This window comes from Nyctereutes procyonoides, unplaced genomic scaffold, assembly GCF_905146905.1.
Source record: "Nyctereutes procyonoides isolate TBG_1078 unplaced genomic scaffold, NYPRO_anot_genome, whole genome shotgun sequence".
NCBI lineage: Eukaryota > Metazoa > Chordata > Mammalia > Carnivora > Canidae > Nyctereutes > Nyctereutes procyonoides.
In genome coordinates, this window is record NW_026575159.1 from 16,835,111 (window position 1) to 16,974,672 (window position 139,562).

Below are 139,562 nucleotides of genomic sequence, written 5' to 3' on the forward strand. Positions count from 1 at the left end.
AGAGAGAGAGAGAGAGAGAGAGGCAGAGACATAGGCAGAGGGAGAAGCAGGCTCCATGCACCGGGAGCCCGATGTGGGATTCGATCCCGGGTCTCCAGGATCGCGCCCTGGGCCAAAGGCAGGTGCCAAACCGCTGCGCCACCCAGGGATCCTGATAATGAGGAAATTAATGCTGGTCTGTGAGGTTCAATAACAGCTCAGAAACAAAAAAAATTGTCGTTGTTTAGGGAATTTCATATTTTTCTTTTACTTTATAAAGGGAGTGTCATAGATTCGGGTCTCCCTAAAGCAGATCCTGAAGAAAGGATGTGAGAGCAAGTGGTTATTTGGGATGTGATGCCAAGAAGTACAGGCAAGGGAGAGAAGTGAGACAGGGAAGGAAGGTAGTGGTAGAGACAGTGCAGTTTCAAGCAGCCTAGGCTTGGATAACGCTGTTTCAAGATCTAGGGTTCAGGGATCCCTGGGTGGCGCAGCGGTTTGGCGCCTGCCTTTGGCCCAGGGTGTGATCCTGGAGACCCGGGATCAAGTCCCACGTCGGGCTCCCGGTGCATGGAGCCTGCTTCTCCCTCTGCCTATGTCTCTGCCTCTCTCTCTCTCACTGTGTGCCTATCATAAAAAAAAAAAAAAAAAAGATCTAGGGTTCAAACCCAGTGGAGACTAGAGACAAAGTGTAGAGCACATCCCAGGAGTAAGGGAACTAGGGTGTTATTATTCATCAGCTTCTACCTGTACCTCATTGGAGTTATTCCCAGGGATGTTATATCTTGTCACTTCCAGCCTACATCCAGCATGGACCACGAAAACACCCTCAGGTGGGGTTAACAGATGCTGGCAGGAGGTTGCCAGTGGCACATACCAGAATGTTGACTGCCAAGAGCGTATGAGTGAGGCACCATCATAGTGTCTGGTTAGGGAAGGTAGTTAAGAACTTAAGTTTCAATCAAACACACCTACTAGAGTCCTGCTTTCGCCTGTGAAATTGAGTAAATTACCTAATCTATCCATTTAATTTTTAAAGTGAAAATAACATATTTTACCTCCTAGGGTCTTTGTAAGGATTAAATATTGCATACAAGGTGAGAGTTCTCCATACGATCAAAGAACTGACTCAAACACACATTAGAAATTATGTTAGTAAATTGTGACTCAGTTAGCCTTTATTATTTATTTATTTATTTATTTATTTATTTATTTATTTATTTATTTATTTATTTATGATAGTCACACACAGAGAGAGAGAGGCAGAGACACAGGCAGAGGGAGAAGCAGGCTCCATGCACCGGGAGCCCGACGTGGGATTCAATCCCAGGTCTCCAGGATCGCGCCCTGGGCCAAAGGCAGGCGCTAAACTGCTGCGTCACCCAGGGATCCCTCAGTTAGCCTTTATGACAGACAACTTTTGGGGTGGCTTTTGGTTTTGCCCTTCCTTTTCCTTGTAATGGTGATTTTCTTCAGCAATGTCTAAATTATGTGACCCTAGCCTCTGGCCATAGGGGAACATCAAGACTAATCCAATTCTTTGATGGGGGAATTTTGAAATCTAAAATGGAATTGAGGCACCTTGGTGGCTCAGTTGAACATCAGACTTCTGATTTTGGCTTAGGCATGATCTAATAAGGGTTTTGGGATTGAGCCCCATGTTGGGTTCTGCTTCTCCCTCTCCTCTGCCCCTTACCCCACTTGTGTGCTCTCTCCCCAAAATATGTAAATCTTTAAAATATAAATAAAATGGAATAAAAAATAAATAAATAAAATGGAATCAATGAACGTGGGGGTGTCTCTGTTGTGTTACATTAATGGCAACTATTTTAAAAACTCTCGCAAGAGCTTGGAGCAGTTCTGGTTCTCTCCACTGACTTTTGGTTGTATTGACCATCCATGAGGTAACTTACATTCTTTTAAAAATATGCCTTTTTGCTAAAGTTAGCCAGAGAGAATTTCTGTTGCTTGCAACCAAAAGAATCTCAACCAGTAAAATCCATCTGTTCTTAATTCAACACTTTAACTGATGACTGCTCTCTCATCAATATTTATATATAAACATAACTTAAAAAAATATAAAACAATTACATATAAATTATATATTTTTATGCACAAACATAACACATTAAATATGTAAATATTATCTTATATATGTGAATATTCCAGAGCTAGCAAAAAACAAAAATGAAAAGCCCTATCACCTTTCAGTCTTTTCAGTCATTGTTACTGATGATCTATCTGTATCATCAGTTGCAAAGCTAAGATATAATTATTAAATGGGTTTCAATTTCATGAGAATGCCTAATATGTGGACTAGTAGCAAAGTGAAATGAAAATCTGTTTTTTTTTTTTTTTAAAGATTTATTCAGTTCAGAGAGAGCAAGTGAGCAGGGGGGAGGGATAGAAGGAGAAGGAGAGAGAGAATCCTAAAGCAGATTCCCCACTCAATGCAAGACTTGATATCATGACCCTAAGATCATGACTGGAGCCCAAACCAAGTCAGGATGCCCAACCAACTGAGCCATTCAGGAACCCCCCCAAATATGTTCTTTTACAGCATAGGAGCTGGATAAATCTAACAGCAGTAGCTTCTAAAAATATAATCAAAATAATTTTGTATCTTTAAAAAAAATTAGATGCTATTAGCTAGATCCTACTCTTTTTCTGAGGCATGGGCCTCCATTTTCAACTTCATATCTTCCCATTCTGCTCTTAATCTTCTTTCCTTATCTATTACCCATTTGACCAAATGATATTTAGCACTGACAATGGGTATTATGTAAGTGCTGGATCTATAATCATAAAACAAAATAGTTCCTGATTTATAAAGCCTATAATCTCATGGTGAGACAGATGTTAAGTAAACACTAAAATAATTGTTACAAATTATAAAAATGTCATGTATTAAATGGAAGATTAACATAGTAAATCTCATTTAGATTGAAGGGGCTATTGGGAAAACTTCTCTAAGATAATGACTTTTATGCTGAGAAATGAAGGATAGGAGTTAGACATGCACTGGTGGAGGGAAAGGCATTCTACACAAACAGAATAGCATGTGGAAAAGCCCAGAGGTAGGAAAAAATAACACTAATGAGTATGAGCAAATGATATCAGATCTAAGATCCATAAGAGTATTTTGACTACTGAATGGAGAATTAATGGCAGGGCAAGAGTAGAAGCAAGGCAAATCAGCAAGCTCTTGCAGTATAGGCATGTGATTATGAGTCACGAGAGCTAGCGGAAGAAATGGAGAATTGTGAGGTATTTGGGAGGCAGAATACAAAGACATGGTGATAAGCCGGAAGCTGAAGAAGGAAGCTTTAGGTTTCTGGCTTCAGCATTTGGTTGGATGGTAGTAGCATTTATTGATAAGAGGAATTCTGAAGGAGCAACAGATTTCAGGGAAAGATCAAGATATGGCGTTTGTCTCTAGTTCAGGAAAGGTCATAAAGATTTGTCTTTATTTTCTATGAATTTTGTAATTTTATGTCAAATTTGGGTCTTTGATCCATTTGTGTTATCATATATGGTGTGAGGCAGAGGTCCAACCTCATTCTTTTGCATGTGGATGTCCAGCTTTCCCAGCACACCATTTCTTTAAGAGACTATTCTTTCCCCATTGAAGGATCTTGGACATCATTTTCAAAAATCAACTGACCATAGATTAATGGATTATTTGTTGACTCTCAATTCTATTTTACTGATCTTGTATCTATCCTCTATGCCAAAACCATATTGTCTTACTGATGTAATTTTGTTACTTTTGAAATTGGGAAGTAGGGGTCTTCCAAGTTTCTCTTTTTTCAAGATTATTTTGGCTATTCAGGGTCCCTTGCAATTCCATTATGAATTTAGGATAGACTTTCCCATTTCTGCAAACAAAGCCAGTGGGATTTTGATAGGTATTATACTCAATCTGTAGATTGCTTCAGTGAATATTGCCACTTTGACATTAAGTCTTCCAATATGTGAATATAGGATATCTTCTCATTGATTTAGGTCTTAATTTTTTTCCAATATATTTTTAAAAAAGATTTTATCTATTTATTCATGATAGACACAGAGAGAGGCAGAGACACAGGCAGAGGGATAAGCAGGCTCCACACAGGGAGCCCAATGCGGGACTCGATCCCAGGTCCCCAGGATCACGCCCCGGGCCGAAGGCAGGTGCCATACCGCTGAGCCATCCAGGGATCCCCAGGTCTTAATCAGTGTAGAGAGAGTCTTGTACTTCCTTGGTTAAATTTAATCTAAGATGTTTTATTATCTTAGATGCTCTTATAAATGTTCATTGCTAGTGTATAGAAATACAAATGATTTTAATGATCTTCTATCCTGCCACTTTTTTTTTTTAAGATTTTATGTATTATTCATGAGGGGCAGAAAGAGGGGCAGAGACTGGCAGAGAGAGAAGCAGGCTCCCTAAGGGGAGCCTGATGAGGGAGGGACTCGATCCCAGGACCCTGGGATCATGCCCTGAGCCAAAGGCAGCCGCTCAACCACTGAGCCATCAAGGCATCCCATCAACCTTATTTTTAAACCTTTAGTCTAGGTGAGAAATGGTATTCCAATGTGGTTGGATGAATTTATTTATGAATTTATTTATTTATTTATGAAATGACTGAATGTGAGACAGAGAGAGGCAAAGAGACAGGTAGAGAGAGAAGCAGGCTCTCTGCGAGGAGGCTCTTGCGGGACTCAATCTCAGAACCCCAGGATCATGACCTGAGCCAAAGGCAGAGGCTCAACCACTGAGCCACCCAGGTGCCCCTATCCTGCCACTTTGCTGAATTTATTAGTTCTAATAGATATTTTGTGAATTCTTTAGGATCTTGTACATATAAAATCATGCCATTTGTGAATAACTTTACTTAATCATTTCCAATTTGGGTCCCTTCTATTTCTTTTTCTTGCCCTAATTACTATAGACTGATTGTTATTTTAAGCAACAAATGATAAACATTCTAGGCTTGCAATTTCAGCATGATTTTGTGAGTCTACTTGGAAAGTGTAGATCTATTACTTCCCATGTCTGCAGACAGTACATCATGAAAAGGACAGGGAGCACATTCATCTTTGTAGCTAATGAACATATACCATATCAAGATTCAAGTGTCAACAGTATTTTAAACCATACACAGTAATAAAACAGATTTTGTACTTGTTTTGCATTAGATTATCTTTAGTAGGTTTTAGAATTAAAAAATAAAAAAGTTTGAGAAGCATTTTTTACTTTTAAAATTTATTACAGAAACTATACATACGAAATGAAATCCTAGTTATAAAAGATGTATCTGGAGGGATGCCTGGGGAGCCTGTTTTTTCTTCTGCCTATGTCTCTGCCTCACATGAATAAATAAATAAAATCTTAAAAACCTTCAAAAACCCCACAAAAGATGTATCTGGAGTAAGTTATAATAATCTTCAATAAAGAATGAGTATATGTGTATACATAAAGGCAGAAATACACTACTTAAAATTTTTTCAGTGACCGGCATTGCTTTATGCATTATATAAGTGGGTATCTATTAATTAAGGTATCTAAATTATTAGTTTTTTTTTTTTTTTATGATAGTCACAGAGAGAGAGAGAGAGAGGCAGAGACATAGGCAGAGGGAGAAGCAGGCTCCATGCACCGGAAGCCCCACGTGGGATTCGATCCCAGGTCTCCAGGATCGCGCCCTGGGCCAAAGGCAGGCGCCAAACCGCTGCACCACCCAGGGATCCCAATTATTAGGTTTTATAAGGCTTTAAATAAAATATCCAACATAAATCAACAACAAAAGGTAACTCAATTCTGTAACTGTTTTATTAAAAAATTTTTTTTTCTCGAAACTTTCAAAATCCAGAATCTCTCATATGAGATCATTATCTCCTATGCCCCTTGAAAAAAGTTTCCAACTATTTTACAAACTAATATTAGAATGTCTCTGTAAAAAAAAACAACACAAGAGAATATGCATGGCAGTGAACAGTTTTATTGCTTTAAGAAAGAAATGTATTTTTGATATCATTAATACAAAATTTATAATATTTATATTTATATAATTGTATATAAAAGCTATCTACAGTATATAACCTAAACACAAATTTAGAAGGATATAAAGCATTTTCAAATATAAAACTTTTGTGCTATTAAAGATATTTAACAAACTAGTTATTAATACATTTGCTGTGTGTATAATCATAAAAATAAACCGAAATATATTTAAAATCTTTATTAATCCAAATGAGAATTATAAAAATGTTTATGTAAATTTTGACATTCAAGTACAGAAACTGTTCTGGGGGGGCCTTTCCACAAAGTATGACTTGAACCCTAGCTTTTAAGTAAACAGAGAAAGAAAGCTCAAGGCAAATGGGAGATGGGCACTGAAAAAAAGGAGAACAAAAAGGGTGGCAAAGACACAAAAATACAATGGCTAAGTAAATTTCTAGTCCAATACATGAAACTATTTTTAGGAAGGAAAAGCCTTAAAAGTGCTTAAAACAAAAAGGATGTCAATGTCACTAATTACTACGTGCCATAAAACATTAGTTATCAAAATAACTTTTAAGAGTTGGCCATACTTCAACTATTGATATGCTACAGAATTACTATCACTACAGTGCCCTGTTCAAAGTTCCAATATTTATTAGTTATCTCTGTAATTTATCTTACACATGTACATAAATACCAAGAAAGTTTAAATATTTTTATTTACTATTTTAATCTTTTTCTTAAAGATGCAGGATTTTTGTCTTGCATCAGTTCTACGAACATAACAAAGGTAAATTAAATAGCAACTAAATATAAAGAACATTTGATACCATGACATCATGATCTGGAACAACTGAAGTTTTCTACCTCTTGCTCCATTTTCTAGATAAAGGGTACAAAGGAAAAATAGTAACTTTCAGGATGAAAAAAGTTGAAGAAACATGACTCTATTACTATTTTTTTTAAGTCAAACTCAAGAATATTATTAACTCATTTATATAACTGAGAGTGAAAACAAATTTAGTTTAGTATTTATGACTGTTACATAAAATTGATACCACCAATGGGACTTCATTATTTTAAATCCTCTTGAAATGAGTCTGAGATGCGTTCATCTTATGTTAAGTTCAAGTAGTTATTATAATCAAGTCACTGGTGTATTTTTAGATATTAATATTTTGTAATTTGTAGGTACTAATATTATATACATATATACTATGTAGGTACCATAGTACTCTTAGTAGGTATATTAATTACTATGTATATTATATACTAGCAGGTACTAGTAATAAGATCTATTATTATACTGTTATCATCCAATATCTTAGTAGTAATGCCCACTATACAGCAAGATTAAGTAAAGACACATGGGTCTTTCTTAAGTCTATCTTAAAAAGGAGCTCTTCATTAATACATACACAATATAGAGATTTTTTTATAGTCTGATACTATAGTTCCAATGTTTATTGAAGAAACACCAAACTCGATTTTTAGAAGTACAGAACTTAGCTGTATCTACAAATAATTCCTAGTCTTTATATTAAAAAATAGTCTTTAAAAATTCTTATAATCTTATTAATTTATTATATAGATTAGTTTACCTGAATAAGTCTTGTTTTGTCATAGTCCATGCGATGCTGATAAATACACTGGCTGATTACTGCATATAAATTTTCCAACTGAAAAATATTGTATTCTTGACTTTTTTTAACAACAGTCTTCAAAAGATTCTAAAAGAAAACATGAGTGTTTACACATGTGAGAGATAAATTCTGTGAGATATTCTGTAGATTTTGGGAATTTTTAGCATATAAACCAGAGAGAGGGCACACCTAATTATCTGATGAGACATGGTGACCTCTGATAATGGCTCTGATATTTAGCAGTAGTTAACCATCATTCTATGATCCTTATCTTTGCCCTGGGTAACTCTCAACCTAAAAACTATAGCTGAGGAGGTGGCCAATTTCAATTTTAGCCATAAATCTCTACAGACAAATTAAATATAATCTCAGAGTAGATTAATAAGGAGAAAAGCAACATTTTTTTTGCAGGGTATTTTATGGCACTGCAGGTACACTGTAATGTGGAAAAAAAAGAGTACATAAAAAATGAACCACCTCACTACTCCAATTCTTTTTAAGATTTAGTTATCTATTTTAGAGAGAGAACACGAGTGAGTGAGGGGCAGAAGGAGAGGGAGAGAAAATCTTAAGCAGACTCCCCACTGAGCACAAAGCCTATGTGAAGCTTGACATGGAGCTTGATCTCACAACCCTGAGATCATGACCTGAGCCAAAACCAAGAGTAGGATACTTAACCAATTGTGCCATCCAGGTGCCCGTTCTTTTTCTTATAAAAGACTTTTCCATTTACTCAGTGTTTAATGATTGAAATGGACTCACTAGATTTCTGTGACTCTTCAACATGGTCCTATGGGGATATATGCCATTACCTCTCAGTTAACAACAAAAAAAATGCCATTATGGTTGAGTAAAAACCAACTAAAAATGGTCACTGGTAATGGTTAAAAAATAATGTATATGGGAACCTGGGTAGTTCAATCAGTTTAGTGTCCAACTCTTGGTTTTGGCTCAAGTCATGATCTCATAGGTCCTGAGACTGAGCCCTATGCCACCAGGCTCCATGCTCAGTGAGGAGTCTGCTTGTGATCTCTCTCTCCCTCCCCACTATGTTTGCTCACTCTCTAAAACAAATAAATCAATCTTAAAAAAAAAAAAAAAACCCAATACATAGGATCAATAATGCAGACAAGTACGTTAAAAACCAGAATATCAACACATTAGCCATCTCCAAACACTGCTTTTATGAAAGTTATTCTATACCAAGTTCAACTTTTCATAAAAAATTATTTATTCTATGTCAAATTGACACAATGTACTATCACAAGTCCATTTTTGGTGGGTTATGTTACTAATCTGCATAGCAAAAGCATTACAATTTCAATTCACATACTTTTATTTTTTATTTCTTTTTTATTTTATTTATCTATTTTTTCAATTTACATACTTTTAATCGCTCATGGTCCACAACAAGTGAGGGCGTAGGCTGGGAAAGAATTGCTAAAGCCTTTTCAACACTGATCAGCTGCTGCTGCTCTACTTGGGAACGTCTAGCTCGAGTCATTCGCAGAATATACATTTCTAGAATGAAAAGTTAAATAACTATTATTTGGTTCACAGACATTACAATTAAAATAAACATTAGGCAGATTAAATAGCAGGACTAAAACAAACACCAACTCTGGTGTATTGGGTCTGCTGTAAGATTAAGATGCTGCTACTTCTACTCTTAAAGAGAAGTACTCTTCTTAAATGGAGTATTTCAAAAGATCCTCAACAGGATCCTTTGCACAGGATTACTTCAGCATGAGATTCATAGAATGAAAAAGCTGGAAGGGACCTCAGTAATCTAGGAGTTGCAAACTACCACTCATAGGACCAATCTGCCCTACTGGTACACATGAAGTCTTATTAGAACACAATCATGCCCATTTTACATGTCTGTGTCAATGTGGCTTTTCTAACAGGGTTGAGTAGTTATGACAGAGATTGTACCACTAAATCTTTATTATCTGTCCCTTTACAGAAAGAGTTTGCCTATCTCTGATCTAGAATAATCCACCGCTGGTAGATAAGAAAAATGAGGCCAAGAGTGGTGAAGAAACTCTTCTAAGGTCAATGTACCTAACTATTGTAAGAGCCAAAGTAAGAACTTAAGTATGCTGATATGTAAACAAATATCTGTCCCCCATTAAATAGTGTCCTTTAAAAAAAAGATAATGATAAAAAAAGATAATGATAAAGGAAAAGTAAAACAATTCTGAACCTAAAGAAAACATACTACATTATGTAGCCAGAGAATTAACACTTAAGATACCCATATTGGAAAGACTATATCCTAGTCCATTCTGTTACGATTTTTTTTTCATTCTGCTATGATTATTCAAACACACTTGAACTCATTTTGAGGAAGTCCTTGAAAAAGATTTGCCTATAGTCTATAAGCCACTGAAAAAAACCAGTCTCATTAACACTGTCAATACTTGTTTTTGACCAAAACAAATTTTTAATTGTTACCCCTCTTTTTGCTTTATAAGACTAAATAATGCTTGACTTTTCCAAAACCCAAACAAATCTACTGCTAAAGATCTAAAAAGATGCAGATAGAAGACAATTCTAAAAGACAAACTTTGGGAGAAGGATCATTAGAATGGATAGAAGGATCATAAATAATCTTGGACTTAACGTATAATAGAAACAGAGCAATGATCGGAGTAACATTTGTTCTATACCACTCAGCCAAAATTACAGAGAATCGCTGATCTTGCTTAAAAAGAAGAGAGTATCCTGCCAGTTTTTGAAAACTGTATAGCCAAGCACTTTGCTACATGCTTTAAATGGATTATTTAAGTTTCAAAATATCTGATTACCTGACCACTATCTACCCCAATTTTGCAGAAGTTAGAAAATAGTGATTCGTCAAGACCTTGCCCAAGGTCACAAGTTACTGAGTAGAGGACTAGCACTCAAATCCAGGCCTATTGATGCCACACTGTGCTTTTAACAACAGTGATTTATAAGCTCAATAGTTATTAAGATAATACTATTTTTCCTAATTAACACCTACATTCTGGAAGACAAGAAAAAGGAATAAACTGAGATAGTAATTAGTCATTTAAGAACTTTGAGTGAAACCTCTTTTTAAAGATTTGAGAGAGAGAGAGATGGGGGGGAGGGAGAATGAGCAGGAGGGGAATAGGGAGAGAATCCCAAGCAGACTCAGAGCTGAGTGAGGAACCTGATATAGGGCTCAATCTCACAACCCTAAGATAGCCATCTAAGCCTAAACTAAGAGTCAGGATGCCCCGAAACATCTTTTAAAATTAAAATTAGTAAATTGCTTGAGACTTACCCTTTGCTTCATTTTCATTAGAAATATCTATTATCTGAGAACCAGAAGCATCTCCATTGCAAACAATTTTATCTTTCCTCACTTCTGTGCATGCTGTGGTCTTCTCAGATTCTTCAAGCTCATTCTCAATACCACAAATACTTGAATTACTATTCCTCAATTCTATTCTGCTTTCAGAGGCATTTTGGTGTTTCTCATTTTCTTCCACTGAGGACTCTCCTGTGTTTCCAGTCTCATTGTGATCTATACTTGTATCTTGATTTTCCTCTGTATCACTCTCAACTTTGTCATCTGTGGTATTCTGGCTCTCATCTTTCACCTGTGAAATCCTCCTTCGTTTTGTTATGGTGCCTAAGTACCACTTTGACTTTTTGCGGATTTTTCTCTTCAACTGAGCTTCAAAAAATTTAAGAAAACGATAAAAGGACATTTGACAATTTTCCAAGTAACTGGGGGAAAAATACCTCCTGAGATATAAGAGGGTAGAGTTTGAGAAACTGCTGTAGTTTTGTATGGCTGAACACAGAAACAAGGGTAGAAAGTACTGTGAGAAGGCAGAGAGTAGTAGGCAATAATGTGTCATTCTAAGGAGTTTGAATTTTATCTTGAATAATTTTAAGAAGGGCAATGATATGAATCATCCGATGACTCTAATTCAACAATCACTGTGGCAGGAATACAAGGAATGAACTGGAGGAAGGGTAAGGCTAAAAATGGCCTATACTTACTGAGTGCTTACCACATAGTGGGGACTCTTCTAAGCTCTTTATGTATGTACTGACTCCCTGAAATTTCACTTTCACCTGATCAGGTCTGCTATCATTATCAACATCCTTTTATAGATGAAACTAAGCTATCCATAGATGAAACATTCTGCCTGGACCAGATACAGAATGACTACACTGTAATATTCTGTTTGGGAGATTCACTCATATGGCTGCTGCATGTGTTTAGTCATTCTCACTGTTGTTTAATAATCTATATTTTCCCAATCTGTTGTTGTGGGCATTTGGGTTGTTCCCAGTTTTGGGCTATTAAAATATTGGTTCTAAGAACATTCTTGTACATGTCTTTCAGTGAACACAATGTATGCAGTCCTGCTGGATATATAGCTAGGGACCGACTGTTTGAGAGGAGACATTTTCCATGTCCTCAATTCCCCGCCCCCCCCCCCCCACACATTTGCTCAAAGCTGATTTGACCAAGAACACCTGCTAGTACAGGTTCCTTGCTCATTTGCTATTCTCATCCTCCCTTTTCTAATTGCCTCCTTCCATTTTTACAAAGAAGGGCTTACCCTACTTATCTTAAATCATTTACTCCAGGAGACAAACATGCAATACAATAAAGGAATGTTCCAATCCCAGCAAAACATACACACATAGAGTTTTAAAAATTCTGTTTAAAAGCATCTGAGATCAGGGCAGCCCGGGTAGCTCAGCAGTTTAGTGCTGGATTCAGCTCAGGGCCTGATCCTGGAGACCCGGAATTGAGTCCCATGTCAGGCTCCCAGCATGGAGCCTGCTTCTCCCTCTGCCTGTGCCTCTCTCTCTCATGAATAAATAAATGAAATCTTAAAAGAAAAAAAAAAAAATCTGAGATCTAATTAAGGCACTGAGGAATTATGATACCAGACTCTGGGAAAACAAATGAATAACAGAGTCTAAGGTGCTGAGGAGAGTCAGGACATTCGTGGGCTTAACAAAAACTGGAATTAAGAGCCTGCCAAGGAAAGGAGGCCTTGGGAAAACCCTTGGGCTCCAAGTTAGTACCCCCTGGAGTTATACCCTAAGAATAAGAAGGAACAGGAAATAGACTAGAATTTATAGAAATGAAAATCAATTTCAAATGAGTTAATCTGCAATTAGATGAAGGTGAACTGGGACTGCAAGTGGTATGTCATTATAAACCTGGGTTTAATTATATGGTCTCATTCATTTGGGGAATATAAATAATAGTGAAAGGGAATAGAAGGGAAAGGAGAAGAAATGGGTAGGAAATATCAGAAAGGGAGACAGAACATGAAGACTCCTAACTCTGGGAAATGAACTAGGGGTGGTGGTAGGGGAGGAGGGCGGGGGGTGGGGGTGAATGGGTGACGGGCACTGAGGGGGGCACTTGACGGGATGAGCACTGGGTGTTATTCTGTATGTTGGCAAATTGAACACCAATAAAAAATAAATTTATTAATAAATAAATAAATAAATAAATAAATAAATAACCTCGGTTTACTTTAAGAATGCAGAGTTGCCTTAATATTTACTAACAATATCAAGGTAATTTACCACATCAACACAGAGAAAACTAAGGAGAAAGTGAATGGCATCAGCAGAAAGTGAAGGCTAGTTTCCTAAGTGAAAATTACCCAAGTGCACTTACCAGGAGTACTGCAAGCCACAGGAGTACTAGGTGTCTTGAGTTTTTCATTCTGCTCTGGATCTGATCTTTTTTCACCAGCAGAGGTGGAATTTTGCTTTGGCATCACATGATAGTAAGATGGGGCATATTTGGAGGAGCTACAACCTTATAAATAGACATGGAATATCAAGTCAAATGTCTGGATTTCAAAATTACATGAAGGGCTAATTAAAAGGACTAAGTAATACATGACATCAGAACATCAGAAACATCATCAGAAACATCTTTTTCTGATGCCAAATCATTGTCCTACCTCTCTTCTTTCTAGATTCCTGAATTTCTTCACAAAGCTGCTCAAAGTCTTCATCAAGTTCTTCTTTAATTATTGCATAGGCAGTATCTCTTAAAGCACAGGCTCTATGCCTAATGAGACGATCTGAGAAATGAATAAAGATTCAATTTAAAAATATCTCCTTTTAATAATTTACCAAAAATAAACTCAACATGTTAGGCTAAGATTGTAGTCATTAAAATTCCTTTTTTACTTTTACCATGAAGAGTAAATATTACTGGAATTGTATTGTTCTGTTTTTGCTATTAATTGTTCTGGATGTTATTGGATGTTCTGGACATCCAATTCAGTATGGCAGACTAAACCCAAACAATTTTACTACTCTGTCCTAGATCTAGCTCCCCTTGACATATCAGAAAAAATAAAAATAAAAAAATCAATCAACAGCAGGACTATACAACAACATGACAACAACAAAGACAGCAAGGAAGGCTATTAATGTCAGTGAGCCAGAGATGTTAAAGAATTTTAGAAGAGAAGTTGGTACTGCATTGACAGAGAAACTAAACAAATAGCAACCTTACACAGGAAAACACTAGAAAAGCTCCTCTACTCAGAATCCAAGCACCATAAGCTGGAATATGCTTTGAGGTAGAGAGCAAGTAATAAGCAAATGTAAAATTGCTTGAACAACCAGATCAGTTCCCTTACAGGATAGTAGGCTGCAATATTCATGCCTAGGTTAGAGTTGGCAACAATAGTTATAATATCAGGATTCTTCAGGGGATTTCTAACATGGCATTTGGGCCTGAAGAAAAGCAGAGGCAAAAGTCTAAGCACTGGTTCCCTGAGTAGGGTAGCATCACGTAACCTGGAAACTTGTCAGAAATCTAAATTCTCAGGTCCCAACCTACATCTACAGAATCTGAAACCATGGAGATGGGGCCTTGCAAGCTCCATCTTAATAATCCTTTTAGGAGATGCTGATTGCCTGCTAAAGGCATACCAGTGGTCCAAAGTAATTTTAGATTGTCACAATGGACAGAAGGAGACGTAGCAGCAGCATGAGTGCAAGGGTACAGAAAAAGTCCTCAGGTTCCAGGGTAATGCTTCACTCTACAATTGAGTGTTCTCAGGTTGGTAGCCTGTTCCCAGTGCTTACCTACAGATGTGAACTACAGGGAAAAGCCTTGGGGAGGTGAGGGCAGAGGCCTGGGAGAGGAAGAACAGTGAGCTTTTCAACTGTTGAAGAAACTCCCAGGTCTCTATGCTAATCAGTCTAATTTATAAACACTACCAAGAAAAGAGAAAGCCAATGTATTGGGGGAGAGAGGTAACACAGCAAACAGGACTATTAAAAAAAAATTATCCACTGAAAGTTAAGGACACTATCCACAAAACAAAAATAGGAAGCTAGGAAAAAGAAGTGCCTAAGAAAGAATATGAGTAAAGATTATATCAAAAATGTAGAAAGTTGAATATATTATTACATATATGAAGTTAAAAAAATCCCTTACTTTTAATTTACTTATAGATTGTGTAGGTGAAGACAGAATGGGTATATGTCTAGAAAAGGTCTAAAAAGAGATCTCCAAACTTAACAGTGTCCACCTTTGGAGAGAGGAAATGAGGAACTTAATTTTTATTTAAGTGTAGTTGACTTACAATATTATATTAGTTTCAAGTGTACAACATAATGATTTGACATTTATATATTATGAAGTGATCATCATAGCAAACCTAGGGGGCTTAGTTTTGCTATTATTAGCAAGTTGGAATGTCTCAGTCAGCTAAATGTCCAACTCTTGGTTTTGGTTTGGGTCATGATATCAAGGTCCTGGGAGAGAGCCCCATGTCCGGCTCCACGCTCCACACAGAGTCTACTTGAGACTTTGTCTCCCTCTCATTTTGCCCTTCTCCCAGGTTGCTCTAAAATAAGGAAGCCTAAAAAATATATTATGAGCAAATATTATATATGTTACTTTTGTAATAAAAATAATAATGGTCCTAACTAAGAAAATTCTTTCAGATCTTTCTTACTACAGAATGTTTCTTTACTATTTGGAGAAAGAGCACTGATAAAGAAGCTAAGTTGTTATGCAATTCTGTGTCTTGTTAGCAGATACACCATGAAACTCTTAATCAATAGAGGTATTTTGGAGACAAAGAAACCCACATTCAAATTCTGCCTCTGCCACTTCCTGGGTGTATGACCGTGAATAAGTTTTTTAACCTAACTTCATTTTCCTTAACTGTAAAGTGAGAGTAATGCTCTATTAAGTGGCACTGTGAAGGTAAAATGTTTATATCATCTGGTATGAAGTCAACCCTCACTAAAATGTTCGCAGCCCCTGTTCCACCCCCTGGGGGAAAAAACCCACTAATGCTCACCTCCAGGATCTCTATCTGGATTGTATTCTAAAGCATTACTACAGATTAGATCAATATCACTCAAATAGTCTTTCACAGTCAGATACTTGTGGAGATCAATTTTACTGATTACAGATGAAAGGTCCATTGGTTGCTTTATCACAGTGACATAATCAGGAACCTAAAATTCAAGCAAATGACCAAATCACTAAATTAACTGTGAACATCAAAAACATTTGAGTCCAGTTACTCTGCCAGGCAATATAGGGGAGGGAGAATAAATATATAAGAAATGATGTACTAATGTATTAATATGAAACCTTTGACTCTATTTAAAGCTGGCTTTGTTTTGTATTTACTCTTGTTCTTGGGCACCTGTCTCCAGTAATATCTTATACGTCTTCCCTTATCCAAATGTCATTCATCTTTCAATGTTAACTTAAGACTTCACTCTCAAGCTCACTCTAAACCCTGTAGATCACAATAATATTATGTAGCATTAAGTCACTCTTAAATCACATCTAGAATGTTTGGGTTGGGCAGATAAAGTTAACAGGCTACTCTCTGGAAAAAGGAAAATGCATTACATAGCTCCATGTGCTTAGGACACTACTCGGGGGATCCCTGGGTGGCGCAGTGGTTTAGCGCCTGCCTTTGGCCCAGGGCGTGATCCTGGAGACCCGGGATGAAATCCCACGTCGGGCTCCCAGTGCATGGAGCCTGCTTCTCCCTCTGCCTATGTCTCTGCCTCTCTCTCTCTCTCTCTCTCTCTGTGACTATCATAAATAAATAAAAAATTAAAAAAAAAAAAGGACACTACTCGGTATATTCTATACAAAGAAAATAAGCTCAGAGTGTAGACAAGGAACCACATAAACTACCCAAATATTCCCTAGTTCATTACAGTTTAGAGCACATTTGATCCAAAGATTAAATCAATACCTCATCAGGGTCAACAGGTTTAGTAAATACTCTGAATCGCTTGTCAATAGCAAGCCTATGTGTAACATTTCTCAAGAAAATCCTCAGTTCTCTAAATGTGTCTTCTTCTTGTTCTTCTAGTCGTTTCACTTCTTCTGCTGTCAGTGGTCTTGGCTCAGGTGGTGGTGCTACAGGGAGTACCTCCAAGGCCTGCAAAACTTCACATGAATAGAAGATACTAGTTACTACTCTTCTATCACATCAAGGATAACAAATGATTCAGTGAACATAGTGGCCAGGCTTTCAACTGTTATCCTCCTTATATTCCTGGCAATCAGAGGATTTGAAATACTCAAGTGCTACCATAATCTCTACCCTTACCTCCCCCTCTAGCAATAATTGTAATTTGTAACATTAGTTCCTACATCATTCCCTCTGTTCCATTTTAAGATCATTTGAGAGGTTATCAAAACTTTCAAAATGTATTCTTTCCAATATAAGAATATTCTATTAAAAAGCTTTTAATAGGGGATCCCTGGGTGGCGCAGAGGTTTAGCGCCTGCCTTTGGCCCAGGGCGCGATCCTGGAGACCCGGGATCGAATCCCACGTCGGGCTCCCGGTGCATGGAGCCTGCTTCTCCCTCTGCCTGTGTCTCTGCCTCTCTCTCTCTCATTCTGTGTGACTATCATAAATAAATAAAAATTAAACATAAATAAATAAAAAATAAAAAAGCTTTTAATAGTTAATTTTTGAACTAATAACAAATTGTGTATGTTTCAAATGTAGTAAGTTTAATTTTGTTTAAACAGAGATGCACTGAGTACTCGGGATAAGAAAAAGAAGTATGAAAGTGCTGTTACAATAAACTGGCAATCTATTAAGGGAGTAAGAGACAATTATTACATCATTGTAATGTCACATTAGTAGTATGAAAAAAGTACAGTGGAAGGAGGAAAAAATGAGTTATAGTAGAAGGACAACTGGTTCCTTAGGCAGAGATAGGCAATGAGGATAGAAGCATTGCTGACAGGGAGCAAGCATGAATGAAATTATGAAAAGACCGGAATATGCTGCAAGTAGTGTAAGGACAGAATGTTTTGCAAGGAAAGAGACGAGGGAAAAAGAGAACAAAAGTGCCAAAAATGGGTTTGGGTTTGGTAAGACAGACTGGGGCTTTATTATGAATTCCAGCTGAAATTCTATAGACTAGGATTACACTAGGAAAGGCCTTGTATGCTTTAAGATCTTTTTTTTTTTTTTTAAGATTTCAATTATTCATTCATTCATTCATGAGAGACACTGAGGGAGGCAGACATAGGAAGAGAGAGAAGCAGCCACCCTGGTATCTGGTATGCTTTACAATCTTTGGTCTATTTTAATGGGAAGCATAGAGACTTGTAATCTGTAGAGATACCAACCTAATGATCGAGGTTTTTGAGTTTGTTATTAGAAGACAATAATGCCATTAATATTTTATTCCCACCTTCTTGAAATTAGTATATGTTAAACTTTGATGGAGAAACTAACCTGCTTTCTTTTTTGATACAGGAGGCTTAGCAGCTTGCTTCAGAATTAAATCTTCAAAAAATTTTGTTCGTTCTTCTTTACCAGGTAACTGGACATTAAAAATTTCTCCATAATCACGGATAAATAGTTCTTGCACCTTAAAAAAGAAAATACATGAATTATATGAGTGTATAAACAATACTATGGGATGCCTGGGTGGCTCAGCAGTTGAGCGTCTGCCTTTGGCCCAGGGTGTGATCCCAGGATCCAGGATTGAGTCCCACATCAGGCTCCTTGCAGGGAGCCTGCTTCTCCCTCAGCCTGTGTTTCTGCCTCTCTCTCTCGCTGTGTCTCTCATGAATAAATGAATAAAAATCTTAAAAAACAAAACAAAACAAAACAAACCAATACTACATATGTATCATTCAGTGCAACAGGTTATTATACACAAATTTTTGAATGCCCTTAACTGTGTGTAATAAAGAGATGTTTTTAAGACACAGATCTTTTATGTATGCTGGAGTTACATATAAATCATGTATACAAAAGATTAGGAACTAAAAAATATGGGACCTTCTTTAAACTCAAGACTCCAAAGTATTCATGTGGTAACTAATATGGCATTATTTGATTTCAAGGGTTTTGAGATCTATTAATGAATGAATGAATGAATTCACTTTCACAACCCTAAGTGAGGTAGGATAAGAATTTAAAGACTAAGAGGTGCCTGGCTGGCTCAGTTGGTAAAGCATGCAGGTCTTGATCTTGAGGTTGTGAGTTTGAGCCCCATCTTGGGTGTAGAGATTACTTAAAAATGAAATCTTTAAGGGTACCCAGGGGGTTCTGTGGTTGAGTGCCTTGACTTATGCTCAGGGCATAATCCCAGCGTCCTGGGATCGAGTCCCACATCAGGCTCACTGTGGGGAGCCTGCTTTTCCTCTGCCTATGTCTCTGCCTCTCTCTCTCTACGTCTCTCAGTAATAAATAAAATCCGCCCCCCAAAAAAAGAAAGAATAAAAGGAAATAGAAAGAAAGAAAGAAAGAAAGAAAAGAAAAGAAAAGAAAAGAAAGAAAGAAAGAAAGAAAGAAAGAAAGAAAGAAAGAAAGAAAGAAAGAAAGAATAAAGAATAAAAGGAAATAGTAAGTGCTGGTGAGAATATAGAGAAATTAGAACCTTTGTGCTGGTAGGAATGTTACAATGGTATAGCCACTGTGGAAAACAGAATTACCATGTAATCCAGTATACAGATCTGAAGAGCAAGAAAAAAAAAAACACAACAAAAAACCCACTCAAATACAACTTGTATGCATAGTAGGCAAGAGGTAGAAATAATCCAAATGTTTATCACTAGACGAATGGATAAAACTGTGATATATATATATATATAAAATATATATATATTGAATAAAATAGAGTATTATTCAACCTTAAAAAGGAGTGAAATTCTAATGCATGCTACAATACTGATGAACTTTGAAAACATGCTAAGTGAAATAACCCAGTCACAAAAGGACAAATACCATAGGATTCCACTTTTACAAGGTATGTAGAATAGGTAAATTCACAGAAAGAAATTTATTACAACAGAGGTTACTAGGGGTTAGGAAAAGGAGGGAATAGGGGAGTAACTGTTTAATGGGTATAGAGTTTCTGTTTGGGATGATGAAGAAGTTCTGGGAATGGTGCACAACATTGTGAATATACTCAATGCAATGTACTTGAGGTCACTGAATTGTACACTTAAAAACGGTTAAAATGGTAAATTTGTTATGCATATTTCACTACCAAAAGAAGGGCAAAGGAGATCCCAAAAGGACGTTTCTAAGCAACCTCTTGACCTTTTCCAGTATTTTTCTTTAAAGATTTTTTTGAGAGAGAGAGTCAGCATAAGTGGGGGTAGGGGGAGAGAGAGAAGGAGAAGCAGACTCCCTGCCAAGCAGAGAGCCCAATGTAGGGCCAATTCCAGGACCCTGAGATCATGACCGGAGCTGAATGCAACACTTAACTGACCAATCCACCCAGGCACTCTTGTTTTTCCAGTATTATTATTAGAGGATAATCATGTTTATTCCTTGTGTGATGCTTATGTATTTTATTTTGGGTTATCTTTGACATACAGAAGTTTACTTTCATAGATTTAAATAACCTGATTTATAGGGTCTTCCACCTTTCCATATATGAAAATGTTCCAAGTATGTTATATGAAGCTTTTCCTATTGTCTCAACATCATTTAAGAAATGTCTCTATTTTTGCTAATTCATTTACTAAATTATTATGTAAACAAGCATCTAATGGATTTTATTACATCAATTTCCCAATGCTGGCCCAAATCCTACAGTTTTAATTTCTAATTTTTAATATGCAGGGACCCTGAGATCATGACCCAAGCCAAAGGCAGGTTAACCGACTGAGCCACCCAGGCACCCCTTGTTACAAGTTTTAACAGACATATCTAAGTTTCCTTTCCTAGCAAACTCTAAGGTTAATCAATTTCTATGTATCAGGCAAAAATCTGAATGTGCTTTTACTTCTTTAGTCTCCTTTGCTATGTCCTATGTCCTTCCTGCCATTATCAAGTTCAGACCAACAGACCAACTTAGTTTCACATTCCTTAAAAAATTTTTCTATCACAATTTTGTGACAGTAAGTTTGTTTTCTTTGTTCACTGCTTTTGTTATGCAACTTCTACAAATAAAAATCTGAGAGAGGGATCCCTGGGTGGCTTAGCGGTTTGGTGCCTGCCTTTGGCCCAGGGCGTGATCCTGGAGTTCCAGGATCGAGTTCCACATCGGGCTCCCTGCATGGAGCCTGCTTCTCCCTCTGCCTGTGTCTCTGCCTCTCTGTGTCTCTCATGAATAAATAAATTAAAAATCTTAAAAAAAAAATCTCAGAGAAATAATCCTTTAATAATTCAGTCAAGGGTTTATGAGTAATAGTTTCTTAGGAATTGCATATTCAAAAATGTCATTGGGACTCCTGGGTGGCTCAGGTTAAGCATCGGTTAAGCATCTGACTCTTGATTTCGGCTTAGGTCATGATCTCAGGGTTGTGACACTGAGCCCTACATCTGGCTCTGTGCCAGATATAGAGCCTGCTTAGAATTCTCTCAAAAAAAAAAAAAGGAAATAAAATATTTGTTTTGTTCTTTCACTCAAATGCTAACTTTGTTGGGAAGGAAATTATAAGTCTAAAGTTATTTTCCTTCAAAACTTTGGAAATATTGCTCAGTTGTCTCCTTAGTAGCTAGTGTTCACAATGAGAAGGTAGAAGCAATTTGACTTTCAGTCCTTCCTACTAATATTTTTTCTCTCGGTTGATTTTTAAAATTCTCCTCTGTACTTCTGAAATCCTAAAATTTATCTAGATGTGGGCCTTTTTATATCCATTAGTTAGAACACAGGAACCCTTACATCTGGACGTAAGGTATTCTTTAACTCTACAAACTGTTTTACTATGTGAATATTTTCTAATTTTCTCCTCCCATAAGGCCTACTAAATAGGTGTTAGACCCGAGTTGAATTCTATTTTAGCTTTTTCTCTTCTTTTTCAAATCTCTGTCCTTTTGTACCATATACTGTAAGAATTCCTGATCTCATGTTTCATCTCACTAATTCAGTCTTTATCTGTGCCTGTTCCTTTTCAAAAGCCTCATGGACTTTTTATTTGGGGGGAGGGGGGAGTTATTTCATTTATAGTATCTCCAATTGGTTCTTTTTTACAACAGTCTGTTAAGTGATGCATGGATATGATTATTCATTGAGCTGTCCTTCTCAAATGCTTATTTATAAGCTCATCTTTGCCTTTGAATTCTGCCCATAGATGCCTTTTCTGTTTATTTTAGCTTCTACATCCAGTGATTATGAAGAAGCTAGCCTATACTAGAAATAGAATGTGCCTATAATTTTCTTTCTGGACAACAGGGTCTCCCCATTCCTCCTGATACTGGCAGCCATAGATAGTGACTGCTGACACAGTAGTCTTTGGGCCCATCATCCTCACTGCTCTAGCTAAGGATGAACAACTCCGCTAATTGGCATGGTCAAAAGTGAAGAAAGCCAATTAACTTAAAGTTGTCCAAGAGCTCTTTCAATTCCTTTCTAGCATTGACTCAGAGCTAGAAACTACTGCCATCTTTCAATACAGCCCTCTCATGCACATGCTTTGAACTGTGGTTACCCTCATCAGTCTAATCCCCACTGCTTTGTTTTTCATGGACTCATGAAAGTTTCTAATCTATTCATAACATTCTTTCTCACTTTCCCCATACTGCTGAATTGTTAAGTGCTCATACATATAGGTACTCTGACTGCAATTCTGATATGGACAGACTTTAATGCAGCTAAAAATGGTACACACAGTGTTCTCATTTATTATATAGAACATGCTACATTGACAGCATCACAGAACCACTAAAAGGCTCAAAGTGGACTTGCTTATTTATATGTATATAAATTAGATTATTCATTTTTAAAAAATTAACAACTCCCGGTCCTGTACCCATTCCTCCCTACCATGCAGTGCAGTACTGGGATACTTTACCCAATTTATAATTATATGTTTAGGAAATACTACCCTAAGAAAATAGAGTAGCTATTCTTTAAAAAAAAAGATCTTTGAGTGCAGAATTCCCATATTCTTGATAAAGTGATCTTAGATTAAAAGGACTTGTTTTTCAATCTTCCTACATCCATAGAAAGAATGCTCAGCTGGGGGTGCCTGGGTGGCTCAGTCAGTTTAAGTGTCTGACTGTTGATTTCTGCTCATCATGATCTCGGGGTTGTGAGACTTGAGTCCTGTGTATCAAGCTCCATGGTGGGTATGGAGCCTTCTGGAGATTTTCCCTTCTTGTCTGCCCTGGTCTCAAACAAACAAACAAACAAACAAACAACCAAAAAGAAACTCCCACAACTCAGCTAGTTTGTCTTGTTATCAAGAGTATAAACTTACTTTGTTTCAAATTTCAAAATGATTAACAAAAATTTTTTTTTTAATTTCTTTTTTTTTTTTAAATTTTTTTATTTATTTATGATAGTCACAGAGAGAGAGAGAGAGAGGCAGAGACACAGGCAGAGGGAGAAGCAGGCTCCATGCACCGGGAGCCCGACGTGGGATTCGATCCCGAGTCTCCAGGATCGCGCCCTGGGCCAAAGGCAGGCGCCAAACCGCTGCGCCACCCAGGGATCCCTGATTAACAAAATTTTAACTGACAGTGAGTACAATAAGCCAATGGTATAACATGGCTACTAAATAGTAGTTCTTTACTCTGTTAACCAGAACAATGCTAGAGTACTTAATATATTCTGAGTACAGCTTTTCAAGAGGAATATAAAGACATTCAGGAGAGTGACTAGAATTCTGAAGAAAAACATGTGTTGTGTAGCAGAGCCTGCTATTATCAAGCCCATATCCTCTTCTTGGGCACACTGTTCTGTCATACTTTCTAGTCTCCCTTGCTGTTGGTACAGTCATGAGAGGAAATGATATAGATCTTTCAGATCAGGCACATGAATGGGTTACGCTTTCCAGTGAGGTACAGAGAAAGCAAACTGGAAAGCCATGTGATGAAAATGAGAAATGTCTCTCAGCCCAATGTCTGGAACGACTATACGGGAGAGGATAGACCTGAATGTAGTCACCTGAGTAGAACAGTTAAGCAATCGAGAAATAAACTTGTATTAATAACTCTAAGGAGGGATCCCTGGGTGGCACAGCGGTTTGGTGCCTGCCTTTGGCCTGGGGTGCGATCCTCGAGACCCGGGATCAAATCCCACGTCGGGCTCCTGGTGCATGGAGCCTGCTTTTCCCTTTGCCTGTGTCTCTGCCTCTCTCTCTCTCTCTCTGTGTGACTATCATAAATAAATAAAAAATAAAAAAAAAATCTCTAAGGAATATACCATATCACAGAAGCAATGTTTAATGTGAAGCATGGGTCAGAGTGGGAAGATACAAATAAATATAACAGAGTATTCAAATATCAAAGAGTTGTCATGATGAAAACAGATTCAACAGGTTCTATATAGTACCTACAAAACAGAGACTAAGAATAAATAAATAGATTTTTTAGGAGTCAGAGCTAACAAACCGAATAGTGAAGAAAGTGTCTCAACAAAGGTGGGATATCCACATAAAGAAGCCAATATGGAAGAGTCCAGAACCAGATTAACTAATCAGAGGTCTTTGACTCCATAACATATAACACATACTTGACGTTTATTTCCCAGCATTTTCAATTTTTAGTTGAATAATTCACAATCAACCATTAAAACAGAGCCAGCAGGGACATCATTTTGTCCTCTTGATGACTTAGCTCATGTCCTTAATTCTGCTCTTCACTCACTCTGCTCTAGCTACCCTGGTTTCACTATTTTTCCAACACACCAAACACACTTTTGCTTCCAGGTCTTTGCACTTGCTTTTCTTCTGCCAGGAACCTTTCTCCCTCAGATGCCCAAATGGTTTACTCACTGTCTTACCTTTTTCAGGTCTTTCCTCAAAAGTCACCTTCTTAGTGAGGCCTTACCTAAAACTATTAACACTGTGACCCTATCACACTCTACTGGCATTGTCTAGCTAGAATTTTCTCTATAGCGATAGGTTAGTATTATATATTTTATTTATTTTTCTCTCCCCTCAATTATAATGTAAGTTCTAGGAAGAGAAATTTTTGTCTCTATCTTTCAATGCTATATGCCCAGTATCTAAGAACTATGCTTGACAAAGAATAAGTACTCTATAAATATCTCTTTAATTTTTGAACTAAAAAAAATATATCTGAACTTATTTTCCTACTCACATTCTAAAAAATGCAAACCAATTATGTCAAAAAGTATGGAAAAACTTAGTAAATAAAAACAAAATATATAGAAGCCTACAATATGATTATGTACTGAGAATTGAAAAGGTGGGAGGAAAAAGTCTTGCTTCATGTACTTTATATTCTCTAAGGGAGACAAACACATATTTAATGGCAGAGAGTGATAAAAACAACAGAGTAAGGGAAAAGAGAGTGATGGGCAGAGGAGCTAGTCACTAAATTGAGAAACTGATCAGGGAAGGCCTCTCCAAAGTGACACCTGGGTAGAGACCTGAGAAAAATAAAGGATTGTGCCAGGCAATTAAGCATGAACTTGTGTCACTGGTAGTTGTCTAAACAGGCACAAACCTGAAAGTAATTTAGTGACGTCAAAAATATTATATGTGTGTACTCTTTGATTAAGCCACAGTTATTCCACTTTTAGGAACGGATGCCAGAAAAATCCACACAGTAATGCTTATACAAAATAAAACCCAAGGATGCTCACTGTAACAGTTCAACAGAAAAAAACTAAAAAACCACCAAAATACCTATAAACAAGAATCTGGATAAATTCTGGTACATGAAGACAGTGGAAAAATCATGCTGCTTTTAAAAGGAATGAGATTGTGTACTGAAAAACACATTATATACACACACACACACACACACACATATATTCTGCAAATTGCAGAATAGTATTCAACATATAACCCCTATTTTTGTAAGAGAAAAATATTTATAATGTAGCCCTACTATACACATATATATACATCATCCTGTCCAACAAACAAGTCTATACACTACATAGTTAACACAGCATTTCTGGTAAGAAAACTCTTCCATATCCTTTTATTCATCTCTGTAGCACTTGAAATTTCTACAATAAATTCTTTTTTTTTATATAGTCTAAATTAGATTTCTCATCTTTTATTTTTTAAGATTTTATTTATTCATGAGAGATACAGAGAGAGAGAGAGGCAGAGACACAGGCAGAGGGAGAAGCAGGCTCCATGCGGGGAGCCCAATGTGGGACTTGATCCCAGGACCACAGGATCATGTCCTGAGTGTGAAGGCAGATGCTCAACCACTTGAGCCACCCAGGTGCCTCTACAATAAATTCTTAATAAGTCTCTTTTTAAAGTATAGTGATTTCCTTCCCCCTCAAATTACCTCTTCTGGCAGAGCAGAATGGGGTTTGTCAGAAGTTGCAAGTAATAAAACTGGAGCAAATGAAGGAATATTCTGTAACAACGTAGTAAATGTGGCTTTGAGTGTTGGTCCAACTATTTCCCACCACAAGTGGATATGAGGAACATAGACTATACTTGGTGCTGTTCTCTTAGCTTCACGAATCATCTAGTAGAGAGGGAAAAATAAATTATACTCAGTTGAAGAGTCATTAAATTAATTATGCTTGATTAGTCTGGAACTTCCTGGAATTATCATATAAAACCCTCAAGTTTTTAAAATGCTTCCCCCAGTCTCATGATCTTATTTTTAAATGTTTTATAAAAGTCTCATTTTTAGGAAAACATGGTTGCTTCAAGCAATTAGAAAGAAAACACCTTAATAGATCTAGATGATTTGTGTTAAATATAAAAATATAAAACTTTTACATGTGAAAACTTTTAACATGAAAATAGCAAAAACAGAAGCAGCAGAATGAGTACATACCATGTAGCAGTCACTGTTTTAAGAACTTTATTCACTTAATTTTCAAAACAGCCACATAAGGTTAGTACTATATTACCTCCATTTTGCACATGGGGAAAACATGGCAGAGATCTAACAACTTCCCTAAGGTCAAACAGATATTAAATGGTGGAAACGTGATTTTAAACCCATACTCTTTAATGACTAGCAATTACATATAGTTCTGTGTCATAAGCCTGGAGGTAGGAATCGGAACAATAAGAAAACACAGCTCAAAAAGCATAAGGCAATTCTAGATTATGAAGCCTGGATACTCTTACAGCTTATTTGGGCAACAATGAATTACCTGGGCACATGTTTCTTCAGGAGATGTAGCACTGACTCCAAAAAGAACAGGAATGTCTAATGTATACACCGCAAATTTTTCCAAAGCATGGATGACAGCTGGTGCCAAATGAGAACCTTGCCCAAAGCCTGGTTCTCCTACTATCAATATTCTTGGTCGAAAGGACATAGGCTGATAACATGCATTTCTGAAAGAAATTTAGCTGTATTTTAGAAAAAAGCAAAAACTTAAAATTTCCTCCCAAGTAATAAATTTTTAACTCTCTTAAGGCAAAAATTTTGACTGCGCAGCTGGTCAATCCATAACAGCATGGTTCACATGGTTTTTGGAAAATATCAGCCTCCACAGATTTTAGGAATAGTTTATACAGTGAAATTTCTACTACAGTGACAACTGTCATGATAAAAATACTTGATATTTTAACTTAGAAAAAGATCAGTTAGCATCTTTTATCTTTACAAGCACCATCTTTTAGTTTCAGGGAATTTACACACCAAAAAATTATATATATTCATTTGCACAGGAAATATACCTATTCAAATGAAGAAAATTAAAATTTTCTTTCGACTTATTAAAGGATTTTTGAGAAATCCCATTTTCATAAACAGATGGAACATCATCATCACTGTATGCCAAATCACTTTCTAGCAGAGGACATGAAATATCTATAAAACAAAAAGATCGCACATTAGTAACTTTTCTGGATTGCAAAGCAAATGTTTACAAAATGCTTTAATTAGCAAATCAATGAACATGAATGAAATGTACAATAAAATTGTTTAAGAATCACAAGTATTTGTGTAGATACGAACAATATAAAAATGCCATTTCAAACTTAAATTAATTTTAATTGAGGGCAATCTGTGAAGTAAATTTCCTTCAAATATTCAGGCAAAGTATGACTAAATTGCTTCCAAAAGGCTCTTATTATTCTTTTTTTAATAGATTTACTTATTTATTTTGAGAAAGAAAGAGCATGTATGTAGACAAGTAAGGGGTATGGGCAGAGGAAGAGGAAAAGAGAAACTTGAGCAGACTCCAGGCTGAGTGTATAGAGCCTGACACAGGGCTTGATCTCATGACTGCAAGATCATGACCAAGCTGCAACCAAGAGTCACATGCTCAAATGATGACCACCCAGATGCCCTGAAGAGGATCTTTTCTAAAGAAACGTTTCTGGGATTTATAAAACATTTAGCTTTACTTATTATGAAAACTAACCTTAAATGGCCAATCAAGTTTCATACCTGAGTCTAATGCTTTATTTGTTCTGATTTCTGCATGTGGGAATACTCTCTGCAGGGCTTCTAAGATCTTGTGAACAGTGCTTTGCAGGAGTGGTTTCACAACAGTAGACAATGCCTGCCCAGGTGATGTCACAGCTCTCTGGGCAGCTGGTATCATCTTTTGCATAGCTACCTCAAAATCCTTAGCTGAGATGTTAATTGAAGAGAGATCCAACTGTAGTTTCTCACTTGTAGTATAGATTTGTGGGTAGCGTCGACGCAGAGCACATAAAGCAGCCTCAGAGCATATCGACTTAATATCTGCACCACAGTATCCTATCCAAGGCAACCAAAAAATTTTTAAAATGAGTATCTTTATCCTATTAATTAGCATGATCATGGTTAAAAGAAAATTAAAAATGAACCCAGCAATATAGTAGGAAAATGCTTAGAAGTAATAAGGCTAACTAAAATCTCTCAATCACCCAGTGAACTTATAATGCTAGTAATAACCATCAACAAATCTACCAACTTTTACAAGTGAAATATACAAACACTTAAGTACAACACAGCAGTCAAGAACAAGGGTTTTAAAATCAGACAGATGAGGTTTTAATTCCAATTTATCATTTACTACGTGTATAATCTTTGGAGAATCATTTATGCCCTCTCAGCTATTTCCACCTCTGTAAAATAGGGGGAATGCTACCTACCTCACATGACTGATAAGAGAATTTCCTGAAATAGTATATACAGAATGCTTAACACAATGACTAGGAGAATGTAAACTGCATATTATTTTCTAACTTTGCTTTCAAATTCTCCAACAGCTAGTTCATCAAGTATCTCTATTTAATATCCCCGATTTTGGAAAAAGAAAACATGCCACAAATAAGAGATTAGAAACAAATATAACCTGTATTTTTTTAAAACATAATTTGCAAAACTACAACTTGTTTTATCTCTGAAATGCATGCATTTTATCTTTTAATGTCTAAAGCAATGTTTACCAACACAGTTTTCTGCTAGTTCTTCTAGAAATATGTCCAGTGGTTTAGGATTCCAATCCCTTGTGTGAATCTTAAGAATTTCTTTTCGAGCCTATAAATGAGAACAATTAAAATTTTTTTTATAACAGGGTGCTATTCAGATTTGAATAATTTCAATTTAAAATAATTATCTAAAATAAAGAAATCAATTCCTATTAAAATAAAAATATGAAACACTGAAAATGAAAAGATGTATTTGTAAAAGCATTTAAGGAGTTTATGTTAAAGATTTATGTTGGGGCAGCCCTGGTGGCTCAGCGGTTTAGCGCCACCTTCAGCCTAAGGTGTGATCCTGGAGACCCGGGATGGAGTCCCACGTCGAGCTCCCTGCATGGAGCCTGCTTCTCACTCTGCCTGTATCTCTGCCTCTCTATCTCTCATTAATAAATAAATAAATAAAAAGACTTATGTTTATAGTGCTCAAGTTTTAGTCACCATAAATGTGTATGAGAGAAATTAAATAATGATAGGACTAGTATTCATTCTGGTACATATTAAAAATTGTAGATTTTTTTAAAATTTAAATTCAATTTGCCTACAGTACATTAATTTCAGATGTATTTTTTTCTTTTATTTTTTATTATTTTTATTTATTTATGATAGTCACACACACACACACACACAGAGAGAGAGAGAGAGAGAGAGAGAGAGAGAGAGAGGCAGAGACATAGGCAGAGGGAGAAGCAGGCTTCATGCACTGGGAGCCCGACGTGGGATTCAATCCCGGGTCTCCAGGATCGCGCCCTGGGCCAAAGGCAGGCGCTAAACCGCTGCGCACCCAGGGATCCCTCAGATGTATTTTCAATAATTCATCAGTTTCATATAACACTCAGTGCTCATCATATCATGTGCCGTCCTTAATGCTTGTCACCCACTCATCCCCCACTCACCTCCCCTTTAGCAACCCTCAGTTTGTTTCCCAGAGTTAAGAGTCTCTCATGGTTTTTTTTTTCATCTCTGATTTTCGTCATTCAGTTTTTCCTCCTCCATGGCCCCCAAAACTTTCTTAAAATTTATTCATTCCAGAGAGAACGAGTGGGGAGAGGGGCAGAGGGAGAGAAGTGGACTCCCTGCTAACACAGAGCTCAATCTCATGACCCTGCGATCATGACCTGAGCTGAAATCAAGAGTTGGATGCTTAACTGACTGAGCTACCCAGGTACTCCTCAAATTGAGAAAATTTAAAGAGTATTTTTAGGGAAAGCATTATTTTATTTAAAAAGAAAAAAAAAGGATAAAAAAAAATTCAACTTCTTTAAATAAAATAATGCCTCCCTAAAAATACATGCATACATGTTTTGATGTTAATCACATATGACTTTTGCTTCAGAACATACAAAATTCAATCTTCAAATTTTCACTGTGCCAAGATTTGTTCATGATATGGGCAACATATTCTGTCAAAATTTGAATGTTAAATTCCTACATCTTTGTCAGGTAGGCTGAAAAGGAATTCTCTGTCAAAGCGACCAGGTCTTCGCAAAGCAGGATCGATAGAATCCAGTCTGTTGGTAGCACCAATGACCACAATTTCTCCTCTGCTGTCCAGTCCATCCATAAGAGCTAGCAAGGTGGAAACAATGGAACTAAATGTAAAAATAAGAGAGATTAAACATATAATACTGAGTGTATTATTTCTACTTTTGCTAAGATTTAATAAATATGTGAACAAATTTTCTCAGAGCATGCCATTACTTCTAATAGATTTAAAAACTGTAAAATAACATACTAAGTGGCATAGAGGTTAAAATCAATGAAAAACATAAATGGTCTTTAGAATGCCACAAATGGATCCTAGAAGACATTTCATTAAGCATAACTTCACATAGGAACTTGAGAGTTTATCCCAAAAGGATAAAATATAAAAAAAAAAACGAGGCAAACTATATCTAAAAAATGTTCCATTGTGTATACATTATCAAAGAACCCCCAAATAGAATATACATAAAGTATTAAAAAAACAGAACTTTAATTACATTTTAATTATGGATAGAGAATAGTAAAACAACCTCCACATCTCTATCACCCCATTTTTTTTATCTCTACACTCAATGTGGGGCTCAAACTCATGACCCCGAAAATCAAGTCATGTGCTCCTCTGACTGAGCCAGTCAGGCACCCCTTCATCACCCACTTTCAACAATTATCAGTGTCCTTTTTTCTGACTTAACCCAATAGTTTTCTAAGAAAGAAAACCCAAGAAACTACACACAGATCATTTAATCCATACACATTTCATACTAACTACTTCATGTATTTATTTCTGAGATAAGGACTTTGCACAACTCCCACAGTACTAGGACACCAATGGAACTGACAGTAATCCTTTAATATCACTTAATATTTAATTTTCCTGATTGTTTCAAAATATCTTATGTTTGATTTTTTTAAGCAAAGATCCACACACTGCACTTGGTCAAATGTCCCTCAAATCCTAAACACTTCCCATCGAACCTTCCTTTCTTTTTATTCCTTCATGTCATTTATTTTTGTTTTTTTAAAGATTTTAATTATTTACTCATGAGAGACCCAGAGAGGGAGAGGCAGAGACATAGGCAAAGGGAGAAGTAGGCTTCCTGCTAGGAGCCCGACGAGGGACCCAATCCCATGATACCCAGTCTGGTATCATGACCTGAGCCACAGGCAGACACTCAACTGCTGAGCCATCCAGGCGTCCCATGCCATTTATTTGTTAAAGAAACTGAGTCATTTGCCTTGTAAAATTTCCTCCCCAAATTCTGGATTGGGCTGTTTGCTTCCTCATAGGGTCATTTAACCTGTCCTCTATCTTTCATATTTCCTATGAACTGGCTGTTAGATCTAGAAGCTTAGCAGATGCAAGCTGAACTACTTGGGATAGCTTCTATCAGAGGAGTAAACCATGTACTTGCTACTGTATATTTAGGAGGCACATGCCAATTTCTCATTTAAGATTAGGGGATTAGGTTTAGGTGAGGTCTTATGAGCTTACTACATTTCTCATAAACTTCACTATCAACCTTTTTACCTCATTGTTTTTGCAGCTGCTGGTAATTAATCTTTAGATCAAGGTTTCTTATTCTTGGCACAATTAACACATTTGGATGAGATAACTCATCCAAATGTTGTACAGAGCTCTAGTGTACAGAGCAGAGCTGTCCTCTGTACTGCAGGATGTTTAATAGCACCTGTGGTCCTCATCCAGTAGATACCAATATTGTACCACCCACATCCTCCACTTTGTGACAATCAAAAACGTCTCTAGACATTTGTCCCATGGACCAGCAGGGAAAATCCACTCCCAGTTGAAAACCACAGATCTAGATCCACTATTTCATCAGGGGTTGTGAAATGGTGATTTTCTATTTCAGTAATTTCCTTTCCATTTATAAAAACGATGACTTTCCTATGAAGAACAATGTTACTCCATCAATTATTACTCTGAATCATGACCTGAATCATAGTTACAGGACAGGAAAAAGAAATGCATGATTCGTTTTATCAATTTTCAGAGTAATGAGTGACTATTTTATTCAGCATCCTTTGGAATGACCAATTAGGTTTTTATTTTTTAAAAAAGAGATTAAAGACTAACAATTTTTATGTATTTAATGCATTTTACTCTTGTAGTCATTATTTTTGATGCTCAAAAATTATCCCGTCCTGGCAGTGGAAATACTTTCAAAATTGATTATTTCATTCTGATGTGACCCCAGTAGTTTTTGTTTCCTTGCTTCCAGGAATTCCATGATAGTCCAGGCCTGCTTGTCGTGCTTATTTCCAGACTCATTTCTATTATCCACCATCTCTCCTAAGTGTCCTAGTATGTAGAGACTACATTTAGGGTGCTAGGGGTACGAACTGCTATTGGACTGTAATAGCTCCTAGGCCTTTTTAAGTGTTTAGAGCTAGGAACCATTTTTTTCTTAAAAATATTCATTGTGAGTTCATACTAATATTTTCAATTCAAAGTAAAGGCTAAAAAAAAAATCATAGGCTAAAAAATCATATTTTCTAAGGCATTCACAAACTTACTTCTTTGCATTACCTTATTACTAACAAAAAAGTCATGTAACTTTTAAAAATACTTTTTTCATTTTTATTTTTTTAAATTTTATTTATTTATTCATGAGAGACACAGAGAAAGAGAGAGAGAGAGGCAGAGACACAGGCAGGGGGGGAAGCAGGCTCTATGCAGGGAGCCTGACATGGGACCCGATCCCAGGTCTCCAGGATCACGCCCTGGGCTGAAGGCAGGGCTAAACCGCTGAGCCACCTGGGCTGCCCCCAAAATACTTTTTTTTTTTTAAAAAGATTTTTATTTATTCTATGAGAGACACAGAGAGAGGCAGAGACATAGGCAGAGGGAGAAAAAAATATTTAACAAAAATGTTTATGCTCAGATTGTTTAAGTCTTTGGTTAAACGTCCCCCCCAAAACAAAACAAAACAAAACCTCAAAACAAAATTTGCACATTTTCTCATATATATATATTTGAATGTAGCCACTTCGTTTTCCCAAAGCCATTTACTAAAAAGACTATTATTCTACTTCTTATACACCATGTCCCCATTGCATACTCCTGCCTCCTTTGTCACAGATTAATTGACCCTGTAAGTGTGGGTTTATTTCTGGTCTCTATCCTGTGATGATCATGTATTTTTGTGCCAGTGCCATACCATTCTGATCACCATAGCTTTGTAGCATGTCTTGAAATCTGGGACTGTGACACCTCCAACTTTCCTCTTTCTCGGACTGCTTTGGTAATCTTTGAAACTGGACCACTTTCTTACACCATTCACAAAATCCATTCAAAATGGATTAAAGACCTAAATATGAGACCAGAAACCATAAAACTCTTTAAAGAAAACATAGGGAATAATCTCTTGGACATCAGCCTTGACAACATTTTTCTAGGTATATCTCCCTCAGCCAAAGGAAACCAAAGCAAAATTAAACTATTGGGACTACAGCAAAATAAAAAGGTTTTGCAAATCAAAGGAAACCATCAACAAAATGAAAAGGCAGCCTATTGAATAGGAGAAAATATTTACAAATGATATATCTGATAAGGTGTTAATTTCTAAAATATATAAAGAACTTCTATAACTCAACACCAACCCCCCCAAAAAATCTGATTTAAAAATGGGGCAGAGTACATTCTTTGAAGAATAGACGTTTTCCCAAAGACATACAGACAGCCGACACATGAAAAGATGGTCAATATCACTAATCATCAGAGAAATGCAAATCAAAACCACAATCAGATATCATCTTATATGGACTTCCCATTCAATGGGGAGTCTGTTTCTCCCTTTCCCTCTGCCCCTCTCAAATAAATAAAATCTTAAAATAAAAAAAAATCATCTTATACCTGTCAGAATGGCTAATATCAAAAAGAAAAAATTAGCATTGGCAAGGATGTGGAGAAAAGAAAACCCTTGTACCTTGTTACTGCGAACGTAAACTGGTATAGCAACTATGGAAAACAGTATGGAAGTTCTTCAAAAAATTAAAAGTAAAAATATCAGTGCCCCCCAAGAATCCCAAAATCCCAACTCATACTACAATCCAGTAATTCCACTACTGGTTATTTACTCCCCAAAAACAAAAACACTAATTCAAATATATATATATAAAATCCCTCTATGTTTATTATAGCATTATTTACAATAGGAAAGATACAGAGGCAACCTGCCATTGATTGATGATGAATGGGTAAAGAAGATGTGCTATACATGTATACTATGGAATATTACTCAGTCATTAAGAATGGGATCTTGCCATTTGCAACAACACAGATTGACCTAGAAGATGTCATACTAAGTGAAGTCAGAAAAAGAAAATACCATATGATTTCAGTTATATGTGGAATCTAAAAACAAAAACAAAAAACACAGAAACAGAACCATAAATATAGAACAAACTGGTAATTGACAGAGGGAAGGTTTTTGGGGGATGAGAAAATGGGCAAAGGGAATTAAGAGGTACAAACTTACAATTATAAAATAAATCACGTGGATGAAAAGTACAGCTTAGGGAATGTAATCAATATTGTAATAATGTTGTATGGTGACAGATAGTAACTATACTTATCCTGGTATGATAGCATAGCTTAGTGTATAGAACTGCTGAATCACTATGTTTTAACACCTTAAACTATTAACAGTGTATGTCACTTATCCTTTATTAAAAAATACATGTATGTATTAGAGATGGCATGTACTCTCTAAACTGTGCTATAAATTTTGTTGCTAAAATTTCTCCAATCCCCCCCACCTTTTTAAAAAAGATTTTATTTATTTATTCATGAAAGACACAGAGAGAGGCAGAGACATAGGCAGAGGAAGAAGCAGCTCCCTTTGGGGAGCCCAGTGTAGGACTTGATTCCAGGACTCTGGGATCATGATCTGAGCCAAAGGCAGACGCTCAACCACTGAGCCACCCAGGCATCTCTCTCCAATTCCTTTTAGAACTATTCCAAAACAGAGTAAGCACTCAGTTAGTTTAACATAATGAATATATAGTATGGCTGATGATGACATGTGTCATGTATAAAAAGTCTATGTGATTACTGGTAGGATATTTTAGACACAGCTATTTTTACTATAGTATTTAACATTTTAATTTACTGAGGGCAACAAATGAAATTGTGTAGCATCAAGTCAAAGAGGGCCATCAGACTACAGTAAATATTGTTATGTATTAGAAAAATAAAGACCTATCTATCACTCACATTTTATGTCTTGTTCCCTTTTATATTATTTGGAATAAATAAAACAATACTGGCCTATATGAAGGCATGCAAACATTTGCTTTAGGGTATTCCAAATTAATTAACCAATTATGGATAACACATGAGACCAGCTAAAAAGAAGTTCTGAAAATCTGAAGATGAACTAGGATTAAAAGTAATTTAGATTCAAGTTGAAGCAGGCTCCCCCCTCCCCTTGGGCAGTCAGCTGCTCACAGAGGAGGTAGAGTTTTCCCATCCTAAAACTGAAAGAGTTAGGTTAATCTTTGAATCTCAAACTAGTAGTCATGCACTAAGACATACTTTGTTTAGCCAAGGCAGTGTCTTAAAAATACCTGCATTGGTTGGCAGCATTTAAAAGATACCTAACACAAAAATTTGAATGTAACATTTAAGAAAGAGAGCAAATTCATTTTTCAAGTCTGAGTCAGCTTCTGCACTTCAGTAACAGGTTGGGGCTAAAAACAACTGGTTGCACACAGGATTAGATGCTCAGCCCCATTCCCAACAGTAGCCCCACTCTTACTATTGGCCTGTCTCACTCATTTCATTTGCCTTACACCTCACTGGCCTGTGGACTTTTAAGTTTGTAATCATGAATTAAACCTGTAACCAAGAGTTTAATACTGTGCTTGTTAACATCTTGCCATGCAGAACAGGTCCATTTTTTTCTTTTCATACTATGTATTAGGATTCCACCCAAAAAAGGGAAACTATTGGTTTGTAAAGTACCTTTCACTACTTAACATTCTATTCCTCATGCAGCATCAATACAGCTCAGAAAGTGCCATCAAGGAAGTTTTACCTGTGAATCTGATCTTGCCTGCTTGATCGTACTGGAGCCAGACCATCGATTTCATCAAAAAAAATAATGGATGGGCGCATCTGATAAGCCTAGAAAGAGGGTCCAGTGGTTGCATGTTATCATGAAAAACTTCAAATATACAGACTTATTATGAACCATTTTAATACATTTTCATTTCAACTTGATTATAAAAATTTTATTTATAATTTATAAATCTAAATGTAAATCCAAGAACTGTATTTTAAGGATCTAAACTAAAATATTATATACAATTTAATTTTATTTGCATTCTCAATTGGAAATATTCAAAATACATACTCCACTGATCACACACCTTAGGTTTCAGATACCTTAGCTTTCATACAGCTATAGTTACTGGGACACAAAATTACCTATTCAAGACTAACTGTCGAAACAAGACAAAGACCAGAAGACAAAGACATAGCCTTCCTCCAGGTAAGGATAGGAAAATGTTTAGCAAGATACTATAGTTTGTTTTTGTTTTTTTTTAAAGTCTATTTCAGTAAACTCAAAGAAACTATAAAGAGATTTTTAAAGCATTTGCAGCAGTATGCCTCGGTATATCAGAATGCATTATCTCGATGTGCTGTCAATACAATCCGGGATATGAAATTGAAAGCCACACTATGGCAGAACTAATATTCAACCACATACTGAGGCATAACACACTGCTGCTAAGTATGAGACTACCAGTCATGCTCTAGATATGAGACCTAAGAACATAGATCTAATGATTCCTTTGTCTTTCTCCTATAAAACTGTTCATCGAAGGTCAGTATTATCATGACATACAAAGGAAAATAAACCATAAGAAGTAGATATTTGGTTTAATTCTTCTGAATTCATTTCTATGAAATGTGATTAAATACAAGACTTATCTAATCCTTACATCTACATTGACTATAGATCTATGTAGGTAAATCTTAATATCATACCTGATCAAATAGTAATCGTAGCTGTCTTTCAGACTCTCCTACCCATTTACTTAGACAGTCAGCACCTTTCCTCATGAAGAATGCTACTCTCTTATCCCCTTGACTGCACTCATTAGCAAGTGCTCTAGCAACCAGAGTTTTTCCAGTTCCAGGTGGGCCATAAAACAAACAACCTCTATAAAAGAATAAGTATTATTACAGTACTACATTGAAAGTAGACTATTTAAAAATCAGAAATCAATTTCATGAATGTAGTTAATTTAGGAATAAAAAAGTAAACAAGACAACTGTATGTTTCAATCCACAAAGCACAACTTAAAACTTGAAAATTAATATCAATACTACAAAATTAATATTGAAATAAAACCCTTTATTTGAAACATATTTGCTTTTATTCACTCATTATATTCATATTACTTGCCTAGAAGTCAGGCTTAAAGACTTGATAGTTTACTTTTGTAACATATCAGGGGAAAGAATAGCAGATTTCATCTACAACTCTGGTCTCAGGGCCAGGAATACAACACCAAAAGTTTTGCAAGAAAACATGTTGGGAATAAACAGAAAAGAAAGTAAGATAAAAGAAGAAATCTTAAAGAAATAAGTGGTGTTTGAACGGTAGGGACTAGGACAATGTAAATAATCTGAAATCAGTCTTGGTGACATCACTGTAATGGGGTAATCTATAGTTTTAAACATATTTCCAAAGTTATTCATTGCTCTTCAGATAGAATTCCAAAAAAAAATAGGCTATACTCATAATTCTTATTAGAACTGTAAAAAGGGTATAGAAATAGAACATGTCAAAGATTAAGTGCTACCAAAGTAACATGAAATAATCAATTTCAGATCATCATACAGCTCCTCTTGAAAAGTAACATTAAAAAGAAAAGTAACATTACAGAAAATTTCAGAAAAGCAAAAATGACAAAATGAAAATTGTGGGGAAAAATTCACATGTACTAGATGAAATCTATTAAAAGAATAAAATATAAAAGAAAAATAAGAAATAGATATGATCAAATGCAGATAGAAAAAAAACAAAGCAACTGTTAAAAATGAATGGAATGGGGGGCACCTGACGGGATGAGCACTGGGTGTTATGCTGTATGTTGGCAAATCGAACTCCAATAAAAAAAAAATACCAAAAAAAAAAAAAAAAGGAATAATAAATGAAAAATTCAAAAGCTAAGAAAGGATCAGATTTTTAAAATGTATCTATTGAGCTAACAATGTCATCTGTGGGGCTGTATCTTAAAGATGTAATTAAGGATTCACACAGAGGAAGCAATGAGATAGGTTCCATGCTCAACGTGGAGTTCGCTTAAGACTCATTCTCCTTCTGCCCCTCCCTCCTGCTCTTTCTCTCCCTCTCTTAAATACTTAAAAACAAAAACAAATATGATCAAAATTATTACATCAAAAACATAATAAATGCAGGTGTTAGTCTATATACTACCAATTTTTGGCATAAAGTTCTTCGGCTGCAAGGAAGAACATTTGGTTTCCTTCACTAATAGGAATTTCATCTGTTTAATACTGGGATGGCCTCTTTTTGGCATTTCTTCTGCTGTTGGTTTTTAGCTTATAACTAACTATCTGTGATTATATGAATGTTGTTGAGTGGACAGAGGTACTCATCATGTTTACCTCGAGTAAGAGTAAATAATCACTACAGTAGTGGGAGGAGATAGGCAATGCAACTGCCCTGTATTTCTGAAGCCAATAGGTTTAGCCTAAGCAGGTTAGCCAAGATTCAGGAATAAAAAACCCACAAAAAATGTAGTATATAAAGCCAAATTGGGAGCTTAAGAAAAAAAACCATAAATTGCTCTTTGTGGCAATGGGGACGGTGAATTTTCCACCATTTTCCTTGTTGCTTTAGACAATCTTGGGTCCTTGAAATGCCCATTCAGGCCCCTCTTGACAGCTCTGCGACCTCAGTGGCAAATCACAGTGGGGGCAGAGAGGGAAAATTGAGGGAAAGGCTGGGTCATGACAGGCCCCACCCACCTAGACTAATTTACTAAATTATCTTAACTAGGTACTTCCAATACTTATAAGCAGTAATATGTATTATAATATTATTTAATATAACTTCCTTGCAAAAAAACCTTTAACTTCACCAATATTTAACTGTGATTGATGTATGGTATACATAACTTTCATAATGAAAAAGAAAAAGCTTAGTAATTTTATTTTTTTTTTAAGATTTATTTATTTATTCATGAGAGACATAGAGAGAGAGGCAGAGACATAGGCAGAGGGAGAAGCCCGATGGGGGACTTGATCCAGGGACTCTGGGATCATGCCCAGAGTCAAAGGCAAACACTCAACCACTGAGCCACCCAAGCGTCCAAAGCTTAGTAATTTAAAAAAAAGTTTACTTAAATCAATGTTTCTGCACAGGATGATTCAGGAAGAAAAGTTGCATAAGGACAAAGGAATCAAGTGATTAGGGTTTAAAAATGGGTTAATGAGTAAGGTATAAAAACTAGAAGAAAAAGGAAGAAGATAAAAAATGTGGTAATATGAAAGCTAAATAAAGCACCCAATAAGAAAGCTAATTTGTGGGACAAATTAGGTGGTTCAGTTGCTTCAGTGGTTGACTCCTGATTCTGACTCAGGTCATGATTTCAGGGTCACGAAATTAAGCCCCATAGGGGTGGGGCACTCAGCGCAGAGTCTGCTGGAGATCCTCTCCCTCTGGCCCTGTGCACACCTGTGTGTGTGCTTTCTCAAATAAATAAATCTTAAGAAAAGCTTCACTCTTAAATATTAACAGAGAGCCAGGGATCATTAGACACTTAAGGAAATCCCCTAAAAGAGGTGAAAATAAGAAAAAAAAAAAAAGAAAGATTAATCTAGAAAGTCCAACATTCAACTGACATGAATTGAGGGAAGAGAAAATATGGGAGTGGAAGTTACTGAAGAAGCAATAAAAAAAACTTGTCCAGAAATCAAGGACATGTTTCCACATAGTAAACTCATAGTACAATGAAAAGTGGTAGGGGAAAAAAGCCCCATCAATAGAGTGTGGTTACACAACCACTCTCAAAAAGAAAGTAAAAATAACCTCTTATGCACTCTTTTTCTTTCTCAGGATATTCCTTGAATGTAGTCCATCAAAACACAGCTGTTAGAAAAGGTCTTAGGGGCACCTGGCTGGCTCAGTTGGTGGAGTGAGTGGAAGACTCTTGATCTCAGGATGTGGGTTCAAGCCTCATGTTGGGTGTGGAGATTACTTAAAAATTAAAAAAAAAAAAAAAAAATCTTAAAAAAAAGGTCTTAGTTGATTCCAGGAAGCAGGTATCCAGCACTGAAAAATGAAGGAAATCCCATCGATTGTGATGAGAAATCCCAAAGCTTAGTTGTGCTTCAAGAATAGAATAGTCTGGATGGGAGCAAGGAAACAAAGTTCTAAGATGAGTCTAGAAAAATAAGGAAGAATCAAGAAATTATTTTATATGTTTAACTGTAATAAGGAGTTTTATCTCTAGCAAAGACTCTGTGCATGAACTGAAAAGTACATATAAAACTAATTACAAAAAAACAACCAAAAAACCCCACACACTGGCAAACAGTACTAAAGCTGAGGGGAAAGAGCAGGGTTGTAAAAGAGGGAAAATGTAGTCTTAGCTGTAAGAAATATTTATATGATCATAAAGCACACACTAAAAATTGATTCAACATTATTCTATGTGTGTAAAGCAGCTGCCAGGAGCATATGAGGATGGGAAAAAAAAATGTGTATATTTGGAGGGTGAGGAAAGCAAAAGAGAATGTTCATGTTAGAAATCAATAGATTGTCTAAAACAGAAAGACCAAAGATTACAGTATAGAGTATCATTTAAATATGTATTTAAATAGGTAAACAGGAGTTGAAAGTAGTTGGTTCTGGAAAGTGGGAAGAGGAAGAGAAGGGACTACTACCATCTTTTTCCTTTTTAAGACTAATAGTAGTACTATATGACTTTAAAAACTATGTATATATGTTACTTTGGTATAAATTCGAAACTAATTTTTAAAAGTGAAAGAAAAAAGTAAAGAATATGTATGGGGAAGAATTTCACTAAATGTATGAAAAGCTGTGGAAATTATTTTTCTTTTCATGTAGAATCAATTCTGAAACCATTTTTCAACTTAAATATTAAGAAATTAAAAATATTCAAAGTACCCAGGAAAGCATAACAAATTACTATAGACCTGAAAAATGTCAACGAAGAAGTGTTATCTTTCTGTACAATAGCACAGCCCAGATTTTGGCTAAAATTAAATTACCTTGGAGGTTGAATTTTAAATTTTTCAAAGACTTCTGGATAAAGTAATGGAAATACCACCATTTCTTTTAGAGCTGCTATATGATTAGACAGACCACCAACGCTATCAAATCGTACCTGATAATGGAAGGGAAACAGACATTCTCAGATATGAAGTCAAAGTTAAAATGTCACTCCATCCCTAAACTATACTCAACCCATACACAGTCAACTGAGTAACAGCATTTTAGCTGTAGACTGAAGATTTGAAAAGAAAACAAAAAGGTCTGTAAAGTTTCTGAATTAAAGGAAGTTGGTTATTTTAACTTTAAAACTAAACTAAAACAAACAGTATATATGTTCAAATATACATTTCAAGATAGTACTCACTGAAGAATCTAGTTGCATTGGATCGACATCTGCAAGACTTGCTCCAATCTTCATTCTATCTTTATAAATTCCTTTTAATTCATCTTTCCGAAAATTTAGTGGAAGGCACCTAATTAGAAAAGATTTTTAAAAACACCCATCAGTTCACCTTTCTCCCCCAAATTCCATGTTAGAATATGGAAATTTTTCTTAAAAATTAAAAAGTTAAATTTCAAACACAGCAATTGTGAAGTTATGTATTTCAACTTCATTTGCTTCTTTAGGTTGAGAACTTCAATGTTGGAAATATTTATCTCTGAAGTTTTATTATTAAAGATATACAGTCAAATGAAAGGCCGGTGTTCAAGATGCCACCAGCACCGTAAAGTAATTCATGTTTGGGAATCCAGTATCAATATACTTTATAATGACTGTGTTTCACATATACAGAGTATTTACTATTGCCAGACTGTTTTAGGTGGCTTTATGTGTAATAATTTGTTAAGTCTTCACAATAGTCTTAAGGAGTATTATTATTTCCCTTATTTTAAAAGAAAACTGAGGCACAAGAAGGTTAAATAAAATGCCCAAAGTAGGGCAGCCCCGGTGGCACAGCGGTTTAGCGCCGCCTGCAGCCCAGTGGGTGATCCTGGAGACACTGGATCGAGTCCCACGTCAGGCTCTCTGCATGGTGCCTGCTTCTCCCTCTGCCTGTGTCTCTGCCTCTCTCTCTCTGTGTCTCTATGAATAAATAAAACCTTAAAAAAAATGCCCAAAGTACACAACTAGTAAGTGGCATATCTAGGACTCAAACCAAAGCAGTGTGTCTCCAGACCTGCAACAACTCTGCTACTATACCTCTCAGCAAAACATTCACAGTCCACCAAGCATTTGGACCCACATCAATCCTGTCAAGCAAGAATGAATCATTGCTTTTTTTTTTTTTTTTTTTTAGCTACTTTCAAAAAACAGTTATGGTAGATTACACAGAATACACCTAGAAGAACCTGCTTGTTTTATAGATGGAGAATGCAAACGGCTCATGCTGGAGGCTGAGACGCATCAGAACACCTAAGCAAAGAAAGATGCTACAGCTGAACACGAGTAAAAGTACTCCAGAACCACTCGAGGGCCAGCTCCTGCTAGCCCCAGACTCCATAAGAAATTTACACTGTGAAATCTGAGATGGACATTTTTTCAATTGGGCTTTTTAAAAGGCATTTCTTAAATAATTCTTAATAGAAATGTAACTGTATGCTATAAAGTCCATAGGATTAGATGCACATTTCTAGGAATGAAGGCAAAGAAAAATCCAAGTAGCCTAAATAATACAGGTTGTGGATGATCTAACAACTTATTGCTGCCAACAGAAATGAAATGCAAGTCAAAATTTTGTATCAGACACACTAAACAAAATTTTAAAACTAATTTTAATAATATACTTATCTAAAATGTTACTGTTTCAATACACAAAATATTTACAAAATTGAGATAATTTATATTCTTGTACTAAATCTTTGTAATCCAAGAGTATATTTTTGAAAAAAATTGTAACATTTCTCAATTCAGATTAGCTACATTTCAAGTGCTTAGTAGCCACGTGTTAACAAGTGACTACCACATCAGGGAAGATCTAATGTTATCAAAGAACAGAGCTTAGGATACAAAGAATGGTTGGGTTGCATACCTCTTCAACTTTTATGTTCTAATAGTTTCATTGACCATTTTTTCTACTTTATAAAAATATTTTATTAGGATAGCGGCATTGCATTTTTCACTCACCCACTCATATCTGTAGAATGGGCATTATTATTCTTGTTATGAAATTATATATGAACTTACGAACTTACACTACAAAAAGCTATGAAATGAGTAAACTCCTTAATTTTCCTAAGGAGTTTTACAATAAGAATGTACTATTAAATTATTATAAATAGAAAAAATATATTTGAAAAAAAAAAAGTTATTTCCTCAAGTGAGCGTTAACCAAGCACCATTTTGAGCTATACAATGTTTGTGTAAGAAAAAAAATCTATTGCTAGTTTCAAATACAGGTATTTCAAACAAGATGGCATTCTGGTTTATATGTTAACCTCTTAGTAATTCTGAAATTTGGTCAAGTTGTATTTATTCCCAAATTATTCAGCCTTCTCATCACTTAAAAAAAAGTTTGTAGTTTTAAAAGGCATCAGTATGACACTTACCTGTTGATGGCTCTATTACGGCTCCTTTTTCTTCGCCTCTCAAAGTGCTGTTCATCTTCAGAAGAGGAAGATGAAGTAGAGTCACTACTGTGGATCGCATGCCTTCGCCTAAAGCAAAGAGGAAAGATGAAATCATGATGAAGGAGGGCAGGAAAAGCAGGGGCATAAGATGCAAACATCAGAAATACCTAAGGATCCAAAAAGGTTTATTATATAATACTAATACATTGCTGAACCAATGAAGTAGGCTTTGTTGGTTGAATCTTTTGAAGATCTTTAAAAGATGTGGATAACTGAGAGAAAGGGCGGGGGTGGGGGGAGACAGGCAGGTGGCTGTGATAGAGGTGACAATCACATGTTCATTATGATAGGACACAGTCCAGGCAGAATGACTTCTTAGTCTTAATAGAAATCCATTATTCCCAAAGAGAAAGGTGAGGAAAAGAGGGTATTAGACTCTTTGGGACTGTAATTTCAGAAAGTATTTTCAGTATTATGCTATATACAATTTCACATTCAGAAGGGACTTGCCTTTTGAAATGTCAACCTTAAAAGGAGAACATGCAAATTTTTATGTAAACCAAAAAGGATCAAGAAGTTAAAAAATACTAGGAAACAGTGAGAAATAAGATGGCCTTTTATCTACAGCACATCACGAAGTGTAAATTCATAACTGCCACTTAATAGCTGTGTAAATATGGATGTGTTACCGAAACCATAAAAGCCTTAATCTCCCCAAATTCTTAGGCTGGTTGGTAGTATTAACTAAGATGCCAAGGGCTACAAATACTGAAAAAATTTTCTATTACTTCTACCCTTGTATTGTTGCAAAAGACCGACAGGAAAGACAAAGGATCTAGATAGGAAAACCTTTAATCATTCTATTGGCTCAGGGTCTAGAGCTCTTCTTGAGTTAGAGTGCGATCACGGTTAAGTAGGTATTTCCAAAAATATAAAAGGTTCACAATATATTATCTGTATAATGTAAGTCCAGAATCTTGTACTCTGCAAACAAGTTTTCCCACTATTCACACAGGAGGATCTGAAATATCTTAAAAGGCAATTCACAGCCTCTATTTGTTCCATTTATTATGATTATTCATATGTTCTACTATAAAACACACCTGTCTAGGTGGTACTAGCCCAGATACCCTTAAAGATGTTAATATTGCACATTACCTTCGTGACTCTCCCATTCCCTTCAACCTGATTTCTGAAACACAAATAGCCCCAAGTACTTTGGATAGGGGTTATGGAAACACAGATATAAATGAGAAGGGATCCTCTACTGCAATTTTAAAAGAGAGTCTGCAATTTTATATGAGAGACAAATTTATTTAATATTCCCATTAATATTACAAAGACTCTAACTTGTAAGCACATAATTCACATAACTGCATGTGAATTCAGTATGTATTCACATAATTAAGACCAACTTCACAATAAAAAGGACTAATAATTATTAAGAACTTCTTGTTCCAGGTAGTAGACATATTACCTCATTTTTTTTTTTTAAAGGAAGATCTTTATTTTTTTTTAATTTTTATTTATTTATGATAGTCACAGAGAGAGAGAGAGAGGCGCAGAGACACAGGCAGAGGGAGAAGCAGGCTCCATGCACCGGGAGCCCGATGTGGGATTCGATCCCGGGTCTCCAGGATCGCGCCCTGGGCCAAAGGCAGGCGCCAAACCGCTGCGCCACCCAGGGATCCCATATTACCTCATTTAATCTTAATTAAATTTTGGACAAGTACATATTGGCATGCTCATTTAGAGTTGGGGCTAGTGTGGTTGACTCACAGTTCAAATTTGCTCAAAATTAGGCAATGATGGTCAGAATTCAAACCTTTGTCTTTCTATTTCAAAAATCCACATTCTATATACAATGGTGATTTCCAGTTGTTTATTTCACAAACCAAAAAACAGTTATAGGCAAACAACAAAACCTGTGGACTGAATCAATTTTCCATTTGGTTTGCAAAGTAGGTAGGATTTTTAAGCACTGAAATAGTTATTATAACAAAAATAGCACTCAATATGAGCCAGATAGTATTCTAAATGCTTTATATGTATTAACTCATTTAATTCTCACAATAGTGTGAGATAATATCATCTCCTCATTCTATGGGTCAAAAAACTGAAACAAGAGAGGTTAAATAGCTTGCTAAAAGTCACTAATAAATAGAAGAACCGGACTTGCAATCTGGGCAGTCCTGGTTATGGGTCCTGGTTCTTCATAACTCTATACTGTAAAAAAGCCATTATTTCAGTTTTAAAAAGATTCTAAATACACATACCCACATTCATTTTTTCCACTTTGTTTTTTAAAAACATTTGGTTTTTTGGCATGGATAAGCACTGGATCAGCACTGTGAATCTAATCAGTGTCTAGAATTGGCAGTTCTAACACTTTGATAACAGGTGAAGGAATTGTACTTTTATGTTACCTTCATGTTCAAAGGGACTAGGCTTGTTCCAGAAACTGCAGACTGAAGCTAAAGAATAAACCTTAGATGAGTAGAGGTTAGCAATCGTTAAGAAAGAAAATTCTGTTTAAAGGCAGCATTTCTGAAGCTCTGCTAAGTATACCAGAAGATCCTGTGCTGTGGGTGCAAGGTTTCTTGACCATTTGACATGGATACCAAGAGCAATGTTCAAATGATTCTTTGGATGTGTGTTTTGTTTCCATGCCTATGTAGATGAAGTAGGATATAAAGTATACACATATTGGTCTCTTCAAGAAAACGTAAAAAGACTGAGCAAAATTACCATTAAGGATGTTAAAGGGGAAGAGATGTTTACACAGTCTTAGCAAGGGTGTTACCAAAAAATCCAAAGTTTAAAGGGCTATATTCAAAAGGTCAGATAAAGGGGAAAGGAGTGAAAATATCAGTGAGGATGACAGAACATGAGAGACTCCTAACTCTCGGAAATGAACAAGGAGTGGTGGAAAGGGAGGTGGGCGGGGGATTGGGGTGACTGGGTATGCACACTGGGGGGGGGGGGCACTTGATGGGATGAGCACTGGGTGATATGTTATATGTTGGCAAATTGAACTCCAATAAAAAAAATAATAAAATCAGGAAAGGAACCTCAAAAAAAAAAAAACCCACAAAAGGTCAGATAATAAATGTTAATTAAGATGTGGAGAAACTGGAACTCTCATACATTGCTTGTGGGACATAAAATAAAGAAGCCATTCTGGAAAATAATCTGACAATTCCTTGAAATAGCAAATATAGTAAGCATTTGATCTAGCAATTCCACTTCTAGGTACATACTTAAGTAAAAACATAAGTCCACACAAAAAGTAGTTCCCAAATGTTCATGGTAGCATTATACACTGTAGCCAAAAGGTAGTAACAACCCAAATGTCCATCAACTGATCAATGGGTAAGCAAAATATGGTATATTTATACAATGGAATTGTATTTGGTAATAAAAAAAATTAAACACTGGTACATGCTAAATGTGGATGAACCTTGAAAATGTTGTACCAAGTGAAAGAAGCCACTCACAAGAGAATGCACATAAATGAAATACCTCGAATTGGCAAATCTATGGAGACAGAAAATAGATTACTGGTTGCTTAAGGCTGGGGGTACAGGATGAGGGGGGATTAGAGATAACTAAAGGGCATACTGTTTCTTTCTGAAGCAAGAAAAATGTTCTAAAATTGTTTATGGTGCTGTTTAGGCTGCACAACTGTAAAAATACTAAAAGCCCTTGAATTGTACACTTTATATGGATAAACTATATGGTATGTGAATTATATCAATAAAACTATTATCAAAAAGCAAAAATCTTTACAAAGCTATCAAAACCAAAACCAAAATCATTAAGTCAAATAATGTGACTCAGGGTACAATTTGAATCTCTTAGTTCATACTTTAAATGTATCAGAATGCATAAACAAAAAGGAGACTCAGACTTATAAATACAGAGAACTGATGATTGCCAGACCCAGCGGGGAGGGTGTGAGAGAGGGGGATGAGCAAAATGGGTGACCAGGAGTGGGAGACTCAGGCTTCCAATAATGGATGAATAAGTTACAGGAGTTAAAGGTACGGTATGGTGGGACGCCTGGGTGGCTCAGTGGTTAAGTGCGTCTGCCTTCAGTTCAGGATCCTGGGGTCCTGGGATTGGGTCCCACATCGGGCTCCCTGCACGGAGCCTGCTTCTCCCTCTGCCTGTGTTTCTGCCTCCTTCCCCCGGTCTCTCATGAATAAATAAATAATTTTTTTTAAAAAAAGGTATGGTATGGAGAGTATACTCAATAGTATTTTAATAGCATTGTTATAGTAACAGATGATAGCTACACTTGTGGTGACCATAGCATAACATACAGTTGCTGAATCACTATGTTGTATAACTGAAACTCATATAACATCATGTGTCAACTACACCTAAAGAAAAAAATTAATAAAATACATAAATAAAAAAATGTTAGAATCTTATAGTCTACAAAAGCCAAGGGCATGAATCCTGACTTAAGTCATTTTTATATATATAGTGCTTAGCACATGGTAGTACTCAAACACTTGTTAAATTGTAGTGAAAAAAAAAAAATCCTGTACTCAAAGAACTATGAAATGCTTTCCATAAAGGGTAGACTCTGTGAACCAGATATGGGAACTTGAGCACCAAATGGGCAAAAAAAAATATTCCTACCTGCTGTAAGATATATTGTAGGTGATAAGTACAGAGGCAGGCAATCATTAAGTATGTTACTTCCACAAACATATATCCATTAAAAATGGAAGAAACTAAATCTCAAAGTGTCAGCCTTTCACTTCTGTTGGATCTAATAGAGAGGTTTGTCCTCTGAGGCAGGAAACCAAGACAACTACCCCGGGCCTTATGTTTGGTGGGGATTCCAGGGAACATTACATCGTACCCTGCTTTTCTGAAGATCATTAGGTTTCACTACCAAATTACTGGTCTTTAACAATACCCTAAGGGGCCTATGAAAAGTAATGACAGTGTGGCCTCCTTTCAAGTGCAATTTATCTTGGGCAGCCCTGATAGGTTGCCCCCTGATCCTCCATCCTTCCGGGCTCTGTATGTATGTATGAAAAGGGATGACAAAACAGGAAATCTAGAATGTGCACATTTGTGATGTTTTGGCACTCAATGAAATTAAAAGACCCAGAGACACAGTAGTATTTCATATTTTTCCTAGAAGAATTTGTCAGTGCCTACAAAAGTGTTGCTTTTCCTGATCAGATAGTCTGCTTCAATGAGGAGACTTCCAAGAACTGTGCAAACAGTTGAAGTCTCGTAGGATTTCAGTCTTACCGCTGAGCAAATTAATATTAGGAGAAAGTACCACAAGGTCATTTTTTTCTGCCTTCTTTCATCTTCACCAACAAACTCTCTCATTCATGAACTACTATAATGTTACTATTATCCACAAAGTTGTAATGAATCAGAAAATCTTTTATTACTTGGGAGAATGAGAAAATAAGGAGAGTTCCCTCTTTGGACTTAAATATGACAACCAACAAATGTTATGATGTAGAAGTAAAAAAAACCTACAAATAATCTGAATGATCAAAGAAGATTAATATTTCCTACTGTAAGAGAGAAATGAATTTTAAAAAGTGGAAATAAAGTTTGGAAAAAAAAAAAAAAAAAACGACCCAGAAAAGGATGGTCACCATCATGAAAAGTCTAGAAAGTTATATAACCTAGAATGTTTGTCATAGTGAAGAAATATGTCTGTGATACTATGTGGAAGACAAGACCTACACTTGAGCAATGTGAAGATTAAATGAAACAGTCTACGTAAGATGCTTAACACCAAGCCAGGAATACAGTAAACTGAAGCAAAGGTAGCCTCTATTATTAAATTGTGGAACAATAGAATAAACTACCTTACCATGGTAGTTATTAACAATTTCTATTAATGGAAGCAAAAGCAAAAACTAATCAGTGGTAGTAGTGATAAGAGCACTATAAGCATAGAGCTAACTCTCCCAAATATATGATTCTAGAATCTTATTTGGATGATATACCCAATCCTAAGACTCTAGAATACTATGCTAACATAGCCACATTTATGTTGTCATAAATCAATCACTACGTCAGAACCAAACCTGTTCATTCGTTTACAATAAGGACTTCTTGGTCCAGCAGAGGATAATCTATATCTTGGTCTTGCAGGAGAAGCTGGGCCACTATAAAATATGTTGGGCTTTCTCTGGTGACGTGGTTCTAAAAAGAAGAAGAAAAGGTATGTGACATATAAACACGTATGAAGATAATGTTGGTCTTCATCTAAATACAAAAGTGTTGCCTTTCATGAAAATACTAGTACATATCTACCTTACACTGTTTTACTTTTCACGTTTTAAATCATTTACATCTGCAGGGTTGCTGTTGAAAATACGTATAGCAGACACCAACCAACCAAAACATACACTGGCCATAAACAACCATTATGATTATACTGATGCATAACAGCTGGTTATCAGCCCTGCATATATATGTTCATGAGTACTGAGGTACAACATCAACATAAATCAAAACCAGTCCTATTTACACAAAGTGGCAAAATAAACTAAGTAGAAAGCTGTAAAATATGAATAAATAAATCTCAAATAATTAAAGACAGACACGAAATTTCAAAATAGCCCATTATTTGCTTTGGTCAAGGATAACATCTAACTTTCTTGCACATTTAGGATAGTTTATGAAAGACAACAGCCATGAGTATTCTGCAAAATGAAAACATGAAAAATAAGAAAAAGGCAGTAAGGATAATATATTTACAGCTTCTCCCGGAAAAAAAATTTATATAGCACTTACTTTCCAGTGGAGCTTGGTAGTACACAGTAGCTTTTCTCTGTCTAAGATAATATCGTTTCTGATTATCTTCTTCCCCATCCTCTTCATCATCATCATCTTCATCTTCACCATCATCATCTTCTTGGTCTTCACCCTCTTCAGATGATTCTACATTTAAAAAACATTTACTTTCAAGATACTCACCAAAATATTAACAATTTTTAACACAGTGGTACTGAGGAAGAAAGAGACCCTTCTCTAAAAATTTATTTACTTCTAGATTGTTCATAGAAATTATATGTTAATGCATTTGCAACATTAAATGAAGATTTTAAAAAATGAAGTAAATTGTAAAATTAAAAATAACTAGAGGAAGGAAAAAAGGAAGGAGGAAAATACGTTTAAAGGCTACTATCAGTAGAACCAAACTAAAGTTTATGGTATTGCTAATTTTATTATTATATATAAGTGACTATACTTAAGTTTCTTTTTTTTTAATTTTTATTTATTTATGATAGTCACAGAGAGAGAGAGAGAGAGAGAGAGAGAGAGAAAGAGAGGCAGAGACACAGGCAGAGGGAGAAGCAGGCTCCATGCACCGAGAGCCCGATGTGGGATTCGATCCCGGGTCTCCAGGATCGCGCCCTGGGCCAAAGGCAGGCGCCAAACCGCTGCGCCACCCAGGGATCCCCTATACTTAAGTTTGTAAGTTAATTTCACATGTTGAGAAATTAGAGTATCTCCTCCCTTCGTTTTCTTAAAGTTTTGAATTCCATCCAGACCTTCTTGCTGTTACTTAGTTACATAAAGTGTAACTCAAACAATCTACTTATGAAAATGTGAAACACCCTCACCAAATATTTAAAATCCATTTCAGAAAACTGGTATTCACTTAAGAGTTCTAATAAATCACAGTAGTAATTTCTAAACAGAAGAGCAAAATTCAATTTTAATCACCTTTTAACTAGAACAGGTAGAGGTGTGTTATCTGCAGGTGTATCATACAAGCAAACCAGGTTTATTTGCTTTAGATTTGATTTCAAGTACTTTCCCAAGTAAGACATAGTATCCTTTTAAGCTCTCTACTGCCCTCACTTTTCCATTATGACCAATCCTTTAATCTCCCACAAAGTACCATAAATGTTACAACTTCTGAATTAAAAAGCTATTTCCTACTAAATAAAAAGTGCTGAAATTCAAACCCAGAAGTAGAACAAAAGACTAACCCACACTGCCTTCTTGATTGTCAGTTGTTTCCTCATCAGTTCTTTGAATACCTTTTTGTTTTCCTCTTGTGTACACATTAAGATTCTCCTAAAAATGTTTAAACAAAAGCCATTAATATTTAGTATATTAAAAAAATTCAGTAGGATCTTCCTATCTTGCTTAAAATGAAGATATTTACAGTTATAAATTCTTACAACTCCAGCAATAACTAGGGACAGATCAAAATGCTGACAGTTTAAAAATGTTGAAAATGATGAATAACAATCAAAAAATGGATAGGTACCATAGAAAAAAAGGTTAAACTGGAGATCATTAAATCATCCCTTATATGGAAGGAGATATATATATTCTTTTTTACTGAACGTAGTTGACACACAATGTTACACTAGTTTCAGGGCTAAGGAAGGACATATTTACTTCTTCTGTTTCATTAAACACTCCCAAGTCTTCAAGTTCCCTCATTCTCTGTCTACGCATCTTCTTCATGTCATCCATTTTCTGAAGTACAGCTTCGGCAGTGCTTTAAGAAAATTGACATAACAAAAAAAAAAAAAAAAGAAAATTGACATAACAGAAGCTAAAATTTTAAGAGTAGTACACATTTTTAAAGACTTGATTTTTCTTCCATTGTATTTTTTTTGAGTGCTGGGATTTTAAATATACCTATATGAGGCATTGATTTCCATGTGTAAAAATATTCTAAAATTTCTTTCCAAGAAATTTAAATACATACATAGAACTATTACTAAGCCCTCTACTAATTTATTTTCCTTTATGCTTTACACAGCTGAATGTATTAAATATTTAAGCTAGTTGAAATTTATGATCCCTCCCCAGCAAAGTTTTGCCAGTTAAATTATCTTTATCTAAATAATTTTTACTTACTTTGTTATAAGTTTGTCAAACAGCACAGACTGGTTCACACTACTGTAGCGACTTCTAATCCTACAACTACGGCGAACTTCAATGTCACCATTCTCTTCATGCAAGTGTTCTTTAGTTTGAACAATGTTTCTCGTCCTCAATGACCGAGTAACTGGAATCACTTTGTCTTCAAGATGTGTTCATAAAAATAAATGCAAACGTTTTAAATAATGGCATTTACAAAACAATTCGAAAATGAACTGAACAGCTAGACTGTCATAACAAAATCATTGTATCTTGATCTTTTTTTTTTAAGATTTTATTTATTTATTTATTTATTTATTTATTTATTTATTTATTTATTTATTTATTTATTTATTTATTTGAGAGAAGCAGAGACATAGGCAGAGAAATAGGCTCCATGCAAGGAGCCAGACATGGGACTCGATTCTGGGTCTCCAGGATTACGCCCTGGGCCGAAGGCAGGCACCAAACCGCTGAGCCACCCAGGTGTCCCACTGAACTTATCTTTCTTAAAAATAATAGAAAACAAAAATAAAGTTATAACATACACCTACCATATGATCCAGCCATTCCATTCTCCAGAGAAAGGAAAGATATGTTATATAAAATTTGTACATAAATGTCCAACAAAGGTTTGTGATAGCCTCAAACTGGAAACAACCCAAATGTCCACCAAAAGATGAATAAGCAAATTATGGGAAACAACCTGAGTGTCCATCAATGAATGAATAGATACAGAGGATGTAAAATACACATACACAATAGAATACTATTCAGCCATGAGAAAGAAGAATATCCTGCTGTTTGCAATAACATGGATGGACCTTGAGGGCATTATGCTAAGTGAAAAAGTCAGAGAAAAACAAATGTTGTGTGATATCATTTAAATGTGGAATCTAAAAAAAAAAAAAAAAAAGCCAAATTCATAGAAATAGAGACTAGAATGTTAGTTAACAGGGACTGGCAGGTGAGGGAAAAGGAGGAATGTTGTTTAGAACATAAACTTCCAGCAGTAAGACAAGTCAGTTCTGAGGATATAATGTATATATAGCACAGAGATTATAGTTAATAATACTGTATTATACACTTCAAAGTTGCTATGAGAGTGGATCTTAAATGTTCTCATCACAAAAAAGAAATGGTAATTATGTGACACGATGCTGGAGTTAGCTAAAGCTATGATAATCATTTTGTGATATATAAGTGTACCAAATCAACATATATTGTACACTTTAAACATATACAATGTTATATGTCAATTATATCACAATAAAACTGGGGTAAAAACAACTGTGGTATATCTATATAATGGAGGATTTGGCAAGAAAATGCAACCACATGAATGATACTCGAAGTAATTATGCTGAGATAAAGCAGGCCAGACAAAAAGAATGCAATTGTATAATTTTCATTTATACAAAACTCTAGAAAATGAAAATGAAATTTTCATAGAAGGTAGACTGGTGATTGCTCAGGAAGCCTGGTGCATGGAACGTCTGGAAAGGAGCTGGGGGAGTGATTATATAAAGAGGCCTGAAGAAGTTTTTGGCAGTTGACAGTTACCTTCACTATCTGACTGTGGTAGTGGTTTCATGGTATATACTTATGTCAAACCAAACAAATTGTACACTTTAAATATGCACAATTTATTGTATATACCTCAATACATCTGTAAACAAAATATGAATTACATGTTTTCAATTTGAAATGTCTTTAACATTACTTACCTTCTTTGCATTCTTCTTTTTTCTTATCAGCCTGCTGTCTGGCCGATTGCCTATATGAAAAAATATATTAAATAATTCAAAATAATTGACATAATTTCAAATCCTATGTTTCCTAACACTACAAAGTAGGGTAAAAAGATGTATCAGCTTAGAGAGTAAATACTCATAGATACTTAAAAGCTTAAAAAACACTGTAAAACAAAAAGCTTTAGAATATAATATCTATGCTTATGTCAGTTATGGCTAAACAAAGTCTGAGAACCCAGTTGTGAAACGCAATGATACATGTATTAACTCTTGGTTAAACAGAATAATCAAATCAAAATATCTTACTTAAAACAAAAAAATTATGTCTGTAGCCTAAGTATTTACTATAGTTTAAGTATTGAGCAAAAACAAGACAATGTGTTTTATATTTATACCACAGGGATATAGTGATCCCACATACTTGAGATATTTATAACTATAAACAGAACTAATGTCTCTTGGTGATATGTTAATTTCCTTCTAAAAACATTTGCTGGCTACCACCTCTGTATGACATGCATTATCATTCACATGCAGAAACAGTCCCATTTGTAAATCAGATAACCCTACTTACAAACTGGCAGACAGAATCTACTGAAATTGGAAAGAATACTTTCCAAGGCTTTAAAAAAAATAAGTATCCTCCCTTCCACTGAGCAAACAATATGTTTCATTAACGTATTTTTAGGGACCCAATTTTCCATACTTGGATAGCTACATCTATTAATCAACCTATGTGTCAAGCTATTTCCAAGAGAGCAGGTTACACATGGGATTTCAAATGTGACATTTTAAAATAAAATGGGATCATCTTATCTAGAAGAGTTAGATCATGTATTCTCACAGCAATGTAAGTCATCATTCATTCATTATCTCTTTTGGTAAGAACCAAGAACAAAATAAAACATTCGCGCAATCCATCCACAGGTCAAGGCCTAGTTTTTCATTGGCTCATAGACATTTCTCATAAAGCCCCTCCCTCCATACCACGTAGGTCTAGATTTCTATAAACAAGGCCCCAATTAAATGCTAGAAACATAATGATTGAAGCAATGTCTCTCTGCCTTTCCTCCTCTCTTTTCTCCTTACTTCCTTCTCACCTATAGGGAAATGGAAGCACCTTGGCCCTTACAGGGGTTGATAAAACTTCTTAAACAGGTAGTCAATGTTTTAGGCTTGTGAATCATACAGCCTCTGTCACAACTACTCACACAACTTTAACACTGAAGCAGGAAAACACCCATAGAACAAATGGGTATGGCTATGTTCCAATGAAACTATTAACAAAAAAAAATAGGTGTCTGCAAATCTGATAAAAGCTATGGATCTTTTCTACCTAGAAAACTGCATACACACATACAAGTTTATACATTATTTTACAGGTTTCATGTGCCCCCTTAAAAACTATGATTACTGGGTCCTAGTTAGGAACTCCAGAACCAAAGAGGTATCCTGCTATCAGGTACAGTTACTCAACTCTTTCTGTATTATTCTAACAGTTTTGGTCCCCTGGTCTTTGAGCCTCAGATAGAAAACAAAATGGATGGAGGGACACAAAGGAAGTAAAAAGACTACTACAGTCAGGCAAACTAGCAAGAGCAAAAGGGGTCACCCTGATAAGAAGCGGGAAACTACATAAAACAAAATTCAACAATAACTAAGGGTCGGTTTATCTAAGTCTTCCTGTACAAACAGATCCAAAGGTTATCACTATGTAATATAACAGTCTTTGTAATAATAATCTGAATATACAGATCATTTTTAAGAAGTTCTTCACAGAAGACATATAAATGCCCAATGAGCACGTGAAAAGATATTCAATGCCATTAACAACCAAGGAAACATAAATCAGAACCACAATGAGGTATTTTCACACCCCCTAAACTGGCTAAAACCAAAAAGACAAACTATGACAAGCGTTGACTAGGATGTGAAGAAATTAGAACGTTCATGCGCTAATGGGCATGTAAAATGGTACAGCTGCTTTAGCCAACTGTTCAGCAGATCCTCAATGTTAAAACAGTTACCATTTGACCTAGCAATTCACTCCTAGGTATGTACCGGCCCAAACAATCAAAACCCTATGTCCACACAAAATCTGAGCACCAATGTTCACAGCATCACAAAGCCACAATCCAAATGTCCATCAACTAATGACTGGATAAAGAAAACATGATATATTTATGCAATGGAAGCTTATTCAGTGAAAAAAGAATGAAGTGCTGATAGGTACTACAATAAAATGAACCTTCAAAAACATCATACCAAGTGAAAAGCCAGATACAAAAAGACATAAATATGATTCTATTTATATAAAATGTCCAGAATAGGCAAATTCATAGAGATGGAAAGTAGATTAGTGGTTTCCAAAGAGCCAGTGGAAAGGGAGAAGGAAAAAAAAAAAAGAAAGAAAGGTAGAAGGAGGAGGGAGATAATATAACAGGGCTTCTTTCTGGGGTGATGAAAATGTTCTGAAATTGGATAGTAGCGATGGTAGCACAATATTGTGAATATTCTAAAACCAATGAATTATACATCTTAATATTGTGAATTTTATGGTATATGAATTATATCTCCATAAAATTGTTATTTAAGAACAATTTTCGAGGTGCCTAGGTGGCTCAGGTCATAATCTCACGATTGTGAGATGGAGCCCTCTGTCAGGTTCCACACTGAGCATGAAGTCTGCTTAAGATCCTCTTTCTCGGGATCCCTGGGTGGCGCAGCGGTTTAGTGCCTGCCTTTGGCCCAGGGCGCGATCCTGGAGACCTGGGATCGAATCCTACATCGGGCTCCTGGTGCATGGAGCCTGCTTCTCCCTCTGCCTGTGTCTCTGTCTCTCTCTCTCTCTCCCCCCCTGTGTGACTATCATAAAAAAAAAAAAAAAAGATCCTCTTTCTCCCTCTTCCTCCCCCCTCCCTCTCTAATAAAATAAAAATAAACTTTAAAGGATAGCAATTCAATATATTGTAAAAGGAATCAAATTTAAAAATATAATATAAGTCACTCATCTTTAAATCTAGATTGAAAAAGCACTTATTTTAATACTCCTTTAATACCTTTTGAGCATAAAGGACAGTATGATGTTTCATATATTTGAGCAAGCTACATTAACTTTTAAAGGTACAGACTTGGGATCCCTTGGTGGCGCAGCGGTTTGGCGCCTGCCTTTGGCCCAGGGCGTGCGTGATCCTGGAGACCCGGGATCGAATCCCACATCGGGCTCCCAGTGCATGGAGCCTACTTCTCCCTCTGCCTGTGTCTCTGCCTCTCTCTCTCTCTCTGTGAGTATCATAAATAAATAAAAATTAAAAAAAAAAGTTTAAAAAAAATAAAGGTACAGACTTTAAGGACTTCCAACATTAAATTTTTAATAGTTCTTTTTTTTAAGATCTATTTATTTATTTGAGAGTGAGAGAATGCATGTGAGAGTGAGCAGGGGAAAGGGCAAAAGAGAGGGAGAGGAACCTCAGGGAAACTTCCTGCTGAGTGCAGAGCCTAATGTGGCACTTCGATCCCAGGACCCTGGATCATAACCTGAGCTGAAATAAAGAGATGTTTAACTGAATGAGAAACCCAGGTGCCTCCCAAACATTAAATTTTTTATGACTATGTACAAGACAAATTAGAGAGAAATTCATTTACATTTTTTTTTGAGAAATTCATTTACATTTTATACAAATAAGCCAACAAAACCACTAACAAAAATATTAACATATGAGGTTTTGGTGAAACAAAATAGCCATTTGCTCTGTGAATGTGATAGACTGCTATCAGTTTCTTTTGCGTTTGGTATGTTGTACATCATGTTTGTATTTCTCTTTATTTCAAGTGCTCCAAATCTTCATATGAACAGCATGTTATGACATCATATCCATGGCTTCCTCTTCAAAGCATCATTTATATATTAAGGTCAGACTCCGTTTTTATCTCATAAACCTGAGCTAACTCAAGCAGTATTAGCTGGTACCGACTTAGTTGTAAATACAAATATGGGGCCTGAAATTTTATGACTATTCTCTACAAGGTAGCCATTTAGACGATCTAGATTGTTTACTTTTTCTTCAGATCATGAAATAAAGTCTAAAATTCTTGCAGAGAACCCATGGGCCACTTTCTCCACCCCCAAAAGACTTCAATTTTCAGAAATACTTAGGTAGCTTGAACTGTATTTCATCAATTCTGTAAGTTACATTTCCCTCCATTTTAATATCTCTGAAATTGGCATGTGTCTTAAAATTGATGGAATGTCATAGCTTAACCTTCAGTGTTTTGTTTTTTACTGTTTCATAAAACAATGAGTGTTTCAATTGTTGCTATCTTGGATCCTACGAAATACGGTAGTAAGCACACCATAAATAATGGATGAAATGATGCCAATTTTAAAATACATAATGAAAGACTATATAAATAATACTAACAAAAAAACAAACTTAAAAGGGCACAATGTCACTTATCTGGAAAATCTGCTACACAAAATAAAGTCTACCTAAGAAAAGGAGGGTCCTATGTAGGGTTGCTTGGCTGGCTTGGTCAGTGGAGCATATGACTCTTGATCTCCGGGTCATGAGTTTGAGTTCCATGTTGGGCATAGAGATTACTTAAATAAATAAGTCTTTAAAAAAAAAAAAAGTAGGAGGGTTCTAGTCTTTTAAGTCAATATGAGAAATATTTTATGAGAATAAAACAATTATTTCATCAAAGAAATTTTATTCTAATTGGCACCCTCCCCCATTTATGTCAGGCCCACCAAAGTGAGAGGAAAAGTGAAGAATTTTTAGCTAATTAAATTTAAATCTGCCCCAAACCAAACAAATCCAAGTTCCTTGAATTACTAACTTAATTCACTGAAAAGAATTCCTTGAGTATTAAAATGGAATTCATGCCATCTACCTCAGGGTTCTTGAGAAATGAAATTTAAACATGTATAAAACATCTCGTCCCCTTAGACAAGTCAAAAAAAAAAAAAAAATCATGTTCCACTTCCTATGTGAAAACTACTTTAGAAGCACACCAACACACAAATTCATAAATGACGCAGAATTAACAAAATACTTGATAGCAAGCGATCACAAGTATAAACCACTATTTTGAACAGAGGCTTTGTGTAAGTATGAAGAAGAATCACATCATAAGCAAGTTAAAAATCACAAAAATAAGTAGTTATCAAGCGACTTTGTCAGCTATACTCACACATACCACAAATACTGTCTTTGAACAAGAAAATAAAAACTGGTTACATATTAATATTTTAAGTCAATAATATTCATTTGTGGCAATTTCATTTCAAATTACATTTTGTAACCCTGGAATCTTGATGACTGGTCAAGAATACACTTAAAAAATTAAATACAAATCCTAAATTACTTTAAAACTATTTAAAATTAGCATTCAACCATCGTGTATTACCTTGTAAAATGCCTTCGATTAGCATGTTTTTCTGTTATTTCCATATTCTTATCAAAACTAGAATCTGAAGAATTCTGTGCATTTTTTCTCAAAGACCTTGAAGCACGTGTCCGGTGGTAGGTTTCAACTTCTTTAACCGAAGACCCATCCTTTAAGAAAAATTGAGAAAGTGATCTAAGTTTTTCTTTAAAATCCCCAAGTTAGGGCAGCCCTGGTGGCGCAGCGGTTTGGCGCCGCCTGCAGCCTGGGGTGTGATCCTGGAGACCCGGGATCAAGTCCCACATTGGGCTTCCTGCATGGAGCCTGCTTCTCCCTCTCCCTGTGTTTCTGCCTCTCTCTCTCTCTCTGTGTCTATGAATAAATAAATAAAATCTTTAAAAATAAAATAAAATAAAATCCCGAAGTTAAACTCCTAAGAGTTTTCTTTGATTACAAGTTTGTAACAACTGCTTTTTATGCAGCATCATTCTGTATCTCCCCAAGAAACTGTAATCATATTTAAAACAATCATGTTATGATAAACAAATACCAGCAATGTCTAGTCTAAGATTTATTGATGGTTTATAGCTCTATTTCACAGCAAGTGGCCTAATAAAGTTTTCCACCATTGACAAAAATTTGTAATAGTTCATAACATTAAATACTCCTTTAAGGCTACAGAAATTAGAAAGATACACAAACCATTGCCTGCCATGCAACCACTGGCAACAACTTTAAAAATAACTGGACCATCAGAATTGTATTTTGGGCTTGGATGACAAAAAGGAGTTATTACTATCTATTTCACAGTTTCATCCAGATGATATAACACTTGAATTCAAAGATTGTTTACATGTATGTTAATCTGTTGTAAAAACCACAGTGCTCTATATGACTTTATTCTTACTCAACAGACTATAGAGTTTCTTAGTGGCAGCTTTATGAGCTATAGAGGTTCTGTCATAAAGTATTCAAAAGTTCACACACATATCTCTGAAATCATATAAAGGCTACTTTTACATGAGAAGATAAAAGTACCTAACAACTCTCTGATTATATGCCATATTACTCTGAAAATTGATAATTTTGGAAAAATGGTCAGTATTTTAAGAAAACCTGCAATTTAAGTATACCCTTCCACTTAGGCTGGCTTTACACAGTCATTTCATTTTATCAGGACATTCTGTCATCTAATTTTGCTTTGAGCAGAATACTTACTGGTTCACAAGTAAAATAAGGATATTTAAACCACAGGATTTGTGTTAAGAATTAGATAGGTACTTTATAAAATATTAGTAATATGTATGGTTTGTTAATCACTTTTATCTGTGTACCTATATATAAGGATGTCTGAAAAAGGAATACCTACACTTTTAGGTAAGTGTATTATTTTTTATTTTTTAATTTTTTATTTATTTATTTTTTTAAAGGTTTTATTTATTTATTCTTAAGAGACACAGAGAGAGAGAGGCAGAGACACAGGCAGAGGGAGAAGCAGGCTCCACACAGGGAGCCTGATGTGGGACTTGATCCTGTGTCTCCAGGATCATGCCCTGGGCCAAAGGTGGGCATCAAACCTCTGGGCCACCCAGGGATCCCGGTGTATTATTTTTTAAACAAATATCTACATCTTAGGAATAATATAACAAGACTAAGAAAAATTTTATGGGAACCTATTTCCAGATTCTTAACTTCCACATGTACTTTTTCTTAAAACTGATCTGCCTGAGAAGGCATCCTCTTTCATTCACCTTTCTCTCATTTTACAAAAGAAAGTCTTCTCTCATTCATTCTAAATCTTCCTATTGTGGACTGCCTCAAGGCCTTAAAAACCTTCCTAAAGCTAAACAAAGAAAAACACTAGTATAGGTGTTATTAAATTGAATGACAAAGCTAGGCAGCAAATCCTTTCCTTTGGGAGGTGGTTTCTAATTCTCTGCTTTCAACAAAATTGAAAAAGAGACCTAATCAAGTTAAGAGACCATGAAAAATAATTTTGGCAAGTGTTTTTTGGCATATAAGCCAGAGAAACTGAGTGGCACTGCTAAACTCCTTTCATTACTGTCTATTTATTTATATGAACAATGTTTCTCAGTGCATGGAAATGATGCCAAACACTGTCTTCAGCATTAAGATTCCTCCACAGACATATGAAAACTAATTGGGGGGGGGGACCTCAATCACATGAAATCCCGATGAAATCTTACTTTCTAGGTTTCATTTTTTGTTTCATTTTTAATCAAAATAAGTATGTTTTTGATGTTTGAATCAACTGAATATTATAGACTGTATTTCTCAGAGCCTTATCACAGAAAAGTATAAAAAATTTCAAATTTTGTTTTACAAGTATGAAAGGATACTTAATAAAGTACTTTTAAGTATAAAAATATGTCAAGATAAAATGCTGTGGCTTTGTGAATTAGAAATACAAGCTAAAAGAGGAAAAAAAAAGAATCAAGATAAAATTTCTAATTGCTAAAGGAGCATGTTTATGTATTATGTTTTTAATGTTTCAAGACAGGTAATCAAATAACTATGGTTTTTAAATTTCAGTGGATCAAAAGACTGACGTAAATATTTACTTACTTATTTTATTAACATACTGATTCAATAATTCTATACATTACACAAGGCTCACCATGTAAGTATAGTTACAATCTGTCATCAATGTTATTACATCACTGACTATATTTCCTATAGTATTTGTCATCTCCATGCCTTATTTATTTTTTTAAAGATTTATTTATTCATGAGAGACACAGAGAGAGAGCGCACAGACACAGAGGGAGAACCAGGCTCCATGCAGGGAACCCGACGTGGGACTTGATCCCGGGTCTCCAGGATCACACCCTGGGCTGAAGGTGGCGCTAAACCGCTAAGCCACCTGGGCTGCCCAAGTTTTAGTTTTTAATGTCAACACTAAAGGATGACTGAAATGATCTTCTTTCTAACTGTTTAGCCAATGGGGATGGGGGGGAAACCTTAGATAGCAAAACCATTTTAAGAGAAATCTTAAAAATGTACAAGAGAATACAAAGCTAAAAAAATTTAGACGGTCTTATAAGAAAACAGGAGAAAACTTTCATTACACTGGGTTTGGTAAAGATTTCTTTCTTTTTTAAAAGATTTTATTTATTCATGAGAGGGCAGAGATATAAGCAGAGGGAGAAGCAGGCTGCCTGTGGAAAGCCTGATGCAAGACTCAATCCCAGGCCTGGGATCACAACCTGAGCCAAAGGCACTGAGCCACCCAGGTGCCCCAGCAAAGATTTCTTAGATATGACACTGAAAGCACAGATAACAAAAGAAAAAACAGGTAAGCTGGCCTTCATCAAAATTACAAATTTTTGTGCCAAGGACACTAACCACAGAGTGAAATGGAAACACATGGAATAGAACATATTTACAGTCATATATTTGACAAAGGATTGATATCCATAATATACAAAGAATTCCTATATTTTAACAACAAAAACCCCCCAAAATAGACAGAAGACTTGAATAGACATTTCTTTAAGGAATATATACAAATGGCCAATAAACACATGAAAAGATGCCTAACATAACTACTCATAGAAAAATGCAAAATCAAACCCACAAATGAGATATCCCTTCACACTTGTTAGGATAGCTATTATAAAAGAGAAATTAAGTGTTGGCAAGGATGTGGAGAAAGTGGAAATCTGTACATCGCTTGCAGGAATGTAAAATGGTGCAGCCACTATGGAAAATGATATGGCAATTCCTCAAAAAATTAAACACAGAATTACCATATGATCCAGCAATCCTACTTCTAGGTATATCTCAAAAGAAATGAAAGCAGACACTTGTATACTCATATTCATAGCAGCATTATTTACAAGGGCCAAAGGTAGATGCAATCCAAATGTTCATTGATGTATGAATGGATTAAAAAACTGTGGTACTTACAGTAGAATATTATCCGGCCTTAAAAAGGATGTAAATTTTCACATACTGATATAATAACATATACCAGAAGACATTACACTAAGTGAAATAAGTCAGTTACAAAAAGCAAATATTTTATGTTTCCTTTTATATGAGGCTTCTAGGGCAGTCAAGTTCATAGACATAGAAAGGTAGTTGGGTGCTGGGAGGAAGGAAGAATGGGGAGTTATTTAATAGGTACTGAGTTTCAATTTTGGAACATAAAAAATTTTGGACATGGATAGTGACAATGGTTGAACAAAATGAATGTACCTAATGCTATAGAAGTGTACACTTAAAAATAGTTAAAAAGGTACATTTTATATTATCTGTGTTTTATTACAATAAAATGGAAAGCAAATGTTACCATATTCCTGGGAAAAATAAAAAAAGGTTTTTGGGGCACCTGAGTGGCTCAGTGGTTGGAGCGTCTGCCTTTGGCTCAGGTCGTGATCCTGAAGTCCTGGGATTGAGTCCCGCATCAGGCTCCCTGCAGGGAGCCTACTTCTCCCTCTGTCTATGTCTCTGCCTCTCTCTGTGCGTCTTTCATGGAAAAAAAGGTGGGGTGCTAACTACTGGGAAAAAAATTCCCCGAAAAACTTAGAAGATTTTATAAGTGGTATGAGTGAATCTTTGATTCGCATATTGAGTGACTTCATTCATACTTCCTAAATAAGAAAGGCTTTCCTTAACTATGTGGAGAAAAAACCAAAACAGGTTCTTGGGGAATCACCTACATAGAAGTACATACTGGCAAGTTTTAAAATAGTAACTTTCAAAAATATTCCTTATAAAAGCAATACATGCCCATTATAACTGGAAAAAATAAAGAAATGCACAAAGATGAAAATATCTCTCTTAATTCTAGCTACTCGTGATAACCACTGTTAATCTTTTGGTGCATAAACTAGACAATCATATTCACATGATTTTTAAATTGGGATGTTATGTTTTCTAACTTTTTTCTAGTAATACAAAACATTTCCCCATGCCCTCAAATATTATTCTAAAAATCTTTTGAAATGAATGAGTAGGGGCACCTGGGTAGCTCAGTATGTTAAGCCCCTGACTCTTGGTTTCAGCTCAGGTCATGATCTCAGGGTTATGGGATTGAGCTCTGCCCACCCCCAACCCCTGCCCCCACCCTTGGGCTCTGGGATCAGCAGGGAGTCTGCCTGGGATTCTCTCCCTCCCTTTGCCTCTCCCTCTGCTCATTTTCCCTCTCTCAAAATAAGTAAACAAATCTTTTTTAAAAATTAAAGCCTAGTATTCTAGCCATTACATGAATCAATTTAACAAAATGCTTAATGTATATTTAAGTTATCTGCAATTCTTTTGTGTTATAAAGGCCTCTAGATGAATTATCCTGTATACATCTAATTTCCTAAGGGAACTAGCACAGTTATTAAACCAGTCACATTTTAATATAGTTTATCAAAATAACTCTCAAGAGCTAAGTTAAATGTCAACTGGTAACAGTAATTAACACTGGATGATAGAAATGAGGACTTTCACTTTCTATTTTATACATTTTTACAAGATGCATTACTTGAAAAAATTTTCCTAAGAAGTAAAAAAACAAAGAGAAAACATCCTTACTCTGAAAACTAAACCTGGAGATGTAGTGTCCTTATTTATTCTTCTACTAAAATCTACTTAAATATTGAGAGCACTGATGGTTTTCAAAAGTAGAGTTTTAAAAGAGGAAAAAACATATTTTTGTTAAACTTTTAATCTAACAAATGTTATAATCTTGCAGAATCAGTAAGTTAGTAGACAAGTAGCAACCAGAGTAACAAAAGCTTTTCCCCAAAGTAGACAAAATTGCTAACAGAAATAAACTAATATGTTGTTTTCCCACAATACTAAGCTTCTCCAAGCTTTAAATTCGTAACAAAAAATATGTATGTAGGTCAGTTGGTTGAATCCAAGCATCAGTCCAACAAATGAGGTGTAAACAGGATGTTTTAAACCATAGTTAAGGGATCCCTGGGTGGCACAGTGGTTTGGTGCCTGCCTTTGGCCCAGGGCGCGATCCTGGAGAACCAAGATCGAATCCCACGTCGGGCTCCCGGTGCATGGAGCCTGCTTCTCCCTCTGCCTGTGTCTCTGCGTCTCTGCCTCTCTCTCTCTCTCTCTCTCTGTGTGTGACTATCATAAATAAATAAAAATTAAAAAAAAAAATAAATAGGTAACTAAACCTTCAGAAATTGAATATAAGGTTGGCTTCTGAGATGAAGAAAATTCCAAATTAAAAAATTAATATGAATAAATTTAACCATCTTTAAAACTTACCCTAAGAAATGATCTGTCAAAAAATATGACCTGAGGAGATAAGAATATCTAAACACAATCAGGGTGACCAAGTGTTAAGTTTCTGAAATGCTTGACTAATGTAAAAAAAAAAAAAAAAAAAAAAAAAAAAAAGGCTGTAATTAAATCAAATGTGCTGAATGTAAGACTCCAATTAGAAAATATTCCAATCACAAAGGTATGTTTCATTTTTGGCATTGGTGGGCTTTGACAGCATGAATACATTACCCCTCAGGACTATCCATTTCTTTTGATCCAATCCCATGATAAGTAACCCTCTGATTATAATTTGGTCTATGGAGAATTTATAGAAGACAGAAGTACTATGTCTCAAAGGTATAATCCCTACTGGAAATCCTAGCCTGGGGAAAAAAAATCCTTCACCCTACAATATCTATCTGAGTGCTAATTGCTCAGCCACCACATACTACTGATATGGCAAGAATGGCAAACAGCCTGTTATATTGATGTGTTAGGTCTCTTCTTCTAAAGTTCCTTTAAAGAAAGGATAATTAACAGTGAGTAATTATTATGTATCTATTACACATAGATTCTATTCTAGATCCTAGGGATACAATACTGAACAAAAAGTCAAAATCCAGAACTGTACAGAGTTACATTCTGACTTAGGAAGAGGGTAAAATACTTTAAAAAGTAGGAAATTAATAGAACACGTGAGGAGGTGATAAGGAAACAAAGCACAGTAAAGAGGCATGTCAATGAGAGTGGTAATTTTAAATAAGGTGTTTAGGGTAAGCATCACTGAAAAGGTGAAGTTTTAGCAGACTTGAAACGGACAAATTCCCTAAGTTCTCCTAGGTTGAACCTGGAGCTCTACTGCTTATTATAAAGTTATTTAAGTCTCTGTGTCTCAGTTCTCTCACCTGCAAAACAAAGATGATCATATCTACCTCATAAGGTTAGGAGGATTGAGTTAAGAGTTGTGAAATTCTTGGAAAATGGTAAGTATTGTGAGTTCTGAGATTTTTTTTTTTTAACTTTTTTTTAATTTTTATTTATTTATGATAGTCACAGAGAGAGAGAGAGGCAGAGACACAGGCAGAGGGAGAAGCAGGCTCCATGCACCAGGAGCCCGACGTGGGATTCGATCCCGGGTCTCCAGGATCGCGCCCTGGACCAAAGGCAGGCGCCAAACCGCTGCGCCACCCAGGGATCCCCGAGATTTTTTTTTTAAATTAAAAATGTAAAAAGTAACTTAATGTGTCACACAGATATTTAGAGGAAGAGTATTCCCATCAGACGGGAAAACAAGTACAAAGGCCCTGGTATTCAAGGAGCAGCTACACCAAAGGGGTGGAAAGGACCAGGTTTTCCAAAAGGGAAAATGGAAGAGGATGTCATCATAAAGAGAAAAGGGCATAGGGCTACTCCTAAACTTTTCAGTTTTTACACTTAGAAATTTTTGAGCAGAGAGATCAACTGTTTCTTTTATAAAGATCACTCTTGTAAGCTATGCCTGAGAACTGATGGTTGTGGAAAGGGACCATTACACACATGGGTGGAAAACCAGGCGGCTAGTGAAGAATCCGTTTTAACAATCTAGGGAAGAGATAGATAATGACTTGGGCCAGCATGGCAACAATGGAGGACCTGAGAAGAGATCAGATTCCAAATACACTGAAAGTAGACCCAACAGAATTTGTGACTATGAAATGAGAGAGGAGTCAGGATGATTCTTAGGTTTTTGGCCTGAAGAACTGGAAAGATGGGAGTGGGCATAACATTGACCCTGGTCTTAATTGCTGACAATGCCTGAGTCCTAACTATAGGCCAATCTGTTTGGGTAATGTCTTTCCATGTATGATCACATTTAATCTTCACTACCCATGTGGTATCACCTCTTTTAACAAATGCAGATTATTGGTAAACTGAGATTCAAAACTAGTAATTGTTTTAAGCACCTATGTTACTTAATCAATGTTCAATATATCATTACAATCATAGGAATTAGCACTGTCCAGAGGATAATTACTCAATAAATATTTATTGAGATAATTAGATTTTCTGAACATGGGTTAATAAGGGACTCCAGTTCAGTGCAGACGTGTCTGGCCTCCTCAGATCTCAATCTCAATCTCAATATGTGATTGAGAAACCTATCCTGAAAGTTCAAGAAAAAATTTTTTCTTCTCAATTCAGAATCACAATTTCAGAGTAAACAGACTTTTCACTCCCTTCAGTAGAGAAGCAGCTAATACAGGGTGCCTACAAAAGATACTGACAACCAATTTCATGTGGTGATCCCTCCCATAACTATGTTTGTTCAGTCTCTCCCTCTTGGCCTCTCATTCTGACTTCCTACTTCCTAACCCTCTCTCCATGCCCACCCTCCCTCCAAGAGAACTAGACTACTTCCTGCTGCCTTAACTTTTCTAGTGTTGCTCCCTCCACTTCTCTAACCTTTTGTTAACGCTGTCTCCCACCTGCGCCTCTCTCAGCAGCTCCGTTAGGGAACTGGAGGGTCGCTTCCCCTGGCTTTAAACCTACATTCAAAAATCCAATCTGTACTTCAGACCTTCAGAGAGAAGGAATTCTTTTCAAGACTTTACTGCTCCACCCCCTTGGAAACTTCCCCTATAGACACTGTTTATAACTGCAGCATGATATAATAGAAAGGGAAAGGTTTTGGAGGCAGAGGATCCAAGTTCCAATTTTAGATCCATCTACCACTCACTGGCTACCTTCTTGAGTCCATTTCCCCCCCGTCTGTAACATAGATACCATAACTATCCACTCTCCGGGGGCTGTTACCGAGGCTTAAATGAAGGTGTACATGAAATGTTGGTCTCCCCATCTCCCCCCCCACATTATGCAACCTGCTGTTACTCACGGCGCTCTTATTACCGAACCTCTCTGGATCGCAGATGAAGGTCAGGAAACGTGAATCACAATCTTTCTATTCCCGTGGCCCCCCGTGCATCCAGCGGGGAGTCAGCGAGCGCGTGCGGCGCCCCGCCCCGCCCCCCCCCCCGCCAGAGGCGAGCCTGACGAGAGGTTAAGGTGTGGGGGATGGGGGCGGGGCAGCCCCGCACCAAGGTTCCTGAGGGCTTCGGTCTCCCCCTCGCGTGAAATGCGGTAGTAAAGGAACTGCTGTGCCCCCTCCGACCGCCCGACCGCCCACCCCGACCCGCACCCCCGGGGGCGCGGATCTTAGGAAGCCTTCCTTCCATTTTACTTGTCCTCGACAACACTCTTCCCAACCTCCCCCTCCCCCCTCCCCCGCCAACTGTCACCCGGACCGCGCCGCCCACCCCCGGGCCCCACCCGGCCAAACCGTCGCCCGCAGGCCGGCAGGCCGGCAGGCCCGCAGGCCCCAGGCCGGTACTCACGCCCGAAGCGGCCACGGTGACGGCGGACTGCTCGGCGGCGCGGGCCGAGCGGAGCCGCCTCCGGCCGATCTGCTCCAGGCTGAGGAACTCGTTGGACAGGTCCAGGGGGTCGGTGGCCGAGGAGACCGAGGGGCTGTGCAGCTCCAAGCTGCTCCGGAGGACCACCATCTTATCTTCTCTGTCTCGTCGCCCGGCGTCCGCGGCGGGAGACGAGTCCGCGGCCGGCCGCCAGCCGCTCAGGCTCTTCCGCGCTCCGAATTCTGGCGCCACAAGCTCCGCGCCAGCGGCCGCAGCGCGCGCACCCGGGATCCTTCCGCCGCCCGGCCCGCCCACGCCGCGGCCCTGCCACTGCGGGCTCGAAACTTTCTGCCCTTCTGCCGGGCGAGGGACTTCGGCTTGGAGTGGGGGAGGACCTGCACCGCCGGGCGCCAGGACCTGAGCCGACAGCCAGGGGAGAAGGCTGACTTCTTCTTCTCACATAGTGCCGGCTCGCTGAACTCGGCGGAGGGAGACGGCGGAGACCCGAGAGAAGTCCCGTTTGGAATTTTGGCGCGTGGCTGTCGGGGGGGGGGGGGAGCCGCAGGGAGGCTCCTGCCTGCTCTGATTGGCTGGCGGGGGCATGGCGGCTCCTCCCAGCCCCGCCCAACACCTGCCGGCGGCTTCCCGCCACGCGGGATTCAAACGAAAAATGCGGAGGACAGGCAGGTTGAGGAGACCAAAAGGGAAAGAGCCTCTAGGAGTAGTTCCTGCAGGGCTGTGTGCCTCAGCTTTAAGGTTTTCTGATTTAAAAAAATGTTTTTGAATTCAATTAATTAACATATAGTATTATTAGTTTCAGAGGTAGAGTTTAGGGATTCATTTAACACCCAATGCTCTTCACATCATGTGCCCTCCCTCCTTAATGGCCATCCCCCAGTTACTCCATTCCCCCCGCGCCCCCTCCCCTCCAGCAACCCTCAGTTTCCTATAGTTAAGAGGCTCTTCTGGTTTACCTCTTCCTCTTTCATCTTATTTTATTTTTCCTTCCCTTCCCCTATGATCTTGTTTTGTTTCTTTAATTTCACATATGAGTGAAACCATATAATTATCTTTCTCTGATTTTATTTCGCATAGCATAATCCCCTCTAGTTCCATCCAGGTCGTTGCAAATACTAAGATTTCATTCTTTTTGATGGCTGAGTAATGTTTCATTCTGTACATTATTATAATGTATAATAATATATATATAATATAATGTATAATAATAATTACATCTTTTTTAACCGCTCGTGTGTCAGTGACATCTGGGCTTTTTCCGTATTTTGGCTATTGCTGACATTGGTGCTAGAAACATTGGGGTACCCCTTCGAATCACTTTGTTCGTATCCTTTGGGTAAATAAATACCTAGTAGTGCAATTGCTGGGTCATTGGGTAGTTCTATCTTTAACTTTGAGGAACCTCCATACTGTTTTCCAGAGTGGCTGCACCAGCTTGCATTCCCACCAGCACTGTAAGAAGGTTCCCCTTTCTACTTGCCAACATCTGTTATCTCCTAACTTGTGAATTTCAGCCATTCTGACTACTTTTTATTACAATTGAGGTGAAAGGACATCATAGGAATTTGAATAGAAGAGTTACTTTTTGAGTTCTTCAAAGAATTTCCCTGGCTGCTGCATGGAGAATGCAATATTTCGGTTTATAAATACTTAAAAAAAAAAAAAAGGTTTATCTGAATTTCAACTGGGTGTCTTACATTTTTATTTGCTAAATTTGGCAACCCTAGTTAGGAGGCCATTGCAGTTGTTCAGGCAATAGATGGTGACACAGGCCAGTGTTACCGCAGTGGAGGAACTAAATGGTTAATTCTGGATGTATCAGGAAGAAAGAGCCAAGGGAATATGCTGATTAATTGGATTTAGGTGTGAGAGAAAGAGAGGCAACAAGGATGACTAATTCATTTTATTTTATTGTAATTTTTATTTTTTGCTTGAGCTAATGGAAATAGGATGCTGCACTTAACTGGGATGAAGAACGTTATGGCTATAGCAAGTTTGGAAGGAATGTGAGGAATTCCTTTTGATGCACATGTAAGATATGCAAGTTATGTATGTTCTGTACTTAAAATTTGGCCTTTTAAAAAGTTTTCAAGCATGTATGCAGCAGGATATTTACCATAGTGTGATTTGTAATATCAAAAAACTGAAGACAACTTGAATGTCTTCAGTGAGGCTTCATTTGAGAAGGACGCCTGGCTGGCTCAGTGGATGGAGCATGCAACTCTTGATCTCAGTTAAAGCCCCATGTTGGGTGTAGAGATTACCTAAAAAATAAATCTTTAAAAAAAAGAAGGATGCTAGACAGTCATTACAAATTATGATGTAGTTCTGTGTTAATTTAATTAGATAAAAGGTTGGGCACAATGCATTGTAACTTGTTAGGAAACTACAGAGATGGTTCCCATCTTTGTTTTAAAAAAGTGTATGTGTATACTCACATTGGAAAAAAAAACAAAATAAACCATAACAAAATGTTAATAGTTAATTTCTGAATGGTAATACTATTGTTGTGTAGTTTCTTTGTACTTTTCTCAATTTTTCTGTTTTTTTTTTTTTTTTTTGCATGAACTGTGTCACGTTTACAAGAGAAAAAAGCTTTAAAGTGATTGTTTACCTAATACAAATGGAAGAGGAAAGAACAATATTTAGGGTAGCATAGTCTACCCTTCTGTGCACTTTTCCTTATTCATATTATACTTCACAAGTTATTTTAGGGCAGCCTAGGCTTCCCTAAAAATATTATTTTAAAAACCTCTACCCAAAAGGCATATGATATGCATTTGTGATTTTGTTAGATATTATCAGATTGACTTCCACAGAAGTTTTAGGAGTCACTTTACTTCTTTTAAAATAAAGATATAGAGGGCAGCCCGGGTGGCTCAGCGGTTTAGTGCCACCTTTGGCCCAGGGCCTGATCCTGGAGACCCAGGATCGAGTCCCATGTCGGGCTCCCTGCATGGGGCCTGCTTCTCCCTCTGCTGTGTCTCTGCCCCCCCCCTCCCTTATGAATAAATAAATAAAATCTTAAAAATAAACAAATAAAAAATAAAGACAGAAATTTCAGAACACCAAGAGACAGAGGCAGCCAAATGGCTTTCTCTGTTCCTTTATTCTCTTTACAACAATATTAAGAATAACCACACTTGCTTCAGGCTTTGGTTGGTATAGTGGGTTGAACTGTGTATCCCAAAGGACTTGTGTCCAAGTCGTAAGCTCTGACACTTGTGAATGTGACCTTATTTGGAAATAGGGTCTTTGCGGGTGTAATTAAGGACTTCGAAATGAGACCATCTTGGATTTGTGGTAGACCCTAAACACAATGCCTGGTGTCCATAAGGCAAGAAAGGAGGGAGGGTGTTTTGACACATTAAAACATAAGGAGAAGAAGGGAATGTGAAGATGGAAGCAGAAATTGCAATGATGCATCTCTAAGGGAATGAATTGCCAAGGATTGCTGGCAACCACCAGAAGTGAGGCAACAGATACAGAACAGACTCTGCCTCAGAGCCTCCGGAAGGAACCAACCCTGCTGACACCTTGATTTCAGACTTCTGGCCTCCTGAGAACAAGTTTCTGGGTTTTCTTTTTTTATTTTTAAAACCACCTAGTTTGTAGTAATTTGTTACAGCAGTCTCAGGAAACTTACGAGTTGGTGTGGAATTGGTCTTTGGCAGGTATTTCTTCCCTTCTAGTTTTAGCTATTGCAGGTAGGAATTATTTGTTACGGAAAAAAAAAGGACAGTGGAAACTGAGGTTGTTCCCCACAGCCCCAGATGGCTCACAGAGGATTGTCTTTTTACTTCACATGTGACAGAAGACTGAGGTAAGAGCCAACCATAATGCCATTACCTCATCTGAAATGAGGTTATAGGTGGGTCCCTTTCTGTTCTTTGGTGACAAGGTTAGAAGTAAACATCAACTTGGACAGGCATTTCTTTCAGGAATGTTGTAAACGTGACCTTATGTAAATACAATAGCTCATCTCACTGATTTGTCAAAAGGAAATAAAAAAAGCATTAACCACATGAAGTGGGAGGGAGTCATAGTTGCCATTTTTAAACTACTGGGAATTTATTTTTTTTTTAATTTTTATTTATTTATGATAGTCACACAGATAGAGAGAGAGGCAGAGACATAGGCAGAGAGAGAAGCAGGCTCCATGCACCGGGAGCCCGATGTGGGATTCGATCCCGGGTCTCCAGGATCGCGCCCTGGGCCAAAGATAGGCGCCAAACCGCTGCGCCACCCAGGGATCCCAACTACTGGGAATTTAAACAGACACCCCTCCTATTTGAGAGATTTTTCTCTGATTGGATTTGGGTTAGGCAGGGTCCCACCTCCTTTGATGGATATTGTACAGGGACAGACACTTTATTTCCCCGTTAACCCGGAAACCAGGACTCAGGCGTATGACCTCCGCTCAGGCAGTGGATTGTTTCCACCTCAAATGTTCACTGCCTGTTGAACGAGTGACCCAAAGATGTAGGGGCAGTGATTATTCATGGAGGCAGCACAGACGGTACAGAGGCGGTGGCATTAATGGTGGCATTCTAGCCAGCTGGTTCTTGGAATTATGGTGAATTAGATCAGTGTGACCTGGCTGGACTTTATCTCCTCCAAGCCCTGCCTAACCTCCCTCCTTCCTATCCTTCCAGTAAATTTGATTTCCTGTTTTGCTTAGCCAGAGGTGGTTTCAGTTGTTTGTAATCAAGAATACTGCCTTGCATAGAGGTTTCAGGTCCGAGGGAAAATATTACCAATGGTTTCCCAGAATGGACACTGACAAAAAGAATGTTTGGAGGCCATGTGAGACCAATAATCCTTCCAGACCTGGGGGACGGAGGGTTGGGAGAGAGGCTATGTGGGCACTGGAAGTAAGCTGGGAAGAGATACCATAATTTTGTGATGTGTTTTTCAGACTTTCTCTCTTTATCAGCCTCCCCTGAATATACTTCAATTTCTCAGTTTTTCCATGTAAGGTATGGTACACAACTCTAACACCACAGACATAGGCTGGCCCACACAGGGGGCCCTAGAGGTAGGGGCCTTCCTCCTACCCCATTCTACGTAGGATGAGTATTACATTCCAATCCAGCCTAATTCCTCACCTCTAATGGTGAGGTGCCCCCCCATTAGCTCCCATTGTATATTGCTATCTTAGCACTTTATATTGAAATTATTCCTTTAAGGGCACCAGGGTGGCTCAGTTGGTTGAATGTCTGGCTCTTGGTTTCAACTCAGCTTATGATCTCAGGGTTCCTGGGATTGAGCCCCACGTCAGGTTCCATGCTCAGCGGGGAGTCTGCTTGAGGATTTCTCCCTTCTCCCTCTGTCCTTCCCCCCTGCCCATGTGCACTCTCTCTCATATAAATGCATAAGTCTTTAAAGAAAGAAGTTATCCCTTTAACACAGGAAAGTACTACTAATACAAATGGAAAATTAAAATAATAATGGGAATGCTAGGGGTTTTGGGGGCCTATTTTTTGTCTGTTTTTTAAGGTTTTATTTATTTATTCATGAGAGACACACAGAAAGAGAAGCAGAGACACAGGCAGAGAGAGAAGCAGGCTCCCTGCAGGGAGCCTGATGTGGTACTTGATCCTGGGACTCCAGGATCACGCTCTGAGCTAAAGGCCGATGCTCAACCGCTGAGATATCCAGGCATCCATGCTTTTTTTTTAATAATAATAATGCAATATTGAAGTATAGGCCCATTTCTTCAAAGCAATATAGACACATGTATCAAGAGACCAGGAAAATATTTAAAACCATTGGCCTAGAAATTCCACTTTTAGGACTCTACCCTAACATAATAATCAGAGGCATGGACCAAGGTTTACATCCAAAAATGTTAATTGCAGCTTTATTTATAATAGTAGGATCTGAAAACTAAATATACAAAAGTAGGGGGAAAGTTACATGAACCATAGTCTGTCCATTCAGCTTTTTTTTTTATGCAGCTCTTTATATTAATGTTGATAAATTTGATTTTTTTGTTGATTGAATTTTTTTATTAGAAAATTTTTTTGTTCTTAGAAAGTAATACAGTTGACCCTTGAATAACATGGAGCCTAAGGGCGCTAACACCCGTGCTGTCAAAAATCTGCATATAAGTTGACTTCTGCAAAATATAACTACTAATAATCTATTATGGACTGGATGCCTTACTGATAACAGAAACAGTTAATGAACACTTATTTTGTATGTTATATGTATTATATACCATATTCTTACAATAAAACTAGAGAAAAGAAAATGTTATTAAGAAAACCAGAGAAAATACATTTACAGTACTGTAAAAAATGTGTGTAGGTGGACCCACACAGTTCAAACCTGTGTTGTTCAAGGGTCAACTGTACATGTAAAAATGTCAAGAAGTATAGAAACATAAAAAATAAAGGTACAAGTTGCTCTGTGTGATTGCTATGAGGAAAAGGGAGGTTTCTCTTTCCACTGGGGCTGCCAAGCCTGGAAAATATGAATATGGGGCTGCCAGCAGCCATCCTCCCCACAGCAGGAAGTGAAGTCACCTCGGGATGAAGCCAAGCACTGAGAAGCAGGCTGAGAACTAGGGAGAAGGAAGGCTTGGGGAAGTGGGTTTTGCTGCTGGTCCCTTGAGACTCGGTTTCTGCAGATCATCTTTTGACTCTGAGAGCCACTTCAGCATCCTTCCCATTATATCAGCTAATAAACAGCCTTTCTGCCTTGACTTCTAACTGAATGAGTCATGACTAATCCTGGGCCAGCTGCTTTGTTGGAATCAAATTATAGTGTGTGTGCTATAATTCTATTCTAATGATCAATTAATTCTTCCAACAACATGAAATGAGGTCCATTTGGCATGAAATGGGCTTGGTAAACCACTAAAGGCCTCTAAATAATCACCTTTCTTCATGGCCACGAATCATCCTGGGAATAGGCATCAAGTTCACACAGCATAATGTCTGGAATATGTATTTTTCCTTTTTATGGAACTTAAGCCAGCAAGTATTCATATTTAGTTTTATGTCATCTCCAACATATTTTCTCCACATCCATAATAAAGGCTTTGGGGTCATAATCTACAGCACTTCGAATATGCTGGGATATAACTTATCTGGGTCTGATGATTTTTAACCCATTTAAGGCAAGTTGGTGCTTCTTACCACTGCACCTATCTTGGGTTTCATTTCCTCTCAACTGCTATTTCCCTTATTCTTTACAGCCTGAGGATCATTTTCTTTGATAGAGAAAAGAGAAAAAACACAGTCAAAATAGACATTGGGCATTTATTTATCCTTTCACTTGTATGGTCCCTTACCACATATCATATGGTCCCAAGTAAGGGATTATCTCTTTCTTTTTTCTTTTTAGCTCTTAATATTGGGCATTAAAAATACCTCCTCCTCCAATTAAAAAAAAAAAAACCTTTTGTGGTTAAACCTCAGTGTATTATGTGCTGCCTACTTCTTGATCTCCCCTTTCACATCTGTGGCTCTCTTTTATACTTTCCTTTGTTCTGTGTCCTGTCAACCCCAGCCCTTTAACATCCTGATTTCATTGGGTTTTGGGCTCTTTGAGTGCACTCTTATTTTTTCTTCAAACAGATCTTTGGAGTTTATAGGTCAGAATCTGTTTCTAAGCATTAGAACCTTATTCCTCTGAAACCATATCCCTTAAATCACATGAATGTAAAAAACACGATTTTTTTTTTAGTTAAAAAATTCCTACTTATGACAAATCTGAATCATAAAGAGAGTGCATTATGGCAGAGACTGCTGGCTCTCCTCTCCCCCCTTCTCTGTTGTTTGCCCAGAGACTTCAGACCACCTCCAGACTGGGTAAACTTTCTCTGCAATCTGGTAGCAACCCATGCCTTCTCCAACCAGGTGCATTCTCTTCAAATTTGTCCTTGAGTACTGGTCCTCAGCCCTAGGTACCATATAGTGTCCTTATGTCTTCTAGCTACCCTTTTATCACAGTTAATGCTTGACATCCACCTTCCCTTAAGCAAGACAGAGAAGCCAGCAAAGGGAGCAATCATCAATCAGTGTCAGGGGGATGCCTTAGGGGTCTGGGAGCCAGCTAGAGTAGAAAGCTCTCAGAATGTCTAAGAAGGAATGGTGGGGTTGATGGAGGAGGGGGAGGCTTGGTGAGGGAATGACTGCTCAGCATGTGACCCTGTTGGCCACAGGCAACTGTGCACAGGCCATTGAAGGGTTTGCCAAAGAAGTATGGGCAAGTGGCTGCCTGCAGGCTTCACAGGACTCTGGTTTCTGGGTTAAGAGGGCTGTAGGAAGGTTATTGCCAAATTTGGGCTGTAAGGTCGCAGAAGAATTGGGTTTGAACCTGTGGCTGGGCAGACCCCACAGGATGTTCTCAGGATCACACCCCCAACTCTTGTACTGCTCTAGAAACTGCAAGGAGCTTCTTCCTCCAGCATACTTTACTCAGAAGGCTTAACTTGGTGCCCGCTTTGAAGGAGAAATGCTCAAAGTAATTGCTATTTATCACAGAGCCTATGTCGAAGTGTGTTCAGAGCTGAGAGGCAATGCCTTGATAACTGACACAAGGACATATGCTCAAAGTGTTTAGGATTTACATATGGGCTTTTGAACTCCTGACATTGGGAAAGCCTGACTGCAGATAGCCTATAAACCGACTAAGAATTTAAGTTTTTATCATGGGAAGTACCCTGATGAGTTATGCATGCTCATTACTAGTCTAAGACAATTCAGTAGGCTATTAAGTATAAAGTGAGAGTCCTTCATATCATTCATTCATCAAAGATAAATACCGTTTTAATAATTTGGTGTCTTTCCTTCCAGGCTGCTGGCAAATAAAAATATGATTAACACAAAATGAATGCCATGAGGACTCCTTTTAAACTTTTTTTTTTTTTTTTTTTTTTTTTTTTTTTTTTTTTATGATAGTCAGAGAGAGAGAGGCAGAGATACAAGCAGGCTCCATGCACCGGGAGCCCGATGTGGGACTTGATCCCTGGTCTCCAGGATCGCGCCCTGGGCCAAAGGCAGGCGCCAAACCGCCGCGCCACCCAGGGATCCCCTCCTTTTAAACTTTTAAAAACTTTACCAAGGAATCACTATATTTTTCTGGGTCAACGTACACAATTCTAATAAAAACTTGTTACAGCGCGGTGAGCTTCGGGGTGGCTGGCCCTCTCTGAAACCATCCGATGCGGACGTATTTGGAATTCGGTCCCCCCTTCCCCTGCGCTCCCGCGGCCTCTAGGATAAAACTGCTAAAGCTCCGTTTTTTACGTACAAGGTTCTCTCATTTTGCGTCTCTTCTGGTTCCTCCACAGTTGTTTGCAAACCCAGACCCGGGCTGGAAGAGGGCCTCCGACGCCTCCGGGAGATTCCCGAAGCGCCGTTTAGGGTGGGGCGGTTGACCAACCCCACGCTCTGCCCCCACTCCTCCGAGCGACCTGCGGGTGACCTCTGCCCTCTCCACGCTGACCCCAGTCTCGCGGGGCACGCCCGGCCCCGCCCCAGCCGCCCCAGCTCCGCCCCGCCGCGGCCCACCCGCCCTCCAGGCCCCGCCCACAGGAATCACGTCATCCTCCTCGTCCCAGGCCCCGCCCACTGGAAACCCACGTCGTTCGCCGCCCTGGATCCGCCCACTTCGCCGGGCCTCCACGCTCCCGGAACCCGCTCGGCGCTTCCCTCCAGGCCCCGCCCACTGGAACCGCCGGAGCCCGCGCGGCCCCCGGCTCCGTCCACCCGGAACTGGCCCCGCCCTCCCTGGCGGCGCGCGCCCGGAAGCTGCGTCGCTCGCTCCACCCAGGCTCCGCCCGCCGGGTCCCTGGCTCCACCACCCGGGAGGGAACTGCACCCCCCGCCTCAGGCTCCGCCCCGGAGGCCCGCGCCGCGCGCCGAACGCCGGCTCCTCCCCCGAAGCCTGCCCGCGGGGCTGGTGCAGTCGCTTCGCCTCAGGCCGTTCCCGGGCCCCAGCCAGCCCGCCATGGAGGGGGATGTCCCCGCCGCCGCCGCCGCCGCCGCCGCCGCCCGCTACCAGCCGGCCAGCCCCCCGCGGGACGCCTGCGTCTACAACAGCTGCTACTGGTGAGGGGGCGCGGGCGCAGCCCCCGGCATCCCGGCTCCCTCGGCCTCGGCGTCGCGGCCGGGCCCCGCCTCCTCCCGGCCCCTCCCTGGGGGCGCTCTGGGTCTCGTCCGGCGAGGTTCCCGCGTGGGGGCTGAGGGAGCGGGAATGGCAGCCCTCGTCCCGTGAGAGGAGCGCAGGCACGGGGCGGGGGCGGGATTCCCAGGAATGGTAGGGTCGGTGGTGCGTTACTAATGCCCGAAGCAGTGCCTGGGGGCCAGGAAAGGGGAGTTGGAGGCGGAGGGTGGGGCGCAGAGAACCTTTGCGGATCATCCTGCTGAAGCCTTTGTGGTTTCCCCACTGATGTGAAGGTCATTTTAATTTTAGGAAGAGAATGGGAGAACGGAGATTTTGCAGTAACTTTCCCAAGGTCATCGGCTAATAGCAGCCAGGAATCCAATTCAGGCCTTCTTGTACCAGAAACCATGAGCTTAACCACCATGTTGTCCTGATCGTGCCCATTATATTTACATAGCACTTGCTGTATGCCGCTTTTTTGTTTGTTTTTTTAAGGTCTTATTTATTCGTGAGAGAGAGAGAGAGAAGCAGAGAAGCAGAGACACAGGCAGAGGGAGAGGCAGGCTCCCTGCGGGGAGCCCGATGTGGGACTCGATGGATGATCCCAGAACCCCTGGCAACAACCACTGAGCCACCCAGGTGCCCCCCCAAACACTGTTTTTTTTTTTTTTTTTAAGATTTATTTATTTATTCATGATAGACATAGAGAGGCAGAGACATAGGCAGAGGGAGAAGCAGGCTCCATGCAGGGAGCCCGACGTGTGACTCGATCCCGGAACTTCGGGATCGCGCCCTGGGCCAAATGCAGGCGCCAAACCGCTGAGCCACCCAGGGATCCCCCCCAAACACTGTTTTGATTGGCTTATGTAAACCAATTCATTTGAGCCCCACAATTACCCTGCGGGGTAGGTGTTATTGTTACCCCCGTTTTAAAGATGAGAACACCGAAGCACAGAGGGTGCAACTAATTTGCATAAGGCCATCCTGTCTAGTAAGTGAAGAAATGGGGATTTACCTGCAGGGTTTGGCTCTGGAGTCCACACACTATCCCCTTGGCCTAGGCCACCTGTGTGACCGAATCACCACTCCTACCTCTGTCTTTTTCACTCGTACACTTGAGTAATTAATGACTTCTTCCCCAACTTTCATTTGCAAAAGAAACCTTAGGCCCATCTAAAACTACCTTTTCCTCCTTTAGCTGGCGGTCAAACCATGTCACCAATTTACATCTGTTCAGCTCTGACTGCATGTCAGGGCCAGTGCCAAGTGTTTCCATCCATGGCTCCGAGATAGGTTCTGTTATTTACCTCATTTTATTAACGAAAAGACTGAGCCACAGACAGGCCATGTCCAAGATCACACATGTAGCAAGAGGCAGGGCTGAAATTGGAACTGTAGTACAGGAGTCCATGATTCTTAAAGACTGTACTTTAGTACTGCCTTACCTCTCACCTGAATCCTATTAGTTTTTGTCCCTAGCACCCATTCATTATTTTACTTGTTCATCTGATGTTTATTAGGCATGTGGACTGTGTGATATACAATTGTGGGCACTTGGGAGACAGCAGAAAATAGATTCCCTAGTTAAGATCTTATGGTTCTTTTTTTTTTTTAATTTTTATTTATTTATGATAGTCACAGAGAGAGAGAGAGAGAGAGGCAGAGGGAGAAGCAGGCTCATGCACCAGAAGCCCGACGTGGGATTCGATCCCGAGTCTCCAGGATCGCGCCCTGGGCCAAAGGCAGGTGCTAAACCGCTGTGCCACCCAAGGATCCCCCAGATCTTATGGTTCTTAATATTTTGGTTCAGGGAAAGCAGGCAAAACCACGTAAAACCATGTTTGGTGTTAAGTGCTATGAAAAAATAAAGCAAGGTAAGGGATGGTGACTCACTATTTCATAATGGATATTTAGGGAAGGCGTTGTTGGTAAAGTGGTATTTGAGCAGAGATCTGAAGAAAAAAAAACGGGTGAAAGCTTTGTGGATATTGGAGGAAAATCATCCCAGGCAGGGGAGCAGTGGTGCAAAGGCTCTGAGAACGAAGTGTGCAGGAGTATTCTAGGAACAAGTTGGCTGGTACAGCGAGAGTGCAGTGGTCTGCTGGAAGAATGGTCGGGAATGGATATCTCTTCAATTGATGGCCTCCCTTAATTAAGTTCCTTCAGTTGTGGGCTGAGCCCTCCTTGGCTGTCAGGGGCCTGTTCCAGCCCTTCCTTATAGGACTCTGCCCAGATCTCTTTCCTATTCCCTCAGATCCTAAACCTTAACTGGCTTCACACTGCTAAAAGCCGTTCTAAATTCAAAAGAGCTATAGAATCACTTGGGAGCTTGTAAAGCATGCAGATCTTAGGGTCCCACTCCAGAGTCTGGATGTGTAAACAGTACAGTGGAGGAGTCTTACGCTCGTCCATTGATCACGTTTTCAGGAATATAGGCATAAACAGTAAAGTCTGTCTCCTGAGCATATTCAGAGATCTGGTCACTTGTGTTTCTGCAATCTTATTTTGAGCCTGCCTTCTATGCCCTAACCCAGGGTTTCTCAGCCATGGTTTTATTGACATGTGGAACATGCTAATGTTGTGGAGGGCTGTTCTGTGTATTGTAGGGTATGTAGTAGCATCCCTGGCCTCCACTCACTAGAAGCCTGTAGCACCCTGCCCCAATTTGTGACGAGCAAAAACGTCACCAGATAGTGCCAAATGTTCCCTGGGGGGCAAAATTGCCTCAGTTGAGAACCACTGTTCTATCCTGCCTTAACCTATCAGATAGTGTACCTTATTATGTTTGCTCCTGCAGGCTTTTATAACTTGGAATAGGGATCCCTGGGTGGCGCAGCGGTTTGGCGCCTGCCTTTGGCCCAGGGCGCGATCCTGGAGACCCGGGATCGAATCCCACGTCGGGCTCCCGGTGCATGGAGCCTGCTTCTCCCTCTGCCTGTGTCTCTGCCTCTCTCTATCTCTCTCTCTGTGACTATCATAAATAATAATAAATAAAAAAAATTTATAACTTGGAATAAATGCCTCCTCTCTGTGTCTTTTAGCTTCTGTCAGATGTTATTTATCTGTTCAGACCCAGCTGAGTGGTAATAGTGGTAACCAGTATTTGTGTGGCACTAGGTGGTTTGCAGAACATGTCTGATTCTCTTTGTACTCTTCAGATGTTGGTTGAGCTCCTGCTGTGTGCCAGGGATCCTTACCTTCATGCTTCTCTGATCTCAGCCCATCACCAGTAACCCTTGCAGAATCTTGACCTTAATGCTGCGTTGTTAGTCTTTCTGCTACAACAAAGTAATTAACCAGTAGGTTGGAACATTATTATCACGACCCCCCCCCCTTTTTAAAAAGATTTATTTATTTATGATAGGCATAGAGAGAGAGAGAGAGAGAGGCAGAGACACAGGCAGAGGGAGAAGCAGGCTCCATGCCAGGAGCCTGACATGGGGCTCAATCCTGGACTCCAGGATTGCTCCCAGGGCCAAAGGCAGGCGCCAAACTGCTAAGCCACCCAGGGATCCCCCACCCCCCTTTTAAAGAGGTGCTAGGACTCATACCAAATCTGGGCTTCTTCCTATTCCACCAGTAACCCCAGCATTTCCAAGTATAAGTACCCCCCTCAACCTTTTAAAAGTAGTCTCCGTGCCCAGAGTGAGCCCCATGGAGGGCTTGAACTCATAACCCTGAGATCAAGCCTGAGCTGAGATCAAGAGTTGGATGCTTAATCGACTGAGCCACCCACCCAGGTGGGCCCAGGCCCCCTTTTTTAAACATCAAATTTCTTGAGAACCTCCTACATGTTATTAATTGTACTCTTGGGAAAAAAATTGATAATAAAAAGGGGCTACAGATTCAGTGACTCTTAGTTTAAATTTTTATTTCTCTTTGTAACATTCACACATATTTGAAAGATAATAGACAAAGTTTGTCCAGCCACGTACATATTCAGCCTGCCAACAGTACTTGGGGTACACACAGATTCTTAAAATCTTTGTGTTAACCCTGTGCCCATCCTTAGGCCTGGGGGAAGGGCAACACAAGGAGAAACCACTGACCTATATGCCCTCAATCTTCCTGTGCCCCTCAAAATCAATGACGCTTCCTTCTGTGCATCTTTTATGGCCTTCTATGATGCTTGCTTATTTATGGATCTGTATGTCTTCTCTCACTGTCTGCAAGCTCTAATTTATCATATTCTCCAACCACTTAGCATGGTGCTTTTATATCATGGGCTCTTGATGTCTTTGATCAACTCAAGAATGTCTAGAGGCTGGACAGACATGTCTTCTAAAAATGTGGTCTTAGAACATCCAGGTTTTTTTTTTTTAAAATTTTATTTATTTATGAGAGACACAGAGACACACAGGCAGAGGGAGAGGGAGAAGCAGGCTCCATGCAGGAGCCCAATGTGGGACTTGATCCTGGGTCTCCAGGATCACGCCCTGGGCTGAAGGCAGCGCTAAGCCACTGAGCAACCGGGGCTGCCCAACATCCAGGGTTTTTAAAATGTAGCTAATACATGTCATATGTCATGTTGAAACTACCTTTTTGCTTACCCCATTACTACATAGCCTATGGAGGTAGTAGCAGTTTCCTGTTTTTACCTCTGCCACTACTTTTTCTGTTAAGATTTCTTAGGTATCTTACAGAAAAAAATCATAGGAAAAAAATACACTTCATTTCGGTACTTTAAATGTAGTCGTGCAGGTAGACAAGGTCAAAACTGTGCATTGAACGTGTGTCATAAAATGGTGGTAGTCCTTAGTGCCGTGTATGCCTTACTTTATTTTCAGGTGGCATAGTGTAGGTGTTTGGAAATTAGACTTTGACAGATTGAGTCATGAGTATGAGCAGAGTGTTGATGCAGGTTGTTTTGAACGAAGGTGCTATGTGCCTCATTGAAAAAAAATAATCCAGGGGCTGAGCTGTGAATACTGCCAGCAGTGAATGTTTTTACCTGTGTGGGAGTGTGCCTGTGGCCACCAGTGTGGCTTGGTTTGATGCACTTGGCATTGCTTAGGTGGTTCTGACTACTGCTTTAAATATCTAAAGGCCTGTCATAGAGACATTTATCTGGGGCTGAAATATAGGAAGGTGGATTTTAATTCAGTATGAGGAAACTTTCTAAAAGTCAGGACCTCTATTGTACCAGAGGGATGCAGGGAATCCCACTCAGAGTCTCTCTCCAAAAGAATTCCTAGGCATATCATGTAACTGCCCTCAGTCCTTTCCAGCCAGAAGCCCTCCTACCCAAAACATTATTCTTGCCCCTTTCCTAAGGGGAGCAGTGAACCAATATTAACTAAGATTTTTCAAGTGTTTAAAATATGATTATCCTCATTTTACAGATAAGAAAAGTAGATACTCAGGTCAAGATGTTCAAAGCTTCTTACCTTGTTTAAGTGGCTGAGTTGGAATTCCAGCTGTGTCTCGAGTCACTGGACCCAAAGCTGTGGAGTATTGATGTAGCATTTTATCAGTTATAAAATGCCTCCATTTGCAAACACTGCTGGGGCAGGTAACAACTGCTGTGTTTGGAGAGAGCTTAGCACACAGTATAATTTGGGTAACACTTTGTTGGGGATATTTTAGAGGAGGGTCAGGCATCAGCTAGTTATTGAATGAGGTGGTGTTTAAAATATCTTCCAACTTTTTAATATCCTCATCAGTCTTCTGTTCAAATTTGAAAGACATAGAGAGTCATTGTATAATTATGTTGATGAAACTATTATTTTATTTCAGTGAAGAAAATATCTGGAAGCTCTGTGAATACATCAAAAACCATGACCAGTATCCTTTAGAAGAGTGTTATGCTGTCTTCATATCTAATGAGAGGAAGATGGTAAGTTGGTGACTGATTGCAGAAAGAGAACAAGAGATTTAGGGTGATAGTAGAAACTAAATATAGTATATGGGGTCAGTGCTGTCCTAACATGCTTTATAAAATAAAATAACATTTTAAAGTTTATTTTTGAATGAGATTTTTTTCCCCCTCATTTCAGGGTACAGTTGAGTTAGAAAAGTTAAGTCCCTTATTTGTAAGTCAAGAAATAGATGATGGTGTATTTACACAAGTTAAAGCTTTTTAAATTCCTTAGACTAGAGCCATGTACTCTCTGGTTTGAAGTAAAGATGTTTTTGTCTCTGGAGTTTAAATAAAATTATGATAAACTTACATGAATTATTAAAAAAGCAAACCCTTAAAAAAAAGCCCTTGATATTTTGTAAAGCACCTTTTAAAATTTTTTTTAAAGATTTAGATTTTTAAGTAATCCCTATACCCAATGTGGGGCTTGAACTCACAACCCCGAGATCAAGAGTCACACACGCTACCAAATGATCCATCCTGGAGCCCGTAAAGCACTTTTGTAAGCATCATCTCATGCTAATGGAACCATGATAAAGTAGGCAGGGTTCTGATGGCTGTTTCTGTTTTATAAAGGAGGAGATAGAGACTCAGGGAGTTTCCCATAACAATCTGGGAAACTAAGACTTGAGAATCTGCCAGGTCTTCTGATTCCCTGTTGAGGTCTCTTTCTACTCTCCAAAGAATATCAGATAATGAATTCTTGCATTTTCATTGTTAAGAATGCTTAGAAGGATTTAGATTTCTTCATTCACATTGATTGTTGGTTGCTTAGAAATATTTTATATTTTATTTATTTTTGAATTTTTAAAAATATTTTATTTATTTGAGAGAGAGAACATGGTAGAACATGAGTGGGCAGGGTGGAGCAGAAGAAGAGGGAGAAACAGATTCTCCACTGATCAGGGAGCCTGACTCAGGTCTTGATCCCAGGACCCTGGGATCATTACCTGAACCAAAAGCAGATGCTTAACTGTCTGAGCCACCCAGGCTCCCCTATATTTTATTTATGTATTGCTTTAAGGGAGATAGTAATGGTTTAACTGAAGTTGTGGCTTATGAAATTGATTATATTTTGTAGATACCTATCTGGAAACAACAGGCAAGACCTGGAGATGGACCTGTGATCTGGGTAAGATGGTTAACACATAGAGTCTCTGGTGCATTAGTACTTGTAATCCCTGAGTGGTCTCTATGTTTTGGTAAAACAAAAATGATAGGGCAGTAGAGAATGGCTATCATAATTATTGGTAATTGACCTCTTAGGAATAGATGTTCTTTTGTCTAGGGTAGTACTTACAGATATGTTTTCATTTAATTTTATTCTTATAGGAAAAATTTTACTTATTTTTTAATTATTATTTTTTCAGTGAGCTCTGTGCCTAATGTGGGGCTCAAACTCATGACCACAAGATCAAGAGTTACATGCTCTACCAACTGAGCCACCAGGCACTTCGTAAAGATTTTAAATCGCTGATGGGGCGGATATATTTGTGATCTCCTAGACTATTATCCATTTAACACTGGAAGGAACTTTAGCAATATCTAGTACAGCTGCACATTAGAATTATCTGGATATCATATTAAAAATACAGGTTTCTGATTTAATCGATTTAGAGAAGGGCTTAGGAGTTAATATTTTTAGCAGACTCCTGAGTGACCATGACTAGCATTTAAAAAACCCAGATCTACTACAACCCTTTCATTTTTCAAGTGAGGAAACGAGCCCAGAAGACAAAGCAAGAAGCTCAAAGTTATCTGATTAGTGGCAGGACTGCATCTTAGGCTAGGGCCCTTTCTAGTACACATGTATGTGTTACTTTAACCTGTCCCCTTGAATAATTGTCTATGCTAATAACATGAAGATAAAAGAAAAACTCCATTTGTGATAATGTAATGAACATCTTGTTTCTGATACTTACTTAAAATAAGTATCACTTAAATTGCCTTCATTCATTCATTCATTTAACCTGTATTTATTGAGTGCCTATCATATGCTAGGCATAAAATAGATGAAAGTCCCTGGCCTCACAGAGCTCATGTTCTTGCTTCCTTTACCAGCAGGTAATTTGCTATGCTAACATTAAATCCCAAATCCCAAATTGGGGGTTAAGTCCCAGTCCTCCCATTGGTGGCAGTGTGAGCTGGACATGTTATTTACCCTCTCTCTTCAGTGTCCTCTGACCAGCGGCATTGTAAGTATTAAGTGAGATAATACGTGTAAGGCATTATCCTGGTACCTGGTACAGCATCTGGTACTGGTACTCAAGAAGCATTAGCTTTTCTTGTTAGCAACAATGGCTACATAATCCCTATTGCAGACTGTCCATGTGCACTAGAAGTCATCCCCATTGCTGAACCACTCAGCTGACTTTGAGTCATAGTCTTTCTTCTCATTTTAGAGAAATGACCTGTAGTCATGTCCCCCCTTACCCAGCATCTCATGGCAGCCCAGAGTGGGGACTCCTGTTGCAAGAAGTCTCCCAGCACCCTCCAACAGATGTGTCTTTGCCTCACTGCTGCCCTGTGGTAGGAAATGAGGACCTTGAGTGGATAGAGACACCCAGTCCCAAGAAGCTGATCGCCTTCTAGGTGGAGTTCCCTCCCCCTAGCCCAGCTTGGTCTCGTCCTGGCATCTGGGCAGGCACTGAACCCAGCTCAGTGAGGCTGCTGCTTGATCTGGATTCCTTGACTCCACATCTGTGCTATAAAGGCAACATGGAGTTGAGGACTGCTTTCCCTGTCCATTTCACCAGCCATCTAGGATCTAAGGGTATGGACCCAAACTAACTGGGAGGTTGTGGATATTCATTACATACACATTTTTGGCAAGTTGTACTATCTTCCTGGAACACTTTCTCCTCAGGCGGGATTCAGCCGTGGCAGCCTTTCCTCTGTGAAACTCTCCTTGGCTTTTGGGCCCCACTCCCCTCCATTTCTGAGTTGGCTTTTAAAAAGCATTTACAAAAAAAAAAAAGTGTTTACTAACAATCTCCGTAATTGTCCCAGCAACAGTCTGAGGTAAACACTACACTTCTCAGTTTATAAAGGAAGAAGCTCAGGCTGGAAGGGGAGAGGCTGAGGTTTGACCCCAGTGCCCTCTCGTGAAGCCACCTGCTCTCTGCAACTGTCACACTGTCCTGTAGCCCTTACTAGTTCCCAGTCTGCTCCATGAACTCCTTCAGGGTCAGAACCTAGCTTTATCATCTTTGCATCTTTATTTCAGTAACAATTTCCCACAAGTAATAGAGAGTAGGCATGTCGAAACCACTGTAATAATGAGGTAGAAAGTGTCAAGAGAGAAACAGATTTTGGATAAGGCAGAGACTTTCTGGTAGGAAGTGGGAGACTCGTGGAGAGCCAGCATGCAAGGGATGGATGTGGGGAGAGAGGTGGAAAGCTTGCTGCAGAAGGACGGGAAAGACACGGACACGCCCAGTGAAAGGAGGATGCTTTTACTTTATCTGGAAGGTAGCATGCATTAAGGGGAATGCAGGGTATAAGCATTCATTTCTGATGCTATTTCTGCTTTACTAAGGTAGCATTGGAGCCAAAGGAAGCTCTTTGGGCTTTGATGGCACAGCATCTCCAGTCTTAATTAATAACCTCCACCCCATCATCATAGAGTCGATGAAACAACATAAGAGAAAGTGCTCTATAAGCTCTGAAATAGTAGAAATATAAGGTGGTGTTACTAATGTGGTACTAATGTGATTGAGCCTTTTTATTTCCCAGTCATGTTCTCTGTGAAAGCACCTTCCTTCTGAGGGACTCAGAGCATCAGACTGCCCTCATGCCCCTTGATAATCTTCCTGATGTCCTCCCTTCTAGCCATTAACTGGTGTCGGGCAGTGCCCAGCATCAGGGACTGGGTGTGGTGCATCATGCCGAGCTGCACAGGAGAAGCTGTCTTCATCTCTCCCTTAATGGCTACAGAGTGGGGGTTGGCTGACTTAAGAACAATATTTAAAAGTCCTTTCACATTCCAGGCTAGCCTGAGAAATCCTTTTTGTTAATGATTTGGAGGATATCCTTGCATACTTTTTTCTCTGTATTCATATGGATGTATGTGTTCTTTGGAATGCACATGTATGTCTTTTTTTTCACATGTATGTCTTTGCATACATAAAGCTTTTACTAAATAGTACATATTTTGGAATTTACTTTTCCCATTCAACTATGTAACATGTCCCGTTTTTCCATTTTCTACATAAATTTACCTAATTTTTTTTTTTTTTTTTTTTTTAGTGGCTGCATTGTGGTTTATTTCTCTTGTGGTGGACTTTGATTGTTTCTGAATTTTCACTATTGTAAATGGTGCTGCAGAGATTTTCTTTGTATATATACTTTTATATGCATATTGCCGGTTTTTTCTGTAGGAATGGTTCCTAGAAGTGCAATTGCTACATCAAAGGGTATGCATTTAATGCATATGATCATCTTCACTACTTAAGTGTTCCCTGTCACTGGACATTGAGTCTTTTTTTAGGGTTTTGTGTTTGCTTTGTTTTTTACTATTTTGAGAAGGGTTATATTAATCTTGTAATCATTTTTAATGGTTTTACATATATATGTGTGTGTATATATACACACACATACATACACATATGTATGTATATTACTGTGACCTTGGAATTCACCATCATGAGGTGATTTGGTTAACTTTAGCAACTTTTACTTCTAGGATTACCATGTTGTCCTGCTTCATGTTTCAAGTGGAGGACAGAGCTTCATATATGATCTTGACACTGTCCTGCCATTTCCCTGTCCTTTTGACACTTACGTGGAAGATGCCTTTAAGTCTGATGAGGACATCCATCCACAGTTTAGAAGGTGAGGGGATTCAGAATGGCTTTACCTACTTTCTCAAGTTAGACCTTGACAGTTGTACAGAGAGTTTGTATGAGTGTATGAGGGAACTTTTCTGGTTTTTTGGGGGGCATTTTTTTGCAAAGATCACTTGTTTTGGTATCACCATTGAGCTGATATTTGAAAATGATGTGCTACATAGAAGACTCAAAATGTTTCAAGGTTTTAGAGGTTGTCCAGTATATAAAAGCTTGGCATGCTTTTAAAAGAGCTCCCAAACATTTTCTGAAAGCCATTTTGGGGATTTCTCTCATACGTGTTTATGTGGGTGGGTGGGCAGTTGTGGGTTGTGGCTTTAATGATGGCAACATTGAGAGATCTGTGATGGCAGCAACTGAACATTAGGCCCCCTACCCCTGATGTACAACTGAGCAAATAAAGGCACCCAGATGTATTTCTGTGCCTGTGTAGTGTTGGATTTCAACTGATCCTTTCTTGTGGCTTCTTTAACAGGTGGTAAAGCTGCATACATACTTGTGTATTACCGATAGTACAAAAATGCCTGGGTACTTTTTTGTGTGTCATAGAAAATGAGTCTGTCTAAAAATCGAGGAGAATTTTTCGTGGAACCTTCCTAATGGGAGCAAATATTGTTTTATCTGCAGGAAATTTAGAGTGATCCGTGCAGATTCGTATCTGAAGAACTTTGCTTCTGACCGATCTCACATGAAAGATTCCAGTGGGAACTGGAGAGAACCTCCTCCATCATATCCCTGTATTGAAACCGGAGGTGAGCCTCAAACGCCTTCTCAGAAAGCTTTCTGGTCACTGTACAGATCAGTGCCCCTTAACCAGGGACAGAAATCATGTGTTACTCTTTGTATGAAACTCCTTGAGTCATAAGAAGGTAGCAGCGAGCACAGATGTACGCATTTGTTAGATTTGGGAATTGAAGCACAGAAAACAGGAGTGGAAAGCAGAAGAGCTCATAGGGGAGGGGAGAGGTGTTCAGGAGCAGAACCATGACACTTGCACACCACCAGGGTGTTAGGTGTGTCTACTGCTACAACACTGCACTTCAGGTCTGCATAGCACCTTGCTATTATGGAGTTTCACATTAGGGCCAAAGTCCCTGTGGCATTCTTGTGGTATGTGAAATGTCATTTCCCTGGCTCTGTGATAAAATCTACAGTAGAAGGAAGTGAGAGCCAGCAGGTTTTATTGTACCACTCATCTCATTTATGTGCTTTTAGGCATCAGTCCAATTAATAATTTTCTGAGATTTAAGTAGATAAAGAGTTCTTCACCCCATTACCATTGTTTGGCATTCCACATGAGTTTGAAATGTTATTTACGATCGTAAGTAATTCGCAGCATTGCCGTTTCGTGGTGAGGTCATCCCATCCCAGGGGATGGGACCTTCTGTGTGAAAGTGCTTTGTACATGTACAACATGCCAGAAAAATAGGACTGTAGTGTTTGGAGTTCAGCAAGGAAGAAAGTAAATATATTTGGTGTATTTGAACACTGGAAGAGGATTCAAAGTGATTTTATTTTATTTTTTGTTTTGTTTTTTCAAACTGATTTTGGAAGGCTCTCTGTGAGAAGCTCTCTCTCATGAGTTTATTTTTTTATTTTATTTTTTTTCTCTCTCATGAGTTTAAACATTTATATTGGAGCTGCTTTTTGGCTTACCAGCGTGTTTGCTATCCTCAGTGCTAGAATTGGGATAGCTTCTAGGTTAGAGGGCATCGTAGATCTTCCTTTTAATCTCCGGGAACCTGCCATATAGGTTGTGGTCTGGGAGAGCATGCCTTCAGCCACCCCCATTTCTCTTTTAGATATGAGCATCCAATGCAGAGCCTAGCACATAGCAAGCACTCAGTAAACACCAGCCTGTCAGCCTGGCCCCTCTTTGAGTCATTCCTTTCAGTTTTGATGACTACCGCCCAGTAGATGCTATTTTGTGCCAGGCTTTGGTGCCAGCCGCTTTTCCAACTAGTTTGATATAATTTTTACTGCAGCTCAGGGACACTTTATTTTCCTCATTTGATAGATGCATAAAGTGAGGTGCATGAAGATTAGGCCCTTTGCCTCAGATGCATAGCTAGGCAGGATGGGGAGAGGGGATGGTGGTGTCTATTTCTACCCTGGTGTAGCTAGTTCATCAGGGATCTCCTGAACTTGAGATTGAAACTAAAAGAAGTCTCCTCTGAAGTGTAGAGCAAGCATGAGTTTCCCATCTCATAATTTCACCACACTATAATGTTCTTTCATGTAGTAAACTCATTACTTCAAATCCTGTGTTTATCAAGGAGTATATTTGAAGTCAGGATAAGTGAGAATTACCTTTAGCTAATTCATAATGTTTTATAAAAATTAAGGTTAAAAAAGCAGTTCCTGGGATCCCTGGGTGGCGCAGCGATTTGGCGCCTGCCTTTGGCCCAGGGCGCGATCCTGGAGACCCGGGATCGAATCCCACGTCGGGCTCCCGGTGCATGGAGCCTGCTTCTCCCTCTGCCTATGTCTCTGCCTCTCTCTCTCTCTCTCTCTCTCTCTGTGACTATCATAAATAAATAAAAAAAAAAAAATAAAAAAATTAAAAAAAAAAAAAAGATTATTAAAAAAAAAAAAAAAAAAAAAAAAAAGCAGTTCCTGGGATGCCTGGGTGGCTCAGCGGTTGAGCGTCTGCCTTTGGCTCAGGGCATGATCCTGGAGTTCCAGGATTGAGGTCCATGTTGGGGTTTCTGCATGGAGCCTGCTTCTCCCTCCGCCTTATGTCTCTGCCTCTCTCCGTGTGTCTTTCATGAATAAATAAATACAATCTTAAAAAAAAAAAAAGGCATTTCCCTCTGTCCCCTGCATTCAGTGGTGGGATTGACTCTTAGGGCTTGAAATTTAGTACATTTGATGTTTCATACATTAGGGTTATATGTTTAATAATTTTGGTGGCCAGGTGTCTGTATGACCACTATTTTCAATTCAGCATTTAGTGTATTTAAAAGAAAGGATCCCCCCCCCCCCACCGCCCCGATGAGAAGGAAACTGAAATTTATAGTCGTAATTAATACCTTGCCCTGAAGAATCAGTTCCAGCATTGGCCACCAATGGGTCAGTTTTTAAAGACATTTCCTGTCTTGGGCTGAATTTTAGAGTACACCAAATTCCCTTCTCTCTTTCTGAGTCCTTTCTTGCCTCTAGGCTGCATATACTTCTCATTTTCTTACTTCCAAATGTATAGTAACACTGGCTAATTTGAGCCAAGCTGGAGGACCAGTGTTAGGTAAACAGAAATGTTATAGTGCCTCGTGGGGGAAATTAGAGACAGATGTCTATTTGTTATACCTTGACCTTTAAAAAAATTTTTTTATTGTGTTCTTAATACATTGATCTTTTTAGATAGTAAAAGGCTGCATATAGTAATCATCTTTTATTTAATTACATTAAAAAGTCTTAGAAAACAAAAAAAAAGGGGGAGGGAACGTCTTAGAAAACAAATTTATTTCAGAAGTTGGGATTTCCTTTTAAAGCAGTTTGTTTGAAATTTTCACAGACTTACTGGCCTATGTGGAGTCTGGCACCTACCCAGGTTAGCAAGAGCTTCCACCCCATATTTCTTGACAGGTGGCTGTCTTCCCCTTATTTCTGGTTATGTGGTAATCCTGCACCTTAGCAAAACTTCTGTGTTTGCTGATTATCTAGCTTTTTTGTTACAGGGGGTTTAGCAACCCTGTTTCTAGTTTTCTACATCCTAAGTGCTTACCTTCACTTTTGAGAGAGAGTTGTGGGGTAACCTATACTAGATTTGTGTTTCTACCTTTAGTTGTTTAAAGGCGTCTCTCCTTTGTTTTCTGCTTGCGTGGGTTCTGATCTCGTATTTGTTTGTGTTCCCCTTTCAGTATTTTTAAAGGTTTTTAGCGTTTCAATTATGATGGACTGTCATGTAGTTTCCTTTAGGCTTAGTCCACTTGAAGTTTGTTAGATCCATAGATTGGTGGATTTATAGTTTTCATCAAATTTGTAAACATTTGGCCATCATTTCGTCGCACATTTTTTTTTTTAGTGTGGAGAATTGAAATCATATACCAGATTAGACAAAATAGTATATCAGACTTTGAACAGTTATCAGCTCATGGCCAATCGATTCATTTGTATTCCATTCACTTTTGCCCTTCTCTTATTATTTTGAAGCTAATCCCAGATACTATGTCATTTCAACTTTCAATATTTCAGTATGGATCTCTAAAATATAAGGCTTTCTTTTTTAAAAAAAATATGATGAGGGCAGCCCAGATGGCTCAGCGGTTTAGTGCAGCCTTCAGCCTGGGATGTGATCCTGGGGACCTGGGATCGAGTCCGACATCGGGCTGCCTTCATGGAGCCTGCTTTTCCCTCTGCCTGTGTCTCTGCCTCTCTCTCTGTCTGTGTGTGTCTCTCATGAATAAATAAATAAAATCTTTAAAAAACAATAAAAAATAAAAAAATATCATTGTACCATTATTACAGCTAAAAAATTTAATAATTCTTTAAAATCATTATATATCTAGCCAGTGTTCAGATTAACAGTTATAAAGTCATAAAGTCATCATCTTTTTGTTTTGTTTTTCTTTAAGATTTTTTAGTAATCTCTATATCTAGCATGGGGCTTTAACTCATAACCCCAGGATCAAGAGCTGCATGCTCTACTGACTGAGCCAGTCAGCTGCCCCCATATCTTTTATTATACAGTGTGTTTATCTGAATTAGTGCCCAAGTGAGATCCCTACATTGTGTTTGGTTATGTCTCTTAAGAGTCTTTTTTAATATATAGGTTCTTTGCCCAACTCTTTTTTTTCTTACAATTTATTTGTTGAAGAAACTGGATCTGGGAGAAACAGTCTGGATTTTGCTGATTGTGTCTCTTTTGTAGCCTCTGAATTTCCTATAATTTTGTAGTTGAATCCAATAAATTGGTAGTTTGATTATTCATGCATTTTTTGTTTTTTTTTAAAATTTTATTTAAAATCAGTTAATTAATATATAATGTGTTATTAGTTTCAGAGGTAGAGCTTAAATATTCAACAGTTGCATATAACACTCAGTGCTTATTACATCAAGTGCCCTCCTTTATGCATTTTTCATTTAAGTTTTTATTTTGAACTTCTAAAAAATTTGCTAAAACACTGTAGTGTTTCCATATACCTTTTACTCAGATTCTGTCTGCTGATGTTGAATTTTTCATAACCATAGTGTAATTCTGAGCCAAGGAAATGATGTACTTGATATAAAAATATTGATCCAGGGACCCGTGGGTGGCACAGTGGTTTGGCGCCTGCCTTTGGCCCAGGGTGCGATCCTGGAGTCCCGGGATGGAATCCCACGTCGGGCTCCCGGTGCATGGAGCCTGCTTCTCCCTCTGCCTGTGTCTCTGCCTCTCTCTCTCTCTGTGTGTGACTATCATAAATAAATAAAAATTAAAAAAAAATATTGATCCAGTACTGTTGACTTATAGACCTTACTTAAGTTTTGCAAGTTTTCCCACTAATTTCTTTGTTCTGGTCCAGAATCTACCCCAGGATATTACATTCTGTTGTCCTGTCTCAGTCCCCTTCAGTCTGTAACAATTTTTTTCTTTTTCTGTTCTTTTATAACTTTTACACTTTTGAAAAGTACTGGTCAACTATTTTGTAGAGTGTCCCTCGGTTTTGGTTTTTGTGATGTTTTGTCATGATTAGATTGTTTGAGACAAGACTACTACAGAAGTGATATTGAACGCTTCTCCATTTGAGTAATTTCCCCTACTTTTGGTCTTCTGGATATTTTTATTGTATTTTCAATGGACATTTCTTTCATAAATTTTTTAGATTCCAAAATGAACCTGAATGATTTTATCAGTATGGATCCTGAGGTAGGATGGGGAGCTGTCTACTCCCTATCTGAATTTGTACATCGGTTTGGCAGTCAGAACTACTGAACTTGACATCTGGATGGAGAACCGTGGAGAAATTCTAGGACACTAACAGTTCATCCCTTCATTTGGGACAGCAAACACTATGGTACATTTGGCTTGGAATTATATTTTCCTCTTTTAATTCAGTTGAGTTGAAACATGAGTGAACAACAACAACAAAATTTTTTTTGATATGTCACGTTGAAACTTGATGTAGTGCATATTTGTTAAGATATTCTAATGTTCATTTGTTAAAAACATGTGATGACTTATGCCAGTAATTCCTTTTGTTAAGATAGATGTGTGGACTTTGTTCTGGATGTTTTGTTTCTTTCCAGCTACACTGTAAGCTCCTTGAGGGCAAGGCTGTGGCTCATTGCTCTGTGAATCCCTTATGCCCCTAAAAGGTGCCCATAAAATGTTTGCTAGTGATTGTGCTGCTGCTTAAAGGGGGCTGGTACTGTGAGCTGAATCAGCAATAAGTATTAGTCTTTTTGGACTATTATGTTCTTAAGAAAAGATTGCAGCCCTCTCAGGTTTGAGTGTTATTTGGCCTAATTTATATATGTTTTTAAATAAAATTGGTTTAAAAGTAATTTTGTTTTGAAGATATTTATGTCACCTTTCCTGAGATACCCAGGAATACTTCACTTGTAGACAGGAACCATTGTTTTAAAATACATGTATCAGGGGGCCGGGCCGGCCGCGCAGGCGCGGTCCCCAGCCCCGGTTAAAAAAAAAAACAAAACATGTATCAGGGTGCCTGATGGCTCAGTCGGTTGAGCATCTGCCTTTGACTTAGGTCATGATCTCAGGGTCCTGAGATTGAGCCCCAAGTTGGGCTCCCTGCTCAATGAGGAGTTTGCTTCTCCCTCTACCCCGCCTCCCTGCTCATGCTCTCCCTCAGTCTCTCAAATAAATCAATAACATCTTTTTTTTTTTCTTTAAGATGTTATTTATTTATTCATGAGAGACACAGAGAGAGGCAGAGACACAGGAAAAGGAGGAGGAAGGCTCCATGCAGGGAGCCTGATGTAGGACTCGATCCCGGGACTCTGGGATCATGCCCCGAGCCAAAGGCAGATGCTCAACTGCTGAGCCACTCAGGTGTCCCTAAATAAATAAAATCTTTTAAAAAAAGTACATGTATCAATCTTCCTTCTTGAAGATGTTTTGGAAATTTGTCTTGCATAGTATAATTCCAAGTAAAAGACATTTGGCATTAAACCAGCTTATAATGTTAACTCTCATATATGTCTCCACGATTCTACTGTAACAGTAGAGCAGTTTCAGAAATGAGCAATTTCTGAAAGCAAGGATGTCCAGGGTTTTGATCTTAGATGAGTTTCGCTTATGAGAAACTTTCATTCAATGTAGATCCTCTGCCTTGTGCTATGGAGGGACAATTGCAATCATTACTAAAGAATCAATCAAAGGAAATGTCATGTATCCATTTGGTTCAGCCAACCAGGGAGGATTCTGGGAGAAAGTGAATGAACCTTGGTAAGAGGAATACAAACAACCTCTTAAGTTATTTTATAATTTAGATCTAATTATAGACCTCGTACTTGCATATCTTTGTTGACTTTTAGGTGGTCATTTAAAAAGCACGTGGCTAAAATGAAGATAAATTTTGGCAGGCTGTACTATGGAAATACTTTGTCTTGAGTAGAAAGTTTCTGACTTTCTGATTATTTCTTATAATCTGATTGTAATCTGATTTACAAATTGCATTTTTGGAGGGTCTTTTTTTTTTTTTTTTTTTTTGCCAATTTATGAGCAGTTTTCCAATCTGGTATTCATAATTGTGTCTAGTACAGATGAATCAGACAATGTGTGTGTAGGAGTTTGAGCTTTGCAGCCAACTTGTTTTGTAATTGAAAACCCCTTCTAGCCAGTGTAGGGAGCAAGGTTTATAGTTTTAAGCTTGTTAAAATGTCTAGTGGTCACAATCTTGAGTTGGTTGAAGCAAAAGAGGACATTTGGTTTTTTTCTACCTACCACTCCCCACTCCTATAGCTCCTTTTGGGAACTCTTCTTTGCACATTTCATATAGTCCTGGTGGCCTGTATTTTAAGGCATATGGCTTAAGCTGGGCCAGGCTTGGAGCCCATCCCTGGACAAGTCTAAGAATGACCTGTCACAGAATTCTCTGGATTTGCTGTATTGACATTTAAAGACCAAAAAAAATTCTCTACGAGGAATGCTAAACTAGGGGCCTTGGAGGGCCTGGGAGTTTAGGGCTTATGGTGCCCAGGCCGACTGCTGCTAAAGGGCTCCATTGCAGAATGCAGCCCAGCAGAACTGAGAGCAGAGCAAGAGCTCTAAAGGCATTTCTGAGTGCCTGGATCTTTCTGTTGCTTCAAGCCAGCCGCAACTTTGGAACATCCCAGTTACATAAACCAGTGGATTCCTTTTCCTCTTCAGCCCGTGTGAGTTGGATTGCCGTCAGTTTTAACAAAGGTAGGTTCCCTTGCAAGATTTTTCTTGAAAAGTTGTTTATCAGGAACTGTACTTTTATCTTTTTGTGCTTAATTGTTTGAGGTCAGAGTTGCTTCTCTTTATACTCAACATGTGTGAGAGAACTGAAGAAATACCGATAAATGCTTGTCTGTTTGGAAAGAGGAACTTTCAAGAAAAGCAGTCGACTAAAATAGAATTTGCGAGTTGACTATGAAAATAAGAGAAATGAAGAATCTGACATATGATAGAGTGGGGGCAGGTGGGGATACCACAATGCAAAACGGCTCACAGTGCAGTAGAACTGACTATATCTGATTAGAGATGCTACCGTGGCTTGTAAGAAGGATTATGTCTTTCAGAAGAGGGGTTGGTTAGCAATGGAAGTAAAGGCGAACTGTTTTGTGTATGTGGTTTTCTGAGTAATTTTTAATTAGTTATTTTATTTTATGTATTTATTTTTTTTAGAGATTTTATTTATTCATGATAGACACACAGAGAGAGGCAGAGACATAGGCTGAAGCAGACTAACTGTGGGAAGCCTGATTCAGGACTTGAACCCAGGACCTTGGGATCACAACCTGAGTCAAAGGCAGACACTCAACCACTGAGCCACCCAGGCATTCCAAATTAATTATTTTAAAAATAGGTGGTACATGTATATTGTATACAGTTAAAATACAGAAAAGTATATGGTAAGAAGTCCTGTATTTTAATTTTCAGATTTCTCTCTTCAGAAACAATCTGTCTTCAGTTTCTTCTGTGTTCTTCCAGGAATTTTTATGTCCATGTTAGCATATAGGTTTTATTTATTTATTTTTATTTATTTTTTTTAATTTTTTTTTTAAATTTATTTATTTATGATAGTCACAGAGAGAGAGAGAGAGAGGCAGAGACATAGGCAGAGGGAGAAGCAGGCTCCATGCACCGGGAGCCCGATACGGGATTCGATCCCGGGTCTCCAGGATCGCGCCCTGAGCCAAAGGCAGGTGCCAAACCGCTGCGCCATCCAGGGATCCCCAGCATATAGGTTTTATACGTGAATTTCTGTTGTGGCTTTTTTTTTTCCCCACAAGTAGTAACATTCTAAACATTGTTCTTCATTTTACTTTTTTTTTTTTAATTTTATTTATTTATTCATGAGAGACACCAGAGAGAGAGAGGCAGAGACAGGCAGAGGGAGAAGCAGGCCCCATGCAGGGAGCCCAATGTCGGACTCGATCCTGGGACTCCAGGATCACGCCCTAAGCCCAAGGCAGACACTGAAATACTGAGCCACCCAGGCGTCCCTTCATTTTACTTTTTAAAGTTACAATAGTTGGATATTTTCTAATCAGTACATTTTGAACTTCCTCATTCTTTTCAAAGGTTATATTGTATTCTGTGGTATGCATGGCCCATAATTTCACAGTCCTTTTTAGGTTGTTTTTAGTCTTTTGGTATGACAAAACTGCTTGAAGGAATATTTTTGTCTATGTGTCTTTATAACATTTTCCGAGATAAATTTTGGAAGTGTAGAGTGCTAGATGTCCCACTGAATGCATGGTTTTGTTTTGTTTTGTTTTTCCTGAAGAAGGGACTGGCAAATGTTTTCTATAAAGGGCCAAATAAATGCTTCAGGCTTTGCATGCCGTAAGGCCTTTGCCGTAACTGCTCAACCCTGCGTTTGTAACTGGAAAGCAGCCATAGGCAATATGGAAATGAATATATGGCTGTGCTCCAGTAAAAACTTTTATAAAACAAAGGGGACTTGAGGGTTTGACCTTTGGGGTATAATCTGCTGTCCCTTGTTCTAGAGAAAGCGTTGTCTCCGGTATATGGCTGATCTGCCAGGGACTACAGTTCCCATATTCCTTTGCAGCAAGGTGTGGTCATGTGACCAGGTTCTCACCATTGGAATGTAAAGGGCTGATGTGGGAAACACTGGGTAGGCAGTGCCTACCTTTTCTACCTTGCCTCCTGATAAATGGCTGAGGACTAGAATGACCCCCTCAGAAGCTACCCATTGAAGATAGCAGAGCTGCCATCAGCCTGGATTCTTGAATGACCCTATGGAGCAGAGTCTCATGTCTAACTTGAAATAATGTGGAACTGATCCTTAGAGACAAACTGGTGTGTTTCTTTAAGTCACAGAATTATTGGTGAGTCTTGATTTAGCATTTAGCCTTCCCTAAATAATAAAGTGCCCATTCAGGTACTTGTGGCATGGTATTTTTTGACTGGATCAGAAATTGTGATGTTCCATGTGGAGTCCTCTTTGTGCTTTTGCCCACTACCCCCTTGATGTCCTGCAGTGTTTGTGGAATTATTGCCCTTCAAAGAATGTCCGGGAACACCGAACACAGATGTCCATTCATACGTCTTGTTTTGCAAGAGGTTGGGAGCCTTCTGGGAAAGATGCCAGAGAAGCCCTGTTTTCATATATGGTTCATCTGTGTTCAGGCCTGTCTGATGGCCTAGGAGTCCTGAAAGCAGTCCTTGCTAGATGACAGAAAAACAGGTTCCTGAGAGAAGATGACACCCGAGTGGATGACATGTGGCTGAGTAGCTCAGACTGAACAATGAGTGGAAATTAGGGGAATCACAGGTGGCAGTTACAGTGGTGCCTTCCTACGACTGCCCCCTCACAGCGTACTCTGGCCCTATCTCCCCCACGTTCTTGAAAGCCCCATCTTCTGGGAAAGAGAGGAAGAAACCATCATCAGAGCTCAGCATGGCTCTGTGGGAACCTTACAGGGAGCTGGTCTTGGGTGGGTAGAGATCAGTAGTCTGACCAAGGAATTGAGTTTCAGTGGTTGAATGCTGGGCTCAGAGCACCGAAGCTGGAGCATGATGAAGCCTGAAGCCTGAGGCTTTGATTCTCTGTGAACCCCCATTTCATCACGACTTTGAAGTAGAAAATGACCTTATATGGGACTCAGGAGCTGGTGGGGGCTTGAGTACACTCAGCTTGTAATAGTGAGCGCCCCCTGGTGCTTTGCTGGAAGTTTTGGTGGAGAATGCTTTTCTAAAAAGAAGGACTTGGTGATGGTATGTTTAAATCATCAAGATTTGGGATTACTATAAATGTAATGGGTTTGGATTTACTAGTGGTTGGAAGCCTGGGACATACCAGATACATACCTTTAAGGGAAAAGGAGGTCGTACTCATTTGCCTTGAGTAAATTTTGGAGAACCAGGGGTACAAGAAGTACAAGAAGGTACTTTGCGAAGCCTGTTCTACAGAAATCTTTCGATAAAGACTTGGCACTTAAAAGATTGCATTTTGAACAAACATGTAAGCCCAACTAAAGAATTGTCCTGTAATTACTTAAAAGGACCTTGAAGGAAGGAAGTGACTATTGTAGTACAGATGCGATAGAACCAGAAAATGTGGAAATATATGAAGATCCCTAGGATCAGAAAGAGAAGTCTAGCCTGAACCAGTTACTCACTTAGCTCCTCTGTTCAGGGGTTACCATCAGCTCTCTAGTGAGGACTTGCTGGAGACTCATACCAGCACCTGCTGCTGCTTCTGTGTGGTTGGCAGCAGGTAAATAGGTTTGGTATAGAGTACTCATTATGGAGGTGAATGACAGTCTCTGCAAACAGGTCCTTCTGTCACCTTCATAGAACACCGAGGTAAAGAACACTGAGGTAAAGAACCTCTCCAATTATGACAGCAGTGAGTATCCAGGCTGAGTGCTGGAGCTATTATTTAGTCCAGCACTGTATACTCATGGTAAGTAGTATGCTAAGTAGTCCCCCATATGAAACTGTCTTGCAGAATGAGACACATGGTGGATGCTCAATAAACATTTACTGAAGAAATGAATGTATGTTCATGAGGTTGTCTAGATGTGTTTCTGTCAGTGGTAATTATAAAATCAATGAGATGGTTATGTAGTTGTGCACCTAAGGCAGCTGTTGCCAGTTGATGAGATTGAATTGGGTCATGGGCCACACAACTGACACCAACAGAGTCATTTTTCTCTTGGTGAAGAAAGGACAAGAATGTTCTGTGGGAGGGCTTCTCTCTGGGTCTCCTTTTGCCCTTGGTCTCACTGTGCTCCCTCCCAGTCTTGTGTATAAGGCTTGTTGTCTGTGCCAGTTCTGAGAGGATTTACAAGTATCTCCAACTCATTAGAACATTCTGTTGAGGAATCTACTTCCTTGTGTGTTGTGGCCGAGGGACACAGAGGAGAGGGACAGTATCCCTGGATTTCAGGGTAAGTTGAGCCTGTTGTAATATATCAAGGGGCCTGTGGTCTCCATCTCCCAAATCCATATGTTGAAATCCTAACCCACAAAGGTGATGTGGTTTGAGGAGGTGGGGGCCTTTGAGAGGTGATTCATTCTTGAGGGAAGAGTCCTCATGAATAAGCTTAGCACTTTCAGGAAAGAGATCCCAGAAACCTCTCTAGCCTCTCTCCATGTGAGGACAGGATGGTAAGTGTGCAACCAGTGAGCTGACCCGGCCATGCAGGTACCCTGATTGGTCTTCCAGCATCTAGAACTGTGAGCAAGAACTTGTTTTTAAGCCACTCAGTCTGTGGTATTTTGTTAGGGCAGGCTGAAAGGATTAAGACCAAGAATTCCTAACCTGCAGTCCCAGCACATGCTGTGTGTGGCTGTATGAACACATTTTTCTGGAGAGAGGACCCATAGCCCGTATTATCTGTTTATCCATTTAAAAGTATTATCATTTTTACTTATCGAGGGGCTCCTGTGTGCCATGCTCCAAGTTAGCTCCTGGTAACTGAAACCAGAATAGCACCTGCCCTCCGGTTGTTTATGGGCTGACTGATGGTAGAGGCTGATGTCAACCAAAGAATCATGCAAATGACCACACAGTGGTAGCTGTGCACTGTGCCATTGAGGAGAGGCAATAGCTCCGTGAGGTGAGAGAAACATCTGGTTAAAGGAGTGAGGAGGCTTCCTGGAGGAGGTGTTTTATCCATCCAACAGATGGCTCCTACTCTGCCAAATACTTCCTGCCCCGGTGATTGAGCGGTGAAGAAATCAAAGCCCCTGAGCTCACAGAGCCTATACTCTGCTGGAGAAGACAGACACCGAACATGTAATGTACTATGTGTAAAAAGGTGGTTACCATTTACTGAATTGGGGAAAGATTGAGGGTGGAGCATTTTGGGGGAGGAAGATCAGTAGTCTTATTCTGGACGTATTAAATCTGAGATGCCAGTTGGATGTCTGAGAGGAGATGTCAAATAGGAGTTGGGTAAAGAAGTCAGATTCAGGGATGAGGTTCCGGCTGACAATATGTAACTGGGAGACAGACATCAGATAGTATTCAAGGGCACTGGGCTCAGTGAGATCATGGAGATGCTGGGTGTAGATGGAGAAGAGGTCTGGGGACCTAGCCCTGGGGGCTTTTACATTTAGAGGTCAGGAGAGGAGGAGGTCCCAGAAACAGAGAGGATAGGGGAGCAAGGGGAGGAGGCGAAAACCAGGAAAGCCCAGGGGAGAAGTGATTCCAGAGGGAGAGAGGAATCAGTCCGGTCAGATATTGCTGATCAGTGGAGTCAGCTGAGGACTGAGGTACTGTTGGCTTTGGCAACACGGAGGTCTTCAGAGCAGTTTCAGTGGTGTGATGGGGATGGAAGTAGTTGAATGGGTTCAGGAGAGAACAGGAGGAAGGAGGCAGAGTACTATGATAAAGGGAACGGAGAAATGGGGCAGTGTTGAGGGGGAAGGGGGTCATGGAGAGACTACTCTGTCCCTGGCCCTCGTGCAGTTCTTCCTTTATGAACAAATGAACCATTTCTACCCCTCCAAAGAGTGCTCAGATGACATCAGAGACCTCACCTCCCTGCCTGCTGTCTTCTCATGCAGGGCTAACACTACTCAGCTCTTGCTCCAGGGCTTATTCCCTATGACTAGATCTGTCCCATGGCTTGTACTTTTTTTTTTTTTTAAGATTTTATTTATTTATTCATGAGAGACACAGAGACACAGGCAGAGGGAGAAGCAGGCTTCCTGTGGGCATGCCAATGCAGGGCTTGAACCCAGGACCCCGGGGATCATGACCTGAGCCAAAGGCAGATGCTCAATCACTGAGCCACCAGATGTCCCTATCCTGTCTTTCTTGAGCATCCACATGGAGGAAAGAATGCTGGATGGCCTGCAGGGATATTTCATCCTTGGCGCCAGCCCTAATAAGACTCCCTGCTTTTTTTCTTGTCTCCTTCCCACCTTGCAGTCTATTATCTCCACCAAGCAGCCAGAGTGGTCTTCTAAAAATACAAACCAGAGCACCTCACTCCCCTGCTTTAAAACAACAAACCGTCACCACCACTACTCTTAAAGTGGCTTCAACATGAACTTAGATAAAATCCACTGTCGTTTCTAAAGCCATCAAGGCCCCTTGTGATCTGGACTGTGGCTGCCTGTGTGGGTCCAGCTCCCCAAATCCCTGTCTCCATGAAGTTTCTGTTGTGGGCAAGGCCGAGCTCATTCCTTCCTGAAGGACCTCACATTCTGCTTGCTCTGACTTGCCCCTTCCTTCCTGTGTCTTCTCTGGGCTAACTGCTCCCTGATATTTAGGTCTCAGCTCCGAGTCTGCTAATCCAAGCTGCCTGACCAGACGAGGTCACGTCATTTCATCACTTCTTTCCTTCATAGCTGTTGTCGCTAATGGAAATGACCTTGTGTATATATTTATTTAAGAACCTGTTTGCTATCTCCCTTCCCCAGACTGTGGGTGCTGGCTCTGCCTTACTCAACGCCAATAGTGTCTGGCCTGGTAGGTACCCAGCAAGTATTCCTTGACTGTTTCACGAAGGAACAATTCCTGTCACCAGCAGGGTCTGGAAGATCAAGCCACCCAACCACTGGTTTCTGGATAAAATGCTGGAAAGGTGCTGCTAAATTCTTGGTCTTTGGATTCCTTGCTCCAACTAGGTTCTGTTCTGTTCCTTTTTAGATCATGTGGTCCTTGGCCACATAGCTTTCTTTGACAGACTCTGGGCTCCAGGCCTTCCTCTTTCACCTCTGTCTGGATGTCACAGATGACTTCTTCAGGTGGCCAGGACGGTTGAGAAGTGATTTTATGAGCATCACCCATACTATACTCTCAGTGGGGTCCTCCCTCCACAAATGTACTTGAAAAACACCTTGTCCTGCATCTGGCTGTAACAGTGTCCCCCTCTCCTCTGAGCTGACCGCACACAGCCTGGCACCAGAATGGGCTATCTCCTTCACCCTCTGAGCCACAGATAATGTGGCTCTGGCCATGAACTACAGCAGGCATCTGTTGGGGCCAGGCTTTAAGTAATATCCATTTGTTATCAAGGGAGCAGTCACAGCTGAAATTCACGTAGAATCAACAGGCAGGCTTTCCTGCAGTTTCCATAGGGACCTGGAGTTTTAGAGCAATTTCTGGGAAGAATATTGGAAAGAAATTGAGGGGCAAAATGTTAATCAGTCACACTATTCTGGCACACACCATTTCTAGAATCATGGGTGATGGGTGAGTCACTCCCCACTCAAGGCCCACAGGATGCAGAACTGTTGTGATCTCTTTAAGGCCAGGTGTGGAGGAGGCCTAGTTCCTGCACTCAGAATACAAGAAAAATTTAGGTTTCAGTCCTTAGTCCCCATCACAGCTGTGCTTTTTGTTCATCACTTGCTGTGTTACCTTGAGGAAGTCACTTAACCTCTCTGGGCCCTTATTGCTTCACTTATGGTTATTTTGAGATTGTGTGTGTGTGTGTGAGAGAGAGAAAAGTTTTTATACTCTGAAAGGTAAAGTGTTTTAAATTGCTAACACTCACTTCATGCCTAATATGTGCCCTGTCTTTTTCTTAATCTCATTTTAAAGGGATCCTTTTGCTTTCCCATTCTCTTGGATCTATCATTTAATGACTTTGCCACCTGTTGGACTTCTAGGCATCTTGGAAACTTAAAGGCAAGTCAATTTGGTTCAACCTCTATGGATGGTAACCTGGATATTTATCTTTAAAAATGACCTATAAAAAATACTCTGACTTAGTAATTCCCCATGTAGGGATTTGTCTTCCAAATACACTGCACATATGTGAGCTATGGATAAACAAGGTTATTCACTGTACACATGGATAACAACCCCACCTGGAATCCACCTGTAGGCCCATTCAGTGGGGACTGACTGAATGAATTGTAATCCAGCTGTAGTGGAAAATATTATGAAGCTGTAAAAATAAACGAGCAAAGTTCTTCCTCAAGCTGAGTGGGGATGTTTTTATTCTGTTATGTTCACTCTTATGTTACATTCTTTTGCTTCAGTGAGATATTTAATAAAGTTAAGTTTACAAAGCAAGTGAAACAGTGCGTTTTAAAAGAGAAAAATATATATATATTTGCTTGTATTTGTACAGGATATCTAAAAGAATATCCACTATCCAAAAGAAGCTGGTAATATTGGTTGCCTCTGGAGTGGAGAACCAGGTGGCAGGGGTTGTTGGGGAGGGAGGGAAACTTCATTGTATACCCTTTTTTGGTTTTAAGAGTTGTGATCTCTGTGAATATGTCACTTGTTTGAAACAGATTTAAAATGAAAATAAAAAAAACTACACTTTCCATCACTTACACATGTATCCATATAACTTTTTTTTTTTTTTAAACAACTTTTAACAGCTATAGCTTCAGGTGCTCTCTATTGTGAAAGTCGCTTTGAGCCACAGCAGGAAAAGTCAGGATGTGTGATGCACACTTAGGGAACGTGGAGGGAAAGTTCACATGGTGAGAGCCTGAGGAATGAGGAAACTGCCCCCAATTGTTTTTCCATTATACTTCGTTTAGCCCCGTGTTCAACGGCTCTAACCTTTGATTTTGGTGTCGGGAGGGAAGGTGAGACCTCCAAGCAGCTGAGGAGCACTTTGTTTTGTGTGCTGGTAAAAGATGTATTTCTGTGCTGCCTATGGCTTTGAGCTACACTTTGGGTACAGAAAGGCTCACAAGGCCCATGAATTCATGCAAAGACACAAACCCTTAGTAGATTTGAACCAGGGTCTGACTCCAGAATTACTCCCTCATAAAATGAAGATGCAGGCACATTGGAATAAACCCAAAGGCAAAATTAGGGCATCGTTCTCTGAGAAGCAGGGTGGATTATAGAAGCAAAAATCTGGGGAAGTAATGGGGGTGGCCTGTCTCGAACCACAGGTTGGGATTTAGGGCTTAATCTTGTAGGAGAAAGGAGCTATGGTGGCAAGCTGTTAAACAGCAAAGGGCTGTGGGAAGATTAGCACTTTGTGAGTGTCCATAGACTGGGGTTGACAGGTTGGGGTTGGCAGAGGGGTGAGGAAGAGGGGGGACCAGGAGGAGAAGGCCTCCACATGCAAACTGATGGGGTCAGGACTAGGGAAGGTGGCATGGGCATGGAAGGATGGATCTGGGTGATTTCTTTCCAATGATTTGGTAGAGTTTGTATTCATTGAAGGTTGAAAAGGAAGCAAGTGGAGAATAACATGGTTAGCGTGCTCTATCACGCAGGGATGGGTCATTGAGGAGGTACTTCATGCTGCTATCACATTCTGGTGTATTTAATGCTCTGCCAGCAACTCTGCTCAGGGCTTTCATGGTCTACCATTGTCTGCCCAAACAATTCTTCCAGAAGTCACAGCAGATGTTGTCAATCCCCACCGCCCCAATAGTTCCCATCTTCCCTTACTCTTCCTCACCTAAGTGAAGCCCCTGTGTGTCCATGAGAGGCTTTCCCTGGTCCTAACATGCTTGGCTGGAAGAGTGGAAGAGTTAATACACCCTGGAACAGTCTTCAGCAGCTGATTCTCAGCTGATGCTTCAGCTTTCTTGTTCCTCAGAGGGTACAACTCTTGAGTGAGGTGCTACAGGTTTCCTGGGATCCCAAGCAGTGTTGGTCCCCAGCTGCCCACTAGGCACACCTGCTTGGCACCTGCTCAGTAACCTGCTTCCTTGCCTCTCAGGACTCACCTCCCCACTCCTCACTGATGTTTCCTAGGATCCTTTCTCAGGTAAACTACCTGTACCTCAGTCCCCATCTCAAGGCCGACTTTGGGAGAACCCAATCTAAGGCAGTTAACAGATGATACTATTTAGGCTCAGAGACATGATTTCACTTGTTCAAGCTCACAAATCCAGTCTGTAGCATATCTAGGTTTTTTTTGTTTTTGTTTGTTTTTAAGATTTTATTTATTTTAAAGAGGGAGAAGCAGGCTCCCTGCAGGGAGCTCGATGCAGGACTCAATCCCAGGACCTCAGGGATCATGCCCTGAGCCAAAGGTAGATGCTCAACCACTGAGCCACCCAGGTGTCCCTACATATCTAGGATTTTAATCCAGGTCTCCTGAGCCCAGTGGGATTCTGATGTTGTTTTCTGCTAGACCATATCTAGTATCTGCTATAATGCCTCCCTGGGCCTTTTTTTTACATGTCTGGGTTTCCTACTAGAGTCTGGCCTAGTAGACTCTAATATAAACTCCTAAAAGGAAGGAACTATGGTCTTGAGATTTTTATACCCAAGACCAGCAAGAACTGTGCCTTTTAGATAACAGATGCTCCATGAGGATTTGTTGAAAGGAAGAGATAGGGCAAGAGGAAGAGAGTGGAAGGAGGAAGAGTAGACAGTTGGGTGCATGACCCTGGGGAGCATGAAAGAGACTCTGTAGGCATCTTGACCTGGAACATGAGAGTGATGTGCCTTGGAGGAGACAATGATTAGAGTTTCAAAAGCAGAAGACGCAGAGGAGCCATGATGATGAGCAGAAAAACTGGCAGAGAACTAAAAAATGTCCATTTTCTTGGAAATCACTTATGAGGAAACATTACTAGTGAAATAGCCCTTTTTCAGTGTATGCATCCCTGAAAGGGAGTTTTTTTCTTATTTATTTCTTTTCTTTTTTTTTTTTTTTAAACTTATGTTTGGGAGCTACAATTAGTAAGGAATTTTTTTTTAATTTTAATTTATTTATGATAGTCACAGAGAGAGAGAGGCAGAGACATAGGCAGAGGGAGAAGCAGGCTCCATGCACCAGGAGCCTGATGTGGGATTTGATCCTGGGTCTCCAGGATCGCGCCCTGGGCCAAAGGCAGGTGCCAAACCGCTGCGCCACCCAGGGATCCCTTATTTCTTGTTTCAATATGGTATTAGTAAGCATAGTTTTGTAGGAAAAACATCAGATGGATTCTCACCAAGGATTAAAGTCTACAAATCAGTTACCCTAGGGAAGTATTTTTCAAACTATGCTCTACAAGCCAGTAGAACTTCCAAGGAACTCTCCTGGAAGCCTCCTCAAGAAGAGGTTAGTAGATCATGATATTTGATTAATACTGGACTCTTTTTAAGTAAATTTTTTCATTTTTAAAAGAGTTTATTTATTTGAGACACAGAGAAAGAGTATACAAGCACATGAGCAGGTGGTGGGGAGGAGCAGAGGCAGAGGAAGAAGCAGACTCCCCGATGAGCAGAGAGCCTGATGTGGGGCTCGATCCCAGGACCCCGAGATCATGAACTGAGCTGAAGGCAGATGCTTAACCAAATGAGCTACCCAGGTGCCCCTGGACTCTCTATTTTTTTTTTTAAAGATTTTATTTATTAGGGATCCCTGGGTGGCGCAGCGGTTTGGCGCCTGCCTTTGGCCCAGGGCACGATCCTGGAGACCCGGGATCGAATCCCACATCGGGCTCCCGGTGCATGGAGCCTGCTTCTCCCTCTGCCTGTGTCTCTGCCTGTCTCTCTGTGTGACTATCATAAATAAAATAAAAATTAAAAAAATATTTTATTTATCAGAGAGAATATGAGTGAAAGAGTGCAGGGAGAGAATCTCAAGCAGACTCCCTGCTGAGTGGGGAACCCCATTTGGGGCTCAATCCCAGGACCCTGAAATCATGACCTGAGCTGAAATCAAGAGTTGGACACTTAATCGACTGAGCCACCCAGGGCCCCTGGACTCTAACCAAGTGGTGGGCCTAGGCTATGTCTTGGTCTGCATTATCTCATTTAATCCTCACTATCTATCCCTCCGCTGATTACAAGGGCTGTTTTCATCTCTTCTTCACAGATGAGGAAGCTGATGTTCACAGAGGTCACTCAGCTAGGAGGTGGACAAAATGGGATTCATTCCCGGGGCTATTTGACTCTAGAGCCCATGCCCTTCACAGGCAAGGTACCCTCCTCCCCACCCTTTGCCAACTATGCCTTCCTTCCACCAGAACTGAAACTCCAGTTTTGACACCATGCAGAGCAAATGGGAGATAGGAGCTATACTATTGGTTGCAGGTTGGGAGGGGGTGTACTAAAATGTGCTGTCCTTTGACTGCCTTCTCTAAAAGTCTTGGGGTCTTGCTTTCCCATCACACAGAGGAGGTTTAGAGTTCATTTTGATGAATGCATTCTGCTCTCTTGGTACACAAGGTGGAGCATTTGGCACAAGAATGAAATAAGATCACTGCAGAGTATTCTTGCTCTTTGCAGGAAAAGAGTTCTCCTTTTCTCTCTCTCTCTTTCTCTGTTGCTCACAATTGTTTGCTGAACCATTTGAAAGCAAGTTGCAAATATCAGGAGACTTTGACTATAAATACTACAGCAGGATTTCCTAACATCAAAGTCATTTTTCTGCATAATCACAATATTATTTTCATGTCCAGGAATCTTAACACTGATGCAGTGATATTATGTAATCCACATTCTATATTCACATTTCTCCAAATATTCCCAAGATGTCCTTAAGTGCTTCCTCCCTCTCCCCTGCCACCATCCAGCATTAACATTGTATTCTCTTGATATTAGATCATGGTCATTTTTCCAGAATATTGTACTTCAAAATGTCCATATTTTTTACTGGCTACTTAATATTTCCTGGAGCAGATTTGCCACAATTTCTTAATAAATCTCTCCTTGGTTATTCCTATTACAAGTATAATGTGCTCTGTGGGGCTTTTCCATTTTCGCTTTTGACTTAGGCACCAATTCGATAGATACTAGATTTCAAAATGAGGGTGAGGCTGACCATCATGTATGGAATTCACCAAGTGTCAAAGGTCAGTTCTCCAGGAAAGATCTGTGATGGAGGTTTGTTTTTGTTTTGTTTTTTAAAGATTTTATTTATTTATTCATGAGAGACTACAGAGAAAGGCAGAGACATAGGTAGAGGGAGAAGCAGGCTTCCCGTGGGGAGCCCGATGTGGGACTAGATCCCAGGATCCGGGGATCATGCCCTGAGCTGAAGGCAGACACTTAACCACTGAGCACCCAAATGACCCTGGAGATTTGTGTATAGAGGTTCATTGGGCAGTGCTTGGGGATCACCACCTGTGGGGGAATGAAAGAAACGAGAGTGGGCAGAGGGAGTAGCACTTTGATGCAGTCATTGTAAAGGCCTCAGCTGCTCTTCCACTAGCTCTGAAGCTGAGATAGTCTTACAGAGGTGTCCCCTTTTGAAGCAAGGAGGCCGGCTCTTTATGTCTCTGTGTGGACCAGTCACTGGATGCAAATTGCCCCTGGGAAGGGGACATGACACTGGGTGCGATTGCTGTCTTCAACTTAAAGCAGTTTTCAGGGAGACTCAGGGTGGGAATGAGGGCTTCAGTCCTGAGAGGAGGGCTGGGTGGAGACTAGAGCATCCACCACACCAGGGGAATTCTCATGAACCTGTTGGCTGTGGGACCCAGGAAATTTAACAAAAATCCCCTGCCCCTGGACAAGCAGAGCAGGACTGATTCCATTTTGTGCTGCACCTGCCACCTCCTGTGTGACCCCCACATAACCTGCTTATTGCTTAAGGCGCTGCCCCACCCTAGTCAAGCCGCTGGGCACACCCTAATTGGAAATCGGCTCATAACAATGTAACCCTGCTTTGTGCCCGCCAAAACTGCGCGCCGATTCTGACCAAAGTAATAGGCCAGCTCAAATGGATACTATAGGGTAAGATGTAATTCAATTGGCCACCTGCATGTGGACCGACATGACTGTGCAACTTTCTGCGTATCCCATGGGCCACTGGCCCTTATAAAGCTGCTACGCCTCTTAGTCTCGGGGTCCAAGTCCCTGCTCCGCTGTGGGGGGTACACTTGGACCCAAGCTCGAGCTTGTAAATAAACCCTTGTGTGTTTGAATCGGTGTCGGCTCCTTGGTGGTTTCTCGGATTCACAATCTTGGGCACAACATTGGCTAAGTCCTTGACCCCTGCAGCCAGATTGAATAAGCAAGCAGTCAGCTTGGTGGGGGTACATTGCATGCTGTGACTCCTCCCTCACTCCCCAGGGGAAAGGCCTTCTTCCAAAGTATATGATGGGGCTTCCTTAGGACCAGATAGAGCTTGAAATGTATTTTCCACAGTTGGGGCCAGAGAGAACTGGCTAAAGTGGCCTGTGGCAGCAGGACACAGAGGTCCTGCCCTCCCAGGCTCTGTTAGGGTAAAGAATGAGAGAATGTTTCCTGGGCTCAAAGGTGGGCCCCTTGGGAAGAGGGAACTGGGCCAGAGCCTTTTTTTTCAAAAACTTTAAAAAATTATTTAAGATGCACAAACTGCAAAAATAGAGTTCTCATGTGCCCTTCACCCTGCTTTCCCCAGTGATATCATCTTACATAACCATAGTGCATTTGCAAGACTAGGGAATTGACATGACATTGTATAATACTATGAACTAAGTTACAGACTTTACTTGGGTTCCATCAATGCTTATATGCGCTGTGCTGTGCATGTATTACTATACAATTGTATCACATGCCTAGGTTTGTGTGATCACCACTGCAATCAGGGTACATAATTGCTCCATTACTAAGAAGAAACTCCCTAATGCTACACCTATACATTCACCCCCTACCACCCGCAGCCACAGATCTATTATCTCCATCACTGGAATCTTATCATTTCAAGGGTGTTATATAATAGTATCATGCAGTATGTAACTTTTTGAGATTGACTTTTTCCACTGGGCATAATATCCTGGAGTTCCATCCTTGTTGTTGCATGTATTGATGTTCATTCTCTTTTGTATCTTAGTAGTATGCCATTGTATACCCACCCACAGTTTGCTTATCTGTTCTGGGCAGGAGTCATTTAAGTCCTGGCCAAGAGGACCCACTCCGGGAGGGTGAGCACTTCCAACGATGAAGTCCGAGTGGAGAGGCGTGCCAGGGACCAGGGCAGAGGAGGCAGTAGCAGCTGAGATGGATTACTTCTCCCTTGTCCTGAGAACTCAAACTAGAGAGGTCCCCAGAGATGGGGATCTCCAAAGATCCCATGAGGGAGGCGTGCCACACGGGAGAGCAGTTTTATAGAGCCCCAAAGCCCAGTGAGCACGAAGTCAGCTTACAACAGTACCCGTCACAAGCCAGTTAGAGTATTTCCAGACATAATGACTTAACCTCTTTGCCTTCCACCCATTTTGACATGGCATTCAAAACAGCAGCCAGTGAGCAGGGGAGGAAATGTGAAGGAATGGTAGGAGAGAGAAGTTGACTGCATATGAGCCCCTGCTTTCCCTTGTAGCTCTCACTGAGCTGGTGATAGCTCTAGCTGAGAAGTGGGAGAAATCTTTGAATGAAGCCGGGATTATTGTTTAATATAATGAACATTGTTGTAACACATCAGATTTCTCTATTATGACCTTGTTTGTGACTTGCTGTGACCATTAGCATGTCATTACTTGGAAGTGACCTGAGCAGGAAGGGTCCTGTGATCAAGTACAGCCTCCTTTCTTCTTCCTATTAACCGCCCCCCCCCCCCAACTGAACAAATTTTAAAGGGATGGTGGGAGAAAAATGAAAAAGTGTGTTTTGATGATGTCCACACAGTGGTATAGAAATAACTTGGAAATAAACTGTACATAAACTTTTTCCTTATATACTATAATTTCTCTAGAGCAAATTCCTGGGAATGGGGTTAATAGGTCAAAAGGCATGGATATTTTTATGGTTTTCAAAACATATTGCCAAATTGATTTTCTGTTTTTTTATTTTTATTTATCTATTTATTTATTTTTATTTTTATTTTTTTTAAGATTTTATTTATTTTTCTGAGAGAGAGAAAAGAGAGAAAGAGAGAGCATGAGCAGGGGGAAAAGCAGAGGAAAGGGAGAAGCAGGCTCCCCAATGAGCAGGAAGCCAGGCATGAGGCCCTATCCCAGGACCCCAAGATCATGACCTAAGCCAAAGGCACTTCATTGACTGAGCCACCCAGGCACCCCACCAAATTGCTTTTCTAAAGGTTCCTACCAATTTATATTCCCACCGGATACTGTACGAAAGTTTTATCACATATTCAGTGGTACAGGATAATATTGTAAGATTGTTAATGTGATGATGTTTAAATGCTATTTGATATTTGGAATACTTTTTTAAAGATTTTATTTACTTATTTGAGATAGAGTGAGCATGAGTTGGGGGAAGAGGCGGAGGGAGAGGGAGAAACAGGTTCCCTGCTGAGCAGGGAGCCCAACTTGGGACTCGATCCCAGAACTCCAGGACTATGACCTGGTGCCCCTGGAATAATTTTTAAAGTGCTTTTATAATATGAAAATTTTTGCATTAGATGTTTTATCCATCTCTTTACACTTGGCATTAATATCTGGAGTATAGAATATTGCTAAAGTGATTTAGCAATTAATCACTGGCTATTCATGTGCAGCTTCGAGGGCTTTCCTGGACCACTTTCCTGAACCAAATTCTATAGGATTTTTGCAGGCAAGGAATGAAAGAAGAAGTGGATGAAGGCCAGAGCATCAGTGAATAGAAGAGACAGGTTCAGAGCTCTAAGTTAGGGATGACACATGAAGCAAGGGACCAGGAACAAGGAGGTGGCCATGAGGTTGAGAGATGAGGTGAGAAAGGACCTTGGGAGACAAAGATGCTGGAGTGGCCTCCCAACAAGGCAGCAGGGTAGGAAATAGGCCTCTTCCCCTGCCAAGTATCAATGAATTAAAAATTTATGTATGCATGTGTTTTATAGAACACAAAATTGATTATCTTAACCAGTTTTAAGTGTACGATTCCATGGTTTGAGACAGATCTGCAGAACTTTTTTATCTTGCAAAACAAATTCTTCAGCCACAGAAGAGCAATACATACCTTCCACCCTGGGCTCTGGGTGGCCACCATTTTATTAATCGTTTCTGAGTTTGATTACTTTAGATACCTCATATAAGTGGAAGCGAGTAGTATTTGTCTTTTTGTGACTGGTTTATTTTACTTTTAGCATGATGTCTTTGAGGTTCATTGGTATTGTGTAGCACTTAACAGGATTTCCTTCCCTTTTTAAGGCCGAATAGTATTCCATGGTGTGTATACACCACATTTTGGTTATCTACTCATCTGTTGATGGATATTTGGTTGCTTTGATCTCTTGGCTATTGTGAATAGTGCTGCTATGAATGTGGGTGTGCAGATAACTCTTTGAGTTATCTGGTTTCAATTCTTTTGTATATATATTCAGAAATAGGATTTCTGGGTTGCATGTTATTCCTATTTTTAATTTTTTGGGAACCTCCATACCGTTTTCCATAGTGGTAATGCCATTTTACAATCCCACTAACAGTGGACAAGAATTCCAATTTTTCCACATTCTTAGCAACGCCTCTTATTTTCTGGGTTTTTTGTTTGTTTTTCTATTTTTTAGTATTGGCCCTCCTAATGGATGTGAGGTGATTTCTTATTGCGATTTTGTCTTGCATTTCCCTGATGATTAGTGCTGTTGAGCATCTTTTCATATGCTGGTTGCCATTTGTATATCATCTTTAGAGATATGTCTATTTAAATCCTTTGTCTACTTTCCTTCCTTCTTTTCTTTCTTTTCTTTTTTTTCCTCTTTTTTTTTTCCCTTTTGCTCCCTGAAGGCTTTCAGCATTGACTTCTGTCCATTTTATTTTATTATTATTTTTAATAATAAATTTATTTTTTATTGGTGTTCAATTTGCCAACATACAGAATAACACCCAGTGCTCATCCCATCAAGTGCCCCCCTCAGTGCCCGTCACCCATTCATCCCCACCCCCCGCTCTCCACCCCTAGTTCGTTTCCCAGAGTTAGGAGTCTTTATGTTCTGTCTCCCTTTCTGATATTTCCCACACATTTCTTCTCCCTTCCCTTATTTTCCCTTTCACTATTATTTATATTCCCCAAATGAATGAGAACATACACTGTTTGTCCTTCTCCGATTGACTTACTTCACTCAGCATAATACCCTCCAGTTCCATCCACGTTGAAGCAAATGGTGGGTATTTGTCATTTCTAATGGCTGAGTAATGTTCCATTGTATACATAAACCACATCTTCTTTATCCATTCATCTTTCGATGGGCACCGAGGCTCCTTCCACAGTTTGGCTATTGTGGACATGGCTGCTATAAACCTCGGGGTGCAGGTGTCCCGGCATTTCATTGCATCTGTATCTTTGGGGTAAATCCCTAACAGTGCAATTGCTGGGTCGTAGGGCAGGTCTATTGTTAACTCTTTGAGGAACCTCCACACAGTTTTCCAGAGTGGCTGCACCAGTTCACATTCCCACCAACAGTGTAAGAGGGTTCCCTTTACTCCGCATCCTCTCCAACATTTGTGGTTTCCTGCCTTGTTAATTTTCCCCATTCTCACTGGTGTGAGGTGGTATCTCATGGTGGTTTTGATTTTTATTTCCCTTACGGCAAGTGATGCAGAGCATTTTCTCATGTGCATGTTGGCCATGTCTATGTCTTCCTCTGTGAGATTTCTCTTCATGTCTTTTGCCCATTTCATGATTGGATTGTTTGTTTCTTTGGTGTTGAGTTTGATAAGTTCTTTATAGATCTTGGAAACTAGCCCTTTATCTGATGTGTCATTTGCAAATATCTTCTCCCATTCTGTAGGTTGTCTTTTAGTTTTGTTGACTGTATCCTTTGCTGTGCAAAAGCTTTTTATCTTGATGAAGTCCCACTAGTTCATTTTTGCTTTTGTTTCTTTTGCCTTCCTGGATGTATCTTGCAAGAAGTTACTGTGGCTGAGTTCAAAAAGGGTGTTGCCTGTGTTCTCCTCTGGGATTTTGATGGAATCTTGTCTCACATTTAGATCTTTCATCCATTTTGAGTTTATCTTTGTGTATGGTGCAAGAGAGTGGTATAGTTTCATTCTTCTGCATGTGGATGTCCAATTTTCCCAACACCATTTATTGAAGAGACTGTCTTTCTTCCAATGGATAGTCTTTCCTCCTTTATCGAATATTAGTTGACCATAATGTCAATGTCAAATTACCCAGGGCAATTTACACGTTTAAGACTTCTGTCCCTTTTAAAATCAGGTTATTTGATTGTTTTGTTGTTGAATTGTTGGGAGTTCTTTATATATTCTGGTTTTTAACTACTTCTCAGATAAATGATTTGCAGATATTTTCTCCTGTCCATTGCATTTCATTTGTTGATTGTGTGTTTTGATGCACAGACATTTTTAAGTTTGATGTAGTCCCATTTGTCTATTTTTGCTTTTGTGGCCTGCACTTTTAGTGTTGTATCCAAGAAGCCATGGCTAAGTCCAATGGCGTAAAGTTTTACCTTGTGTTTTCTTCTAGGAGTTTTACAGTTTTAGGTCTTATATTTAAGTATTTATTCTATTTTGAGTTATTTTTTGTATATGGTATAAGATAAGGGTTCAACTTAAATCTCTTGCTTGTAGACATCTAAGCACTTACACCAACACCATTTGTGAAGAGACTGTTCTTTTTCCAATAAGTGATATTGGCAATCTTGTCAAAGATCATCAAATATTATTATTTTTTTATAGATGGAAAAATGTTACAGTTTATAGTTACAGTCTTATTCTTTGTAAGGTAGATTTGGGGGTATATAATGATTTTTCGAAGGAGGCAGAGAGGTCAAAGTAAAAGTACAAAAATGTGAATAAACTTTGAGACTATTGGATGCGGACCTAGTAATACCTTTTGTTACAATGTCATCAATGCTTGGGGCAGCTGTTGATTGATTAATTCACTACGCAAGTGATTATTGAGTGCCTGCTATAGCAGCACTAACCAGGCCAAGGGAATCCAGATGTGCATTAGAGCAAGTCCCTGCTATTGACACTTGCTCTAATAATAGCGTACATTTCTGTGTAGAATTTCATTTTCTGTTAGCAGCCATCAACAATAATGTGTGTGCTTTCCCTCGCTCTCCTAGGATTTTGGAGAGGCATAAGGGACTGTGCAATGCTTTCCATGCCCTTAAGGGCCCATGTGAGCTTATTCCTAATGACCCCCAGAAACTCTCTGTGTCCACTGCCCTTTGCTGTGGACTGATTGATACCTGATGAGAAGGACACTCCATAGCTTGGAGAATGAAAGGAATGAGGCCTTAAAGACCGAGGATTATGTCTAGATGTCTGAAAGAGTCAGTGTTCCATCTGAAGGCTCTCCCTGTAGGGCTGTTTCTTTGCACCTCCCCAGGGACATTCCACTTTGGTTGAAACCTAAGGTTTTGTCATTTCAGTAACCTAAGTGCTCCATTCAAGAAACACAGAAAATAGGGTAAAAAGAGATACTGCTTTTGCAAGCCACTGAGACATTCAATAGCACCTTCTTTTGGGCTGAACAATAGCAATTGTGTAGTAGTGAAGGTAATGCTTTGTTTTACAGTTTCTTGTTTGGGTGTTTTATTTCTTCCTAATGGAGTGGGTCTGCATGTGTGACTTGAGTATCTTTTGCATTGACTCTTCTCTCAGCTCAACCTCTCCCAGCTCTGTTTGAAGGGTTTTTAATATCATTGGAGAGGCATATCAAATTTATATAAGGAACCCAGTTTGTAATAGTCCTGGTTGTAAACAAATTACTTATGCTTACAAGAACTGTCCCCTGTTCTGCATATAGTTCTCACTCTATAATGTAGGGCTAATCATTTTTTAAAATAAACTTTTTACTTTTGTAATATTTTGGATCTACAGAGAGGTTACAGAGTTCCCATATATCCCTTACCCACTTTCAATTTCTCCGGTTGTTAACATCTTATATTATCATGATACTTTTGTCAAAACCAAGAAACCAATATTGGTACATTACCATTAAGTAAACTCTAGACTTTTATTTGGATTTCACCAGTTTTTCTCCATCAATGTCCTTTTTCTGTTCTACAGTTCAATTTAGGATACTATAATGCATTCAGTTGTCATGTCTCTAGTCTCCTCTGGTCTGTGATAGTTTCTCAGTCTCTGTTTTTTTGTGATCTTGACAATTTTGAGGAGAGTTGGGCATGTATTTTGTAGGATGTTGGGTTTGGTAATTTTTAGTGCATTATTTTGTGATCTTCCTAGAACCTAGAGTTAAGCCACTTCTTCAATTATCATCAAAGGTAGTTCTCTGGATTGGTTGGACTTGAATAGACCCTTGCAATTCATAACCAATTAGTTACTGTTATTAAGAATCCAGTGTCCAGGAGGGACAACTGCAGTTTTGAGTTGTCCTCATACAGTCTAGCCTTGGTCAGGTCTATATCTCTTTGGTTTTGCCACACGGCTACTGTCTTAGGGTCTTGGAAGGAAATCTAAGGCATATTTACCTAGCATTTTGAAGAGGACTTAATAAAGGGGCTATATATCCAGGTGGGACAGTGTTTTAGTTTGAGTTGTTCTAAAAAAAATACCACAGGCTGGGTGGCTTAAACAATAGACATTTATTTCTCACAGCTCTAGAGGCTGGAAAGTCCGGGATCAAGGTGTTGGCCACCTGGTTCCTGATGATGGCTTTCTTCCTGGCTTATAGCTGATTGCCTTCTTTCTTTATTCTCACGTGGAGAGGGATAGCTCTAGTCTCTCTTCTTAAAAGTCACTCCTGCCATCATGGGGACCTTACTCTCATGATCTCTTCTATACCTGTTTACCTCCTAGGTGCCCCACCTCCAAATTCCATCAAATTGTGGGTTAGAGCCACAACATATGAATTTTGAGGGGATACAAATATGCATTCTATAGTAGGCAGCAATAGAGGGAACCAATAGGAATATTGAGGCTCTCAGGGACTGGCAGCAGAAGGAAGTTCTCACCCCAAAGAAGGAGAAAAAGGAGGAAATTATGGAGCTCAGAGAGAGTTGAAGAGGTAGGGTGAAAGTGGGCAGGTGCCCAATAGGAACTGTAGTAGTAGAGAGATGAAGACATTGCCAGAACACTGAGGCAGGGAGAGAGAAATCTCCAACCTCATGTCTTTTACCCTCACATTACCAGTTGCTGTCTTTCATTAGTCAGACCCTACCAGAAGCTAAGGACAAGGGAGCCTGGATACTGCATTCCTTAGAATCAGCCCTGCAGGGCACAGAGAACGGTGTAAAACAGAGGAGGGTATGTGTAAATAAAGAATAACCACCATAGACACTTACAAGGGTCCCTATGCTGTCTGTATCCACTTATTTCATAATGCAAACTTTTGGAGAGCAGGGCACACCACCTGCCAAAACAGCCTTGTTAAAGCAATTATATATGTTTCCCAGGCCTGCAAAAAAAGCACCACAAACTGGCTCAAAACAGCAAGGGGGCCTGGATGGCTCATTCAATTAAGCGACCAACTCTTGATTTCTCGGGGGTCCTGGGATCGAGCCCTGTGTCGAGCCCTGCATCATGTTCCGTGCTCAGTGGGGAGTCTCCTTGAGATTCTCTGTCTTCTTCAGCCCCTCACTCTGCTCCAGCACTCTTTGTCTCTCTCTAAAATAAATAAATACATATTCAACAACTACAAAAATGTTCACAGTTCTGAGAAGCGAGAATTCTGAAATCAAGGTATCATTAGGGCCATGCTCCCTGTGAAACTGGCAGGAGAGAATAATTTCTGCCCTTTTCTAGCATCTGGTGGCTGCATTCCTTGGCTTGTAGGTGTATCACTCCAGTGTCTGTCTCTAGAGTCACACTGTTGTCCTCTCTCTCTGTGTTTCTGACTGGTTCTTTGTATAAGTACACCAGTCATTGGGTTAAGGGCCTCCACCCTACTCCAGCATGATCCCATCCTAAAGTAATCATATCTGCAATGACCCTAATTCCAGATAAGGTGACGTTCTGAGGGATTGGAAGTTAGGGCTTCAACCTATCTTTTTGGGGAGCACAATTCCACAACAGTGACCTCATGCCCAGAGAACATTTTTCAGCTGATGAGATAGAAGGATCGGTTCAAATCTATATTTACTGCTCTGTAGTATTATTATTTGAGAGGGGTCTTATCCCACTCCCACTCCTGAAATGGATAGTGGCAAAGGCTATTTTACAGAATTTTAGAGTTCCTGGTAGCTGGGCAGTGACTCAGAGTAGTTGTGGGTAGAGAAATGGCAGGGAGTGTGCCAACTAGTGCTAAAATATCCCAAGCTAAGAAACAGTGTAATCAAGCCAGACCTTCCTCCTCCTTCCTCCTGACTAAAGCAGAGCCATGATGTGGCTAAAAGATGATTAACTGCCCTTGGCTAGCCCCTTTCTATCCATTGCCTTCTGTATTGCTTACTCTGTGAGTTTCCTAGGGCTGCCAAAACAAATGATCACAAACTCAATGGCTTAAAACAACAGAAAGTTATTTTCTCACAGTTCTAGAAACTGGACGTTTGAAATCAAGGTGTCAGCAGGTGTCATCCTTCCTCTGAAGGTCCAAGGGAAAAAAAATCCTTCCTTTCCTCTTCCTAGCTATTGGTTTCTGGTGATCCTTGGTGTTTGTCTCTCAGCTTGCAGTTGGATCACTACGATCTCTTTCTCTGTTGTCACATGGCCTTCTCTCTGTTTCTCTGTGTGTCCTCTCTTCTTATTAGGACACCAGTCATTGGACTTAGGGTCCTCCCTAAGCCAGTATAACTTTATCATAATTTACATTTGCAAAGATCCTATTTCCAAAAAAGGTCACATTCTGAAGTTGTGAGTGGATGTGAATTTGGGGGTATACTCTTCATCCCACTACACTTATTAAACCTCATTTTTTCAGTTAAGGAGAAAGAATCAGAAAGAATAACCAGTTGTCCAGGTCACTGTTAGAAAGCTGCAGAGCTGAGGGTACATGCATATTCTTAACTAGCCAAAAAGTCTTCCTTCTTCCCATCTGCCTGCCTTCTCTCTGCTGCCATCTTTGTGTGTTCATTACTTGTTTGCTCATTCAAGGATACTTTGGATGTTAGTTTATCTTAATTTCAGTGGACAGAAATTATTGTGATTGTTGTTGTTGGGCATAGGGGATGGGAAGATATTACCATATCAATGTTTGCTTATTGGGCATTTTCTATATCTTTCATGACTTCTACATTTATTAATTGTAATTTCTCTGTAAGGAAGAGTTGTTCCTTCTCTCTTATTTATATCTTTCTATGAGGATGGGCTTATGCATATTTATTTTATTTTATGGGTTACAATTTCATACTATCATTTATTTTGTTGTTCAAGTTGTCCCTGCTTTGCCTATTAGGAGCTTAATTAGGTTGGTCTGTATCCTTTCAACTTGCTCCATCATTCATAAGTACCTTCTTACTTTTTGGCACTTCCTTTTTTCCCCTAGGCTCAGCTTATATTTTTCTTGCCCCAATCCTGGAATCAAACTTTTTTTTTCAGAAAAACATTAGCTCCTTTTATCAGAGTATTGATTTTGAAACCAAGACCTTGGTAGTGGTGCAGAGGCTCATTGCTTCTTGATCCTTTTAGTGGATAGACGTAGGGAATTTTTTTGCATATACTAACACACACACACACACACACACTTCTACATTTATTTCAGTATGTGCCTGTTCAAATGTTAAAAGCCATGATGAATACATTGCTTCTAAAATAAATGCATGAGTATCTGTAAGGCAGGCTTCTATCTGTCTCCAATAATGAGAACAACAGGTCCATTACAGCACTGCAGAGTCAATAGTACTTGTTTACTTCCAGATTTTATGTTACAAATCAGATAGCTGAGATTATTAGGGAAGAGACCTAGCCTTATATAATCCAGAAACCAGAAAAAAGAATCATAGAGGTATCCAATTCATGTTCCCTAAACTGCTATTCCATGGAATATTGTTTGGGGAGGTGTTAAAAGGCTTAATGATAAAAGGGCTCTGTGGTCCAATAGATTTGGGAAACTTGTCATGGTAGATCTCCCACACTTGAGTAACACTGCCCAGGAATTATTACAGGAGTTTAAAAAAATGTGTTTTCCAGAAAAAATTACATGTTCAAAACAAAACATTTGTCAGACAACTTTATGGAAGGGTAAGATATAAGCAGAAGAAACAGTAAATGTGTCAACTCTATATGGATTTTCTGTTGCACACATCCATTTGGGACTAAATGTTGGCCTGTGCAGTAACCTGAAAACTTTCAAGTGTGACCACAGTCCTTTTTAGGAGAAGCTGCCATAAGTCTGTCTTCAAGTGGTTTTAAAACATAGAGGGAAAAATTGCATTCACTTTATGGAGAGGCAGATATATTCTTTAGGAAAAAAGGTGTTCTCTAGTCCTGTCATTGAAATACAGCTTCACAGAATTTAGGGAAAAGCTGACACCAAAGCCAAAAAGTCCTGTTTCAAAGTAGTCATTTTGTGGATGAAGGTAGAAACCTACAATCTTTCCTCCACCACAGCATTTCATATTTAAACTTTCTATTTTTAACATGATGGTGGGATTCATGGCTAATGCTTATGAGATCTGTGTCTAGACAGTTGAGAAAAACAGGAAATGAGTTACATTGTCGTAGCTTAAGAGAATTTAACCTTTTGTCTTCTAGCTCCAAGCTGTGCCTGTTTTTTTAAAAAACATTCCTTCTCTCCTGAGAATTTCAGGGCATTCAAGGGACTATAATAATCCAGGGCCTCTTCAGGGAGCAGAGATAGCTATTTTGGTGGAAAAGGAAATGAGAACATAGGTTTACTGTGCTTGCACCATAAAATGAACACAGCCATTTGGAGGAACACATTTACTGTCTTCTCCTGAATTCTAAGAATGTGCTTGCAGCTGTCTCTGATTGTGTGCTCCCAAAGGGCAGGAGCTCAGCCCTGATCATTCATTCTCCCTCTGTGTTCAATGCATAGTTGAATGCTGCAGGCTGTAAAATGTCCCGCAGAAGACCAAGTTAAGAAGAAGCAGCTGGCATTTATGGAACGAATTCTATGTGCCAGGCACTGAGCGAAGCACATCACATACACAATCTCATTTAATCCTCTGGACAACGCTAACATATGGTAACAACCATTACTCCCATTTCACCCGTGAAGAAATGCAAGCACAGAGCTATTAAGGGATTTTTCAAGAGAAGCAGAGCTGGCATTTGAACCCAAATCAGTATGACTCTAGAACCTATGTTCTTTGTTGCTATGCTATAGCATCGTGGGGCTGTTGTGAAGATTAATGAGGTGATGCATGTAACAGATTTTTTTTTTAATTTTTTTATTTATGATAGGCACACAGTGAGAGAGAGAGAGGCAGAGACATAGGCAGAGGAAGAAGCAGGCTCCATGCACCAGGAGCCCGATGTGGGATTCGATCCCGGGTCTCCAGGATCGCGCCCTGGGCCAAAGGCAGGCGCTAAACTGCTGCGCCACTCAGGGATCCCTGCATGTAACAGATTTATCACGGTTCCTGGCCCATAATAAGCATCATGATGAATTCCTGCTATTATTTACACATATAAGTAACATAATGCTGTTCTTCAGTATTGAGTAGGTGACGCTACTCATCCCTGCTTAGTGTTTCTCCATAGCTAGTGAATTGAAATGAATAGTGGTGGCGAGGATTTCTACTCAGTACATATAGTTCATGTGGCATTTTAGGGCTGGAGATACCGTGATGGTTATGGTTGCTCAGGTTGGAAGGCTGGTAAACAAGTGAAAGGAACTGGCCCACACTGCAATAAAGACTACAGGCTTGGTTTGATTACCCATTGCCTCCTAGAGTCTAAGAAATGGCCATATACCACATATAACAAACATATTAAGGGTGTACTTTGTCAGACTCCATAGCTATAGGAAGACAGTATTAGACAAGACATAAGGCTTGTGCTCTTGGAATTTACAGTCTAGTAAGGAATACTTTAAAACCCAAAGAAACAAATGAAATCATTACAAATTATAATAAGTGCCACCAAGGAAATAACCAAAGGGTTGAGATATGGAATAATGGAACTGGGACAGGAAAAGGGAGGTCAGATCCTACTTTGCATTGAGGTAGGAAAGTAAGGCTTCCTGGAGTAAGGTAGCCTTTAAGATCTAATGATGAGAAGAACCTTGGAAGGGGAACAATACAGACAAAGGCTTTGAGGTGGGAAAAAGCTTGACAGGTTGGAGGGGCTCAAAGAGGATGAGTGTGGCTGGAGCATAACAGGGAGCATAACAGCACATTACTTATGTGTTCTTAGTAAGAAATCAGGTTTTATTTGAAGTCTGATGGAAACCCACCAAGGGGTCCTAAATAGATGAATGATGTGATCTGATATGCTGCTGTGGACTAGACAGGATAAAAATTCTGTTGAGGTGGCCTGGACCAAAGACTGTATGCGGTGGCTGGGACCAAGCAGTCCTTATAAGAGGGGGGGCTGGATGGTCAAAGGCTATAGGATGATGGAAACAGAGGTCGGAGCTGTGAGGGGCCAAGAGCCAAGGAACATGAGCAGCCTCTAGACACTGGGAAAGGCAAAGAAATGGATTCTCCCCTAAGGCCTCCAGAAGAAATGCAGCCCTGCCAACCCATTTTATTTTTATTTATTTTTTAAAAGGATTTTATTTATGTATTCATGAGAGACACACAGAGGGAGAGAGAGAGAGAGGCAGAGACACAGGTGAGGGAGAAGCAGGCTCCATGCACGGAGCCCAACACAGGACTCGATCCTGGGTCTCCAGGATCGGGCCCTGGGCCAAAGGCAATGCTAAACCGCTGAGCCACCCAGGCTGCCCTGCCAACCCATTTTAAACTCTTGTCTTAGAAAACTATAATAAAATGAGTTTCTTGCTTTAGGCCACTAGGTTTGTGGTAGTTAGTTACAGCAGCAATAGAAAACTTCACAGCCCCTAAGCCTAAAGGAGGGAGGGGAAGGAAGGTGTTAGCAGATCCAGGGAGAAAGCTGCAGGAGAGGGTCAGCTGACAGCTATAAAGATGGGGAGGCAGCTAGCCTGTGGGGAGGTGTCAGGGAGGTGTCAGCAGGAGTAAGTACTCTGCCTCACTCCCTAGATCTCTCTTCCCCTGGCCTAATCTAACCAGAGCTACAGGCAGGGGACCCACAGGTGCAGTTCACATGGGTCAGACTCTCAGGCAACAGAGAGAATACAGAAGGTAGAGAGTAGATCTGGAGCAGCAGATGGAAAATATCCAGACCAGTGTAGGTTGAGTGGTTTGCCCCTTATCTGGAGCTTATAATAAAGTAGGAAGTTTGGAGTGCCTCCTTCACTTATCTGTGCCTTCTCTTCTATAGGTTCTTTCTAGCATAGCATAACTTTGGGTTTTCCTCATATTTTTATAGTGCAGATAAATGATGTCAGTGTCCCTGGCTTTTTCTTTTTTAAAAATATTTTATTTATTCGAGAGAGAGAGAGAGAGAAGGAGAGAGAGAGAGAGAGAGAGAGAGAGGCAGAGGGAAAATGAGAAGCAGACTCTCCACTGAGTAGGGAGCTCAATGTCAGTCTCCATTCCAGGACCCCAGGATCATGACCTGAGCCAAAGGCAGACGCTTAACTGACTGAGCCACCCAGGCATCCCAGTACACCTGTTTCTAATGTCTGATTCACTCCTCAGTGTGATGCAACAAGTTCTCAAAGTAAATGATATGTTAAAGTTAGTCTGTCATACTGTAAATATGAGACCAAAACACTGGTTGACATCACCGTATCATGAATGAATTGACCTAAACTTTTTGTATTTTTCCCTAAAACAGAGGTCTCAAATCTTCTATCCTTGAACTGACTGCATCAGTGTTCTCAGGGATGTTTTAAGATTTTACAGATTTGGGGACTCTATCTGTGGAGATTGTCATTCAGGAGGCCTGGATGAGGGCAGTGAATCTGTTTTCTTTTTAAAATGTGCCCCCAGAGGGGCACCTGGGTGGCTCGGTCAGTTAAGCACCTGACTCTTGGTTTCGGCTCAGGTCCTAATCTCATGGGTTGTGGGATTGAGCCCTGGGTTAGGCTCTGAGCTCAGCGTGGAGTCGGCTTCGTATTCTCTCCCTCTGCACCTTCCCCCACTTGCCCTCTCATTCTCTCATAAATAAATAAACAAATAAATAAATAAATAAATAAATAAATAAATAAATAACTCCAGAGAGTATTGTGAGCAACAGGTGCCTGAGATCTAGACTATTTTTTTAAGTCAAGGTGACTATAGACTTAGTTATATATTGTGTTATGGAGACTTTTTTTTAAGTTTAAAATTATTTTTTTCAAAAGCCTACTCAGTTTCTTTTGGCACCTGGGTGGCTCTTGATCTCAGCTCATGATCTCAGGGCCCTGGGATCGAGACCTGTGTTGAGCTCCCTGCTCAGTGGGGCATCTCCTTCTTCTTCCTCTCTGTGTGCACACACTTTCTCTCCCTCAAATAAATAAATACAATCTTTAAAAAAAAGAATAAAAAAGCTTATTCAGTTCTACTTCCAATCAACTGGATTGGAATTAAATTCACCAAACACAGTTTGAACAGAAAATCCATTTCATTAATGTGTAGTCACACTGTATACATGTAATGAACCACCAAGATGTGGCAGTAACTAAATGAGGCAGTGTGGACACAAAGATAAATTATAATATGGATTTTCAAGGCTTTAATCTGTTGAGAGGGATAGCTCTGCAGACAAATAATTGTAACACAGTGAGATCAGTGCTATGGTGGAACCATGAGCATGGTGCCTCAAGAACTGGGAGGCGAAGGAACACCTGGGTGGCTCAGTGGTCGAGTGTCTGTCTTCAGCTCAGACTGTGATCAAAGGGTCCTGGGATTGAGTCCGCATCATGCTCCCCCCAGGGAGCCTGCTTCTCCTTCTCCTATGTCTTTGCCTCTCACTTTGTGTCTCTCATGAATAAATAAATAAAATCTTAAAAAAAAAAAAAGAATTGGGAGGTGAAGCTCAGAGAAGTCTCTACAGAAGAGGCAACTTTTGAGCTGGGCCTTATAGGGAGAGTAGGAAGTTACAAGGTTGGGAAGAGCATTCCAGACAGCAAAAACAGTGCATGCAAAGAGGCATGAAGCTGCTGGCTAGTTCAAAGGACTGCATGTGTTTTGGGGGAGCTGGAACAGAGGATGCACATAAGGCTCTTGATGAGGTTTTGGGGAGGCAGGGGCTTTATGTTTGCCATGACAGTGAGCTTGAATGTCAGACCAGTATTAAAGAGATGCCTTGAAGTGATTTGAAAAATTATTATAAAAACAACAAAAGCAACTCTTGCCAGACTTCCAAACAACCCCAAGTAATTTTGCAGTTAAAGAGTGAACGTCCCCTTTCATGGCTCTCTTCTATGTGCATCCAAATCAGCCTCCCTCACCTCCCCTAATAGAGAGGTAGCCTTTGTTAATAGGAAATCCTCACTGATGTGTTACGAATTTTATTATGTATATTTTCTTTTTTTTCTTTTTTTCTCCACGCTCGGTGTGGATCCCAATGTGGGTCTTGAACTCACAATCCTGAGATCAAGACCTGAGTTGAGATCAAGAGTTAGATGCTTAACTGACTGAGCCACCCAGGCATCTCTGTTATGTGTATTTTCAAACCTACTGCTGTGGACTGAATTGTGTTCTCCTGAAATTCACATGTTGAAGCCTTAAACCCCCCAGTGTGACTGCATTTGGAGATAGGAGGAAATTCAGATGAAATGAGGTCAGTTGTCTGTCATGTGAGGCCGCAGTAAGAAGACGGCTGTCTGCAAGTCCGGAAGAGAGCTCTCACTGGCAACCGGACACTGCCAGACATTGATCTTGGACTCCCAGCCACCAGAACTATGGAAAAATGCATTTCTATTGTTTAAGGTCCCAGTCTAGGGGATTTTGTTATGGCAGCCTGAGACCAAGATACCTGCCAAGAGTAGAAAAAAAGTAGTGAAATAATCTTTAATTACCTATCCCCCAGATTCAACGATTAGATATGATTAGACATATGTTCTAGAAGCAGTAAGATGGATGTGTTGGAGGGGTGCAAGCTGGCAATGGGGGGACATGTTATGTGCCCCCTGCAGACTTTCAGGCAAACGATGCTGACAGCTCTAGTTGGAGGAGGCAGTGAAGACGAAGGGGAACCGTCAGAGAGGAATTGCAGAATAGAATTTATGAGATACGTGAGTCTCAGTCTATGCTTCTTTGAATCTAAGATGCCATGGATTATAAGATGCAGCCTGAATTCAAAGATGTAAAGAATGAAAAGGATGTTCATTTTAGAATTGATGAAATGCAGTAGAATTAAAAGATCGGACCACCAACGCCCCATGGGAATACTGGACACCAGCTCACAGTTTATTAGTGTGCAAAAGAGAAGCAAGATTTTGATATCTGGAATCCTGATACATGGTATGGATTAATAAGCATGTCTTTTTTTATGCTTCCCAAGTTGAACTCTTGCTGTTCTTGATTAAAGAACATGTTTGATATGCACAGGGGGGGTGGATTTATGTGGCTGGGAACATAAAGGAGCTCTCCTCTTAACAAAATGCTACCCAGATGTGATGATGTCATTTCCAAGGCCGCAGTCAGGCTCAGTTTAGAAGCAGCCAAATTCTGTTTATTTAATAAGAATGGATGTTTTGAATGGGGTGCTAGGGGATCTAGCCTCCTGCTTCCTTTTCTGGGAGCTTTGTTGGGCTTCTAGAGAGAGCTTGAATTCCACAGGCAGATGGAGCTATTATCCCTGTTTTTCTCTCCCCAGCGACAGGCCAACAAGTCTGTAATTACAGAGTACCAGCATCCCTTGTTTTGGAGCTGGGATGGTTATATAAACACCAAGAGCAAGCATTGCTTGCCCCGGCTATACTTCGAGGACCTGAAATTCCCCCTTTGGAGGGCATGGCATCCAAATCAAACAAGACACCTGGCTGAGGGGCAGGATGCAGCTTTCTGCAAGAAGAGCCGGATGCAGGCTTGAAGGATCAACATGCCAGGGTGGGCCCCAGTTGTACCAGCTAGGGAGCTTGTATCTGCACACCCAGGGCCCTCAGAATGAATTTTTGCCTTTTTGGTTTTTTAATTTAAACATTTTATTTATTTATTCATGAAAGAGCGAGGCAGAGACAGGTTGAGGCAGGAGCAGGCTCTCCGCAGGGAGCCCGATGCGGTACTCGATCCTGGGACCCAGAATCACGCCCTGAGCCAAGGCAAACGCTCAACCACTCAGTCACCCAGGTGCCCCGAATTTTTGCCTTTTCTAATTTGAAATAGGAATGAAGAATCCATGCGAATGTTTTTTAGAAAGTTCAGGTAGAGCCAGACTTCTTTGTTGCAAGTTATTTTAGGACTATATTTTATCGGTCGCTGTTTTGGAAAAAAACCACTTTAGCCTGTGTGTTCCCGGAAGTACCCAGCAAAATTGGCCACTCTAACACCACCCCCCTCACCCTGTCACCCTGCCGAGCTGCACAGTGAGTGCAGGTCCTGGATTTAGACAGCCTAAGCTTGAATCCCAGTGTTGTGTGTTCCTGGGCAGACTGCTTCTCCTTTCTGTGCCTCAGTTCTCTCCTCTGTGAAATGGGAATAATAAATAGTACCTGTTTCATAGACTTGTTGAGATAATCAAGCATTTAGCATGCCGGGAACAGTGCCTAGCTATTTAACATAAAATAACTACAGTGTCGAACATGAATTGCTTTGAATAGAATACTAATGTTCAGTGCCAGGCACTGTTCTGCATAAAATAGCTCATTTAATCCAACCAACCATCTTATGATGTAGGTGCTATTGTAATTCCCATTTTATAGATGAGGAAATTGAAACATAGAGATTGTTCTAAGTATTATTGTGTCTCTGCTGAACCTTGTGTAACCTGATTGTAGAATGTAAAATTGTTGGTTCGTATGTCTGAGTCTCCCCCTTAAATATATGGGCTCTTGGAATATGATAATTGCAGTTGCCTTTTTTGACTTCATAGACCTAGTACCAGGCACTCATTGATAAATAATGTTGAGTAAATTGGAACAGGCTTAATGGGAAGTCTCAGCTCAGGGTATCACTATGAAAAGATTTTTTTTTTTTTTTTAGTATCGGTTCCCAATGATATTATGGCTCTTCCTGATTCCTGAGGTTTCATTAAAACGGTTCCTTTGGTGACCTTCAGGCCAAATCCTGCAGCTTTCCAGAAATTCTTAGCAGTCTCATTCTAGGATGTGAGCCTTAGGTTAATTTTATAGTGTCTCTCTCTGATCTGATCTCTCCTCTCTGCCCTATAAGGCAGGGGGAGGTGGTGGCTCCAGGGGCTGCTGGTTTCCCGTGGCTGCCCCTCTTTCTGGAGCTTAGGTGAAGGGTGGGAGTGGGAGGGCGGGAACGGGGAGGAGACAGAGGTTCTTCCTCCCCGAGTCCAAGAGGAGGTATCCATCCTGTCCCCGTGGGTTGTTGCTGCTTCTCTAGCTAACTGGTTTGTGGTCACCTCCCCCGGGGGCAAGTTCTAAAGCTGGCTCTCCTGTGGGCTGTGGGAGCAAGTCCTTCCAAGGCCCCCTTGGGAGTCTCTCCCCACACACTTCCTTGCATGGAGATCAGGCTCCAGTGAAACCTCTTCCCCTGACCATGCTTCACCTTATGCCCTCTCTTAATGAGATATGGGAAAGATGGCTCAAGCCTAGGTACCTTCTAAGTGTTCAGTCTACCCAAGGAAACCTTGCACACCCTTGCAGGGCCCTGGGCACAGTGCAAGCTGTCTTGCTGCTCCTCTGTCTCAAAGGTGTCCTCTCCAGGGTTTTTTCCTTAGCCCCAGGCAACTTGCAAGCCTGTTGCCCAAACAACCATCCATAGGGGAATGAAATGCCAGGAGTTCCATGTGGCTGGAACTCCTGGGCTTTGTGAACGATTCTCCTGGAGTCCTGGCTGTGATTTAAGGGAGGGGAGAGGCTCTTTCCATGAACACTGCTCTCCCCTGCTGGCTGAACTCCTCTCCCTTGTTCCTTCCTTTATTTTGATTCAGGGGATGGAGGATTGATTGTGTCCTTTCCATAAGCCCTGAAGTAAGGTGGCTGGCTCCAACTGTTGGACTTAGAATGTCAGGATACTTAGTGCCATTTGTCCTTAGGATTGGGTTTTATTCAAAGTTCTGAGACTTCACTGTAGCATTGTTCACAGTAGCCAAGGCATGGAAGCAACCTAAATGTCCATTGGTGGATGAATGGATAAAGAAAATCCATTTATTTTCTTTCTTTCTTTCTTTCTTTCTTTCTTTCTTTCTTTCTTTCTTTCTTTCACACGGTGGAATATTATTCAGACACGAAAAAGGAGATCCTGTCATTGGTGACAACATGGTGAAACTTGAAGGCATTGTGCTAAGTGCAATAAGTCAGGAAGAGAAAGACAAATACTGTTTGATCTTACTTATATGTGGAATCTCAAAAAGCTGAAGTGGTTTCCAGAGCCATGGGGTAGATGGGGAGCTGTTAATCCTAGAGTACAAACATCCACTCATAAGCTGAATAAGATTTGGAGACTTAATGTACAGCATGGTGACTGTAGTTAACAGTGCTATATTATATATTTGAAAGCTGCTAAGAGAATCTTAAAGATTGTTATCTTAGAATCTTAGAGAATCTTAAAGATCTTAAATATTCTCATCCCCCACCCCACACACCAAGAGTAATTATGTGAGTTGATAGAAATGTTAATTAGCCTTATTGTGGTAATCATTTCAATTATACGTGTGTATCAAATCCTCAAGTTGTATACCTTAAACTTAAACAATGTTATATGTCAATTATACCTGGATAAAGCTGGAGCAAAAACCTAAACAAAGTTAGGGACATTTCTAAACTTAAAAAAATCTTCCAAAAATAATTTAGGAAGACATAATACTTTACTTCATGAGTGATTCTATGAAACAGACCATAAAATTTAATGTGTATGATTCTCTTTCATCTGCATACCTGAAGCTATGACTTTGTGAATTGTGTTTCTTTGGAAATGAGTCATCGGAAGTTTTTCTGAATTATATACACAGGCACATATTAGAAGTACTTGAATGACATGGATGTCCCCAGAGCTAGGAAATGAGTTGACCCACGTTAATGAAACTAGTTAAAATCAACACTTAGTGGGAAAAAAACAAAAACAAAGTTCTGGAACCAGAGAAACCCCACTCAACATCCTGTTATAGTAATTATCAAGTTACAGAGTATTGTTTTTGGGGCAGATACGGAACATTCCTTGGTCTCTGTTGTCTCAGTGAAATGGGGGTGGGGGTGGGGATGGGCTGTACGCTTATAGGAAGTTGATAGAAGCCTGACCAGATCACCTCTTTAGGTCTCTGTCTGGCTTAACGTTTTTCAATCTGTGAAGTTCATGGTTTTAGGGGAATTTGTTTCCCCCCTCCTTTGCTTCATCTCAAGTTAAAATTGCATTCATGGCAAGGCATTTCCTGGTTGTGAAGCCAGACCTGCAAAGAGGGACAGTCCTAACTAGGAGAGCAGAAGAGTATTGTGCTCATACACATGAGGGAATGGAAACAAAGCAGTGCTCTGTGTATAATCTATTCCATCTAGCAGTGGCAGGACCATTAGCACAAGCCAAGAATTCCTTGGAAGTTATTTGTCGGCAAGTCTTCATCTAATAGCAAGCCTATTTGAATGGCAAGGCTAATGAAAATTTATCCTGGAGACCTCTGGGTATCTGGTGCAGGAAATATGTATTTCACAATGGCTTTTCCCGAGGCACTGTATTAGGTGCTGTGCAGGGGGGCACAGCTGGAGTGTCATAAAAAGCATGCTGGGTTTAGGGTGAGACAGATTTGAGCTTACACCATAGCTCTGTGGTTTAAGTAACAGTGTGACCAGAGTATGATGGTAAATGTTGAAGAATCAGCTCTGAAGAAGGAGGAGGAGGGGGGGGGAGGAAGGGCAGAGGAAGAGGAAGGGGGGGGAGGAGGAGGAGAGGAGGAGGAGGAGGAGGAGGAGGAAAAAAAGCAGCAGCTCTGATCTGTAGGTCTTTCTGAATATCCTCACTAAGGCCAATTTTAAGTTACTGATGTGCCACTGAACGTAGAGTTGGAAAGAGACAAACATGTAGGTCAGCTTTCATGAGCCGGCTCCAGCACACCATACTGTGTGATTGCTCCAGGACAGATTGTTGAATTTTTCTGAGCCTCCTCAGCTTCCACATCTGTGAAGTGGGGTGATACCAGTATCTACCTTCCAGGGTTGTTATGACAATTTAAAAAAAAAATAATGTATTTGAAAGCACAGAATTCAATCTATTATTGATACTGTGTCTGGGCTTGCTTATTACTTAGTTTATATTTATTTATTTATTTTTAAAGGTTTGGTTTATTTATTTTATTTGAGAGAGAGAGCAGGAGCTGGAGGAAGGGCAGAGGGAGAGGGAGAGAATCTCAATATTTAATGTGTGGGACTCGATCTCATGATCTTGATATCAGGAACCGAGCCGAAACCAAGAGTCAGATGCTTTATCCACTGCACCACGCAGGCGCCCCTACTTAGGAGTTTATAAAATTTAAAGGCTTTTCACAAAAGGAATATTCTAACCAGTGGAGGATGTACTTGTTTTGGAGAGGAGGGTAGGGATGGTGTTGAAGAAAAAAGAAAACAAAAGTACTAAATAACAGTTTCCTCTAAACTACTATTATGACTTCCTAAAATCACGAAAAGGATATTTGAGCTAAAGAGGACCTAGAGATTAGCTGATCCAACATACTTTCATGTTACAGACAAGGAAACTGAGTCAGAGAGCTGGAGTGGCTTCCCACAGGTTCAGCCTGGTGGGATAGACCCCTGAGTAGAGGCCAGAGCTGCCAAGTGGCTCTCTATCCAGGGCTCATTCTGCCCCTTTGCAGCAGGCATTTATTGGCTTAAGCAAGAACTTTTCCCGGAAAAGTGATGGGAGAAATGGGAAATCTAAGGCTTATATTCATACTGGTCAGGAAAATGATTTGGCTTACTGTTCAGAATAGTCATTTAAACTGGTGGTCTCGGTGGTCTCTGGATGACTCAGTCAAGTGAGTGTCTGACCCTTGGTTTGGCTCTGGTTGAGATCTCAGGGTCCTGGGATCGAGCCCCACGTTGGGCTCTGAACTCGGCAGGAAGTCAGCAGGAGAGTCTCTCTGTCCCTCCACCCCTCCCCACCTTCCCTAAAATAAATAGATAAATCTTTAAAAATCAAACCCGTGTTCTCTGAAGTGAGGTCCTGGAAGGAGAAAATAAAAATTGCCATTGACTGCTTTATTGAAGAGAAAGAAATAAAGCAATTATCACTGGTTTCTGATGGGAAATAATCTCCTTATGTAATTCCAGCCAAGGAAGATTGATGAAGGGACCACTTGGGGAGGTGTGGACAGGGTTAAGGGAACACAAAGGATGCTGAGGCTCCCAGGGGTGAGCAACAATGAGCATTGCTTCTCCCAGTCTTGGAGAGGAGGCCCATGATAGCTGGAGCCATGGGGAGGGTTTATGTGGAGGAAGGAAATAGCCCCTGTCCAAGATGAATGGCCAGACAGGAGGGAGCAGGTGGGAAAGACCCAGAACTCTCTCTTTCTCTGCTCTCTGCTCTATGCCAGCATCTCCCATTGGGAAAACCCAACCACACACCAATCCAACAGCAATAGAGGCTAGGGGATGCAGCCTTTTTTGGTCAGTCCTCTGGGGCACAGAGGTGGGCATGGATCCTTGCGACAAACAGAGAATAACCAGCACAGAAGCTCTACAAATATTTAGTATCCATATTGATAAGTCCTCTCTGTCCACTTATCAGACATCAGGTGTCATATCAGGACCCGAGGCACCTTGACCCCAATGCAAAGTGGAAGCCAGAGGAACCCTTAGTCAATCGTTTGTTTTTGGTATATTGTGACATACTGCAACCTCTGTCTGCCTAGCTAAATGGATTTATGGTTTATAGTATCTAGTGTCAAATAGAATCTCACCAAATGCACAAATGTTTTAAGAAGGTTCTTGCAAAGACACTGTAGAGGGAAGATACTACGATTGCATACATAACGGAACAAGAAAATGTCAACACTAACAGGGTTCTTCCTAGAAGGGCCCCTTCACTGGCTGCAGTGTCTGGTACAATAATAAGCTAATGAAATCTGACCCAAAGTTGGCTAGAAAGTCCAAAATGATCACAACTATTTGAAATATGAATTTATATCCAACATTACTAATGCTGACTGTCCTCCTAAGTGTTTATTATGCTTTGAAATATTAATGATAATGCCTATATATACTTTTTAAAAAATATTTTATTTATTTGAGATCTAGAGAGCAAACGTGAGTGGGGGAATGGGAGGGGCAGAGAAAGAGATCTCAAGCAGGGTCCCCACTAAGTACAGGTCCAACATGGATCTCAATCCCATGACCCATGAGATAATGACCTGAGCTGAAACCAAGAGTTTCAGTCCTGAGTCCACCAAGAGAGTGGACACTCAACCTATTGAGCCACCCAGGCGCCCCTGTCTGTATTTAATAAATACACATCTATTGGGTTTATGCTGAAAATATGTATGATGAGATGATAGAAGACCTTTGTTTAAACAATAAGCAAAGGCTACAGTTGTGAAAATATGCTTCCCTTTATGGACAGTGAAGGCTACATGGTTTTTCTGCCTAGAGCACATAATGCAAAAACAGAAAATGGAAAGTGGACGTAGTGAATAATAATAATGAAGGGTTGTGGAAGGGGAGGTGGGCAGAGGGTTGTGGTAACTGGATGACAGGCACTGAAGAGGGCACTTGATGGAATGAGCACTGGGAGTTATACTGTATGTTGGCAAATTGAACTTCAATAAAAAAAATTTAAAAATAATAATGAATATTTAAATAAAACTTAGTATGTGTTAAGCACTGCTCTAACAGCACAAAATGTATCAATCACTTAAAATGCATCAACCCAGATACTCCTCGCAGCAGTTCTATGATGCAGGTACTGTTATCATTCCATTTTACATATAAGGGGACTGAGGCTTGTCAAGCATTAGCACTCTGTCTGATATAGCAAGGAGGAGGCAGGACACGGTTTGAACCCAGGCAGATTGGCTGCAGATTCTTTGCTGTTGATCACTATGCTAGGCTGCCTCTCTGAAAGAAGTAGGGGCTTCTTGGAATAATTTTGAAATTAAGAAAAAAGTATCACTTCACACCTATCAGAATGGCTGAAATCAATAACAACAACAACAAAAAAAACCCCTGCAATAGATGTTGGTGAGGCTGTAGAGAAAGTGGAACCCTCGTGCATGGTTGGTGGGAATGCAAACTACTGGTGCAACCATTGTGGAAAAACAGTATGGAGGTTCCTCAAAAAGTTAAAAATTGAGCTAACCTATGATCCAGCAATCGCACTAATGAGTATTTACCCAAAGAACACAAAACACTAATTCAGAGGGATACATGCACCCCAATGTTTATAGCAGCATTATCTACAATTGCCAAATTATGGAAAGAGCCTACATGTCCATTGACTGATGAATAAAGAAGATGTGATCTATATATATAATGGAGTGTTACTCAGTCATAAAAATAGAATGAAATCTTAGCATTTGCAATGACATGAACAGAGCTAGGGAGTATTATGCTAAATGAAATAAGTCAGAGAAAGACAAATACCATATGATTTCACTCATATGTGGAATTTAAGGAACAAAACAAAAGAGTAAAGGAAAAAAGCAGGGGGGAAGGGAGCAGAGGATCCAAGAAACAGACTGTTAACTGTAGAGAAAACTGATGGTCACCAGAGGGGAGGTCGGGAGAGGGAGGGGGGAAACAGGGGATTAAGGAGGGCACTGGTTGTCATGAGCACCATGTGATGAATGGAAGTGTTGAATCACTATACTGTACACCTGAAACTAATATTACACTATATATTAACCAACTGGAATTTAAGTAAAACCTTGGAAAAAAAAAATAGCTGACAGTCAGCTGGGTGCTAGCTGATATAGAAAGGCTCACCTTTCTT

General features: G+C 39.4%; 2 protein-coding genes and 1 pseudogene across 4 annotated transcripts; 1 reads left to right on the forward strand and 2 right to left on the reverse strand.

The window, feature by feature from the left end:
- Nucleotides 1-6,666: 6,666 nt before the first annotated feature.
- Nucleotides 6,667-70,834, reverse strand: ATAD2 (ATPase family AAA domain containing 2). Its single transcript, XM_055314236.1, has 28 exons — nucleotides 70,404-70,834; nucleotides 60,814-60,962; nucleotides 55,378-55,427; nucleotides 53,648-53,813; nucleotides 53,180-53,282; nucleotides 52,762-52,849; nucleotides 51,557-51,703; nucleotides 50,845-50,962; nucleotides 44,747-44,854; nucleotides 42,564-42,672; nucleotides 42,196-42,311; nucleotides 37,915-38,089; nucleotides 36,959-37,047; nucleotides 30,847-31,006; nucleotides 29,382-29,472; nucleotides 28,393-28,707; nucleotides 27,678-27,810; nucleotides 27,146-27,332; nucleotides 26,317-26,502; nucleotides 18,370-18,505; nucleotides 16,863-17,059; nucleotides 15,942-16,101; nucleotides 13,572-13,694; nucleotides 13,280-13,423; nucleotides 10,901-11,296; nucleotides 8,996-9,129; nucleotides 7,567-7,695; nucleotides 6,667-6,847 (listed from the first exon to the last, which is right to left on the reverse strand). The coding sequence occupies exons 1-28, from the start codon at nucleotides 70,569-70,571 to the stop codon at nucleotides 6,803-6,805; spliced, it is 4,122 nt and encodes a 1,373-aa protein (XP_055170211.1). The 5' UTR covers nucleotides 70,572-70,834; the 3' UTR covers nucleotides 6,667-6,802.
- Nucleotides 39,370-39,782, reverse strand: LOC129502522 (phosphatidylinositol N-acetylglucosaminyltransferase subunit P-like; annotated as a pseudogene).
- Nucleotides 70,835-80,238: 9,404 nt separating the features above from the next.
- NTAQ1 (N-terminal glutamine amidase 1) lies at nucleotides 80,239-97,822 on the forward strand. Of its 3 annotated transcripts, none has more exons than XM_055314174.1 (6): nucleotides 80,239-80,503; nucleotides 86,295-86,394; nucleotides 87,500-87,550; nucleotides 91,103-91,251; nucleotides 91,893-92,017; nucleotides 97,070-97,822. In XM_055314174.1, exons 1-6 carry the CDS (start codon nucleotides 80,403-80,405, stop codon nucleotides 97,177-97,179), a joined length of 636 nt encoding a protein of 211 aa, XP_055170149.1. In that variant the 5' UTR covers nucleotides 80,239-80,402; the 3' UTR covers nucleotides 97,180-97,822. The 3 variants fall into 3 exon arrangements, with proteins under 3 accessions (XP_055170149.1, XP_055170151.1, XP_055170150.1); XM_055314176.1 differs by lacking the exon at nucleotides 80,239-80,503 and adding an exon at nucleotides 80,535-80,711; XM_055314175.1 differs by lacking the exon at nucleotides 80,239-80,503 and adding an exon at nucleotides 81,091-81,197 and having other exon boundaries at nucleotides 97,070-97,820.
- Nucleotides 97,823-139,562: the final 41,740 nt, after the last annotated feature.

What these genes read in the sequence shown, in the direction of transcription:
- ATAD2 (XM_055314236.1), bottom strand. Translation starts at nt 70,571, where the DNA reads ATGGTGGTCCTCCGGAGCAGCTTGGAGCTGCACAGCCCCTCGGTCTCC. An exon ending in TGTTTAATGAAACAGAAGAA is followed by an intron (nt 52,850 to 53,179) that starts GTAAATATGTCC and finishes AAACATTTTTAG; the next exon opens with GAGAATCTTAATGTGTACAC. An exon ending in CAATGCAACTAGATTCTTCA is followed by an intron (nt 42,312 to 42,563) that starts GTGAGTACTATC and finishes TTCCATTATCAG; the next exon opens with GTACGATTTGATAGCGTTGG.
- NTAQ1 (XM_055314174.1), top strand. Translation starts at nt 80,403, where the DNA reads ATGGAGGGGGATGTCCCCGCCGCCGCCGCCGCCGCCGCCGCCGCCCGC. An exon ending in GTCTACAACAGCTGCTACTG is followed by an intron (nt 80,504 to 86,294) that starts GTGAGGGGGCGC and finishes ATTTTATTTCAG; the next exon opens with TGAAGAAAATATCTGGAAGC. An exon ending in TATCTAATGAGAGGAAGATG is followed by an intron (nt 86,395 to 87,499) that starts GTAAGTTGGTGA and finishes TATATTTTGTAG; the next exon opens with ATACCTATCTGGAAACAACA.